Source organism: Phyllobates terribilis, unplaced genomic scaffold (assembly GCF_046119375.1).
Source record: "Phyllobates terribilis strain yellow unplaced genomic scaffold, ASM4611937v1 Scaffold_2__4_contigs__length_985480577, whole genome shotgun sequence".
Lineage (NCBI taxonomy): Eukaryota > Metazoa > Chordata > Amphibia > Anura > Dendrobatidae > Phyllobates > Phyllobates terribilis.
Genome location: NW_027362762.1, coordinates 175,063,273 through 175,207,451, shown reverse-complemented (window position 1 = coordinate 175,207,451; position 144,179 = coordinate 175,063,273). Strand labels below are relative to the sequence as shown.

At 45.4% G+C, this 144,179-nt stretch overlaps 1 protein-coding gene across 3 annotated transcripts; it reads left to right on the top strand.

The window, feature by feature from the left end:
* Window positions 1-57,699: 57,699 nt before the first annotated feature.
* Window positions 57,700-129,448, top strand: MBD6 (methyl-CpG binding domain protein 6). Of its 3 annotated transcripts, none has more exons than XM_073663310.1 (14): window positions 57,700-58,134; window positions 92,289-92,475; window positions 92,787-92,923; window positions 94,458-94,560; window positions 99,545-99,713; window positions 101,028-101,276; window positions 102,627-102,713; window positions 104,376-105,076; window positions 113,370-113,562; window positions 113,957-114,135; window positions 114,249-114,998; window positions 116,541-116,593; window positions 119,499-119,574; window positions 122,287-129,448. In XM_073663310.1, exons 3-14 carry the CDS (start codon window positions 92,811-92,813, stop codon window positions 122,356-122,358), a joined length of 2,745 nt encoding a protein of 914 aa, XP_073519411.1. In that variant the 5' UTR covers window positions 57,700-58,134; window positions 92,289-92,475; window positions 92,787-92,810; the 3' UTR covers window positions 122,359-129,448. The 3 variants fall into 3 exon arrangements, with proteins under 3 accessions (XP_073519411.1, XP_073519410.1, XP_073519409.1); XM_073663309.1 differs by having other exon boundaries at window positions 101,028-101,321; XM_073663308.1 differs by having other exon boundaries at window positions 101,028-102,713.
* Window positions 129,449-144,179: the final 14,731 nt, after the last annotated feature.

Genomic DNA, 144,179 nt, shown 5'->3' with positions numbered 1-144,179 from the left:
TCTGTATGTATTCCTCCAAAGCCTTTCTCTCAGGAATAGTAAGATTAAATAAACGACTCTTAGGAAGAGTCGCTCCAGGGACAAATTCAATAGTACAATCATAGTCTCTATGGGGAGGCAAAACCTGCGATTCCTTCTCAGAAAAAACTCTCCAAAAATCCTGAATAGGAACAGGCAATTCCCCCCTATCCACAGCTGCAATACGCCCGTTACAACACTTGTCATAACATTTATGGCTCCAGGATTTAATTTCATTGGTAGACCAATCCAGTACAGGATTGTGCAATTTTAACCAGGGCAATCCCAACACCACCGAAGAAGGCAAGTTATTCAAAACTACCAAATCCAAATTCTCGTGGTGAACACCATTAATAGTGAAGGGAAATTCACAGACCTTGAGAGTAACATTCTTCAAAGGGGAGCCATCCACAGAAACCACAGCAATGGGGGATGACAAAGGTTCGGGTTTTAAATTGATTTTTTTCAAGAATCCCCCATCAATTACATTCAGAGTAGACCCACAATCGACAAACACCCGAAATTCCATTAATTTTTCCTGAGCAATAGTGGAGGCAGCTAAAAATACACCCTTGGAATTTAAACAGGCAATACGGGCATGACTGACCATTTTTTTTTCTTTCTTCATACGAAGCACACAGCTTTTAATGAAATGACCAGAATTTCCGCAATAGAAACACAAACCTTCAGAAAATCTGCGGTCTTTTTCTTGAGAGCGAGGTGCCATCGCTCCAATCTCCATCGGCTCTCCACTGTTAGTACACACATTCTCATGACCAGAAACTGACATAGCAGAGGATTTGCTCTCATTAACCCTTGCACGCAGTCTCCTATCCACCCGTATAGCTAATTGCATAGCCTGTTGCAAATCTTTAGGTGTGGGATAAGCAATTAGCAGGTCTTTAACCCTTTCACTAAGCCCAGCAAGAAACAGACTCTTCAGAGCAGAATCGTTCCACCCTATTTGAGTGGACCACCGACGGAAATGAGTACAATATTTTTCCACATTACCTGATCCCTGTCTCAAACGTCTCAACTCAGTCTCAGCAGATGAGACACGATCAGGATCATCATATAATAGCCCCAAAGCAGAAAAAAAACTATCCACTGATCTAAAGCATGTATCACTAGGTTGCAAAGAAAAGGCCCACTCCTGAGGCTCTTTGCGCAAAAGTGACATTATGAACCCTATGCGCTGGGATTCATCCCCAGAGGACCTGGGTCTCAAACGAAAATACAATAAGCAAGCATTTTTAAATGAAAAAAATTATTGGTGTTCACCAAAAAATAAATCAGGCAAACGTACCTTAGGCTCCAAGAAATGTGCTCCAGAACAGTTACTCACGTGCTGATGGAGCTCGGCCACCTCCAGAGAGAGTCCCTGCAGGCGTTTAGCCAAATCCAGAACCGACACCATGATGGAACAGAAAAATCTTTCCTTAGGGAATTTGCGGGCTGGACTTACTGTTATGTTCTGCTACCAGAGCTAAGGAAAGAGAGGAGATCTGTCCCTACGATAGAACTCAGCTTGATCCCTACGATGTAACAGGGGACCTGATCCTGCGATCAGACCTGCTAAAGTCCTCAGCTAGTCTGTACGGAGACCTATAGATGTGGGGAAGGAATCCCTACAAGTACTAGGGACTGGAAGCAAAATGGACACCTCCTAACAGAAATAGCAGCAGACAGACGAACAAACAAAATATATAGAACACAGAGGTCCGAAGACCAAGCAAACTAACAGAGTTAGATACTGAGCACCGGCTAGCTAAAGAGTAGTAATACAATGAAGTCCAGCAAAGCCAGAAGGGCGGAGCAGGACTAAATAGGCCAACAAGGTCATGTGACCAGCAATAGAAAAAACCTAAGAGCAAGGTTCTAACAACAATGGTACCCAAGTCTGGATGAGAGTCTCCTCTCCTCCAGAACTGGGTACCATCCGCACATAGAGACGCATAGAAGCCGCTTGTAAAAATGTACAGTCGCGGTTTCTATGCGTCTCAATGCAAGTCAATGGCGGGAGTTCCGCTGCGCTTCCGCAAAATTAAATGACATGCTGCGGATTTTTGTACGCAGCATAAACGCTGCCGAAAAATCCGCAGCATCTGCATAGAACATGCGGAATCCCCTTGGGGACCATGGGGTGCGGATTACCTAGCGTTTCACAAGCGTTTCCGCTGCGGAAATTCCGCAGCATAAACGCTTGAAAAACGCTACGTGGGCACACAGCCTTATTAGCAGACGCCATGTTGCGTTTGGAGAGCTCCTGATGTGCCTAAACAGTGGAAACCCCCCACAAGTGACACCATTTTGGAAACTAGACCCCTTAGGGAACTTATCTAGATGTGTGGTGAGCACCTTGAACCCCAAGGTGCTTCACAGAAGTTTATAATATTGAGCTGTAAAAATAAAATTTTCACATTTTTCCCACAAAAACGTTTTTCATCCCTTAATTTTGCATTATCATAAGGGTAATAGGAAAAATTTCACCATGAAGTTTGTTGTGCAATGTCTCCTGAACACGCTGATACCCCATATGTGGAGGCAAACCACTGTTTGGGCGCACGGCAGCGTTTGAAAGGGAAGGAGCGCCATTTGACTTTTTGAATGTAAAATTTGTTTGAATAATTAGCGGACGCCATGTTGCATTTGGGGAGCCCCGGATGTGCCTAAACAGTGGAAACCCTCCACAAGTGACACCATTTTGGAAACTAGACCCCTTAGGGAACTTATCTAGATGTGTGGTGAGCACCTTGAACCCCAAGGTGCTTCACAGAAGATTATAATATTGAGCTGTAAAAAAAAATTTTTCACACTTTTCCCACAAAAACGTTTTTCATCCCTTAATTTTGCATTATCATAAGGGTAATAGGATAAATTGCACCATGAAATTTGTTGTGCAATTTCTCCTGAACACGCCAATACCCCATATGTGGAGCCAAATTACTGTTTGGGCGCATGGCAGGGTTTGAAAGGGAAGGAGCGCCATTTGACTTTTTGAATGTAAAATTTGTTTGAATAATTAGCAGACGCCATGTCGCATTTGGGGACCCCCTAATGTGCCTAAACAGTGGAAACTCCCCACAAGTGCCACCATTTTGGAAACTAGACCCCTTAGGGAACTTATCTAGATGTGCGGTGAGCACCTTTCACCCCCAGCTGCTTCACAGAAGTTTATAATATTGAGGCGTAAAAATAAAATTTTCACATTTTTCCCACAAAAAATGTTTTTCATTCCCTAATTTTGTATTATCATAAGGGTAACAGGATAAATTGCACCATGAAATTTGTTGTACAATTTCTCCTGAGTACGCCGATACCCCATATGTGGGGGAAAACCACTGCTTTGGTGTACGGCAGGGTTCGGAACAGAAAGGAGCGCTATGTTGGCTGGGATAGGCCGCAGACACCATGTCACATTTGAAGAGTCGCTGACATACCGAAACAGCAGAAACCCCCACAAGTGACCCCATTTTGTAAACTACTCCTCTCAAGGAATTCACCTAGGGAAGTAGTGAGCATTTTTTAATTTTTAAATTTATACCATTGGGCAGTGAAGAAAGCATAATTATATTTTTACCACAAAAAAATGTTTTACCTTCAGATTTTACATTTTCACACAGGGCAATGGGTAAAAATGGTGCCGAAATGTGTCACACAATTTCTTCTAAAAGTGGCAATAACCCATATGTGGCAGTATCGTACCGCTCAGCCATACGGCGAGATCTGGGGGGGACAGAGTGCTATTTGACAATTGGAGAACAAATTATTGTAGATTAGGCATTTGGATTTGGGAGCACAAAATTTTCTGAATTTCTTTTGGGGGGCAAGGGCCATTTCACTTTTCCAGAGCCTTTCTGCTACCAGTAACTTGGAAGTCCCTTATATTTTTAACAGATGACGGACCTGAGTGGGGACTAGCTTTTTTTGAGGACTGAGTTGAAGCTTTTATTGGGAACATTTTACGTAACATTTATCCGGCGCTCTAGGCTGAGCACTTACATCGGGGTTTCCATCTAAATTTCCAAGTGATGTAATTCAGATGAAACCCCTGCGGAATCCATTCACTGTAATGAGGCAGCAGAGTTACTCTGGACTCCGTCTGGCCTCTGTTTAGCGGTGTCCTTTTTTTCAGAAGTGCACAAAACTGTGGCCAACCGCACTTTTATGCACGCCTAAAACAAATGACACTGTGGGATCACAGGCCAGACGGCATCCACAGTGGCCTATATCTGCCTCATTACAGGGAATCTTCCGTCATGGGTTCCGGCTGAATCACATATTTCAGAGATTTACACGGAAACTCTGGTGTAAGCGCTTAGCGCAGAGCGCAGGATAAATGTGAGCAGAGCCTTACTGCGATCTTTGGGAGACATAATAAACAAATCAGTAGCAGGTGAAGAATTGGTTTTATTTATTTTTTACGCCGTTCCTAGTGTGATATAACTGATTAGATTACTTTATTTTTCGGGTCGTTGCGATTACAGAGATACCAGATTTATATCGGGTTTTTATGACTGACAGCTGTCACACACTAAAAGACGCTTTTGTTTGCAAAATCTAGTTTTTGCATCACCATATTTTGAGAGCTATAATTTTTCCATATTTCGGCCTACAGAGTCATGTGACGGCTTGTTTTTTGCGGGACGAGTTGACATTTTTATTGGTACCATTTTTGGGTATGTGACATTTTTTGATCGCTTTCTATTCCGTTTTTTGGGAGGTAAAATTAACAAAAACAAACAATTCAGGAATTGTTTTTTGAGGGTTTTTTTTATGCCGTTCTGCGTGTGGTAAAAGTGATCAGGAAGCATTATTCTTCGGGTCAGTACGTTTACAGCGATACTACACTTACTGTATTTTTTTTTATGTTTTGGCGCTTTTACACAATAAAACAATTTTATAGAAAAAAATATTTTTTTTGCATTGCTTTATTCTGAGCGCTATAACTTTTTTATTTTTTGGCTGATGGAGCAAAATGGTGGCTTTTTTTTGCGGAACAAGATGACGTTTTCAGCGGTACCATTTTTATTTCTATTTTGTTTTTTGATCGCATTTTTTTCCACTTTTTGTTTGGCGATATGATGAAAAAGCATATTTTTTTGCTCCATTTTTTATTTATTTTTATTACGGTGTGCACAGAAGGAGTTAATTAGTGTGATAGTTTTATAGCTTGGTTGTTTCGGACGCGGCGATACCAAATATGTGTACTTTTTTTGGTTTTGTAAAAATATACGGATTTATTGGTTTAATATTTTATTTATTTATTTTTATTTATTTTGTGATTTTTTTTTAACAGTTTAAAAACTTTTTTTTAACTTTTTTTTACATTTTTACTTAGTCCCTGTATGGGACATTAATTTTTATTTTTCTGATCACTGATCTCATGTAATGTAATAGACATGTATTACATTACATGAGATCTTCGCTGACTGTTTCACAGTCAGTCTCCTGCCTGGCTTCAGCTGCAGGCTGAGCCAGGCAGGACACCATATATGGCAGATCTGGAGGCGGTCATGTGACCTCCAGCTGCCATAGCAACCCCAGGTCCTGGAAGCTATCAGGGGTCGTTGGAGAGGTAAGTAAGACGACCCCCTCTCCTCCTTCTATCTTCTATATGCCGCGATCACTATAGATCGCGGCATATAGAACATAGCAAAGGGTTAACATCACTGGGACCTGATCCAATCAGGTCCCGATGATGTCCCCTGTCAGAGCTAGCGCTCTGCACCGGAATCGCAGCGCTTGCAGGACCCTGGGGGTCCTGAGCGCTGCGAGACCACCCACCGTTTTTAAACGTCGGCGCTGCACAGAGCCCAGCAAGCGCCGACGTTTATCTACAGTGGGCGGTTGGGAACCGGTTAATATTATATAGTGCAAACATATGTTACATTGTGATCAGGGCCGGCTCCAGGTTTTCGTGGGTCCCGGGCGAAAGAGTCTCAGTGGGCCCCTTTAAAACATACCTCAATTCATGATGCACAGATAAGAAATATAGGTATAGTACAAGGCGAGAGATTTCACTTACTTCTTCCATTACTTGAGTGATATCTATTGTAAATTCTACAATAGCTCAGAAAAAGACGAATCCTCGCAGCGCACAGTCGTGACCTGGAGGGAGTCAAAAGTTTTCATTTTAGACCGGACAATATAGTCCTCCATACAATATTATGGGCACCACATAGTCCTCCATACAGTATAATGAGCCCCATATATTGCTTCATACAGAATAATGGACCCCATATAATTCTCCATACAGAATAATGGACCCCATTTAATGCTCCATACAGAATGGGCCCCATTTAATGTTTCATACAGAATAATGGACCCCATATAATGCTCCATACAGAATAATGGACCCCAAAAAGTCTCCATACAGAATAATGGACCCCATACAATGATCCATACAGAATAATGGACCCGATATAATGCTCCATACAGAATATGGACCCCATATAATGCTCCATACAGAATAATTGACCCCATATATTGCTCCATAAAGAATAGTTTACCCAATATAATGCTCCATACAGAATAATGGACCCCATATAATGCTACATACAGAATAATGGGTCCCATATAATGTTCCATACAGAATAATGAGCCCCATATAATGCTCCATACAGAATAATGGGCCCCATATAATGTTCCATACAGAATAATGAGCCCCATATAATGCTCCATACAGTATAATGAGCCCCATATAATGCTCCATACAGAATAATGAGCCCCATATAATGCTCCATACAGAATAATGAGCTCCATATAATGCTCCATACAGTATAATGAGCCCCATATTGTTAGAACCTTGCTATTAGGTTTTTTCTATTGCTGGTCACATGACCTTGTTGGCCTATTTAGTCCTGCTCCGCCCTTCTGGCTTTGCTGGACTTCATTGTATTACTACTCTTTAGCTAGCCGGTGCTCAGTATCTAACTCTGTTAGTTTGCTTGGTCTTCGGACCTCTGTGTTCTATTTATTATTTGTTCGTCTGTCTGCTACTATTTCTGTTAGGAGGTGTCCATTTTGCTCCCAGTCCCTAGTACTTGTAGGGATTCCTTCCCCACTTCTATAGGTCTCCGTACAGACTAGCTGAGGACTTTAGCAGGTCTGATCGCAGGATCAGGTCCCCTGTTACATCGTAGGGATCAAGCTGAGTTCTATCGTAGTGTCACGCTGTCTCTGTATACTGGAGGTAGGGGGCCTAAGCTGACCCTAAGCTGGGGCCCTGACTAATCCCTCAACCTGGAGGTACTGTTAAAGGTACAGAGGTCCAGGCCGCCAGCGTAACCCCTACCTCCTGAGGATCCCTGCACCTAAGTAATCTAGTCCTGAGAAGGACCCCGATCACAACAAAAGGGGACAAGTAATAATATGCCCACACACAGTACTTAGACGAACGAGACAGTACAAGGGAAAAACCAAAACCACCTTGCATACAACAACTACACAACTACAACAGAGGGAACACCAACGGGAAAGGAGATAAATGATAAAGCGAGGAAGGGAAAAAACACTCCAAATACACTTATCTCAGAAACTCCAAACACCACGATCCGCTCTGTTAGTCTGAATGAAATGCTTTCACCGACACTTCCCAAACAGACCAGCAGGCATTTGAAGGAGTCTCACTACAGCAGTATTGATTGCAGCTGGGCGAGGCTGGACCTCGTCTAGCACAGAGAGAGAGAGAATTAACTCCCTCACTGCCGAAAAACACAAAGCACCAACAAGTCAGCTGCGAGAAGTCAGGCTGTGTACTCGTGACGATCTTCGTGGCGACACACCCGTGACAGTACCCCCCCCTTCTACGAGGGGCCTCCGGACCCTCAGGGCCAGGTTTATCCGGGTGAGTCGTGTGGAAGGCCCGAACTAATCGGTCTGCGTTAATATCCGACGCAGGAACCCACATCCTCTCCTCAGGACCATACCCTTTCCAATGAACCAGGTACTGAAGGGACCGGCGATTAAAGCGTGAATCGATGACCCTCGATACCTGGAACTCCAAGTTACCATTGACCACCACTGGAGGGGGAGGTAAAGGTGACGGTACCACCGGCGCCACATACCTCTTAAGCAATGATCTGTGGAACACGTTGTGAATTTTAAACGTAGGGGGGAGGTCAAGACGGAATGCCACCGGATTAATAATAGAACTGATTCTGTACGGCCCGATGAACCTGGGACCCAGTTTCCAGGAGGGAACCTTAAGTTTAATATTCCTGGTAGACAACCATACCCGATCGTTCACACTTAGGTCCGGACCAGACACTCTCCTCCTATCAGCCATACGTTTGTATCGGTTCCCCATAGTATTCAGATTCTTCAGCACCCTTCTCCATACTGAAGCGAGTGATGAGGAAAATCGTTCCTCCTCAGGAACCCCCGAAGAGCCCCCCCTACTGAAAGTACAAAACTGGGGGTGAAAACCATATGCCCCAAAAAACGGGGACTTACCAGTGGACTCGCTCCGCCTATTATTAAGAGCAAACTCTGCCAGAGGTAAGAAAGAAGCCCATTCCTCCTGGTTCTCTGACACAAAACACCGGAGATATGTCTCCAAGCTCTGGTTCATACGTTCTGTCTGACCATTGGTCTGAGGATGAAAAGCCGATGAGAATGACAAATGCATCCCCCGCCGTGCACAAAACGCCTTCCAGAACTTGGACACAAACTGAGACCCCCGATCAGACACCACCTCGGAGGGTACCCCATGAAGCCTCACAATCTCCCCAATGAACACCTGCGCAAGAGTTTTAGCATTAGGGAGAGCCGGAAGAGCGATAAAATGTGCCATCTTGCTGAACCTGTCCACTACAACGAGTATGACCGTTTTACCCGAAGACGGAGGGAGGTCCGTAATAAAGTCCATAGACAGATGAGTCCAAGGACGCTCCGGGATCTTCAAAGGTAAGAGGGCCCCAGACGGACGGGTATGTGAGGTCTTAGAGCGCGCACAAACCCCACAGGACGCGACAAAAGTTACCACCTCCTTATGTAAGTTAGGCCACCAAAACCGACGCGAGAGGAGATCCACAGTTGCTTTACTCCCCGGGTGTCCTGCAAAAACTGAGTTATGGTGTGCCTCGATCACCTTTTGTCGCAACTGATCTGGAACAAACAGTCTCCCCGGAGGTCCAACAGGGGCGTCCCCCTGAGCCTCCAATACCTCCTCCTCCAGCTCAGAGCATACTGCCGAAACCACCACCCCCTCCTGAAGGATAGGAATCGGGTCGTCCGTATTCCCGGCCCCAGGGAAACTACGAGATAAGGCATCCGCCTTTACATTTTTTGACCCAGGACGATATGTAACGACAAAATTAAACCTGGTAAAAAACAATGACCACCTAGCTTGTCTGGGATTCAGACGTTTCGCGGACTCCAGATATAGCAGGTTCTTGTGATCGGTGATGACGGTGACCGGATGGACTGCCCCCTCCAAAAAATGGCGCCACTCCTCAAAAGCTAACTTAATGGCCAAGAGTTCCCTATTGCCGACATCGTAATTCCTCTCAGCGGACGACAATTTTTTAGAGAAAAAGGCGCACGGATGCCACTTACCAGGGGACGAACCCTGTGACAATACTGCTCCCACCCCTACCTCGGAAGCGTCTACCTCTACAATGAATGGCTGTGACGCATCAGGTTGAATGAGTATGGGTGCCGAGGCAAAACATTTTTTCAAGGAGGAGAATGCTTGACAAGCCTTGTCAGACCACCTAGAAAAATCCGTCCCCTTTTTAGTCATGTCTGTGAGAGGCTTAACCATGGACGAGAAATTACGAATGAACTTCCGGTAATAATTAGCAAACCCCAGGAAACGTTGTAGTGCCTTAAGATTCTCTGGCCGATCCCACTCAAGAACTGCCCGCACTTTCCCAGGGTCCATACGAAAACCGGACGCTGAAACCAGGAAGCCTAAAAACTGGAGTTCCTGTACGGCGAACACACACTTTTCCCATTTGGCATACAGTTTATTATCCCGCAAGATCTGTAACACCTGCCTAACGTGCTCCTGATGAGACACCAGATCCGGCGAGTAAATTAAGATATCATCCAGATATATGACAACAAACTGTCCCACCAGGCGGCGAAAAATGTCATTAACAAAGTGTTGGAACACCGCCGGGGCATTAGTCAGACCGAATGGCATGACAAGGTTCTCATAATGCCCCTCCGGAGTGTTAAACGCCGTCTTCCACTCATCCCCCTCCTTCATCCTAATCAGATTGTACGCCCCCCTGAGATCCAATTTAGAGAACCATTTGGCGCCCACGATCTGATTAAAGAGATCGGGAATAAGTGGGAGCGGATACGGATCTCGGACCGTAATCCGATTAAGTTCACGGAAATCCAGGCAAGGGCGTAGGCCTCCATCTTTCTTCTTAACAAAGAAGAACCCCGCAGCCACCGGTGAAGATGAAGGTCTAATATGCCCCTTAGCCAGACTTTCTGAAATATAATCCTTCATGGCCTGCCTCTCAGGACCAGAAAGGTTATACAAACTAGCTTTAGGTAACTTGGCCTCAGGGAGCAGTTTTACAGAACAGTCATACTCGCGATGAGGAGGTAGTTCCTGACACCCTTTCTCCGAGAATACATCCTCAAAGTCCGCCAGAAATGGAGGTAAGACCCAAGGAGTAACCGCACCGATGACCGTGTTCATGCAGTTTTTATTACAGAATTTACTCCATTGGCTTATCTCTCTGGTTTGCCAATTAATAACCGGGTTATGCTTAGCTAACCAAGGAAGGCCCAACACTATAGGAGTGGGAAGACCCTCCAACACGTAGCAAGACAACAGTTCTTTATGTATCGCCCCCACTTGAAGTTTTACGTCATGCACAGCCTGCAAAAAACTTCCCTGACCGAGAGGCCTGGCATCGATCGAGAATATGGGGATGGGTTTAGCCAACTCACTCAATCGCATACCTTGAACCCGGGCAAACCGAGCATCAACCAGATTAGCCCCGGCCCCACTATCCAGAAGAACAGATATCCTCTCAGTTCTCGTACCCACCACCACCTCCGCCGGTACGAGAAACTGAGACGAACCTAGGGACGAAATACCTACTCCCAGATTGCCGTCCACCACACAACCTGGGATCAACAGTTTTCTGACGACTCTTCACTCTGCAAGGGACGGGATGGACACCCCCTAATAAAATGTCCCTTTCTCCCGCAGAAGAAACACCTTCCTGTCTTATGGCGCACCACCGGTCCCCTCCCCCGAAATGATGTCCCTCCTAATTGCATAGGCTCCTCTGGACTGACCAGGGGAACCACCATATGAGGGGACCTTGTAGGAGGTGGAGTCATCACAGGGGGTAGAGTTATCCCGCACCTCTCCCGAAGCCGTCTGTCAACGCGAATAGCAAGGGCCATAGCGGCTTCCAGTGACGCGGGAGAGTCATACTGTGCCAACACATCCTGTAATTTGTCGGATAAACCATGACAAAACTGGCTCCTAAGAGCCGGGTCATTCCACTGGGTGTCCGTGGCCCACCTACGGAACTCCGAACAGAATTCCTCCGCCGGACGATCTCCCTGCTGGATTCTACGTAACTTAGACTCAGCAAGGGAGATCCGATCTGGGTCATCATATACGAGTCCCAGAGCAGCGAAAAACCTATCCACTGACTGGAGAGCCGGGGAGCCCGGGGGAAGAGAGAACGCCCAAGATTGTGGGTCCCCTTGTAGGAGCGAGATGACAATTCCCACCCTTTGTTCTTCACTCCCCGATGACCGAGGCCGCAGCCGAAAGTACAACTTGCATGCCTCCCGGAAAACAAAAAACTTGTCCCGCCCCCCAGTGAACCTGTCAGGGAGAGCTACTTTAGGTTCTGGTCCGGCTTGCTCCAGAGGATGCAAAACCTTGGACCTAACGTCCGCCAGCTCCATGGACAAACTCTGCAACTGCCGAGCTAGACCGGCTACTGGATCCATGGTAGCTGGAGAAAAACTAAGTGGGTCGGTGAAAATGTCACGCTGTCTCTGTATACTGGAGGTAGGGGGCCTAAGCTGACCCTAAGCTGGGGCCCTGACTAATCCCTCAACCTGGAGGTACTGTTAAAGGTACAGAGGTCCAGGCCGCCAGCGTAACCCCTACCTCCTAAGGATCCCTGCACCTAAGTAATCTAGTCCTGAGAAGGACCCCGATCACAACAAAAGGGGACAAGTAATAATATGCCCACACACAGTACTTAGACGAACGAGACAGTACAAGGGAAAAACCAAAACCACCTTGCATACAACAACTACACAACTACAACAGAGGGAACACCAACGGGAAAGGAGATAAATGATAAAGCGAGGAAGGGAAAAAACACTCCAAATACACTTATCTCAGAAACTCCAAACACCACGATCCGCTCTGTTAGTCTGAATGAAATGCTTTCACCGACACTTCCCAAACAGACCAGCAGGCATTTGAAGGAGTCTCACTACAGCAGTATTGATTGCAGCTGGGCGAGGCTGGACCTCGTCTAGCACAGAGAGAGAGAGAATTAACTCCCTCACTGCCGAAAAACACAAAGCACCAACAAGTCAGCTGCGAGAAGTCAGGCTGTGTACTCGTGACGATCTTCGTGGCGACACACCCGTGACACGTAGGGACAGATCTCCTCTCTTTCCTTAGCTCTGGTAAACCAAGCAATGTGAACTGAGGTCTAAAATGGTAGACATGCAAGAAATAGGAGCATGTTCACACTAGCAAAAAGAAACAAAACCTACAAAAGACAAAAGACAAAAATATATCTCATACCCTACCATCATTATATATAAATGTAAAGCAAAGTTGCATAATAAATATAGGGTACTTAGTGAACTATTTTTGATCAAAAAAAGTATACAAGCCGTCCCACCAGCGGCAAGGTGACCCTAAATTGGGACGGTACCTATACTGCCTATATTAAAAACCTTACTGTATATCAAAGTTGAAGTAATGCATATAAAAGGGTAGACAAATAGGACCGGGTCCCAACTCCAGACCACCCAGGCCCGTGGTAAGCTACATATATACCAGTCAGCTCAACAAAGGGGATGCCACACCCTTAAATTGCACAGAATGCAAACAAGACAAAAAAAACAAGCAATGTGAACTGAGGTCTAAAATGGTAGACATGCAAGAAATAGGAGCATGTTCACACTAGCAAAAAGAAACAAAACCTACAAAAGACAAAAATATATCTCATACCCTACCATCATTATATATAAATGTAAAGCAAAGTTGCATAATAAATATAGGGTACTTAGTGAACTATTTTTGATCAAAAAAAGTATACAAGCCGTCCCACCAGCGGCAAGGTGACCCTAAATTGGGACGGTACCTATACTGCCTATATTAAAAACCTTACTGTATATCAAAGTTGAAGTAATGCATATAAAAGGGTAGACAAATAGGACCGGGTCCCAACTCCAGACCACCCAGGCCCGTGGTAAGCTACATATATACCAGTCAGCTCAACAAAGGGGATGCCACACCCTTAAATTGCACAGAATGCAAACAAGACAAAAAAAAACAAGCAATGTGAACTGAGGTCTAAAATGGTAGACATGCAAGAAATAGGAGCATGTTCACACTAGCAAAAAGAAACAAAACCTACAAAAGACAAAAGACAAAAATATATCTCATACCCTACCATCATTATATATAAATGTAAAGCAAAGTTGCATAATAAATATAGGGTACTTAGTGAACTATTTTTGATCAAAAAAAGTATACAAGCCGTCCCACCAGCGGCAAGGTGACCCTAAATTGGGACGGTACCTATACTGCCTATATTAAAAACCTTACTGTATATCAAAGTTGAAGTAATGCATATAAAAGGGTAGACAAATAGGACCGGGTCCCAACTCCAGACCACCCAGGCCCGTGGTAAGCTACATATATACCAGTCAGCTCAACAAAGGGGATGCCACACCCTTAAATTGCACAGAATGCAAACAAGACAAAAAAACCAAGCAATGTGAACTGAGGTCTAAAATGGTAGACATGCAAGAAATAGGAGCATGTTCACACTAGCAAAAAGAATCAAAACCTACAAAAGACAAAAATATATCTCATACCCTACCATCATTATATATAAATGTAAAGCAAAGTTGCATAATAAATATAGGGTACTTAGTGAACTATTTTTGATCAAAAAAAGTATACAAGCCGTCCCACCAGCGGCAAGGTGACAATAAATTGGGACGGTACCTATACTGCCTATATTAAAAACCTTACTGTATATCAAAGTTTAAGTAATGCATATAAAAGGGTAGACAAATAGGACCGGGTCCCAACTCCAGACCACCCAGGCCCGTGGTAAGCTACATATATACCAGTCAGCTCAACAAAGGGGATGCCACACCCTTAAATTGCACAGAATGCAAACAAGACAAAAAAACCAAGCAATGTGAACTGAGGTCTAAAATGGTAGACATGCAAGAAATAGGAGCATGTTCACACTAGCAAAAAGAAACAAAACCTACAAAAGACAAAAATATATCTCATACCCTACCATCATTATATATAAATGTAAAGCAAAGTTGCAAAATAAATATAGGGTACTTAGTGAACTATTTTTGATCAAAAAAAGTATACAAGCTGTCCCACCAGCGGCAAGGTGACCCTAAATTGGGACGGTACCTATACTGCCTATATTAAAAACCTTACTGTATATCAAAGTTGAAGTAATGCATATAAAAGGGTAGACAAATAGGACCGGGTCCCAACTCCAGACCACCCAGGCCCGTGGTAAGCTACATATATACCAGTCAGCTCAACAAAGGGGATGCCACACCCTTAAATTGCACAGAATGCAAACAAGACAAAAAAAACAAGCAATGTGAACTGAGGTCTAAAATGGTAGACATGCAAGAAATAGGAGCATGTTCACACTAGCAAAAAGAAACAAAACCTACAAAAGACAAAAGACAAAAATATATCTCATACCCTACCATCATTATATATAAATGTAAAGCAAAGTTGCATAATAAATATAGGGTACTTAGTGAACTATTTTTGATCAAAAAAAGTATACAAGCCGTCCCACCAGCGGCAAGGTGACCCTAAATTGGGACGGTACCTATACTGCCTATATTAAAAACCTTACTGTATATCAAAGTTGAAGTAATGCATATAAAAGGGTAGACAAATAGGACCGGGTCCCAACTCCAGACCACCCAGGCCCGTGGTAAGCTACATATATACCAGTCAGCTCAACAAAGGGGATGCCACACCCTTAAATTGCACAGAATGCAAACAAGACAAAAAAAACAAGCAATGTGAACTGAGGTCTAAAATGGTAGCCATGCAAGAAATAGGAGCATGTTCACACTAGCAAAAAGAAACAAAACCTACAAAAGACAAAAGACAAAAATATATCTCATACCCTACCATCATTATATATAAATGTAAAGCAAAGTTGCATAATAAATATAGGGTACTTAGTGAACTATTTTTGATCAAAAAAAGTATACAAGCCGTCCCACCAGCGGCAAGGTGACCCTAAATTGGGACGGTACCTATACTGCCTATATTAAAAACCTTACTGTATATCAAAGTTGAAGTAATGCATATAAAAGGGTAGACAAATAGGACCGGGTCCCAACTCCAGACCACCCAGGCCCGCTCTGGTAGCAGAACATAACAGTAAGTCCAGCCCGCAAATTCTCTAAGGAAAGATTTTTCTGTTCCATCATGGTGTCGGTTCAGGATTTGGCTAAACGCCTGCAGGGACTCTCTCTGGAAGTGGCCGAGCTCCATCAGCACGTGAGTAACTGTTCTGGAGCACATTTCTTGGAGCCTAAGGTACGTTTGCCTGATTTATTTTTTGGTGAACACCAAGAATTTTTTTCATTTAAAAATGCTTGCTTATTGTATTTTCGTTTGAGACCCAGGTCCTCTGGGGATGAATCCCAGCGCGTAGGGTTCATAATGTCACTTTTGCGCAAAGAAACTCAGGAGTGGGCCTTTTCTTTGCTACCTAGTGATACATGCCTTAGATCAGTGGATAGTTTTTTTCTGCTTTGGGGCTATTATATGATGATCCTGACCGTGTCTCATCTGCTGAGACTGAGTTGAGACGTTTGAGACAGGGATCAGGTAATGTGGAAAAATATTGTACTCATTTCCGTCGGTGGTCTACTCAAATAGGGTGGAACGATTCTGTTCTGAAGAGTCTGTTTCTGGCAGGGCTTAGTGAAAGGGTTAAAGACCTGCTAATTGCTTATCCCACACCTGAAGATTTGCAACAGGCTATGCAATTAGCTATACGGGTGGATAGGAGACTGCGTGCAAGGGTTAATGAGAGCAAATCCTCTGCTATGTCAGTTTCTGGTCATATGAATGTGAGTACTAACAGTGGAGAGCCGATGGAGATTGGAGCGATGGCACCTCGCTCTCAAGAAAAAGACCGCAGATTTTCTGAAGGTTTGTGTTTCTATTGCGGAACTTCTGGTCATTTCATTAAAAGCTGTGTGCTTCGTATGAAGAAAGAAAAAAAAATGGTCAGTCATGCCCGTATTGCCTGTTTAAATTCCAAGGGTGTATTTTTAGCTGCTTCCACTATTGCTCAGGAAAAATTAATGGAATTTCGGGTGTTTGTCGATTGTGGGTCTACTCTGAATGTAATTGATGGGGGATTCTTGGAAAAACTCAATTTAAAACCCGAACCTTTGTCATCCCCCATTGCTGTGGTTTCTGTGGATGGCTCCCCTTTGAAGAATGTTACTCTCAAGGTCTGTGAATTTCCCCTCACTATTAATGGTGTTCACCATGAGAAATTGGATTTGGTAGTTTTGAATAACTTGCCTTCTCCGGTGGTGTTGGGATTGCCCTGGTTAAAATTGCACAATCCTGTACTGGATTGGTCTACCAATGAAATTAAATCCTGGAGCCATAAATGTTATGACAAGTGTTGTAACGGGCGTATTGCAGCTGTGGATAGGGGGGAATTGCCTGTTCCTATTCAGGATTTTTGGAGAGTTTTTTCTGAGAAGGAATCACAGGTTTTGCCTCCCCATAGAGACTATGATTGTACTATTGAATTTGTCCCTGGAGCGACTCTTCCTAAAAGTCGTTTATTTAACCTTACTATTCCTGAGAGAAAGGCTTTGGAGGAATATATACAAACAAGTTTGGCCGCCGGTCACATTAGGCCCTCTAAGTCTCCTGTGGCGGTTGGATTTTTTTTTTGTAAAAAAAAAGGACGGCGGTTTACGTCCTTGTCTGGATTTTCGTGACATTAACAAAATTACTGTACGCAATCCTTACCCACTGCCATTGATTCCTGATCTGTTTAACCAGTTAGTGGGGGCCAAGTGGTTCTCTAAAATTGACCTTCGGGGGGCATACAATCTGTTGCGCATGAAGGAGGGTGACGAATGGAAGACTGCTTTTAACACTCCTGTGGGTCATTTTGAGAATTTGGTTATGCCTTTTGGTCTTACTAATGCTCCTGCATTTTTTCAGAATCTTATTAATGACATCCTTAGACCTTTGATCGGCAAAAATGTGGTTGTGTATTTGGATGACATTTTGATTTATTCGCCGGATCTGGAATCTCATTGGTGGAGCGTACGTGAAGTATTACAGTTATTAATTGACAATTCGCTTTTTGCTAAGCTGGAGAAATGTGAGTTCGCTGTACAGAGAATTAGTTTTTTGGGCTACATTATCTCCAGCGAAGGTTTTGAGATGGACCCGGTGAAAGTTCAAGCTGTGGAGGAATGGCCTAGGCCTATTGGTTTGAAATCGATACAGAGGTTTTTGGGTTTCGCCAATTATTATAGAAAATTCATTAAAAATTTTTCTATTATTGTCAAACCTCTGACCGATCTCACCAGGAAAGGTGCTGATGCGGTTCAGTGGACTTCTGAGGCCATTGAAGCTTTTGTGTATCTCAAGGAGAGGTTCACCTCTGCTCCCATCCTTATGCAGCCTGATGTGACTAAGCCGTTTTTGGTCGAGGTTGATGCTTCTTCTGTGGGGGTTGGCGCAATATTGTCTCAGGATAACGGGGATGGAGTACATCCCTGTGCCTTTTTTTCAAAAAATTTTTCGGAGACTGAACTGAATTACGATATTGGTAATCGGGAATTATTGGCTATTAAACTCGCATTTGAACACTGGCGCCACCTCTTGGAAGGTGCTGAATTTCCCGTTCAGGTTTTTACGGATCATAAAAATCTGATATATCTTGATGCTGCCAAGCGCCTGAATGCCCGTCAGGCTAGGTGGGCATTGTTTTTCTCGCGGTTTAATTTCTCCGTTACTTACATCTCAGGTACTAAGAATGTTAAGGCGGATGCCTTGTCTCGCAGTTTTTCTCCCATAGTCGGTGCTGAGAAAGAGGAGAACATTTTACAAGAAGGTGTTTTGATAGCTGCTTTGGACTCCGTTTTGGAAGATGAGATTCTTAAAGCACAGGAGAATGCCCCATCTAACACTCCCCATGGGAGGTTGTTTGTACCTGGGACCTTTAGGAGAGATTTGTTTGTTGAGTGTCACGAATCTCGGTTGGCAGGTCATCCCGGAATCTCTGAGACCAAGAGACTGGTGGGTCGCAGTTTTTGGTGGCCTGGATGGCAGAAGGAAGTCATTAAGTGGGTGCGTCAATGTACTATATGTGCTAGATCTAAGTCCTCACATACTCCTGCTGCGGGGTTGCTTTGCCCTCTGGAGGTTCCCAGTGCTCCTTGGACACATTTGGCTATGGACTTTATAACTGACCTTCCCCCCTCTGAGGGTTTTACTGTCATCTGGGTGGTCGTGGACCGTTTTAGCAAGATGTGTCACTTGGTTCCCTTCGTCAAACTGCCCTGCGCTAAGACTCTCGCTAAGGCCTTTGTCAAGGAAATTGTCAGACTTCATGGCGTTCCTACTGACATTGTTTCTGATAGGGGACCTCTGTTCGTGGCTCATTTTTGGCGCGCCTTTTGTGACAGGTTGGGAGTTCATTTGTCGTTCTCATCCGGATATCATCCTGAATCTAATGGCCAGACAGAAAGGAAAAACCAGGATGTTGAGCAGTTCTTGCGTTGTTTTGTGGCAGACAATCAAGAGGGGTGGTCTGAGTTTCTGCCACTTGCTGAATTTGCTCTGAACAATCATACATCTTCTTCTGCTGGTTGTTCGCCTTTTTTTTGTTGTTCTGGGAGACATCCGTCGTTTGGGTCGTTCTCCAAGTTGGTATCTGCCGTGCCTGAGGAGGAGAATTTTTCCGGCAATTTGGAGAGAGTTTGGACGGATGTGCGTGGTAGTCTTCTGGAGGCTAACAGAAAATCTAAAGACTACTTTGATAGGAAACGACAGGAGGTTTTGTTCGCTGTTGGTGACATGGTTTGGTTGTCCTCTAGGAATCTGCGGTTGAGGATTCCTTCTAAGAAATTGGGTCCCAAGTTTGTAGGGCCCTTTAAGGTGCTTCAGGTTGTCAACCCATCTGCTGTTAGGTTGGAGGTTCCTACCTCCTGGAGAATTAATCCGGTGTTTCATGTCTCTCTGTTGAAAAAAGCTGTTGTGTCGGATTGTGACGCCTCTGCCTCTGTTCCTCCGGTGGTGGAGGACGGGGAATATGAAATTTCTCGCATCCTTAATTCTAGACGGTATAGAGGTAGTTTGCAGTATCTCGTGGCCTGGAAAGGTTTCGGACCCGAGGATAACTCATGGGTGAGGTCGGATGATGTTTCCGCGTCCAGACTTATCAGAGCGTTTCACAGGAGATTTCCTGATAAGCCTGGTCCTAGGGGATCCGGAGGATCCTCTTAGAAGGGGGGGTACTGTTAGAACCTTGCTCTTAGGTTTTTTCTATTGCTGGTCACATGACCTTGTTGGCCTATTTAGTCCTGCTCCGCCCTTCTGGCTTTGCTGGACTTCATTTTATTACTACTCTTTAGCTAGCCGGTGCTCAGTATCTAACTCTGTTAGTTTGCTTGGTCTTCGGACCTCTGTGTTCTATTTATTATTTGTTCGTCTGTCTGCTACTATTTCTGTTAGGAGGTGTCCATTTTGCTCCCAGTCCCTAGTACTTGTAGGGATTCCTTCCCCACTTCTATAGGTCTCTGTACAGACTAGCTGAGGACTTTAGCAGGTCTGATCGCAGGATCAGGTCCCCTGTTACATCGTAGAGATCAAGCTGAGTTCTATCGTAGGGACAGATCTCCTCTCTTTCCTTAGCTCTGGTAGCAGAACATAACACATATAATGCTCCATACAGAATAATCATATATCAACTCCAGTGATGATTTGCATCAGTTCAATCGACGCGTTTCAACTCTTATGAGTCTTAATCATGATCTGTTTTCAGATAGAGCCAGTCTCAAATATATAATGGTACTAAACCTCCCCATGAGAACAGGTGGGACTAATTGTGGGAGAAACATGTCAGAATGTCTAGGGAGAAAAAGGGAGGAGAAAACAAACAAATTTCCAAAGGAAAAGGAAAGAAAGGGAAAAAACTGTATAAAAACAGAAAAAATCAATGAACATGATTATATGAATTATACTGAAGAATAAGATCCTGACGGGAATTTAAGCCATGTGGGGTTCTTGTTTGCAATTTAAAAATCCAATAACTCTCTCTGTTAAGTATTTTTTTTTTCAAATCTCCTCCTCTTATAGGTCTAGTTATTTTTTCTATTCCCATAAATTTCAAATGGTGAGTGTCTCCTGCATGTTTTAAAGCAAAATGCTTGGATACTGCAGAGATATTAATTGCAGAGACACTAATTGCATCAGATAGATGTCTACGGATCAGTTTCTTCAACGGACTCGTAGTACATCCCACATATTGAATGTCACATAAGGAACATTCTATTAAATACACTACAGCCGTAGTGTTACAATTGATAAAAGTCTTAACAGAATATTCCCGACCATTTATGGACCCAAAGCCTGATATAATTGGCCTAAACGGTGGGGAAAAAATACCCTTATGTATCTTTGGAAAGGCATGATAGATAGGGATTATCGGACTTTCCACATAAAGGTAATCAGATAATTTAGTGTCTATTGCTCCAAAATATACACCCTTTTGTAGTAATTTAGACAGTTCTTTTTGGAAGGATGATGTAGGATCCCCTCTAAGTTTAATATTAAACTTGATATGTGAGCAATAGACACTAAATTATCTGATTATGACTCGCCCCCTGGGCCGTGGGGCACTCGGATCCGGGCAACAGGGCAATAATGGGGGTAGTAGTGGCAACCCAGTCCGTGGCTCAGGGTAGTCAGACCAGTGGCAGTCTTCTATATGTTTTGCAATGTCCGACTACGCCACCCGTGGATTGCGGTCAGGGCTAACCGCCGCTGCAGTGCAGACCGCTGGGGCAGATGTGAATGTGCAGCACTGAATAGTACAACTCCCCACGGGAGGAGTGTGGCCCCAGGGCAGTATATAATGGATGATGGAGGGGATGATTCCGACCGCGATAGCCAGGAAACGGAGGCCTCTTAAACAGTTCAGGGTCGTTATTAGAACAGGTGAAACGACCCAAAAACAGGCCCGGCTAGGAGGGGGCCTGGATGTCTGAGAACAAGTGGGAAGCTGGCCCTGATCAGGGTGAGGGTGTAGGCCTACCGTGCTCTCTCTCTGGCTATTTCCCTCCTCGTGGTGTAATAGCCCACGTTCCTGAGCTCATCATGTCTTCTCGCCCGTATGGCCGGCGACTTGGGTCAGTTTTTACTCTTGGCCTGGTGCGGCTTCACCGGTCCCTTCTGCTGTGGCGGAACCTCTGGGCTTCTTAGGCCAAAGGACATACAGTCCCCTGCGGACTGGTTATTTGCTGTAGGACTTGGAATCCTAACAGCCTCGGAAATCAAAGTCCGGTAGATTAGTTTCTCTATCTGCCAGGACAGGCTCGCTTCGCCTCTTGTCCCTGGCTCGTGGCTCTCCTACTGCCACACGGCCTCTTAGGCTGCAACACAACTGTCTGTCCCTGCTCTGGGACACCTCTCAATCCAGAGACAGGTTGTCCAGTTCTTCCTAACCCTGCACCCAGTTCCAGCTTTTATAGGGGCAGCCTGCTCCCCCTACTGGCCTGGGACAGGAGGTATTGCATGCTAATGGTCCTTGACCAGAGAATCTCCCCCTTGCTCTCAGACACAGCTTTATTATACATTTGTGGCATCCAGGCCAGGCTGACACATTCCCCCCTAGTAAAATTTAGTACTCTGGGACTAAACAAGAAACAAGTAATATGCATGACCATAAAAACATTAGTAGACAAACGACGCACAGGTTGAGTTCTTAAGGTCACAGTGTGGTCTGTGACCAGGTGTCCATCTCACCAACACAACGGGGAGCCTTAACCAGGTGGGGGTCTGTCCTAGCCCCAAGTCCTTTACAGTCTTAGTTCATTCCTTGGTTAGGCTCCGAACGCAGTCCATACAAAGTCCCGGTTATTAAAAGTTCATAACCTTTGAGTCCGTACGGCAACTGTAAGAAACTGAAATACACAATTACTAATCATGCATGTAACTTTGCAAACATTTCAACACTTGGCAACAGGGTTATTTACAGTTTTAGTGCACCCTATATTCTCCAGCGAGCGGGTATCTGCCCCTTTGTGCTCCTGGTTGACCTGCGTAACCCACTGTCTGGTGGTGGTCTAACCTGGTTTTCTTCATTACCATTTAGAGTACAGTGACTGGCTAGACTTACAGGCAGGGCAGGCAGCTGTCTGCGGGTCCTCTGGCTTACCGCAGGCATGGCAGGCTCACTGTCAGCAGAGGGTTGATTCTCCTGGGCTGCTGGTACAAGCTCTTCTGCCTCTGGAACTGCTTGTTCTTCTTAACTTTCCCGCCCTCGTGTAGGTTGCTGCTGCTTGGGTTGCAGGAAATGCAGGACAGGTACCACTATGGCATCGTTTATTCGAGTCCAGGATTGAGGGAACTCTCCGAGAACGGTGCTGATCATTTCTTCCTTGTCCTCTGCGGGTTCAAGGTCTCTTTGATCCTCTTCTGCATTCCGTAGTTGCTCGGGGCACCTTTTTAGGTGGTCTCTGGAGACGGTACTAGTGGTTTCTCCTCCATCCTTAGTGACCACGCATACCTTCGGGTTGTCGTGATCAGACTGCAGTACTGTGTAGGGTTCCCTTTCCCACTGGTCATCCAGCTTGTGTAGCCTTCTCTTTCGCTTCAGGACCTGCTCACCAGGTTCTAGGGGACCAGCAGGGGCGTGTTGGTTAAAGAGTCTCTCTTGCCTTTCTCTCACTTGGGCCAGGCTCTTCTCCACACTCTCCTGTACCTTCTTGTACTGCAGTCGCCTTTCCGTATCCCAGTCCGCATCTGGGGAGGTGTCCTCGGGTGTTAGGACTCCCATCTCCAGGTCTATGGGCAGCTTACCTGGTCTGGCTCGCATCAGGTAAGCCGGGGTGCAGTTTGTAGCATTCACCGGGATATGGTTGTATAAGTCTATCAGGTCCGGTAGTTTTTCTGGCCACAGGCTGCGTTCCTCCAGGGGCAACGTCTTCAGGAGATCAATGACTATATTGTTCATTTTCTCACACATCCCGTTGGTTTGTGGGTGGTAAGGCATTGTCCGAATCTTCTTACAGCCATAAAGGTTGCAGAACTCTTGGAAGATTTTGGCCTCGAACGCTGCACCCTGGTCTGTCAGGACCTGTTCCGGATACCCGTGGGGACGGCAGAAGTATTGCTGGAAGGCTCTGGCCGCCGTTTGAGCTGTCAAGTCTTTTACGGGGACCACCACTAAAAATCGGGAATAGTAGTCCACGATTGTCAGGGCATAAATGTATCCTGACCGGCTTGGAGCCAATTTGACGTGGTCCAGAGCTATCTGCTCAAGAGGCTGCGTGGTGACGATGGGTCTCAAGGGTGTCTTCTGGCTGGTGCGGTCCTTCCTCCTTAGGTTACAAGGGCCACAGTCTCTGCACCACTTCTCTACAGCCCCTCTCATGCCGACCCAAAAGAACCGTCCTCTTAGCAGGAACTCCAGTTTCTTCCAGCCGAAGTTCCCCGCTCTGTCATGGTAAGCCCCCAGGACCATAGCTGCATCCCGCCTTGGGACCACGACTTGCCAGGTCAGCTCGTGTGTCCGGTGGTTGACAAGTCTTCTGCACAGCTTGCCTTCATAGAGGAACAGCTTGCTCTTCTCTTTCCATAGCTGCTTGGCTTCCTCTGGAGCATCCGGATCTAAGCGGGCGTCTTCCTGGGTCAGCAGGTCTTTCACCATGCGGATTGCAGGGTCACTATCTTGGGTCTCGGCCCAGCTGTGGTGAGGTAGGGGATTGATCATAACGGTTGTTAAATCTTCCTCCTTCACGCGGTGGGAGTATTGAGCGGCTCCATACCGGTGAAACGCGGGGAGTTCTACCTCCTCCAGCTCTTCTGGGTCTTCGTCACCTTCAGGTAAGTGAGGCATTCTCGATAGGGCGACAGCGTTGGCATTGGTTTTGCCTGCCCGGTACTTGATCACGAAGTCATAATTCGAGAGTCGCGCCATCCACCGCTGTTCTAGGGCACCCAGTCTTGTATTGTCCAGGTGTGTCAACGGGTTGTTGTCCGTGTACACGGTGAACTTTGCGGAGGCCAGGTAATGCTTAAACCGTTCTGTGATGGCCCACACCACTGCCAAGAATTCTAGCTTGAAGTAGCTGTAATTCTCCGGGTTCCTTTCAGTGGGCCTCAGCTTCCGGCTGGCATACGCGATCACCCTTTCTTTGCCCTGTTGGTTTTGCGACAGTACGGCGCCCAACCCCACATTACTGGCATCCGTGTGGAGAATAAAAGGCTGGCCATAATCGGGGTAGGCCAGGATCTCATCCCCTGTGAGGGCCATCTTCAACTGGCGGAAGGACTCCTCTTCCGGCTTGTCCCACTTGAAGGGTGGCTTTTGGCTTCTGGACTTAGACTGTCCTATCAGGAGGTCCTGCATAGGGGCTGCCATCTTAGTGAACCCGGGGATGAACCTTCGGTAGTAGCCTACCAACCCGAGAAACTGCCTCACTTCTTTGATGTTTGAGGGGCTTGGCCAGCTCTTGATTACTGTGACCTTGTCAGGGTCGGGGGCTACTCCTTCTGTACTTACCACGTGCCCTATGTACTGGACCTTCGGTTTCAACAAGTGACACTTTGATGGTTTCACCTTCAGGCCATAGCCTGCCAGGGCTTCGAACACCTCTGCCAGGTGTTTTAGATGGTCCTCGTAGGTCTTCGAATTGACGATCACGTCGTCCAGGTAAAGTAGGACCGTCTCGAAGTTTCGGTGCCCTAGACAGCATTCCATCAGCCTCTGGAAGGTCCCTGGTGCGTTGCAGAGCCCGAAGGGCATACAGTTGAACTCGCTCAGTCCCATCGGGGTGGTGAAGGCGGTCTTCTCCTTGTCAGCCTCTGCCACAGGAACCTGCCAGTACCCACTAGTAAGGTCCAAAGTAGAAAAGAAGTTAGCTGATTTTAGTGCGGCTAAAGACTCCTCTATTCTAGGCAGCGGATATGCGTCTTTATGGGTGATACGGTTGATTTGTCTATAGTCCACGCACATTCTCATGGTGCCGTCTTTCTTTTTTACCAGAACCAAGGGGGCTGCCTAGGGGCTACAGCTATCTCTAATGACCCCGGCTTCTTTCATTTCCCTCAGCATGACCTTTACGTTCTGATAATGTGCAGGGGGTACAGGCAGGGGCGGACACAGACTGTAGTGGGCCCCTGTGCAAGAAATTTTTTGGGCCCCCCCCCCCTGCGCTTCATAAGGCAACAAAGTTATCTAAACATAACCCCCCCCATGTGCATCTCTCGCCCCCCCATGTGCAGCTCTCATCCCCCCCATGTGCAGCTCTCATCCGCCCCATGTGCAGCTCTCATCCGCCCCATGTGCAGCTCTCATCCGCCCCATGTGCAGCTCTCATCCCCCCCCGTGCATCTCTCATCCCCCCCCATGTGCATCTCTCATCCCCCCCATGTGCATCTCTCATCCCCCCCCATGTGCATCTCTCATCCCCCCCATGTGCATCTCTCATCCCCCCCACTCCTAGTTAACTACTTGTATTTAAAACAAATAAAACTTGTTATACTTACCCCCATGCGATCCCTGCAGAATCCTGGCGCTCGTCCACGTCGCTGCCACCAGACGGTGCCACATGCATAGCCATCAGCTTTTGTTTTGGCCAAAAGATTTTTAAAGCCGCCACCACGATAAGGTAGACTCTTCTGGCAGGGCCCTACTCTAACCTATTAAAATTTTCTTAAAATATCCAATACTCTTTTTAGATATATTTTTATTTAGTTTTCTTTAAGGGAATGTGTCATATACATTTTTTTTTAAAATGACCAATAATACCACATACAGGGAATACCGCCACACCATGACCAGACCACATATTACCACAACATAGTGACCGAATAATACCACACAGAAGGGGGAAAAACTGCCACACCATGACCAGACCACATATTACCACCACATTACTAATATTACCACCACATTACTAATATTACCATAAGTGTCATTATACACGGGAGCTCTATACATGGTATGTATAATGTAAGTGTCCAGGTAATCTAGTGATCACCAGTGACATTATACACAGGAGCTCTGTATATAGTGTCAGTGTACAGGTAATACAGTGATCACCAGTGACATTATACACAGGAGCCCGGTACATAGTATATAGTGTAAGTGTACATGTAATACACTGACTCACTGGTGACGTCTCTAGGTGAAGTCCTTCAGCTACGCTTTTCTCCTTCATCCAGCACAGACCGCCATTACGTCTTCCAGCCAGGACTCGTCTCTGCATAAAATAACACAGTTATCTAGAGCACATTCCCCAACTTCTACATTACGCAGCTGAATACAGACGTGCATCCACCATCAATATATGGTTAGTTATTATACAACCTACCATTCCAAATATAAATTGTAATCCACCACGGTGCCCCCATTAACTGTAAATAGGCACTTATTATATAATTTAATTAGAACCTCTACTCTTTCCGCCAATTTGTTACCAGTTACACTCCTGCATCCGCAACGCCCCCTACTCTATACTTCCTGCTCCCCGCATTCATTATTTACATGCACCCCCTGCCCCAATTCATTATATCATGTCCTGCTCTCCCCACCCCATCCACCCCATCATCATTTATCATTTACTGTCCCCCACCCCACATTCATTATGTGCAGCTCATTATCCCCCTACTCCCAATTCCCCCATGTGCAGCTCATTTTCTCCCAATTCCCCCATGTGCAGCTCTCACCCCTCCATGTGCAGCACTCACCCCTCCATGTGCACATCTCTCATCCCCCTCCCCCACATGTGCACATCTCTCATCCCCCTCCCCCACATGTGCACCTCTCTCATCCCCCTCCCCCACATGTGCACCTCTCTCATCCCCCTCCCCCACATGTGCACCTCTCTCATCCCCCTCCCCCACATGTGCACCTCTCTCATCCCCCTCCCCCACATGTGCACCTCTCTCATCCCCCTCCCCCACATGTGCACCTCTCTCATCCCCCTCCCCCACATGTGCACCTCTCTCATCCCCCTCCCCCACATGTGCACCTCTCTCATCCCCCTCCCCCACATGTGCACTTCTCTCATTCCCCTCCCCCACATGTGCACCTCTCTCATCCCCCTCCCCCACATGTGCACCTCTCTCATCCCCCTCCACCACATGTGCATCTCCCATTCCCCCCACTCCTAGTAAATTGTATTTTAAAAAAAAAAAAAAAAACTTGTTATACTTACCCCCATGCGATCCCTGCAGAATCCTGGCGCTCGTCCAAATCGCTGACACCAGGTTCTCCTGACTTCCGGTCATGTGACGGTGCCGTCACATGACCGGAAGTCAGGGGAATCATGAAAGCGCTGCCGCAGCAGCGCAGCGCTGAGATGTCCCGGCCCCGGCGCTTAGCATGGGGCCGGGGGCCCCATGAGGAGAGAGACGCACAAGAGGCGATTGTAACGGGTCTGGGAGGTGGAACCTCTGAGCAACTATACAAAGGGGCAGTCCTTGTAAGGAAGCGGGTGGCTCCCAGGGAAGGCGGGCAGGTAGTCACGGCAAGTGACAGGGACAGTCTCTCTGGGTAGAAGGGGCAGGAAGTCACGGCAAGTGACGGGGACAGTCTCTTGACAGGCGGATGGTCACGGCAAGTGACAGCAGGGTAAGAGTCTCTAGACGGGCAGGTGGTCACGGCAAGTGACAGCAGGGAAAGAGTCTCTAGACGGGCAGGTGGTCACGGCAAGTGACAGCAGGGAAGAGTCTCTAGATAGGCTAGCAGGCAGGTAGCAGGTGAGCGCTCCCAGGTGAGCAGGTAAGAGTCTCTGGACAGGCAGGTGGTCACAGCAAGTGACGGCTAAGCCTCCAGGTAGGCTAGCAGGCAGGTAGCAGGTGAGCGCTCCCAGGTGAGCGAGTAAGAGTCTCTGGACAGGCAGGCAGGTATCAGGCAGGTATCTGGCAGGTACTTCCTGGTCCGCAGGCGGACTGATCCATAGACAGACTGGCAGGTGCTGGTAGGCAGACTGTCGGACCACAGGATAGCAAGCAGGTAAGCAGATATCAGGCAGGTATCAGGCAGGTATCAAGCAGGAATCTGGCAGGTGACTGGCAGGTAGCTGGTAACGGGACCTGAGGGCTGAAGCAGAGTTGAAAGGCTTTGCAACAACATTGCTCGGGCACCTCCATTTTGGAGGAGGTGCCTTATATATGGTGAGGTCCTCCGGCCATTGGCCGGGGACTCCTTAGGACGGGGCGCTCGGTCCCTTAAGAGAGGGGGAGCGCGCGCGCGCCCTAAGCACAGAGGCCGGGAAGCAGCGCGCGCTGCCAGCAGAGCGGGAGGAAGACGCCGGGCACGGAGCGGAGAGGTGAGAGGAACGGCGTCCCTGCCTAGCAGGAGGCAGGGACGCCGATGCTACAGTACCCCCCCCTTTAGGCCCCCCCTTTTTTAGGCCAGACAGAAATTTATCAAGGATGAGCGGGGCATGGATGTTCCCCCGGGGCTCCCATGTTCTCTCCTCAGGACCAAACCCCTTCCAATCCACTATAAAAAAGGTTCTTCCTCTTACCCTTTTTGTGGCCAGAATGTTCTCTACCTCAAACTCGTTTTCAGCGGAAACCGGAGCAGGAGGCGTACCTGTAGACTTGGAAAAAGAGTTAAGTATCACGGGTTTGAGTAGAGATACATGGAAGGAGTTAGGAATCCGCAAATTGGCCGGGAGTTTCAATTTATAGGCCACTGGGTTGATTTGTTTGATAACTTCCAGTGGGCCGATGAACCGAGGCCCTAACTTGTAGGAAGGAATCTTGAGCCGGACATATTTGGACGAGAGCCAGACCTTATCTCCAGGAAGGAATTGTGGTGGATCCAGACGTCTCTTGTCAGCCTGTTTTTTCATCCGCTCGGATGACTGAAGAAGTGCGGATCTGGTACTTTCCCAAATGGAGGAAAATTCGTTAACGAGAGATTCCCCAGCCGGATTGTCCACCGAGGCGGAGACGGGAAACGGGATCCGAGGATGCTGACCGAAGACTACAAAAAACGGGGATTTGGAGGAAGATTCGCTCTCGTGATTATTGTAAGAAAATTCGGCCCACGGTAAAACGTCCACCCAGTCGGAATGGTGAGCATTAACAAAGTGCCGGAGGTAACTGGTTAAAATTTGGTTGATCTGTTCTACTTGGCCATTGGACTGTGGGTGATAAGCAGAAGAAAAGTCCAAGGTGACCCCCAGCAGTTTACACATGGCTCGCCAAAAACGAGAGGTGAACTGAACCCCTCGGTCGGATACGATGTGGAGAGGAAGACCATGAAGACGGAAGACATGATGGATAAAGTCTTTAGCTAACTCTGATGCAGACGGGAGACCCGGCAGGGGAATAAAGTGAGCCATTTTGGAAAAGCGGTCAGCGACCACCCATATGACCGTACAACCGGCAGAGACAGGGAGGTCCGTTATAAAGTCCATAGCAATATGCTGCCACGGGGCAGCAGGTACAGGAAGAGGAAGGAGATGGCCGGCTGGCAGATGTCTCTGAACCTTTTTGCGGGCGCAGGACACACAGACTGAAACAAAGTCTATTACTGTTAGAACCTTGCTCTTAGGTTTTTTCCTTTGCTGGTCACATGACCTTGTTGGCCTATTTAATCCTGCTCCGCCCTTCTGGCTTTGCTGGACTTCATTGTATATCTACTTTCTAGCTAGCCTGTGCTCTGTGTCTTGCTCTGTTAGTTTGCTTGGTTTACTAACCTCTATGTTCTTTATATTTTGTTTGTTCGTCTGTCTGCTACTATTTCTGTTAGGAGGTGTCCCATATTCCTCCCAGTCCTTAGTACTTGTAGGGATTCCTCCCCCACATCTATAGGTCTTCGTACAGACTAGCTTAGGACTTTAGCAGGTCTGATCGCAGGATCAGGTTCCCTGTTACATCGTAGGGATTCAGCTGAGTCCTATAGTAGGGACAGATCTCCTCTCTTTCCTTAGCTCTGGTAGCAGAACATAACAGTAAGTCCAGCCAGCAAATTCTCTAAGGAAAGATTTTTCTGTTCCATCATGGTGTCGGTTCAGGATTTGGCTCATCGCCTGCAGGGACTCTCTCTGGAAGTGGCCGAGCTCCGTCAGCACGTGAGTAACTGTTCTGGAGCACATTTCTTGGAGCCTAAGGTATGTTTGCCGGATTTATTTTTTGGTGAACATCGAGAATTTTTTTCATTTAAAAATGCTTGCTTATTGTATTTTCGTTTGAGACCCAAGTCCTCTGGGGATGAATCCCAGCGCGTAGGGTTCATAATGTCACTTTTGCGCAAAGAGCCTCAGGAGTGGGCCTTTTCTTTGCAACCTAGTGATACATGCTTCAGATCAGTGGATAGTTTTTTTTCTGCTTTAGGACTATTATATGATGATCCTGACCGTGTCGCATCAGCTGAGACTGAGTTGAGACGTTTAAAACAAGGATCAGGTAATGTCGAAAAATATTGTACACATTTTCGTCGTTGGTCCACTCAAACAGGGTGGAACGATTCTGCTCTGAAAAGTCTATTTCTTGCTGGGCTCAGTGAAAGGGTTAAAGACCTGCTAATTGCTTATCCTACACCTGAGGATTTGCAACAGGCTATGCAATTAGCTATACGGGTGGATAGAAGACTGCGTGCTAGGGTTAATGAGAGCAAATCCTCTGCTATGTCAGTTTCTGGTTATGATAATGTGTGTACTAACAGTGGAGAACCGATGGAGATTGGATCGGTGGCACCTCGCTCTCAAGAAAAAGACCGTCGTTTTTCGAAAGGCTTGTGTTTCTATTGCGGAAAATCTGGTCATTTGATTAAAGGCTGTGAGCTTCGTATGAAGAAAGAAAAAAAAATGGTCAGTCATGCCCGTATTGCCTGTTTAAATTCCAAGGGTGTATTTTTAGCTGCTTCCACGATTGCTCAGGAAAAATTAATGGAATTTCGGGTGTTTGTTGATTGCGGGTCTACTCTGAATGTAATTGATGGGGGATTCGTGGAAAAACTCAATTTAAAACCTGAACCTTTATCATCCCCCATTGCTGTGGTTTCTGTGGATGGCTCCCCTTTGAAGAATATTACTCTCAAGGTCTGTGAATTTCCTCTCACTATTAATGGTGTTCACCATGAGAAATTGGATTTGGTAGTGTTGAATAACTTGCCTTCTCCAGTAATATTGGGATTGCCCTGGTTAAAATGTCACAATCCTGTACTGGATTGGTCTACCAGTGAAATTAAATCCTGGAGCCATAAATGTTATGACAAGTGTTGTAACGGGCGTATTGCAGCTTTGGATAGGGGAGAATTGCCTGTTCCTATTCAGGATTTTTGGAGAGTTTTTTCTGAGAAGGAATCGCAGGTTTTGCCTCCCCATAGAGACTATGATTGTTCTATTGAATTTGTCCCTGGAGCGACTCTTCCTAAAAGTCGTTTATTTAACCTTACTATTCCTGAGAGGAAGGCTTTGGAGGAATACATACAGACAAGTTTGGCCGCCGGTCACATTAGGCCCTCTAAGTCTCCTGTGGCGGTTGGATTTTTTTTTGTAAAAAAAAAGGACGGCGGTTTACGTCCTTGTCTGGATTTTCGTGAGATTAACAAAATTACGGTACGCAATCCTTACCCACTGCCATTGATTCCTGATCTGTTTAACCAGTTATTGGGGGCCAAGTGGTTCTCTAAAATTGACCTTAAGGGGGCATACAATCTGTTGCGCATGAAGGAGGGTGATGAATGGAAGACTGCTTTTAACACTCCTGTGGGTCATTTTGAGAATCTGGTTATGCCTTTTGGTCTTACTAATGCTCCTGCATTTTTTCAGAATCTTATTAATGACATCCTTAGACCTTTGATTGGTAAAAATGTGGTTGTGTATTTGGATGACATTTTGATTTATTCGCCAGATCTGGAGTCTCATTGGCGGAGCGTGCGTGAGGTATTACAGTTATTAATGGACAATTCGCTTTTTGCTAAGCTGGAGAAATGTGAGTTCGCTGTACAGAGAATTCGTTTTTTGGGCTACATTATCTCCAGCAAAGGTTTTGAGATGGATCCGGTTAAGGTTCAGGCTGTGCAGGAATGGCCTAGGCCTATTGGTTTGAAATCGATACAGACGTTTTTGGGTTTCGCCAATTACTATAGAAAATTCATAAAAAAATTTTCTAGTATTGTCAAACCTCTGACTGATCTCACCAGGAAAGGTGCTGATGCGGTTCAGTGGTCTTCTGAGGCCATTGAAGCTTTTGTGTATCTCAAGGAGAGGTTCACCTCTGCTCCCATCCTTATGCAGCCTGATGTTACTAGGCCGTTTTTGGTTGAGGTTGATGCTTCCTCTGTGGGGGTTGGCGCAGTATTGTCTCAGGATAACGGGGATGGATTACATCCCTGTGCCTTTTTTTCAAAAAAATTTTCGGAGACTGAATTGAATTACGATATTGGTAATCGGGAATTATTGGCTATTAAACTCGCATTTGAACACTGGCGCCACTTCTTGGAAGGTGCGGAATTTCCCGTTCAGGTTCTTACGGATCATAAAAATCTGATATATCTTGACGCTGCCAAGCGCCTGAATGCCCGTCAGGCTAGGTGGGCACTGTTTTTCTCGCGGTTTAATTTCTCCGTTACTTACATCCCTGGTACTAAGAATGTTAAGGTGGATGCCTTGTCTCGCAGTTTTTCTCCCATAGTCGGTGCTGAGAAAGAGGAAAACATTTTACAAGAAGGTGTTGTGATAGCTGCTTTAGACTCCGTTTTGGAAGATGAGATTCTTAAAGCTCAGGAGAATGCCCCATCTAACACTCCTCATGGGAGGTTGTTTGTGCCTGGGACCTTTAGGAGAGATTTGTTTGTTGAGTGTCACGAATCTCTGTTGGCAGGTCATCCCGGAATCTCTGAGACCAAGAGACTGGTGGGTCGCAGTTTTTGGTGGCCTGGATGGCAGAAGGAAGTCATTAAGTGGGTACGCCAATGTACTGTATGTGCTAGATCTAAGTCCTCACATACTCCTGCTGCGGGGTTGCTTTGTCCTTTGGAGGTCCCCAGTGCTCCTTGGACACATTTGGCTATGGACTTTATAACTGACCTTCCCCCCTCTGAGGGTTTTACTGTCATCTGGGTGGTCGTGGACCGTTTTAGTAAGATGTGTCACTTGGTTCCCTTCATCAAACTGCCCTGCGCTAAAACTCTCGCTAAGGCCTTTGTCAAGGAAATTGTCAGACTTCATGGCGTTCCTACTGACATTGTTTCTGATAGGGGTCCTCAGTTCGTGGCTCGTTTTTGGCGTGCCTTTTGTGACAGGTTGGGAATTCATTTGTCGTTTTCGTCCGGATATCATCCTGAGTCTAATGGCCAGACAGAAAGGAAAAACCAGGATGTTGAGCAGTTCTTGCGTTGTTTTGTGGCAGACAATCAAGAGGGGTGGTCTGAGTTTCTGCCACTTGCCAAATTTGCTCTGAACAATCATACATCTTCTTCTGCTGGTTGTTCGCCTTTTTTTTTTGTTGTTCTGGGAGACATCCGTCGTTTGGGTCGTTCTCCAAGTTGGGATCTGCCGTGCCTGAGGAGGAGAATTTTTCCGGTGATTTGGAAAGAGTTTGGACGGATGTGCGTGGTAATCTTCAGGAGGCCAACAGAAAATCTAAAGACTACTTTGATAGGAAACGACAGGAGGTTTTGTTCGCTGTTGGTGACATGGTTTGGTTGTCCTCTAGGAATCTGCGGTTGAGGATTCCTTCTAAGAAATTGGGTCCCAAGTTTGTAGGGCCCTTTAAGGTGCTTCAGGTTGTCAACCAATCTGCTGTTAGGTTGGAGGTTCCTACCTCCTGGAGAATTAATCCGGTCTTTCATGTCTCTCTGTTAAAAAAAGCTGTTGTGTCGGATGGTGACGCCTCTGCCTCTGTTCCTCCGGTGGTGGAGGACGGGGAATATGAAATTTCTCGCATCCTTGACTCTAGACGGTATAGAGGTAGTTTGCAGTATCTTGTGGCCTGGAAAGGTTTCGGACCCGAGGATAACTCTTGGGTGAGGTCAGATGATGTTTCCGCGTCCAGACTTATCAGAGCGTTTCACAGGAGATTTCCTGATAAGCCTGGTCCTAGGGGATCCGGAGGATCCTCTTAGAAGGGGGGGTACTGTTAGAACCTTGCTCTTAGGTTTTTTCCTTTGCTGGTCACATGACCTTGTTGGCCTATTTAATCCTGCTCCGCCCTTCTGGCTTTGCTGGACTTCATTGTATATCTACTTTCTAGCTAGCCTGTGCTCTGTGTCTTGCTCTGTTAGTTTGCTTGGTTTACTGACCTCTATGTTCTTTATATTTTGTTTGTTCGTCTGTCTGCTACTATTTCTGTTAGGAGGTGTCCCATATTCCTCCCAGTCCTTAGTACTTTTAGGGATTCCTCCCCCACATCTATAGGTCTTCGTACAGACTAGCTTAGGACTTTAGCAGGTCTGATCGCAGGATCAGGTTCCCTGTTACATCGTAGGGATTCAGCTGAGTCCTATAGTAGGGACAGATCTCCTCTCTTTCCTTAGCTCTGGTAGCAGAACATAACAATTACGTCCTTGTGCAGGGTAGGCCACAAGTAATGCCGGGAAATAAGCTGGAGGGTCTTTTTCTGACCAGCGTGGCCAGCTAGCTTGGACGAGTGTCCCCAGTGTAGAACCTTCTCACGATCAGGAACAGTTACGAACGTCTTACCGGGTGGAAGACGATTTAGATTCACGGGGGCCACCTGCATTACTTTGGCGGGGTCGATGATGTGTTTAGGCTCCTCCTCAAGATCAGAGACCAAAAAGGATCGGGATAAGGCATCAGCTTTGATGTTTTTGTCAGCCGGGCGAAAATGAAGAATGAAATTAAAGCGGGCGAAGAACAAGGACCACCGGGCTTGGCGCGGGTTAAGTCTCTGGGCACTCTGGAGGTAAGCCAAGTTCTTGTGGTCCGTGTAAATTATTACCGGGTGAAGAGCCCCCTCGAGCAGGTAACGCCACTCCTCCAGTGCCAGCTTAATGTCCAAGAATTCTCGGTCTCCTATAGAATAATTGCGCTCAGAAGAGGAGAAGAGTTTGGAGAAGAAGCCGCAAGTTACCATTCTTCCGGAAGACGACTTTTGGGTAAGTACTGCTCCGGCTCCGGAGGAGGAAGCATCGACTTATAGAAAGAATTGTTTGTTGCCGTCCGGACGATGCAGCACAGGGGCGGAGGAAAAAGCTCGTTTTAAGGAAAGGAAGGCGTCCTTTGCTTCAAGCGACCATTCTCTGGGATTAGCGCCCTTACGGGTGAGCGCCGAGATAGGGGCAGTCCGGGAAGAGAAGGGCGGAATGAAGAGGCGGTAGTAGTTGGCGAAGCCCAGGAACCGCTGAATAGCCTTCAACCCCTCTGGTCGGGGCCACTTCTCGATGGCAGACAGTTTCTCAGGGTCCATTTGTAGGCCGGTCTGAGAGATTATGTAGCCCAGAAACGGAAGCGAGGTCTGCTCAAAGAGGCACTTCACATATTTAGCGTAGAGGTGGTTCTGCCTGAGCCTGAGCAGGACCTGATGAACGTCCCTCCGGTGAGTGAGAAGATCCGGAGAGAAGACCAAGATGTCGTCCAGGTACACCACCACGCAGGAGTAGAGAAGGTCACGGAAGATGTCATTGACCAACTCTTGAAAGACGGCGGGAGCGTTACAAAGACCGAAGGGCATTACAAGATATTCATAGTGGCCATCCCGGGTGTTGAATGCCGTCTTCCATTCATCCCCCTGACGGATACGGACCAGATTATACGCCCCACGGAGGTCCAGCTTGGTGAAAATTCTAGCCCCCCTCAGACGGTCAAATAATTCAGGAATGAGCGGAAGAGGGTATTTATTCTTCACTGTGATCAGGTTAAGGCCTCTATAGTCTATACAGGGACGGAGTGAGCCGTCCTTCTTTTTGACGAAGAAGAAGCCTGCTCCCGCCGGAGAGGTAGATTTCCGGATAAATCCCCGGGCCAGATTCTCCTCAATATATTCAGACATGGACCGGGTCTCAGCAGCGGACAAAGGGTAAATACGCCCACGGGGAGGAGTAGCGCCGGGCATCAGGTCAATTGGGCAGCCGTATGGTCTATGAGGGGGTAATGTCTCTGCTTCTCTTTTATTAAAGACGTCCGCAAAAGACCAATAGGGAGCCTGTAGGCCGGGTAGATTGGCTGGGGTAGGAGAAGGACGAGCAGGATGAACGGGAACTAAACAAGTCTTATGGCAGTCCTGTCCCCAGCGAAGAACTTCTCCGGTCTGCCAAACAAGCACGGGTGCGTGTTTCTGGAGCCAAGGTAGGCCTAGCAAGAGGGCGTGAGAGATTCCAGGCAGAACATGGAAGCAGATGCTCTCAGAGTGCAGCATTCCCACCTGCAGAGTTATGGATTCGGTGATGAGTTGGATGGGATGTGGTAAGAGGCCCCCATCCACCGCGACGACAGATAAGGGTACAGCCAGAGGTTTGGTGGGAATGCGGTATTTCTCTACCAGGAACTGAGAAATGAGATTTCCGGCAGCTCCAGAGTCAAGTTGAGCCAGTTCAAAATAACGGTTCTCCCCGCAGATGATAGAGACCGAAAGCATTAGAGATGGAGAGGGTTTATTTCTGTCTAGGGTGACCTCTCTGAGCGATCCTAGACACAGGCGTTCCCCGACCTCTCCGGGCAGGAACGGATCCGGTGCTCCTTACTGCCACAATAGAAGCAGCTCCCCTCGGCACGGCGTAATTCCTGACGGGTCTTGACCATCTTGGTCTGGTCGACCTGCATAGGCTCGGGTGAGTGCGCCGAAGGAGTAATGAAGGAAGTGACGGATCTCTGGAAGGTAGGGGCAAGGCATGGAAACCTCCTCTCACGGGTGACCTCTTTGGTGCGCTCCTGGAACCGGATGTCAATCCAGGTGGCAAGTGTAATCAAGTCGTCGAGAGTGGTAGGAATGTCCCAACCGGCGAGTTCATCTTTAATACGGCCGGACAGACCCTCCCAGAAGACGGACACCAGGGCGTCGTTATCCCAGGCAAGCTCCGAAGCAAGGGTACGGAACCATATGGCATATTGGCCCACGGTGAGACTTCCTTGGCGGAGGCGTAGCAGAGATGAGGCGGATGAGGTCCTCCGTCCTGGTTCGTCGAAGACCTTCCGGAAGGCCGAGAGAAAGGCTGGCAGATTGGACACTAGGGGGTCTCCTCTCTCCCATAGAGGATTTAGCCAAGCCAGCGCCTCCCCCGTGAGATGGGACATGATGAAGGCTACTTTGGCTCAGTCGGTGGAAAACTGGTGTGCCAACAGTTCGAAGTGCAGAGTGCACAGGTTAATGAAGCCCCGTGCCTGACCGGGATCTCCGCCAAAACGAGGCGGGGACTGGGAAGAGATGCCATGGAATTGATGGGCAGCGGCGCTGCCGGGGTAGGAGTCGTGCGACTGGAAGCCGGTCCCGAAGATGTAGTCAGTGTGTCCAGGCGGGAGTTAACACTACGCAGGTGGCTCAGGATGGACTCCTGTTGCGACCTCTGACTGGACAGTTCATGGCATAGGTCTGAGAGCGAGGGAGCTTGGGTGCCACCGGGTTCCATGGCCCGAGCAAACTGTAACGGGTCTGGGAGGTGGAACCTCTGAGCAACTATACAAAGGGGCAGTCCTTGTAAGGAAGCGGGTGGCTCCCAGGGAAGGCGGGGAGGTAGTCACGGCAAGTGACAGGGACAGTCTCTGGGTAGAAGGGGCAGGAAGTCACGGCAAGTGACGGGGACAGTCTCTTGACAGGCGGATGGTCACGGCAAGTGACAGCAGGGTAAGAGTCTCTAGACGGGCAGGTGGTCACAGCAAGTGACAGCAGGGAAAGAGTCTCTAGACGGGCAGGTGGTCACGGCAAGTGACAGCAGGGAAGAGTCTCTAGATAGGCTAGCAGGCAGGTAGCAGGTGAGCGCTCCCAGGTGAGCAGGTAAGAGTCTCTGGACAGGCAGGTGGTCACGGCAAGTGACGGCAGGGCCTCCAGGTAGTCTAGCAGGCAGGTAGCAGGTGAGCACTCCCAAGTGAGCGGGCAAGAGTCTCTGGACAGGCAGGTGGTCGCGGCAAGTGACGGCAGAGCCTCCAGGTAGGCTAGCAGGCAGGTAGCAGGTGAGCGCTCCCAGGTGAGCGGGCAAGAGTCTCTGGACAGGCAGGTGGTCACAGCAAGTGATGGCTAAGCCTCCAGGTAGGCTAGCAGGCAGGTAGCAGGTGAGCGCTCCCAGGTGAGCGAGTAAGAGTCTCTGGACAGGCAGGCAGGTATCAGGCAGGTATCTGGCAGGTACTTCCTGGTCCGCAGGCGGACTGATCGATAGACAGACTGGCAGGTGCTGGTAGGCAGACTGTCGGACCCCAGGATAGCAAGCAGGTAAGCAGATATCAGGCAGGTATCAGGCAGGTATCAAGCAGGAATCTGGCAGGTGACTGGCAGGTAACTGGTAACGGGACCTGAGGGCTGAAGCAGAGTTGAAAGGCTTTGCAACAACATTGCTCGGGCACCTCCATTTTGGAGGAGGTGCCTTATATATGGTGAGGTCCTCCGGCCATTGGCCGGGGACTCCTTAGGACGGGGCGCTCGGTCCCTTTAAGAGAGGGGGAGCGCGCGCGCGCCCTAAGCACAGAGGCCGGGAAGCAGCGCGCGCTGCCAGCAGAGCGGGAGGAAGACGCCGGGCATGGAGCGGAGAGGTGAGGGGAGCGGCGTCCCTGCCTAGCAGGAGGCAGGGACGCCGCTAGCCTGGGACGCCGATGCTACAGCGATGATGCTGAAGTTACTGTCTGGATACCGTGTTATATCAGCATCAGTCCAATACTGCTTAAAAAGTACATAAGGGATAGTAGTTACTTGCGACCAGGTATCCAGCAAGGCCCTCATGGGGATACCGTCCAGCACCACGGGTAAAACCGGGCGCCCCCCAACGTACTTATTACGCCAATTGTAAGGGCCTGGTGATCTTATGCCTGGGGGTTGGCCCTCTGCCCCAGGTTGGACCCGTTTAAATTACAGTACCTGGAAATGTGTCTGGGCTGGTTGCATCGACGACAAATGGGCTGTCCATCCTCTGCATAGTGGTCTGTGGGCCTCCCTCGGAACGACGGGGTCCTCCTCTGTCGACGCCACGGGACATCCTCCGGACTTGAAGCCAACTCGATGGGTCTTGATGGGTCCACTTGTAATGTCTGGACGGTCCTGGTCAACGCCGCGACACTCCTGGTCAGCTCCTGTGCATCGGCGCCCACAGAGTCCATAGAGGAGGGCGCTGCCTCCTGGTGGTAGGTGAGAGCAGGGCGCCGGGGGTTTATAGCGCGACTTGTTGCGGGTTCACGGAGCACCCTTATGGCCTTGTCCTTGAATTGGGCAAAGGTTAGATCAGGGTTCTGAAAGAACATGAGGCGCAGCTGGGTCCTGTGGGCGCTAGACAGCAGACCTTCTATGAACTGTTCTGTTAGTAGCTGATCCGTATTCTGCATGCTGCCAGGGTCAGCTTGTTTGATGGCTCTCAAGGCTTCCTGCAAATTTAGGGCATAGTCTCTGATGCTGTCCTGTGCCCGCTGCTTACATCCGTAGAACCACATTTTTATTTCAGCGGAGGTACGTGTATCAAAGGTACCCCGCAGCCGGGCCAGAATGTCCTTTACAGTTCTTTTCTCCTCAGCGGGCCATGACTTTACCTCCCGCTGGGCTGCGCCAGTTAACTGCCCTGTCAGTATGCTGATCTTCTGTTCCTCTGTCAGGGGGTAAACTTGGAATAAACTGTACAGCCTTTCCTTAACCGCTTAACAACATCTGACGTACTAATATGCGTCTGTGCCCTGGGACTTAAGAGCCAGACCCGTATTAGTACGTCATGGCGATCGCGCGCGCACACAGGCTGTGCGGGCGCGATCGCCGCCGGGTGTCAGCTGATTGTCACAGCTGACACCCGATACTATGTGCAGGGAGCAGTCCTGCACCGCTCCCAGCACATTAACCCCCGCGATGCTGCGATCGAAGTCGATCGAAGTTGATCGCAGCATTGCGGGGGCAAGGGTAGGTGATCGCAGATACTCACCTCCTCTTCCGTCTTCCAGCGCTGTCTGCGAAGGCTTCCCGGGTGTTGTCATGACGACCCGATGTCGTCATGACAACATCCGGGTCACCAGACAGCAGGAAGATTGTTTGGACATGCACAGTGCATCTCCAAACAATCTTCTCCCTGTCCAGCGCTGACAGCCTGCATGGCACAGGGATGGTGCTGCATTCCTGTGCCATGCAGGCGATCAGAGAAAAAAAAGTGAAAGTCCCAGAGTGGGACAAAGTAATAAACTATATAAGCTTCCAGAAAGTGAAAAAAAAATAAAAAAAAAATTTGCAAAAATATAAAAAAAAAATAAAAAAAATAATCCACCAAAAATAAAAATATAATGTACCCATCAATAAATATTATTATAAAAAAAAAAATAAAAATAAATAAAAGTACACATATTTGGTATCGCCGCGTCCGGAACAACCTGACCTATAAAACTGTCCCACTAGTTAACCCCTTCAGTGAACACGGTAAAAAAAAAAAAAAAACGAAGCAAAAAACAATGCTTTATCACCATACCGCCAAACAAAAAATGGAATAACACGCGATCAAAAAGACAAATATAAATAAAAATGGTACCGCTGAAAACGTCATCTCGTCCCGCAAAAATCAAGCCGCCATACAGCTCCATCATCCGAAAAATAAAAAAGTTATAGCTCTCAGAATAAAGCGATGCTAAAAAATATTTTTTTCTATAAAATTGCTTTTATTATGTAAAAGTGCAAAACAGAAAAACGATATAAATGTGGTACCGCTGTAAACGTACTGACCCGAAGAATAAAGCTACCTTATCAATTTTACCACACGCGGAACAGAATAAAAAAAAACAAAAAAAACAATTCCTGAATTGTTGGTTTTTGTTTATTCTGCCTCCCAAAAATCGGAATAGAAAGCGATCAAAAAATGTCACGTGCCTGAAAATGGCACCAATAACAATGTCAAGTCATCCCGCAAAAAACGAGCCGTCACATGACTGTCTGCCAAAATCTTGAAAAATTATAGCCCTCAAAATATGGCGATGCAAAAACTAGATTTTACAAAAAATGCGTCTTTTAGTGTGTGACAGCTGTCAGTCATAAAAACCCCATATGATTCTGGTATTGCTGTAATCACACCGACCCGAAGAATAAAGTCGTCTAATCACTTATACTGCACAAGGAACGGCGTCAAAAATAAACTCTTGGGTTAGGATTGGGCTAGGGTTAGGACTGGGTTTGGGGTTAGGGTTGTGCTAGGGTTAGGGTTGTGCTAGGGCTAGGGTTGTGCTAGGGCTAGGGTTGTGCTAGGGTTAGGGTTGTGCTACGGTTAGGGTTGTGCTACGGTTAGGGCTGGGTTTGGGGTTAGGGTTGGGGTTAGGGTTGTGATGGGGTTGGGATTTTTTTCAAAAGTAAGAAAAAAAGATGACGATATGGCGACTAGTGTTGAGCGCAAGTGCTCGCTACTTGAGTTTGCATCGGGTGCTCTGGTATGCATTGAGTATCGTGGGTATTTGAGTGACATGCTCGAGTCTCTGCCCCATATGCTTCGCGGCCAAAAAAACTTTACGGGGATTGCCTGCCATGCACGGGCGATCCCCGCATGTTTTTTTTTGGGTGTCTAATAACCGTGAAACATGCGGAGCAGGGACTCGAGCATGTCACTCGAGCACACGCTGTACATGGTGCATACCTGAGTACCCGATGCAAATTCAAGTAGCGAGCACTTGCGCTCAAGACTAATGACAACTTATTCAATATGATGACCTAATGTAAACAAATTCTGTGTCGTACCTCTGGGTTCAAAATGTTCACTATACACCTTAATAAAATCCTTGAGGGGTATAGTTTCCAAAATGGGGTCACTTGTGGGGGAGCTCCACTGTTTAGGCACATCACGGGCTCTCCAAACGCGACATGGTGTCCGCTAACAAATTGAATGGAAAATTGTCTCAAATTGTTAGCGGACACCATGTTGCATTTGAAGAGTCCCTGCGTGCCCAAACATTGGAGCTCCCCCACAAGTGACACCATTTTGGAAACTAGACCCCCCAAGGCACTTATCTAGATGCATAGTGAGTACTTGGAACCCCAGGTGCTTCACAAATTGATTCATAAAAATGAAAGTGTTTTTTTTTTCACTTTTTCATTTTTACGTATCAATTTGTGAAGCACCTGGGGGTTCCAAGTGCTCACTATGCATCTAGATAGGTGCCTTGGGGGGTCCAGTTTCCAAAATGGGGTCACTTGTGGGGGAGCTCCAAAGTTTGGGCACACAGGGGCTCTCCAAACGCAACATGGTGTCCGCTAACAATTTGAGCCGATTTTCCATTCACAAATTGATTCATAAAAATGAAAAAGTGTTTTTTTTTTCACTTTTACAAATCAATTTGTGAAGCACCTGGGGGTTGCAAGTGCTCACTATGCATCTAGATAGGTGCCTTGGGGGGGTCTAGTTTCCAAAATGGGGTCACTTGTGGGGGAGCTCCAATGTTTGGGCACACAGGGGCTCTCCAAACGCAACATGGTGTCCGCTAACAATTTGAGCCGATTTTACATTCAATTTGTTAGCGGATACTATGTTGCATTTGGAGAGTCCCTGTGTGCCCAAACATTGGAGCTCCCCCACAAGTGACCCCATTTTGGAAACTAGACCCCCCAAGGCACCTATCTAGATGCATAGTGAGCACTTGGAACCCCTAGGTGCTTCACAAATTGATTCGTAAAAATGAAAAAGTGAAAAAAAAATAGATAGGTGCCTTGGGGGGTCTAGTTTCCAAAATGGGGTCACTTGTGGGGGAGCTCCAATGTTTGGGCACACAGGGGCTCTCCAAACGCAACATGGTGTCCGCTAACAATTTGAGCCGATTTTACATTCAATTTGTTAGCGGATACTATGTTGCATTTGGAGAGTCCCTGTGTGCCCAAACATTGGAGCTCCCCCACAAGTGACCCCATTTTGGAAACTAGACCCCCCAAGGCACCTATCTAGATGCATAGTGAGCACTTGGAACCCCTAGGTGCTTCACAAATTGATTCGTAAAAATGAAAAAGTGAAAAAAAAATAGATAGGTGCCTTGGGGGGTCTAGTTTCCAAAATGGGGTCACTTGTGGGGGAGCTCCAATGTTTGGGCACACAGGGGCTCTCCAAACACAACATGGCGTCCGCTAATTATTCAAGCAAATTTTACAATCAAAAAGTCAAATGGCGCTCCTTCCCTTCCGAGCCCTGCCGTGCGCCCAAACAGTGTTTTTTCCCCAAATATTGGGTATCTGCGTGCCCAGGGGAAATTGCACAACAAATTTTGGGGTCCATTTTTTCTTGTTACCCCTGTGAAAATAAAAAAAATTGGGTCTAAAGTAACATTTTTGTGAAAAAAGTTAAATGTTCATTTTTTTCTTCCACATTCAAAAAATTCCTGTGAAGCACCTGAAGGGTTAATAAAGTTTTGAATGTGGTTTTGAGCACCTTGAGGGGTGCAGTTTTTAGAATGGTGTCACTTTTGGGTATTCTCTGTCATAAAGACCTCTCAAAGTGACTTCAAATGTGATGTGGTCCCTAAAAAAATGGTTTTGTAAATTTTGTTGGAAAAATGAGAAATCGCTTGTCAACTTTTAACCCTCATAGCTCCCTAACAAAAAAAAATGTTGGTTCCAAAATTGTGCTGATGTAAAGTAGACATGTGGGAAATGTTATTTATTAACTCTTTTGTGTGACATATCTCTCTGATTTAAGGGCATAAAAATAAAAATTTTGAAAATTGCAAAATTTTCAAAATTTTCGCCAAATTTCCGTTTTTTTCACAAATAAACGCAAGTGATATCGAAGAAATTTTACCACAATCATGAAGTACAATATGTCACGAAAAAACAATCTCAGAATCAGGGGGATCCGTTGAAGCGTTCCAGAGTAATTACCTCATAAAGTGACAGTGGTCAGAATTGTAAAAATTGGCCTGGTCATGAACGTGCAAACCACCCTCGGGGCTTAAGGGGTTAAAGTCAGTTAGTGCATGGGGCTCCCCTGAATACTTGGGCAGCCAGGCTGCTCCAGGGATGTAAGGCAGGGAGAATGGCATCACCGCTGCTGCAGCTGCGCTGGTGGTAGTGGGCGCCTCCGCGTCCGACATCTTCCTCCCCCCCTAGTTAAGCGTGGCCTACCTTCCAACGATCCTCTTCTGTAGGCCGCGGCTCCGCTGGTGCTGCTCCGGACGAGGACCTTGCGTCGTGTCCTGATGACGTCAGCGTCGCTCTCTCTCCCTTCCAGGACCTTGCGCAGCGTCGGTGCGTAGGGCGGAGCTTCGGGTCTCGGCGGTTTGGACGCCCACGGCCCTCTTCTTCTTGCGCGGCGTCCTGCAGATGGCGTCCGATGGCGGGAAAGCGGCTGAAGATGGCGGGAAGCTGCTGAAGATGGCGGGAGACGGCTGAAAATGGCGGGAAACGGCTCCGGATGGCGGGAAACCTCTTCTTAAGGTACGTGTACAGTCTTTTTCAGGTGAGCAATACCCGTTTGTGTCGGGTTGGTCACAATCCTGCCGACTACACCAAAGCTGACTCGGCCCCTGGGCCGCGGGGCATTCGGATCCGGGCAACAGGGCAATAATGGGGGTAGTAGTGGCAACCCGGTCCATGGCTCAGGGTGGTCAGACCAGTGGCAGTCTTCTATATGTTTTGCAATGTCCGACTACGCCACCCGTGGATTGCGGTCAGGGCTAACTGCCGCTGCAGTGCAGACCGCTGGGGCAGATGTGAATGTGCAGCACTGAATAGTACAACTCCCCACGGGAGGAGTGTGGCCCCAGGGCAGTATATAATGGATGATGGAGGGGATGATTCCGACCGCGATAGCCAGGAAACGGAGGCCTCTTAAACAGTTCAGGGTCTTTATTAGAACAGGTGAAACGACCCAAAAACAGGCCCGGCTAGGAGGGGGCCTGGATGTCTGAGAACAAGTGGGAAGCTGGCCCTGATCACGGTGAGGGTGTAGGCCTACCGTGCTCTCTGCGCTCTCTGGCTATTTCCCTCCTCGTGGTGTAATAGCCCACGTTCCTGAGCTCACCGTATCTTCTCGCCCGTATGGCCGGCGACTTGGGTCCCTTTTTACTCTTGGCCTGGTGCGGCTTCACCGGTCCCTTCTGCTGTGGCGGAACCTCCGGGCTTCTTAGGCCAAAGGACATACAGTCCCCTGCAGACTGGTTATTTGCTGTAGGACTTGGAATCCTAACAGCCTCGGACACCAAAGTCCTGTAGATTAGTTTCTCTATCTGCCAGGACAGGCTCGCTTCGCCTCTTGTCCCTGGCTCGTGGCTCTCCTACTGCCACATGGCCTCTTAGGCTGCAACACAACTGTCTGTCCCTGCTCTGGGACACCTCACAATCCAGAGACAGGTTGTCCAGTTCTTCCTAACCCTGCCCCCAGTTCCAGCTTTTATAGGGGCAGCCTGCTCCCCCTACTGGCCTGGGACAGGAGGTATTGCATGCTAATGGTCCTTGACCAGAGAACCTCCCCCTTGCTCTCAGACACAGCTTTATTATACATTTGTGGCATCCAGGCCAGGGTGACACAATTACCTTTATGCGGAAAGTCCGATAATCCCTATCTATCATGCCCTTCCAAAGATACATAATTTTTTTTTCCCCCACTGTTTAGGCCAATTATATCAGGCGTTGGGTCCATGTTAGAAAGATTAGGGAAATGGAAATATCACATGGTCATAAACATTCAGACCCTTAACTCAGACACTCATATTTAAGTCACATGCTGTCCATTTCCTTGTGATCCTCCTTGAGATGGTTCTACTCCTTCATTTGAGTCCAGCTGTGTTTAATTAAACTGATAGGACTTGATTTGGAAAGGCACACACCTGTCTATATAAGACCTCACAGCTCACAGTGCATGTCAGACCAAATGAGAATCATGAGCTCAAAGGAACTGCCGAAAGAGCTCAGAGACAGAATTGTGTCAAGACACAGATCTGCCCACAAAAGAATTTCTGCATTACTCAAGGTTCCTAAGATCACAGTGGCCTCCATAATCCTTAAATGGAAGAAGTTTGGGACCACCAGAAGTCTTCCTAGACCTGGCCGTCCAGCCAAACTGAGCAATTGTGGGAGAAGAGCCTTGGTGAGAGAGGTAAAGAAGAACCCCAAGATCACTGTGGCTGAGCTCCAGAGATGCAGTAGGGAGATGGGAGAATGTTCCACAAAGTCAACTATCACTGCAGCCCTCCACCAGTCGGGCCTTTATGGCAGAGTGGCCCGATGGAAGCCTCTCCTCAGTGCAAGACATATGAAAGCCCGCATAGAGTTTGCTCAAAAACACATGAAGGACTCCCAGACTATGAGAAATAAAATTCTCTGGTCTGATGAGACGAAGATAGAACGTGTATGGTATGTATTGTTATGATCTGCAACATGAACTAAGGAAAGATAGGGGAAAGCTGTCCCTACAGTAAGACTAAGCTGAATCCCTACGATGTAGCGGGCTGCCTGTTCCTAGCGAACAGACCCACCTTAGTCCTCGACTAGTCTGAACGAAGACCTATAGCATAAAGGGAGGGGTCCCTAAAAGAACTAAGGACTGGGACAAAAAATGGGACACCTCCTAAATGTAACATACCTGGTCGCGGGCTTGCATGGTGCACCATCTCTCACTATGCAAGATCGAAAACTTGCTCTTTGGTCCAGTCTGCTAGCCTGGCTTCTATTCATGCTGTCTGTTTGTCTCTGTTCTGACTGCTTAGGGCGGCGGCCCGGTTACTTCCTGTTTTTTGTAGCTGCTGTGGGCACACCCCTAATGCGTCCTCAGCCTATTGCTGTCTGTCACTGGATATTTAAACCAGCTCTACCTTGAAGCTGGTGCCTGAGCAACTATTATCTTCAGTGGGCTTCTTGCCTCTGATGTGCCAGGTCCTGTTCTGTTTTTCCTGCCTGTCCGCCTTCCTGGAGGCTGTATTACCAGGCCTGTCTGAACACGCTCCTAGCCTGTTCGTCCTGCCTTCTGGGGGCCACATACCCAGACCTGTTATCTGTGTCTTCTAGCCTGTTTGTCCTCCATTCTGGGGGCCGCATAGCCAGACTCACTCCTCTATCTCGCTGCAGTGTCAGTTCCTGTCTTAACACTCAGTTCCTGTCTGAACACTCTCCTAGCCTGTTACCTGTTTTTCTTTATGTCTGTACCTTTCCTTTTTCTGCAGAGTCTGAACCTGCACCTAACTCCTACTCGTTGTCACTGTACTTCCGTTTGTGAGTTTGGAGTCCACTCGCTACTTCTTTGCAAGTACCTTGTGTGTATCTGGTTCTGCCTTTCCCTTCCAGTCTGTTCCGTGTGAACAGAGCCCTGTCCCCTCTGTCTTTGCTCACCGCTTTGGCGGTTTCCCCCTTGCTGTGCCTTGGTTACCGCCCCGGCGGTTTATCTCTGTTCTGCCTTACTTACCGCTCCGGCAGTTCCTGCCCACTCTGCCTTGTCCACCGCACCTGCGGTTTCGCTCTGCACAGCCTTGTCCACCGCACCTGCGGTTTCGCTCTGGTCAGCCTTGTCCACCACATCAGCGGTTTCGCTCTGCTCAGCCTTGTCCACCGCATCTGCGGTTTCGCTCTGCTCAGCCTTGTCCACCGCATCTGCGGTTTCGCTCTGCTCAGTCTTGTCCACCGCATCTGCGGTTTCGCTCTGCTCAGCCCTGTCCACCGCATCTGCAGTTTCGCTCTGCTCAGCCCTGTCCACCCCACCTGCGGTTTCGCTCTGCTCAGCCCTGTCCACCCCACCTGTGGTTTCGCTCTGCTCAGCCCTGCCCACCCCACCTGCGGTTTCTCTCTGCTCAGCCTTGTCCACTGCACCTGCGGTTTCGCTCTGCTCAGCCCTGTCCACCGCACCTGCGGTTTCGCTCTGCTCAGCCCTGTCCACCGCATCTGCGGTTTCGCTCTGCTCAGCCCTGTCCACCCCACCTGCGGTTTCGCTCTGCTCAGCCCTGTCCACCCCACCTGCGGTTTCGCTCTGCTCAGCCCTGTCCACCCCACCTGCGGTTTCGCTCTGCTCAGCCTTGTCCACTGCACCTGCGGTTTCGCTCTGCTCAGCCCTGTCCACCGCACCTGCGGTTTCGCTCTGCTCAGCCCTGTCCACCGCACCTGCAGTTTCGCTTTGCTCAGCCCTGTCCACGGCACCTGCAGTTTCGATTTGCTCAGCCCTGTCCACCGCACCTGTGGTTTCGCTTTGCTTAGTCCTGTCCACCGCACCTGCGGTTTCGCTCTTCTCAGCCCTGTCCACCGCACCTGCGGTTTCGCTCTGCTCAGTCCTGTCCACCGCACCGGCGGTTTCGCTCTGCTCAGCCTTGTCCACCGCACCGGCGGTTTCGCTCTGCTCAGCCTTGTCCACCGCACCTGCGGTTTCGCTCTGCTCAGCCTTGTCCACTGCACCTGCAGTGTGTATCTGGTTCTGCCTTTCCCTTCCAGTCTGTTCCGTGTGAACAGAGCCCCGTCCCCTCTGCTCAGTCTTTGCTCACCGCTTTGGAGGTTTCCCCCTTGCTCTGCCTTGCTTAACGCCCCGGCGGTTTATCTCTGCTCTGCCTTACTTACCGCTCCGGCGGTTCCTGCCCGCTCTGCCTTGTCCACCGCACCTGCGGTTTCGCTCTGCTCAGCCTTGTCCACCGCATCAACGGTTTCGCTCTGCTCAGCCTTGTCCACCGCATCTGCGGTTTCGCTCTGCTCAGCCCTGTCCACCACATCTGCGGTTTCGCTCTGCTCAGCCCTGTCCACCCCACCTGCGGTTTCGCTCTGCTCAGCCTTGTCCACTGCACCTGCAGTTTTGCTCTGCTCAGCCCTGTCCACCGCACCTGCGGTTTCGCTCTTCTCAGCCCTGTCCACCGCACCTGCGGTTTCGCTCTGCTCAGCCTTGTCCACTGCACCTGCAGTGTGTATCTGGTTCTGCCTTTCCCTTCCAGTCTGTTCCGTGTGAACAGAGCCCCGTCCCCTCTGCTCAGTCTTTGCTCACCGCTTTGGAGGTTTCCCCCTTGCTCTGCCTTGCTTAACGCCCCGGCGGTTTATCTCTGCTCTGCCTTACTTACCGCTCCGGCGGTTCCTGCCCGCTCTGCCTTGTCCACCGCACCTGCGGTTTCGCTCTGCTCAGCCTTGTCCACCGCATCAGCGGTTTCGCTCTGCTCAGTCTTGTCCACCGCATCTGCGGTTTCGCTCTGCTCAGCCCTGTCCACCACATCTGCGGTTTCGCTCTGCTCAGCCCTGTCCACCCCACCTGCGGTTTCGCTCTGCTCAGCCTTGTCCACTGCACCTGCAGTTTTGCTCTGCTCAGCCCTGTCCACCGCACCTGCGGTTTCGCTCTTCTCAGCCCTGTCCACCGCACCTGCGGTTTCGCTCTGCTCAGCCTTGTCCACCGCGCCTGCGGTTTCGCTTTACTCTGCTTGATTACCGCATTTGCGGCTCTGAACCCGTCTCCCAGTCTGTACTGAACCCTACCCAGCCTGTGCTCTAACCTGCCTGTTCCTGTATTCCCCGGTGTGGGTCAACAGCCATGTCCGGGGTCTGACCTGGAGTGGCACCTGGTCCCTCTGCTCGGTTCCTCCCTGGTGCACGGCGTCGTAGCCGTCGTGCGACCTGGGTCGGATCGGGTTGATACTTAGTTACGCCCCTCCAGGCACTCTCCGGTTCATGGCACAGTAGGATCACTAATCACGCAGACGCCAGTCAGTCCGGGCGTGTGCATAACACTAAACAGAGAAGTAGTTGCAGAACACAAAAAGACAAACTGACAAAAAGGTACTGGAGGTCCCAGAAGGACCAAGCTAACTGACAGAGAAAGGCACAGAAGCACCTGGCTAGAGAAACAGTCAAACACTGAAGTCCAGCACAGCCAAAAGGGCGGAGCTGGAATATAAAGGCAGATGGTCACGTGACCGCAAAACACAAGATGGAAAAAACAAACAGGAGGGTTCTAACATGTATGAGTGGAGAAAACCAGTCACTGCTCATCACCTGCCCAGTACAGTCCCAACAGTGAAACATGGTGGTGGCAGCATCATGCTATGGGGGTGTTTTTCAGCTGCAGGGACAGGACGATTGGTTGCAATTGAAGGAAACATGAATGCGGCCAAGTACAGAGATATCCTGGATGAAAACCCCTTCCAGAGTGCTCTGGACCTCAGACTTGGCCGGAGGTTCACCTTCCAACAAGACAATGACCCTAAGCACGCAGCTAAAATAACAAAGGATTGGCTTCAGAACAACTATGTGACCATTCTTGACTGGCCCAGCCAGAACTCTGACCTAAACCCAATTGAGCATCTCTGGAGAGACCTAAAAATGGCTGTCCACCATCCAACCTGACGGAACTGGAGAGAATCTGCAAGGAAGAATGGCAGAGGATCCCCAAATCCAGGTGTGAAAAACTTGTTGCATCATTCCCAAGAAGACTCATGGCTGTACTAGCTCAAAAGGGTGCTTCTACTCAATACTGAGCAAAGGGTCTGAATACTTATGACCATGTGATAAATCAAGCAAGCCTAGTCTGGCACAGACGGGTCTGGCTTTTAAAGGGTTGCTTTTTATGGGGATGAAAATGAAATATGTCAGAAATGGTCCAGAAGTGACCAGAAGGTACGGATAACTATCTACTATTTGTACTTAGATTCTGTTTCTCATTCTCCCTTACACTTTCATCATGCTTACATATGCACTTACTGTTTTTGCCCCACTAATCCTCACTCTCCTTCACTATCCCCAAACCCCAGCACCCTCTAAGTAAATCATCATCTCTCCTTCCCTCCTACCTCCCCACCTAACCTCATCTACAGACCTGCTCCTCAACCTCAGATCGATCCTCCCAAAACATAAAACAAGCCAGACACTCTCCTTCTCCCACCTGCTCTCCCTCTCTCTGCTTCTCCTCACTGCTGGAGACATATCTCCCAATCCTGGACCCCCACAGCTTGCACCCTCCACCAATTCCCCCACCTATCGCATCAAACCAACTGCAAACTACCACAAGCTCTCTTACGCAAAACCGGTCCCCGACTCCCACCCTGCTGCTCCCTCTCTCTGGAGCACTGTGGAATGCACGCTCTGTCTGCAACAAGCTCCATTATGTCCACTACCTCTTTACCTCTCGTCATCTCTCCTTCCTGGGCATCACAGAGACATGGCTAACACCCTCTGACACTGCCTCCCCTGCTGCGCTGTGTTACGGTGGCCTCCACTTCACCCACACTCCTCGCCCTGGAAACAGACATGGTGGAGGAGTGGGTCTTCTCCTCTCTAACAACTGCACCTTTAGCCCTACTCCTCCTCTTCCCTCCCTTATTCTCCCTTCTTTTGAAGTCCACTCCGTCCACATTTACTCTCCCTCCAACCTCCAAGTGGCTGTCATATACCGACCCCCGGGTCCGATCACTGCCTTTATTGACCAATTCTCCACCTGGCTTCTTTACTTTCTCTCTGCTGACATTCCCACAATCATCATGGGCGATTTCAACATCCCCATTGACACTCAGTGCCAGTCAGCAGCATCCAAACTCTGGTCGCTTACTTCATCCTTTGGACTTACTCAGTGGTCCTCCTCAGCCACCCACACAGACGGACACACACTAGACCTGATCTTCACCCGACTCTGCTCCCTATCTAACCTCACAACCTCCCCCCTACCCCTATCTGACCACCATCTACTCACATTCTCATCCCTGTCCTCCCCACCGGTCACCCATGTCCGGCAACTAGCACACCCCCGCAGAAACCTTGCACATCTAGAGACTCACACACTCTCTATGTTCTACCACTGACATCCATATCCTCACTCCATGACACAGACAGCGCCACCGCTTTCTACAATGCCACTCTCGCATCACCTATTGACTCGGTTGCCCCGCTTGGGCATGGCAGAGCGCGACGAGTCAACAGGCAACCCTGGCACAACAACCTCACTAAAAAGCTTCGACAAACGTCCAGGGTTGCGGAGCGGCATTGGAAGAAAACACATACTCAAGATGACTTCACTGCATTCAAACAAGCAACACTTGCATTCAAATCAGCACTCACCTCTGCTAAACAGGCCTACTTCACAACCCTCATATCCTCCCTATCCTACAACCCCAAACAGCTATTCAACACTTTTAACTCTCTCCTCCGCCCTCCATTGCCCCCTCCGACCTCCGTCATCTCTGCTGAGGAGTTTGCCACACACTTCAAAAACAAGATTGAGCAAACACGGCAAGTCTTTACTGTCCGACCACCACAACCCCTTTGTTTTCCACAGCATTTCCCTACCCCCATAACCTCCCTTCCCAACATCACGGAAATAGAGCTTACATGTCTCCTCTCCAAATCACACCTCACTACATGTGCACTCGACCCCATCTCATCCCACCTCCTCCCCACCCTCAGTCCATCCCTAACCCATCTCTTCAACCTATCACTATCTTCTGGTACTTTCCCCGCTGCCTTCAAACATGCCACAATCACCCCTATCCTCAAAAAGCCATCCCTCGACCCAACCGCCTTGTCCAGCTATCGCCCCATATCGCTGCTCCCATTTGCCTCCAAACTCCTTGAGCAACACGTTCACGCTGAACTTTCCTCCCACTTTTCATCTAACGCTCTCTTCGACAACCGACAATCCGGCTTCTGCCCCCACCATTCCACCGAAACTGCCCTTACCAAAATCACCAATGACTTACTTACAGCCAAAGCTAACAGACAATTCTCTGTACTCCTTCTTGACCTGTCCTCTGCTTTCGATACAGTTGACCATTGCCTCCTACTACAGATCCTCTCTTCCTTTGGCGTCAAAGACCTTGCCCTATCCTGGATCTCCTCATACCTTTCTAACCGTACATTTAGTGTCTCCCACTCCCACACTACCTCCTCACCCCGCCCCCTCTCTGTTGGAGTCCCTCAAGGCTCTGTCCTAGGACCCCTACTCTTCTCAATCTATACTCTTGGCCTGGGACAGCTCATAAAATCCCATGGCTTCCAGTACCATCTGTATGCTGATGACACCCAGATCTACCTCTCTGGCCCAGATGTCACCTCTCTGCTGTCCAGAGTCCAAGCATGTCTAGTAGCCATATCATCTTTCTTCTCGCTTCCTGCTACCTCAAGCTCAATGTGGACAAAACTGAACTCATTATCTTTCCCCCATCTCGCATATCTTTCCCACCTGATCTTTCCCCTTTCCCCTGTGCCTCAGAGTAACCCTTGACTCTGCCCTGTCCTTCAAACCCCACGTCCAAGCTCTCGCCACCTCCTGTCGCCTCCAGCTCAAAAATATTTCCAGAATCCGTCCTTTCCTCAACCCTCAAGCTACTAAACTGCTTGTGCATGCCCTCATCATCTCCCGCCTCGACTATTGCAACATCCTCCTCTGTGGCCTACCTGCTAACACTCTCGCACCCCTCCAGTCCATCCTCAACTCTGCTGCACGACTTGTTCATCTCTTGCCTCGCTACTCCTCAGCTACCCCCCTTTGCAAATCCCTTCATTGGCTCCCATTCCCCCAGCGTATCCAGTTCAAACTACTAATACTGACCTACAAAGCCATCCATAACCTCTCTCCTCCGTACATCTCTGAACTAATCTCCCAATATATTCCCTCACGTAACCTCCGGTCCTCCCAAGACCTCCTTCTCTCCTCCACACTTATTCGTTCGTCACGCAATCACCTCCAAGATTTCTCCCGAATATCCCCCGTCCTATGGAATTCTGTGCCTCAACACTTCCGATTATCCACCAGACCTGGATCCTTCAGACGGAATCTGAAAACCCATCTCTTCAAACAAGCTTACAGCCTGCCATGACCTTGCTTGCTGCCACCTCAACCAACAACACCGGAGCTACTGCAACCCCTCAACCTACTGTCTCCGCCCCATTCCTGTAGAATGTAAGCCCGCAAGGGCAGCGTCCTCTTCCCTCCGTACCGTTCTATCATTGTTAGTTTGTTTACTGTAAGTGATATCTGTATTTGGTATGTAACCCCTCCTTATGTACAGCGCCATGGAATCAATCGCGCTATATAAATTAATAATAATAATGTGATATTTCAGTTTTTCTTTTTTAATAAACTGGCAAAAATTTCTACATTTGTTTTTTTCCAGTCAAGATGAGGTGCAGAGTGTACTTTAATGAGAAAAAAAAATGAACTTTTTAGAATTTACCAAATGGCTGCAATGAAACAAAGAGTGAAAAATTTAAAGGGGTCTGAATACTTTGCGTACCCACTGTATGTCATCAATGTCTGATTGGCCGTGGTCCGACATCCCTGCAGATTAGTTGTTATCCGTGTCGGCGGCTGGAAGTACTTACTTGCCGAGCTTGGCCGTTTACTTGTAATTGTCTATTTGTATTCAAATCAATAGGAGGCGGATGTGCAGTACCCTGCGGCTGCCACTACAAGTAGACGGCCAGCTAGGCAAGTAAGTACTTCTAGTGGCTGCAGCCGCCGACACCGATTACAGCTGTCAGACCCCGGCCAATAAGACATTGATCACCTATCTAAGGATAAACCATCAATGTAAAAATAGTGGACAACCTCTTTAATGAATCAGTAGCATTTGACAAGTGGCAGGCACCTCTCTGTGCACCTAGCCATTAATCTTATTCCAGCCCCTGCAGAAGATTTGTGGTGTAGCGAACGCTGTCATGAAATTGACAAGCAGCGGTCACCACGACCCCACCCAAGCTTTGCCCAGTTTTTTGTAGCTGGGCGAAAATGACGTGAGATGTGACAGCCTCGAGTTGCATCCAATTTTGAGACTTTTCAAAGCTTTTACGAAAAGCTTTGATGAATCGGGTGCATTGTGTTTACCCTTACACATATAGCTTAGAGACAGCTATACAAATGTTTTTGTTTGTGGTATTTTTTAGTTGTCCTTCTGAGGCAGTATGCTCTAGGTCTGGTGCTTCTCCATTTCTAAATCTTTAACCCGTTCCCAACATGGATTTTCCATTTTTGTTTTTTCCTCCACTTCTAGGAGCCCTAACTTTTTAATCTTTTCCTTTGATAAAGTCATATGAGAGCTTTTTTTTTGTGGGACAATTTGTACTCCCCCCCCCCCCCCCCAATTTCCTTGTAGAATGTAAGATTGGGGACCTCACTCCTAATGTAACTGTTTAAACTGTCTTAAATTGTATTGAATTTATTGTCTGTACATGTCCTTGCTTAATTGTAAAGCGCTGCGGAATATGTTGGTGCTATATAAATAAAAATTATTATTATTACTTTTGAAGAACACCATTTATTTTACCATGCTATATTAAAAACAGGAAAAAATTCTACTTACAGAAGTTGCAAAAAAAAAGAAAAAAAAAGAGACTCCGCAATTTTTCTTGGGTCCGTGTGGGGTGGATTTGCTTTTACAGCATTTATTATGTGGTAAATATTACATAGGAATATTATTCTCCATATCTGTTAGATTACGGCAATGCCAAACATACATGTTTTTTTTTTTTAACCCCTTCCCAACAGATGATGTACAGTTATGTCATTTGCAGAAATGGTGCCAGCATCTTTCATGGAAGATGATGGCTGGATTATTCAGCCATCAAATGCCTCTAACAGCCGGGGGGTAGAGCAGAGATCCACCCCCGCAGCTGTTAACCTGTAAAATGCCACTGTTAATCTCTGAAAGCAACATTTAATGAGGCAGGGGAGCACGTCATTGCATGCGCAAATTTAGTGCGCCTGTGAAGTGATTGCAGGGCACCAGTCAGTTGCCATGACAGCTGGGGGTCTGCTGAAGACCACTGTGCTTGTCATGACGGTTCTCCTGTGAAAGCCAGTGTTTAGCTTTGATTTTCACTATACATAGCAAAGCTGGATGGAAATGCGGATGATTCAAACTTCTAAGATAACTTTTATGGCTGTCAGACATAGCCGGTGTCCCCATATAGAAGGCAGTGATGGTTTATTACCATCTCTGCATTCCTGATCACTGTATACACAGCACTGATAGGGTCCTCGTCGCCCCCTCCCCCCACCTCCGACTCTGCGGTCATGTGATTGCTGTGTATAGGATGGGTACAAGAGCTGCGGGATCTTAGGACACCCAGTCAGCTCAGCTATGCTGTCAGGAGGCTGAATTTAACCTTCAACTAGGGGCTAATGTACCAGCCCCAGTTATAGGGAAAATGATATACAAAAAAATATATAAAAAAAATATTTAAATGCTGAAATGCCCCTTCAATGTTTTTTCATGTGTGAAACAAATGAAAAATAAATAAAAAGCAGGGAAAAAAAAAATAAAAACCTAAAGTGAATTCAAAGTGCTGTTATTAACCCTGCCCTCACGCAAAAGAAATATAAATATCCAATATATATATATAAAAAAAACCTATTAAAACATCATATGGTCCTCAAAATTGTACCATTAAAAACTACACCTTGGCAGGAAAAAAAAACAAAACCCAAGCTCTCGCAGCTCTATTAACGGAAGTATAAAATCTATAGCTAAGCTCTATTAAAGTATAAAAAAGTTTCGGGTCTCAGAAAAGGGCGACACAAATAATTTTTTTTTCCAAATTCAATATTTTGAAGTCACTAAAATAATAGTCACGCTGAGCCGCAGAATCGGAACCACACAACGAACGCCGTCACAACAAACCCCAAAAAACATTTCACCCTTTATATTTTTTCTCCCTTTTTTAGTACATTATATGGTAAATGGTGTCATTGAAGACTATGAATCTCCTGCCATAGAGACAGCCCTCACATGGCGATGGGGTGGGAAATAAAACAGTTCTGGGAAGAAGGGAGAGGACAGCAGGGTCAGCCATAGTTTGTGCTCATACACACAGGAGCTGAGGTAATGCCGCTATATGTTGTGAGTGGCCGATGTACACGGAGGAGCCGCTCTCCGACACCCTCCATGTCAGGGGCACGGCCTGCTCTCCCGCCTGTCACTCCCCTCCTGGGATACTTGTTTATGTCACGAAACCCGTTCGTGTCACCAGCCATTTTGTGCTGACACTTAACGCGCCACACAACTAATAATTACCAATACTATATATTACAAAAAAAACGATAATGGCGGACCACGATAGGTCAATAACCCCTCCGACGCCGGTAATAAAGGAGGTTAGAGAATAAAACGCTACGTATTTATTTGCCCACAACCAAAATGGCGGTCACAGTTGCCCTCCCGGCTCCCGTAGTGCGAATTGTGTATTGTGGGCATGGAATCCCCAGGGCTGCCCTTCGCTCCTCTGCGCGCATGCGCAACAGGAAACTCCGTGATCTGGCTCTGGAACCCAGGGAAGGAAAACAGCCACTAAGAAGAGAGAGGCAGGGGTAGCTGGGAAATCTAGGAGCAAGCACAGGCCTGAGCCAGCCAGCTGCATTACCTGCCCCCTATCTGCTCAGCGAACGGACCCGCAGGGGGCAAACTGCTTCTGTGGGCACTGCACGGCTTTCCTATGCAGCCAGACACGGAGACCCCGGTGCCAGCCTAGAGGAGCCGTGCAAGGAGGGGCTGCTGCTGCCAGGACATCACAACAGCCAGCAAACACAACAATAACAAGGATGAGAGGGAAGTCATAAAGGGTTTATTGCTCTTTGTTGTGCCCCTTATTTGCCCCCTACTGCAGAGGCCTGGCAGGAAGGGGCTGCCTGTCACCAACGTCATCTGCTGGAGGTGAGTGCCTGTGTGTGGTGCCCAGCATGGCACTGGGAGCTGGCAGCTGGTGCCTGTGTCCCCTCCATGACAAGAGCATGTCACCTGTGCAGGTGTGGGGGCAGGGAGAGGAGCTGCCATGTACAGCCCAGCCTCCTGTACAGCAGGCTGACAGCACCATGTGTGCGGCAGGACAGGGGCTTACCTGCCGTTATGTCCCCCCGCTGCCCGGAGCACAGGGTATATATATGTATTACATGAGAGCGCATACGTTGTCGCAGGTTTCCTCCTGTCAGATGTTGTCGCTGCAGCTGTCACCTCTCATGGTAGTCAGCGGGAGCTTTTGATTTCTCTTTTATGACCAATCACCTGACAGGTAGTTGTCTGGGCATTGCTATGACAGCTGCCTGGCAATGCCCAATGTCAGCGGATAATAGGAATTTTGTGACAACTTTTTGCCAACTTTTTTTTTTGTCTATTTTGCTGCCAGCATTGCGGAGGACACATCGGGCTTGATATCCATTGTGATTGGAAACGATATTTGTAGTTCCATGTATGTTGTGACCTATTGCTGGTGGAACATGTGCAGCGTTACATCCGATTTATCATTCTATCATGTATGTTATATAATTCTGCATTAAGCCTGTTACTGTAAGGCCGCTCCACTCTCCTGACAGGCAATGATCAGTGTCCCAAACTTATCAGCGTGATAGGCAAATATGAGGCCGTGGAATTGGGTGAAGAGACCTTCTGCTAGTCCAGGTATCACAGACTGTGAATGCTCAATCTAAGGCTGCATTCACACATGTATGTGAGTGTTACCATCTGGACCAGTTTTGTTTGTTTTTTCCATTCACTCTTTACACTTCAGAGCGCTATTCTAATTTTATTTGTTTTTAATTGATACATTGTTAAGTATATCTGCTGTGTTTCATCCACGTCTTACAGATCCCCATAGACATTAATGGCCGAGTCTAATCCACATAATGAATGAGAATTGGACATGCTCTGAGTCTCATGGATCGGAGAAACGGATTCATTTTTAAAACTGATGTGTGTATGAATCAATGAAACTGTGCGGGTCAAATAAAAAAAGACAGCACTAGGATGTGTCACACGGATGTGGGAATGTAGCCTCAGACTGGACTCAGGTCCGTGTGTTACATTCCGAATATGGACCATGAAGCACGGACTGGCCGCAAGATCCGGACCCGCACTTGATAGCCTTGTATATGCCTATAAGGTCATGACCCCACTATCAGTATTTGGCCAGTATTCCGTCAGTATTTTTTCTGAGGCGTGGGAGCCAAAACCAGGTGAGGAACAATCAGAGAAAAGGTATAATAGAAACAAGTCCCCAATTCTGCATTTATCACCCACTCCTGGTTTTGGCTCCCACTCCTGAGAAAAAATACTGATAGTGGGGCCGTGGCCTAAGGCTGACAAGTTAGGGTCAAGAGAGCCTCAAGTTCACATGGGATGAAAAGAGTACATGCCTGATAAGCTTGAAATTTCTGTCTTTGCTATAACATGTGAAATCTGCAGCAGACACCTGAAGGAAATATCTGACTTATAAGCTGTGTTCACATGTTGCAGCCACATTGCTGATGAAAACTGCACCTCTTAGCTTGATGACAGCAGCTAAAAGCATCCTCGCTTCAAAATGTGGGAAAATAGGCATTCACTGCTCAGGCACTGACAATGAAGCTGCCGTCATCTACAAGGTGCACTACTCAGCATGTTGCTGCTGTTTTCCGTTGCGATGCGTTAACACAGTCATGGGGTTTGTAGCCGATTTTTCTTCTATTATGTAACGGGTTTGATGATAATATTCACATTGGACTATACTTTTACTTACAAAATCTGTAACAAGTAAGCAACATGTGAACATGTTAATGATTTCTGTTGTAAACTTTTGGTACTGTGATCTGTGCAGTGCAAGTGAACTACCACAAAGTGCAGGTGACCAGGTACCGCTTCACATTGGTCATTGGTGGGGATCTGCTGTTCAACTGCACTTCTTATCCTGCCAGGCATAACAGTTCTCATCAGTCTTCCCCATTGCTAGATTTTACTTCTTTAAAGGGGTTTTCCCATGAACAAAAGTTCATTTTAATCAATAGCTGTGTCTGACCGTACAGGAACATGGTCTGATGATACCACATCTCCTGGGCAGGGGAGGAAGCAAAAGACTATACAGACATTACAGCACAAGATCACAGCTGATTCTTTCTTTTTAATAAAACATTTGCCTGCCTGTTTTTAAACAATGTTTTACTTCAAAGAAAGAATCAGCTGTGATCCCCTGTTCTAATGTGGTTATACTCTTTTTGCTCCCCCCCCCCTTGCCCAGGAGATGTGGTATGATCAGACCATGTTCCATACAGGTCAGACACAGCCATTGATTAAAATGAACTTTTGTTCGTGGGAAAACCCTTTTAAAGGGGTTTCCACTACTTATTATTCCCCCCACAATGTATCCCTCCGGGGCCAATAAGTGTCTTTGTAATTACCTTCTGTTGCAGTTACGGCCTGTGAGCGGCGCTATCAGTGGCCGCTCACAGGCATCACGTGACCCTCGGCGGCGGTCGGCGCTGACATCCGCTGATGTCATGATTCCGGATGCAGCCGGGGGTCTCTGTCTTCTGCGTTCCACCGGTGGATCCTGGTTTGTGGGCGGGGTTACCCCACACGTCACACCTGACATCCACCGCACGCTTTCCCTCTCCTCATTCATCGAGAAAGCGCGCGGTAGATGCTGGGTGTGACGCGTGGGGTAATCCCGCCCACAGCATCCATCGCGGGGCCCGCCTCACTGATGTCACGCCTTACTTGACATTACATCAGTGGCGGGTCACGTGATGCCTGTGAGCGGCTACTGATAGCGCCGCTCACAGGCAGAAACTGCAACAGAAGGTAGTTACAGAGACACTTATGGGCCCTGGGGGGGATACGTTGGGGGTATAATAAAAAGTTGTGGCCAACTTCTTTAAGGGTTAGGCCAGTTTCACACATCTGACATTTACAGTCTTGAGTAGAGATCACGATGTCCGGACCGTCTGTTTGCCCTGATGCAAAAGGAGGCATTTCTGTGAAACTGACCTTAGATGCTGTGCTCTTTGATTTTACTACTTTGCTCTATCATACATTGGCAGAGAGATCACGCAGATCCCACAGCTGCCACCAAATTGTCAGAGGACACAACTCCGCTGCCTCCAATCGTCAGTCAATTGCGTAATTGTCCTGACAAGTGATTGACGAGGCTGTGGCTGTTTCCACTACTTGGCCAGTTGTTGGGGAACACACAGTGAGCGTATGGTATATACACCTCCGATTCCAAGACATGAAATATGTATATATATATAAAGTGTATCGTATATGTACCCCGATACGATCACTACCAACTCCACAATAACAAAAGAACTACTAGCTGCTACCACCAATCGTTTATACAGACTGATTGGACACCAGTTACAGGTAGCATATGGCTTCAGGGGTGCGATTTACAGAGCAAGAGGAACGGAGCTATTAAATTTGATATATTTAATCCGCAAAGGTAGGCAGTGTTTATAAAAAAAAATATATATATATATATATATATATATATATATATATATACACACAGAGATGTTACAAAATGGAATCAAAACAATCACATAAAATAAAAGTACTAAATCTGTTTCACAGAAATGGATCAGAGCTAAGCGGAGGGAAACCTTCCTTAGAGCAACTCCTTAGACAAATGGACAGAACCACAGGGTACTGTCTCTTACAGAACTGACCAATGACGAAAACCCCAAAGTCTGCTTTTTTTATTAGATCAAGGGTACGCCCACATACCTCCCCTTGGTGAGTTCATATGGGGGTTGATCATGGGAGGTGCTAGGTCTTTTAGAAGTTTGAGATCCCCAACTTTCAGGATATCTTCACTCCTGGAGGACACAGGTGGGAGATATTGTTGTCATGTTTCCTATCACGATTTTACCTTTCTATGGAGATGAAACATGCCATGAGTAGTAGCATTATCCATCTGACCCGATATTAAGTTGGAGGTGTTCGGTTGGACTTACAGTGATGTGAGTGGATGCTTTATGTTCTTCCCTTTGCTACGACGCCGAAAATATAGTTCCCTTAAATATCCGGATCTATGCAAACCCTAATATTCATCACAGGCTCCAGAGAGTCTGAGATTATTTTGAATAAAGAAAGCCCTTGTAGTTCTCTGCCCCTGAGTATACAAATCCTAGATTTGTTGGCTGGTTCTCATCAGATCTCTTGTTATAATTACCTATTCATGACAGGAGGTCTTATTTCAATGGAGGTTGAAGTGTCAGCTCTTTCTCACTTTCATAGTTATAATTAATCCCATATATTCAATGTGATGGTGATATGTCCCCTCTCTGGGGATGTCTTTATGAATTTAACATTTTTTCTCTACGACATACAGGTGCTTCTCAGCTTCTCACAAAATTAGAATATCATCAAAAAGTTAATTTATTTCAGTTCTTCAAGACAAAAAGTGAAACTCATATATTATATAGAGTCATTACAAACAGAGTGATCTATTTCAAGTGTTTATTTCTGTTAATGTTGATGATTATGGCTTACAGCCAATGAAAACACAAGTCATGATCTCAGTAAATTAGAATAATTAACAAAAAACACCTGCAAAGGCTTCCTATGCGTTTAAAAAGGCCCCTTAGTCTGTTTCAGTAGGCTCCACAATCATGGGGAAGACTGCTGACTTGACAAATGTCCAGAAGGCAATCATTGACACACTCCACAAGGAGGGTAAGCCACAAAAGGGCATTGCTAAAGAAGCTGGCTGTTCACAGAGTGCTGTATCCAAGCATATTAATGGAAAGTTGAGTGGAAGGAAAAAGTGTGGTTGAAAAAGGTGCACAAGCAACCGGGATAACCGCAGCCTTGAAAGGATTGTTAAGAAAAGGCTGTTCAAAAATTTGGGGTTGATTCACAATGAGTGGACTACTGCTGGAGTCATTGCTTCAAGAGCCTCTACACACAGACGTATCCAGGACATGGGCTACAAGTGTCACATTCCTTGTGTCAAGCCACTCATGACCAATAGACAACACCAGTAGCGTCTTACCTGGGCCAAGTAGAAAAAGACCTGGACTGTTGCTCAGTGGTCCAAGGTGGTGTTTTCAGATGAAAGTAAATTTTACATTTCATTTGGAAATCAAGGTCCCAGAGTCTGGAGGAAGAGTGGAGAGGCCACAATCCAAGCTGCTTGAGGTCTAATGTGAAGCTTCCACAATCAGTGATGGTTTGGGGAGCCATGTCATCTGCTGGTGTAGGTCCACTGTGTTTTATCAAGACCAAAGTCAGCCCAGCCGTCTACCAGGACATTTTAGAGCACTTCATGCTTCCCTCTGCCGGCAAGCTTTATGGAGATGGAAATTTCATTTTCCAGCAGGACTTGGCACCTGTCCACACTGCCAAAAGTACCAATACCTGGTTTAAAAACAACAGTATCACTGTGCTTGATTGGCCAGCAAACTCACCTGACCTTAACCCCATAGAGAATCTATTATAGCGAATCTATGGAGTATTGTCAAGAAGAAGATGAGAGACACCAGACCCAACAATGAAGATGAGCTGAAGGCTGATATCAAAGCAACCTGGGCTTCCATAACACCTCAGCAGTGCCACAGGCTGATCACCTCCATGCCACGCCGCATTGATGCAGTAATTGATGCAAAAGGAGCCCTGACCAAGTATTGAGTGCATTTACTGAACATACATTTCAGTAGGCGAACATTTCGGATTTTAAAAACATTTTTCAAGCTAGTGTTATAAAGTATTCTAATTTACTGAGATAATGACTTTTGTGTTTTCATTGGCTGTAAGCCATAATCATCATCATTAACAGAAATAAACACTTGAAATAGATCACTCAGTTTGTAATGACTCTATATAATATAGGAGTTTCACTTTTTGTATTGAAGAACTGAAATAAATTAACTTTTTGATGATATTCTAGTTTTGTGAGAAGCACCTTTACATCTTTGGAGGTCAGGTATCATTATTGCAGTACTGTTTAAAGCCCTGTTCATGTCAGTGTTTTTGCCAGGGAATCCGGTATTCTTGGCACCAAGAATAATATAGTATGCGGCATTATTCTTTTTGTCAAAAATACTGAAAGCCGGATGGACCCACTTCTTAGAAGGGTTAATTAACATCTGTTGGGAAACTAATACATCTCGGGATCTGTGCACACAGTGGTAGAGCCCTCTGTTAGAGGAAAATGCTCCCAATGTATGCCACTATGTCCTATTTATTTTTTTGCCTTGGCCCTCTGTCTAGGAAAGTGCATTTGGCTGTGCTGTCCAACATGGTTGACAAAAAGTAAGAGTTTAAGGCCGAGTTCACATCCCCTCTTTGCCACTCATCCGAAGCCCTGAAAAACGGGAATTGGTTAGAACCGCTGACGAAGCCATTGAGTTTAATGGAGCAGATGGAGCCAGTTTGTGCTTTGTTCAACCTCCTTTTCAGCAGCATCCATCTTTAATGCTAAACACGAAAGCGCAGTTGACCACGCTCAAAAAGGACAGACAGGGCATAAAGTGATTCCATCTGCTTCATTAACACTTGCCCCTTCGGCTGTTGTGCCTGAATCCCATTTTTCAAGGCATAAGAACTGGCAAACCCACTAATGAAGCAAAAACGGAATATGAACATAGGCTAAAAAGACACTTCTTTGGCCACCAGTAAATGATTGGAGCACTATGATCAACCCCTTGAAGCATATGGAAATAACATTACATCCACTCTGGGTTCCACGTGTGAACAGGGCTCAGGAGCTGAGTGGACTCCACATGAGGCATCTGCCTGTAACTCCAGTGACTGGAGCTAGCTCCAGTGACTGCTGTCTAACCATTTAGATGCCTCTGTCAGTCACTGAAAGCGGCATTTAAATGGCTGTGACATGTGCTCCCCCTGCTGAAGGGGCTGCCATTTTGGTATTTCTGTGAAGCCTAATCATAAGCCAAAATTTTAACTCTATACTGCAGTACTTTAGTATTACAGTATATACACTGCTCAACAAAATAAAGGGAACACTCAAATAACACATCCTAGATCTGAATGAATGAATGAAATATTCTCATTGAATACTTTGTTCTGTACAAAGTTGAATGTGCTGACAACAAAATTACACAAAACTCACCTATGGAAAACAAATTTATTAACCAATGGAGGCCTGGATTTGGAGTCACCCCAAAAATTAAAGTGGAAAAACACACTACAGGCTGATCCAACTTTGATGTAATGTCCTTAAAACAAGTAAAAATGAGGCTCAGTATTGTGTGTGGCCTCCATGTGCCTGTATGACCTCCCTACAACGCCTCGGCATGCTCCTGATGAGATTGCGGATGGTCTCCTGTGGGATCTCCTCCCAGACCTGGATTAAAGCATCCACCAACTCCTGGACAGTGTGTGGTGCAACGTGATGTCGGTGGATGGAGCGAGACATGATGTCACAGTGTGCTCAATCGGAATCCGGTCTGGGGAACGGGCGAGCCAGTCCATAGCTTCAATGCCTTCATCTTGCAGGAACTGCTGACACACTCCAGCCACATGAGGTCTGGCATTGTCCTGCATTAGGAGGAACCCAGGGCCAACCGCACCAGCATATGGTCTCACAAAGGGACCTGTACCCAATGGCAGTCAGGCTACCTCTGGCGAGCACATGGAGGGCTGTGCGGCCCTCCAAAGAAATGCCACCCCACACCATTACTGACCCACCTTCAAACCGGTCATGCTGAAGGATGTTGCAGGCAGCAGATCGCTCTCCACGGCGTCTCCAGATTCTGACACGTCTGTCACATGTGCTCAGTGTGAACCTGCTTTCATCTGTGAAGAGCACAGGGTCCAGTGGCGACTTTGCCAATCCTGGTGTTCTGTGGCAAATGCCAAGCGTCCTGCACGGTGTTGGGCTGTGAGCACAGCACAACCCCCATCTGTGGACGTTGGGCCCTCATACCATCCTCATGGAGTCGGTTTTTAACCGTTTGTGCAGACACATGCACATTTGGGGCCTGATGGAGGTCATTTTGCAGGGCTCTGGCAGTGCTCCTCCTGTTCCTCCTTGCACAAAGGCGGAGGTAGCGGTCCTGCTGCTGGTGTACTGGCCTGTCTCCTGGTAGCGCCTCCAGCCTCTGGACACTACGCTGTCAGACACAGCAAACCTTCTTTCCCCAGCTAGCATTGATGTGCCATCCTGGGTGAGCTGCACTACCTGAGCAACTTCTGTGGGTTGTAGAGTCTGTCTCATGCTACCACGAGTGTGAAAGCACAACCAACATTCAAAAGTGACCAAAATATCAGCCAGAAAGCATTGGTACTGAGATGTGGTCTGTGGTCCCCACCTGCAGAACCACTCCTTTACTGAGTGTGTCTTGATAATTGCCAATAATTTCCATCTATTGTCTATTCCATTTGCACAACAGCATGTGAAATTGATTGTCAATCAGTGTTGCTTCCTAAGTGGACAGTTTGATTTCACAAAAGTTTGATTTACTTGGAGTTATATTCTGTTGTTTAAGTGTTCCCTTTATTTTTTGAGCAGTGTATAAAACAAGCAATCACAGGTTCAAGACCTTAAGGCCTAATTCAGATGGACACCTATATGGACCACAATGACTAGAATGACCGTGGGTCTCTAGACCTGATCTTACAGTCTATGTGTCCATGAGGCTGTAAGTTGGTATCAGGAGACCCATGGTCAGTCTGAGCATTGTCGTCCGTATATGAACTGTGAAATACATTTCGTGAAAGCAGCCTAAGGGGAATAAAAAATAAAAATAAATGTAAAAAATTTAAAGAGAAATTAATAAAAAATATAAAAGCTTGAGTGACCAACTACGGAATGATGAGAAGTCGCCAGGAGTAGAGAGTGAATGGAAGTCAGGACAGAGCCCTGACGTGCCGAGACAGTGGGACTGCCCCCTCAAATCAGGACAGTCCCACCGAATCTGGGGCGGTGGGTGGGGAGGTATGCTACATGCATGGTTACCGGGAGGGAATAAACATATATCCTGCTTAGAGACACTCCCTTTCAATTATGGGGGCGTGCACAGAGTGATTACGGTCATGGCTATGTGACTACTGTGAGCGGCAGCTGTAACCACCTCCCTTTACTTTGATTGACAGCTAATGCTGCACATAAATGCTGCAGTGCGAGCTGTCAATCAAAGTGCAGGGGAGTGGTTACAGCCACCGCTTACAGTATAGTGAACCATGAGTTTAATGGCTCCATCCACCGTCCTCATAACTGAAAACTGGGGGCTCCCGGGAGGATATAAACTTATTTCTCCCAGTTGCCTGGCTTTCGGTAAGGCGGCCAGGCAGAATCTTAATGCTGTTTACCTGCAAATTAACCATATGTCTACAGTTAAATATCATTTTTTGCATATAACTGGTTCCCTTTAAAGTACAATTTCTACATTGTCCTGAAAGTGTGTGCCTCTTAGGGCAGGCTTTTCAGTACCAGTGCTCAGTGCTTTCAGTACCGCAGTTTTCTTGAAACCGTTTCTAATTGTCTTAAAGAGGTATTCCCATCTCTAAGATCCTATCCCAATATGTTGTAGGTATAATAATATTAGCAAATACCTCCAATTAGAAATGTAGTATAGTATTTTTGATTCGCTGCATCTCTTTCCTCATGTGCAGGCATTGCAGGACCTTAGGTATCCATGGTTACGTCCACTGATAAAGTGACAGTGAGTTAGCTAGTTGCTAGTTGTTATAACCGTGGATACCTAAGGTCCTGCAATGCCTGCACGAGGTAAGTGACATAGCAAATCAAAATTACTATACTACATTTCTAATTGGCTTTATTCGCTAATATTGTTATTATTACTCCTACTACATATTGGGATAGGATCTTGGAGATGGGAATACCCCTTTTAAGTCTCCAGTAATTTGTACACTACACCTGGAGAAAGTAGTACATTATACTTTGACCCATGTAGGTTGGATACCTTATTCGCTAGCTGTTAGTGAGTTTCAGGTCCTGACATGCCATGCTAATCACAATGCCCCACGATTATGAAAGCTGTGGGTCACGGATGTGTGACTGTTAAACAATGCGTGTTATAGTACATGTCGAAATTGTTTTCTTGTAATGCGGGACATGTGAGTATCTTTACCAAGCGAAAACAAGCGCTGAGATCTGACCCTTGTCTTCTAATACTATGTAAAGCTACAAGCGGCAATAACGCTGCAGAATCGCTTAAAAAACGCTTGGTAGAAGGTCTGCCATGTTACCCAATGATAATCCGCATGTGCTGTGCACACGCTGCGGAAATTTCCGCTGCGGGTTATCATTGCGGAAAAAAACGCAGCACTACCAATTATTTTGTGGAAGCGCTGCGTTTTCGCCGCCATTGACTTGCATTGGAACGCATGGATTACGCATCACTGCATCTGTAGATACGGAATCCAAGCGTTTCAATGTGCGGATGGTACCCGGGTTTGAAGGACAGGAGACTCTGCTCCAGACCCGGGTACCATAGAACCTGTAAAAAAAAGAATAAAATAAAAAATATTATATTTACCTTCTGATGGCCCCCGGTGTCTTTGTCTTCGCTTGCCGGCAGCTCGCGGTAGACTAAAAGGACCTGCGGTGACGTCATTTTTGTCATGTGACGGGTCACGCGACGCTGACGTTGGCAGGTCCTTCAGTGTACCGCGAGCTGCCTGCAAGCCAGGACGGATGGAATAAAGACTCCGGAGGCCATCAGAAGGTAAGTATATATTTATTTTTTATTTTTTACCATTCTTTCGGTCACAGTATATATATCCATGCCGGTTGCATGGATTTATATAGTGTGACCAAGTTGTCAAGCACTTTCCAAGTGATGCTAAAATCGCTTGGAAAGCGCTTGTCAACCCGCATGTGGAAATGCATGTGAAGAAAGCTTCACATCCGCATGTCCCTGGCAGGAAAAACGCATGTAAAATCCGCATGTACAATCCACATGCGTTTTTTCTGCCAGGGAGATGCAGAAACGCTCAGGAAAAAATCCTGAGCATTTCTGCATCGTGGGCACATAGCATTATGGCGCAAAGACAGACCCCAGTATAATCAATAGGGGCCCCTCAGCTTTCGTTTGCATTATTTGTGTAATAAATCTGTATAAAAAGTACATGTATTATAAAATATATTGTAGGAATTCACGCTCAGCAGCAGGTAATGTTCACACAGGCAATGCGGGTTGGTCCAAACTTGCAGTTTTATTGCTTTCATAAAATGCCCTAGGGATTCAAAACCAAAACAGCTTCTTCTGGGCACAAAGATATCAAAGCAGATAAATAACAGTTCATTCAGCAGGGCACATGTCAGTGCGGGCTCATCCAAACAGATTACAGTCTTCTCCCTCTCAGTTTCTGGCTGAGACTGCTAACACCAGAGGTCTTTTCTTCCTCCGAGATACAATAAGGTGATATATACGCTTCTTTTTCTCGAAGCAATCTTTATATAGAGAAGACGTACGGTCCTACCAGTCTCTGTATCACTTCCAGCGTCAAACAGAAGTATCCAACTCCATGCACAGTTCACACTTAACAGGCTGCAGCCTCTACACGTTACGCTGCAGCTCCAACACACAGACTGCTCAGCTTTCCTAGCTGACCTTTCCAGTCTATATTCAGAGAGAGACTCTAGCTTGTTTCTCTCCCAGCTGCAGCTCACATTTTGGCTGAACACACTCCACTCTGCTCAACATACCCATCAGACTCAATGTTGAGATCATGGCTCTGTGGTGGCCATGTCAATACTTCCAGGACTACATACAATGAGAACAATGGGGATAGGGGAAAATATATGTATGTGGGTTAAGAACTGCCTCAGTGATAGAAAACAAAGGGTGGTTATTAATGGAACACACTCAGACTGGGTCTCAGTTAACAGTGGGGTACCACAGGGGTCAGTATTGGGCCCGCTTCTTTTTAACTTATTTATTAATGACCTTGTAGTAACATACAGAGTAGTATTTCAATATTTGCAGATGACACTAAACTCTGCAGGGTAATCAATACAGAGGAGGACAATTTTATATTACAGGAGGATCTATGTAAACTAGAAGCTTGGGCTGATAAATGGCAAATGAGCTTTAATGGGGATAAATGTAAGGTAATGCACTTGGGCAGAGGAAATAAAATGTACAATTATATGCTTAATTGTAAAACACTGGAAAAACTGTCACTGAAAAGACCTGGGTGTATTGGTGGACGACAAGCTCACGTTTGGTGGCCAGTGTCAGGCAGCTGCTGCAAAGGCAAATAAAATAATGGGATGCATTAAAAGAGGCATAGATGCTCATGAGGAGAACATAATTTTACCTCTATACAAGTCATTAGTGCGACCACACTTAGAATACTGTGTACAGTTCTGGTCTCCGGTGTATAAGAAATACATAGCTGAACTAGAGCGGGTGCAGAGAAGAGCGGGTGCAGAGAAGAGCGACCACGGTTTATTAGAAGACTGGGGGGGTCTGCAATACCAAGACAGGTTATTACATTTGTAGTTATTTACTTTGGAAAAACGAAGGCTTAGGGGTGATCTTATTACTATGTACAAGTATATGAGGGGACAGTACAAAGACCTTTCTACTGATCTTTTTACTCTGAGGCCTAAGACGGGGACAAGGGGGCATCTTCCACGTCTGGAGGAAAGAAGGTTTAATCATAATCACAGATGGGGATTCTTTACTGTAAGAGCAGTGAGACTATGGAGCTCTCTGCCGCATGATGTTGTAATGAGTGATTCACTGTTAAAATTTAAGAAGGGCATGGATGCCTTTCTTGAAAAGTATAATATTACAGGTTATATATACTAGATTCCTTGATAGGGCGTTGATCCAGGGAACTAGTCTGATTGTCGTATGGAGTCGGGAAGGAATTTTTTTCCCAATGTGGAGCTTGGTGTTTGCCACATGGTTTTTTTTTGCCTTCCTCTGGATCAACATGTTAGGCTATGGGTTGAACTAGATGGACTTAGTCTTCCTTCAACCTTAAATACTATGTTACTATGTTACATGTTCTTCTCTACGCCGAAGATAATTTTTAATGACATTGGCTCCAAGTTTATTCTGCAGCAGGACTACCCCACACATACTGCCAATCAGTTGCTTCTCTAATGGTAATGCATGAAGGATATGTATCTGCCTGTATTTTTCAGTACTGAGGACACCAAGAAATGGGCAGAATTGAGAACCATAGATGCCAGTAGTCTGAAACTTAGTGCATCAGATGAAAGACACTTCATGATTACTTGCCTTCTTAATCGGATGATGTTCAGCAGTGCCATGAGCTCAGAACTGACAGCAACCAGTGGAACCCAGCTACACCCATCTACTGTTCAGAGAAGTCTGGCCAGAAGTGGTCTTCATGGAAGGATTGCAGCCAAACAATAGGAAACAGGAACTGCAGTGCAGAGATATGGCAGCAGGCGCTATGGACTGAGGAGTCAAAATGTGAAATATTTGGCTGTAACAGAAAGCAGTTTGTTTGCCAAACATCTGAAGAGTGCTTCCCCCTCCCGTCTGGGACATTACATCACAAAACAGTGTGCAGCTACCCCTGTGAGTAATAGCCAGTCTGAGGAGGGGGCGTGGCCACTCACCTTGTGCTCTGCAGAGAGACGGCTATTATCAGGAGACTGGCTGATAACAGCGGGGAGCTGCACACTGCTGTAATGTTCCAGTCGGAAGGGGTGAGCAGTTAAGAGCAGCTCCTGTCACATCAGCCCTATGATAATGTCTCCCAGTCTGAGGTGAGGGGGCGTGGTCTGCTCACTGCCAGTAGCCCTGCAGTGAAGGAGATCTTATCAGGGGGCTGGCTGCTGCTACTAAAAACCAGGAGTAGGCCACGCCCCCCCCCCAATGTTCTCACCTCCGACTACAGTCAGGGAGACATTATCAGGGAGCTGGTGTGACAGGAGCTGCTTTTCACTGCACTGCTCACCTCTCCATCTCAGTCATTACATCCGGTGTGCAGCTCCCAGCTGTTATCAGCCAGCCTCCTGATCTGGGCTGTAGAGTCGGTAAGCCAAACCTCTGACTTCTCAATTCCCATGACTCCGACTCCCTCACACACGACTCCGACTCCCTCACACACGACTCCGACTCCCTCACACACGACTCCGACTCCCTCACACACGACTCCGACTCCCTCACACACGACTCCGACTCCCTCACACACGACTCCGACTCCCTCACACACGACTCCGACTCCCTCACACACGACTCCGACTCCCTCACACACGACTCCGACTCCCTCACACACGACTCCGACTCCCTCACACACGACTCCGACTCCCTCACACACGACTCCGACTCCCTCACACACGACTCCGACTCCCTCACACACGACTCCGACTCCCTCACACACGACTCCGACTCCCTCACACACGACTCCGACTCCCTCACACACGACTCCGACTCCCTCACACACGACTCCGACTCCCTCACACACGACTCCGACTCCCTCACACACGACTCCGACTCCCTCACACACGACTCCGACTCCCTCACACACGACTCCGACTCCCTCACACACGACTCCGACTCCCTCACACACGACTCCGACTCCCTCACACACGACTCCGACTCCCTCACACACGACTCCGACTCCCTCACACACGACTCCGACTCCCTCACACACGACTCCGACTCCCTCACACACGACTCCGACTCCCTCACACACGACTCCGACTCCCTCACACACGACTCCGACTCCCTCACACACGACTCCGACTCCCTCACACACGACTCCGACTCCCTCACACACGACTCCGACTCCCTCACACACGACTCCGACTCCCTCACACACGACTCCGACTCCCTCACACACGACTCCGACTCCCTCACACACGACTCCGACTCCCTCACACACGACTCCGACTCCCTCACACACGACTCCGACTCCCTCACACACGACTCCGACTCCCTCACACACGACTCCTATTTAAGTGATAAATTTACTGTAGAACAGATTCATCTCAGCTAAAAGTCCAGACCCTTAGATCAGGAATAGGACAGACATTTATAGGACATTTAATAACATTCTAAAGTCTCATAAAAAATATTCCCCACAAACTGCATTGAACTACTGTACCCAATTTATTATATATTTTAGGAGTTGGTCCATTTTATACTGACTTCACGACTCTGACTCCACAGCCCTGCTCCTGATAATAGCTGCATCTCTGCAGAGAACGGGGTGTGGCCACACCACCTCTTCTCAGACTGACTGTTACTCACAGGGGGGAGCTGTACACTGGTGTGTGATGTATTATCCCTGACTGGAGGGGGGAGCAGTGAGGAGCAGATCCTGTCACACGGAATTACAAGGATTGTAAAGATAATTAAAGTGCACTAGACTTATCATCTTTATAGTGTATGAGTGCAGGAACAGTATAAGAATTTCTATCTCCTGTGACATACATTTTTATCACAGGTCACTGCAGAGTGTAGGAACTGAGCCCACTTCATATGTGGCAAATGTCGGCTGTGTTAAATTGCCGAAATCTGTCTCTAGCAGCAGCGACCACAGCTGCTGTTAACTATTTAGATGCCATTGTCAATCACTGACAATGACATTTAAATAGCTTGTTTGCTGGCGCGCGAGTGCAGGGAGCCAATGGATTACCATGGCAGTGGGGGGCCTGCAGAAGGCCTCTGGTGGCTACTGTATTAGTAGTATTCCTGTGAAGCTCAGCCAGAGGCTGGGCTTTGTAGTAGAACCGAAGTTAAACTATATATTGCAATTATAGAGTATTACAGTGTATAGTTTAAGGGGTCAAATGTTCAAATCTCATAAGTGGACTAAAAAAAAAATGTTTTAAAAATGTATAAACATAAGTAAAAGTTTAAATGTCCTTCATTTTCTCCATTCAAAAATAAGTTATAAAATGAAAATAATTAAACATTTCGTATTGTCGTGTCCGGAAAAGTTCGATCTATCAAAATATAAAATTATTTAAAGGGTAAACGTATTTTCAAGTAACTTTTCATAATAAGCTGTCCTGTGTGCCTACATAAAGAATAACACTATATCGGGCCCTTATGTGCAGGGTCTTTTTTATTTTGCAATCTACTCAGAGTTGGTGGGAGGAGACGAGCTGCTGTGATCTCTCTCATACACAGCATAGTACACAGGGATGCATTCATTTTTTAGCACACAGAGTCAATCAACAGCATGGAGGTTATTATACATCCTTGCTGATCTGTCTGGATGTGAATCTGCTCTGGAGAGAGGTAAAAGCCTTTTTTGAAAGTTCACCACAATCTTTCCTGTTCTTATGCTCCTTACTCCACCTCCCACCTTCCCCTCACCATAGAGTATAATTGGCTGTGAGCCTGCAATCTATTTTGTCTGAGTAAGGACTCCTTCAATTATCCGTGCAAATCGGTCTTAACATGGACTGCACCACAATGCATGGACTGACTGCAGCTCCATTGACTGGAGCATAGCAGCTGGAACGTGAGGCTATCACGTTCAGGTCTGAAGGGCTACAGCCATTTAGTGCATTGCGGTCCGTGCTCAGACCGATTTGCACAGAGGTCTGAACGAGCCCCAAGACTGATTTAAGACATTATTTTCAGGCTTGATGACAGATTGAGGAGGTGGGAGAAATAGAAGACGTGTCAGATAAGTGGGGAAGGAAGCTGTTATCTCTGATAAGATACTTTACAATGTTTCTTATATTCTCCTGTACTATTGATTTTTGCAAGGTTTTTTTGAAAGTACAGTTTCATTTTTTACTATATGCTAAATAACAAAGAGCACAAAAAGATGAAACCCCAGAATTGCCATTTTTTGGGTCATCACACTTTAAAAAATACAGTAAAAAGTTATCAATATATCATATCAATAAGAAGTACAACGCGCCACATGCAAAACAAGCCATTAGCCATCTCCATACATGGAAAAATAAAAATAGTTCCTGGTCTCAGAACATGATGACAAAAACATTTTTTTTTTAAATTAAATACAAGGTTCTGATTGATTTTTATGATTGATTGATTTTTATTTATTTTTTTATTTTTTTAACCCTGAAAATATATAAAATACGAATTTAGAAATTTGGTATTTCTCTAATCATACTGACCTTGAATATTAAATTGCAGGTTATTTTTAGTGCAGAATGAACGCTGTAAAAACAAACCCCCAAAAACAATGACAGAATTGCATTTTTTTTTTTTCATCATTTCACCCCACTTAGAATTTTTTTCCCACTTTTCAGTATATTCAATGGTAAGAGAGATGGTGTTATGCAAAACTACAACCTGGCCTACAAAAAAAAAAGCCACACGCCATTCATACATCTAAGTCGATGGAAAAATACGTTATTGAAGAAGGGAAGGAAAAGAAAAAAAAAAAGTGCAAAATGTTCTTAAAGGGTTAAATATATTGATGAGTGAGCGTGTTCTATTAACCCCTTCAGCGAGCACGCTCTGGTGCTCGCCGAGTATTTTGGCATGCTCGGCATTTCTTTTAATGTCGCCACGCCTGTAAGTGTCACGGCTGTTTGACACTAGTTAAGAACAGTTGTTTGTGTAGTTTTCTTTTTTTTTTTAATCTTTAATAATAGCCTGACATAATCTAGAAAAAGACAGCCATGTTAATACACAGGTAGGTGTTGTATAAACCAAAATAAAAAAAAAAAAAAAAAAAGGATCCTTCCATTAGTCCTACTTATCAGTTATGCCATGGATGTGTCCTGTGTGGGGACCTTCACTTGTACATCATGTGACCATGTTTAGGACTATTCAGTTATCCTCTATACACAGGTCCAATCAATTCAAGGACTATACCATCATAGTTGGCAGGCAGGGGTCATCTGTACCTAATATAATAATGAGCAAAATATTAACCCCTTTTCCCCCGAGGGTGATTTGCACATTAATGACCAGGCCAATTTTTACATTTCTGACCACTGTCACTTTGAAGTAATAACTCTGGAACACTTCAACGTATCCTACCGATTCTGAGATTGTTTTTTCGTGACATATTGTACTTCGTGATTGTGGTAAAATTTCTTCGATATGACTTGTGTTTATTTGTGAAAAAATCTGAAATTTGGCGAAAATTTAGCAATTTTCAAAATTTGAATTTTCATGCCCTTAAATCAGAGAGATATGTCACACAAAATAGTTAAAGGGGTATTCCCATCTCCAAGATCCTATCCCAATATGTAGTAGGTGTAATAATAGTAATATTAGCAAATGCCTCCAATTAGAAATGTAGTATAGTGTTTTTGATTCACTATCTCTTTCCTCATGTGCAGGCATCGCAGGACCTTGGGTATCCATGGTTACGTCCACTGATAAAGTCACAGTTAGCTGCTAGTGGTCGTAACCATGGATACCTAAGGTCCTGCGATGCCTGCACATGAAGTAAGAGATAGCAAATCAAAAATACTATACTACATTTCTAATTGGAGGTATTTGCTAATATTATTATTATTTCACCTACTACATATTGGGATAGGATCTTGGAGATGGGAATACCTCTTTAATAAATAACATTCCCCACATGTCTACTTTACATCAGCACAATTTTGTAACCAAATTTTTTTTTAGTTAGGAAGTTATAAGGGTTAAAAGTTGACCAACAATTTCTCATTTTTCCAACAAAATTTACAAAACCATTTTTTTTAGGGACCACATCACATTTGAAGTGACTTTGAGGGGCCTTTTACAGAAAATGCCCAAAAGTGACACCATTCTAAAAACTGCACCCCTCAAGGTGCTCAAAACACATTCAAGAAGTTTATTAACCCTTCAGGTGCTTCACAGGAATTTTTGGAATGTGGAAGAAAAAAATGAACATTTAACTTTTTTTCACAAAAATAGTTACTTTAGACCCCAATTTTTTATTTTTGCAAAGGTGTCAGGAAAAAATGAGACCAGCAAAAAGTGAGTACTCAGCTGACTTCACATATCAGTGTTTCACAGTCCATTTTTTATTTTTACATGTCAAGATATAATAAAAGTAACATCTGGTCTTTAGAAGGTCTTAAAATGAGGGATATACAACCTCAGATGAACAACACATGGCAATTTACACCATGGCACTATTTACCAAAACTAGACCAAAATGCAGTAGCAATGTGTGAAATATTAAAGGGGTTGTCCGGACAAAAGTGATAAGTCTGCAGTCACTCTGTCTGACTTAATCCTACACAAGACATGGAGCCAAAGTCCAGAAAAGTATGTACAAAAAAAGTTTTTATTAAATATACAGCATTAGGCTAACACAAATACAAAACAAAAGGAGTTAAAAAAGGTCAGCAAGCAAGAGCATGGGTGATTAAGGCCACAGGTCCACAACCAAATAACAGGTCATGGTTACAAACAATTGTGAAAGAACCATCGGCTAAGTGTATGCTGTTTATACTATCCTCCCTAATGGTAATCTCATATATTGACAGTAGATCGAGAATATGTATCCACATAAAGTGCTAGTGCCTATAAATCATATTTGTTTCCATACATAGATACAGGGTCCTGATCCAAATACAATATACTGAAACAATTAACATAATCAAGTGAGGCAAAAATGTATTAAGGTCACTCTTTAGCCATATTGAGTGAATGTATCCACACTAAGCGTGAACTATTCAGTACCTGTATGGAGGATTGATAGAAAAATTTCTGACAGCCCCCCAAAGAAGCCCATGTGAAACGTGTGTTGGGGCTGCAGACTCACTGGGTTCACACAAGTTTAAAATGGGTAAGAGCAATAATAATATTGGCAAATACCTCCAATTAGAAATGTAATATAGTTCTTCTAATAAGCTATGTTGCTTACCCCATGTGCAGGGCATTGCAGTAGCTTAGGTATCCATGGTTACAACCACTCATAGTGACAGTCAGTTAGTTGTTAGATATCCATGGTTACGGCCACTAAGCTACTGCAATGCCCTGCACATGGGGTAAGCGACATAGCAAATCAGGAGGACTATGCTACATTTCTAATTGGAGGTATTTGCTAATATTATTATTATTATTATTATTATTATTATTGCACCTACTACATATTCTTATAGGATCTTGGAGATGGGAATACCCCTTAATGTTCATTGAGGTTTGCCTGCATTCGTTTATGCACAGCTTTCTTAGGTCTCCGGGACAACATTTCAATTGGATTGGGGACTGAACTTTGACTGGGTCATTGCAACACCTTTAATCCTTTTCTTTTTCAGCCTTTCTGATGTAGATTTGCTGCTGTACTTGGGATCATTGCCCTGTTGCATGACCCAGTTTCGGCCAAGCTGTTTGATTGATGGCCTAATATTTGACTCAAATACTTTGGTATACAGAGGAGATCATGGTTGACTCAATGACTGAAAGGTGCCCAGGTCCTTTGGTTGCAAAACAAGTCCAAAACATCACCTCTCCACCATCCATCCTTGACAGGTGGTATGGGGAGTTTGTGCGGTGTTTGATTTTAACCAAACATGGCACAGGGCATTCTGGCCTAACATATCTCCACTTTAGTCTCACATGCCACAATGCTCCAGACCAGCAAAATGCCCAAACTTCTGCTTTTATAGATGTGGTCACACTTGCTGATGAATATTCAAGGACGTTTTATTAGCAGCACCTGGCTTCGACTTACCATCTTAATTCATATTGAAGCAGTTAGGCTGCGTTCACACATTGCGTATTTCCCTGCCGTTTTTTACGCTGCGTATTTTCCTGCTTTTTTTACCTGTTTTTTTTTACGCCATTGATAGTTCATTCTGTCTTGTTTGGAGTTGGCGGTTGGAGAGTTGTTCTGGAGATTTCTGAGTGGAGTTTGTTTGCGTGTTCATACTCATCCTCTCCTATTTGGTTCACCTACCTTACCCTCTCCTGTGTTACACTCTGTTGTTTGGCAAGTGTATTTTGTATGATTGCAGTTTTCATTTATCTTCTGTTTTCCCTTGTCTTTCGGGTTAGTGTAATCCTATACACTTCAGCCTCACACCTTCCTGGGTGGGGGAGGGAACAGATAAGGGTAAGTCAGGAGCATAGCAAGGCGCATGACCCCGGTGTCTCCACCTTCTGGGGTAATATGGGGGAGAGGGATAGGCTAGGGCGCCCCCTAGCGTGGGGGATAGGGAAGGAGCCCCTTGCCCAGAGAAATCTTGCAACAGTTACCGTGGCAATGACACTGTAATTTGTCATTTGTTGTTGGTCATCTGAAGTTCTTGTTCATATGAGGTTGTTTTTATCTAATTTTAAAAACCTCTAAGGATCCATTTTTTTTATTATCTGTAGTGTAAAACCATAGGATTCAATGAGGGTTTACTTCGTTTTTCTCTTTGCTTGGTTAATATAACATTTTGGTCACTTTTACTGTGTATGTCTGAGTTTGTTTGCATGTAACAAACATCATGAATGGAATGTGAACATGACTTTTGGCCCTATGAGGCTTGTGTACTTACTATGAAAATCCATCATCTCTTGGCTGATAAAATGAGCAGTCAGCCAGCCCCCTTTTATACACTGCACTGGTCACAAGTCGACACAGGAAACTCTTTTTGTTGTTGAATCAAAGCTGAAGTTGGACGTGCCGGGACTGGCACTGATATCGTAAGATATAGTCATCTTCATCATTCTAACTTTACACACACAAAAACAAGTCTTCAGCTGGATATCCCCTTACCAAGTCTGTCTTGCTTGATGTAGTGTTTCAGCTGGATTATTTTAATGCTGATGGAGACAGGGACGCTTGGCACACATCACCCCGTACCACGCTCCATCTCCGTCTGTAATATTAATCAGATTTTTCTAAAATGAATTTTAGATTAATTCCTCTAAATAGCTCTGTTTCCATTTACAGATTCACGTGTTTTAAGTTTTTTATCCCAGACATGAGGAAGACATCAGACATCACAGACATTATATATAAAAAAAAAAAAAAAAAAAAGATAGAAATCACCTTTTGGTCTGCTAATCATTTAAGAGATGTGAGCCCAAAAAAAAAATCTGATTACATTTTAGCACTAAAAAGACTTTGCCTATAGCTATATCCCATACTCTGTAGGGTAATCACGAAAATCTACTGTCCAGTTTACTACTGACCACTGACTTTTTATCTTGTTTTCTGTGCTGGTGTCTGACACTTTGTCAATTGTACGGCTGCTCACAAATTGCAGTTAAGCCCCCGTCTCTCATAGCGAGATCGCTGCTGTGTCACGGTTTTGGTGACGCAACAACAACCTCACCAGCGATGTCGCTATGTGTGACACTTTGCAGCGATCAGGCCCCTGCTGTGAGGTCGCTAATCGCTGAAAAGTGTCCTGGACCATTTTTTGGTCGTTGCCCTCCCGCTGGTCAGCACACATCGCTGTGTGTGACCAGCGGGAGCAGCGATCATGCTGGTAACCATGATAAACATCGGGTTACTAGGGGCACACGCGCACCTAGTAACCCGTTGTTTATCATGGTTACGAGCCTGCTAAAGTGAGCGGTAACTTCCCGCTCACCGTAGCAGAGTGGTAACCATGATAAACAATGGGTTACTAGGTGCGCGTGTGCCCCTAGTAACCCGATGTTTATCATGGTTACCAGCCTGCTCCTGCTTCAGCAGGCTGGTAACCGGAGCAGGACATCGTAGAAAGATTCTTTCCACGATGTCGCTGCTCCCCTGATCGTTGGTGAGCCTGCCTGTTTGACAGCTCACCAGCGATCACATAGCGACGCAGCAACGATCTCTGACAGGTCGTATCGTTGTCGGGATCGTTGCAGCGTCGCTAAGTGTGACGGGGCCTTTACAGATAAATGACTGTGACAACCTTTTATTGTCTTCATCCTTCCACCAGAAGGAATTTTGGGGGATAATATATAACTAAAGATCTGTCATTAGAGCTGAGCAAAAAGTTTCACCCTACCTTGGTCCGGTGTCCACTTTGGTACTACATGGCAGCTGAACCAGATCACTGACTACTTCCCCAGGTAGCACTTGAATGCCGGTATCCTGGGCACTTCCCGTGTTTACGGGGGTACTTGCCGTGATATTCTGTGTGCTTTAATGACTGGCATTTGAGTGCCGGTCGCGGAGGTTCACTCTACCTGGTTTGGCTGCCCTGGATTATCGTAGTGAGCCAGAGTAGTGCAAATCCCTTTGTCACCTGTCCGTCAGAATGTAGCATCCATCTATGAGGCCGCTAGAGCTGTCACTCAAGAATGGATGGAGGTGGGGAACGAGACACTTCACATGGAGGCACTGTCGGCAGGTTTTAGTGGGTAATTTCCGTTCAATCTGCTATAGATGAGGATAATTTGGCTTTATTTGTCGACACTGTGTCCTTAAGGTGGCTATTGGATTTGATGAGAGTGTTTCACAGGACACAAGCCATCGGCCACAACCGTAATCTATGGTTGCTGGATGGCAGCTCTAAGAGCTGCGTTTTACCTGGCATCCACAGCCCTTCTTTTGATTAGCCAGAATGGGGCCAAGCCTCAGCTATGATCTTGTGTCTATGAATTTGGTTTTGTTGGATTGGTACACAACCTCTATTATACAGCTCTGGGCACGAGTTCTGTTTTTTCTTTACCAAAACCGGATTGCTGTCCTTTTACAGAACTAAATACCGGTAAGTATTACTTTAGAAATCCTTTCATTAAAAGAACCAAAGTAAACAGCAACTGAAACCAAAATGAAAATTATAATTTTCGCACCTTCAGTCTGAATCATAAATCACTCATTGAAATCAATTGGTGGCCATTAGATTTAGTAGGTGCTAGTGGTTCTGCAGAGCGGAGAATCTTACTGGACATGTCCAGTAAGATTCTCCACTCCTCACAACCATTACCGCAGTCATGTCCAGTAAGATTCTCCACTCCTCACAACCATTACCGCAGTCATGTACAGTAAGATTCTCCACTCTACACAACCATTACCGCAGTCATGTCCAGTAAGATTCTCCACTCTGCAGAACAGCTACCTCAGTCATGTCCAGTAAGAATCTCCACTCTGCAGAACAACTACCTTAGTCATGTCCAGTAAGATTCTCCACTCTGCACAACCATTACCTTAGTCATGTCCAGTAAGATTCTCCACTCTGCAGAACCATTACTGCACTCTGGCTAGCATCCTTATGACCAATGTGCTAATGAGACACATATGAAAGGGTTGTTTCCCGTACCTTACCCTTCTAGTTAAATGTTCACAAGTTGTCAGATGAGCTGATGCATATTTCCACAGCAGAAATCTGAGGCTGACGTCTATGGATGAGGGAATCTGGGCCAATTCTAGTTCTAATAATCGTACATTTATCTCTTATGAGGATAGATGATAAAAAGGATGAGATAGGTGTTTGTTTTGCTAAAACTCTGTAAATTGGTTTAAAGCACCATTCCAGCTTTTTTTAAAATTTAAGTGCTGGAGTGGTGCAGCTAATTTAAGTTCCCTGACCTTAAAGAAGTTGTTCACTACTTTATATGAACCCCCCAATGTATCCCCCCGGGGCCCAGAAGTGTTTTCTTAAATACCTTGAGGTGCCTTTTCTGCCCCTGAGCGGCGCTATCGCTGGCTGCTCAAAGACATCACGTGACCCATCACTGATGTCACGACAAGTGAGGCGTGACATCAGTGACGCGGTCCCCGCGGTGGATGCTGGGCTGTGGGCGGGGTTACCCAGCACGTCACAACCAGCATCCACAGTGCTTTCCCAGTGAATGAGGAGAGGGAGAGTGCGCGGTGGATGCCGAGTGTGACGTTCGGAGTAACCCCGCCCAGCGTCCACCATGGAACGCAGAAGTGAGTCACCCCCTGCTGCAGCCGGAACTTGACGAGACATCAGTGGATGTCAGAGCCGGCTACAGCCGGGGGTCACATGATGCCTGTGAGCGGCCAGTGATAGCGCCGCTCACAGGCAGAAAAGGCACCACAAGGTATTTAGAGAAACAATTATGGGCCCTGGGGGAATACATTGGGGGATCATATAAAGTAGTGGACAACCCCTTTAATATTATACTTACCAGGCACCATGCTCAGCTTTTCCTGGCACCACTCTGGTCCCGTGCTGCCATCCTGTGACTGCAACTTCTGACTGATCGGAAGTCAGAGGTATCGGTCACAAGCTATGTGTAAGTCTATTGGAGCCTTGTTCTGGCCTTCTTCTGGCTCTCATAGACTTACATTGAGTTGTGACTTCTGGATTGCCCAGCAAACACTGGAGAAGACTGACTGGAGCGGCGCTGGGAACAGAAGATGATGTTGGCTGTTTTTTTTTTTTTTTTATAAGACTAGGGTAAGTTCCCTTCCATTATTTGCACTACTCCAGCGCTGCAATAAAAGAAACACTAGCGTGGTGCTTTAAAACAGTCATTAAAGTGGATCTGCCACTAGATTGTACAATACAAGTTGCATATCTTAATCGCTGTCTTACGCCTGCCAAGGCTGATGTTCTTATTTGAAAATCCATGTCAGAATGGTGAGATAATGCTGTTTAAAAAAAAAAATAAAAATTGAGTTCAGCTAAAGCTGTTGAATTTTCTGCTGCTCCAGCCCCATCGCTTTGATGTACCATGCAGGTACTGTCCACCAGTCACGTCGCCTCTGAGGTCAGCGATTGGCTATCGGCATCAGATAAATGGGAACTTGTCACTGAAGGACTGGTGAGGAACCAATTAGAAGGATCCGGTGTGCAAGATGGAATGGAAACATTAACCGTTATGGGAATCAGGAAGTCCATGAGGGAAGAATATGTACAGTTTCTTCATTACCTCCTTCCCATGGATCAGATCATATCTTCAAGGCCGTTTTTATTTTAATGTACCATTAATTCTTTCTCGACTTCTATACGTGTAAAGGAAGTTTTTATACATAAGCTTTAATGCAAATACAATAAACATTAACTAACAGTCACAGAATGGTAAAGACTGATAGAAGATACCTTAAGTTTTGGGGAGCAAGACTGATTAAAGTATCTAAAGCAGCATGGGGGATAATGAGGTGGTAGCAGAATTACTGAAGATTGTAAGCTTTCCTGATTGTTGGATTCAAGTATGGAAAAACAATTTGATTTGCTGTGGTAGTGAATTCCAGATTTTGGTGGATGCATTGAAAAATCTTGGAAATTATTTGCGTGATAAGCAGGCAGGAGGAGAGCAAAGAAACAGATTTTGTGAGGACCCAAGATTATGGGTAGGTAGATTTAAGTCAGAAATTTATGTTGTGGACAGATTAGATTGTCTGGTTCGTCAGTATTGATAATTTTAACTGAATTATCTGTGTAATGAGGGGGTGCAAGGCAAGAGATTGATAAGAGGAGTCTTGAGGGGTAAAGTGGATTAACTATGACTTTTAAGGATGGATTGAAGAGGCGCAAGGTTGGATGGGAAGCTACATAGAAGGATGTTGCAGTAGTCTAGGCGGAAAATGATAAGGGCATATACTATCAATTTTGTTTACTTAGGTTTAACGGAGGAATGGGGGGATTTGATGAATGTGTTTGAGTTGAGAAAGGCAGGAGGTGGTAAGGTATTGGAAATGTGGTTTGAAGGACTGAGCAGAGACTTGTGGGGCAGGGGAGAGTGTGGAATCATTAATTGTGATAAGTCTGAGTGGGATTGAATTGCATCTTGTCTGTGATGAGTTTTAGGAAGGAGGATATAGCTGATAGCCACCCTGGGAATCTGAACAGCAGAGTGGTGACATTTGGGCCAGAGAGATCATTTAGAGTGTCATCAGCATAGAAATGGTACATGAACCTGTGGGATTTTGTGTTTACCCAGGGCGTATAGATGGAGAGGAGAAGTGGTTCCAGGACAGAGCCTTAAGGGGCACCAAGAAAGGGAGGGGTGTGAAGAGAAGGTGCTGTATGAATGTTTGATGTTTGTTAGTGAGGTTTGATGAGATCCAGAAAAGGGTCAGGTTTGTGATGCCAAAGTATGAGAGAATTTGTATTAAGAGGAAGTGATTGACTATAATAGAAGATAGGTCTAGACCAGTGTTTCCTAAACTCCAGTCCTCACGGCCCCCAATAGATCATGTTTTCAGGATTTCCTTAGTATTGCACTAGTGATGGAATTATTATCAAGGCCTCCGAAATTGCCACAGATTCTCTCATCTGTATAAAGGAAATCCTGAAAACCTGATCTGTTGGAGGCCATGAGGACTGGAGTTTGGGAAACACTGGTCTAGGAGGAGGTGCACACAGTAATGTCTATTGGCTTTCTCAGGTAACAGGTTGTAGGTTACCTTGGTTAGGGCAGTGTCAATCATTTTCAGGGAAAGTAGATTTTCTATAAAGCTTGGGTAATTCTTTTAATTTGCCGTCCTCAGAACTGTAAACCTTTTATCAGTTATTCCTAACTTGTAAAGTGATGATTATCACTAGGAAATGCCACCGCTAAAAGATGTCAATACACTTTGATAAGATACAATGAAAAAGAGAAAAGATCATTTTACTTTAATTTTTATTAGTTTTGTAAAAAAACAAAAAAAAAACACTTTTTTTCAAAGATTTAAAATCCAGTTTTTACTGAAAAAAAAAAAAAAGTAAATACTAATCATCATATATGAGATGTTGAGATGCCTTCTGCACATTTGATTCATTTTAATGACCTTTTCAAGCTACATGTGAGTGAGTATAGCTTGGCAGCCTTTACAAAGTTCAGGACATTGAAACTGTGCATGAGCAAATAACATTAACATTATTCGATTAAAACTCTTTGCCGGGTTAAAATTTGAGCAAATGTCAACTTTAATCCACTTGGAGATTCTGATCATTTAGAATAGATTTACAGATGAGGTTCATTCAGGGATGTGGTGGGTTGAGATATAAGCTTATTTATTACTGTATGTCTTTGACCATGCTCTCAGAGCAGAAAGGTGACTATTTCGTACTTAAATTCAGTAAATAATATGGCTAAACCTACACAACCACATACATCTGGTTCACCAGCAGCCTTTTTAACTAACTCCTTAAAGGAGTATTCTCTCAATGGGGTCCACCAGCTGGGGCCTAGAGCAATCCCAAGGATCCCATGAATGGAGCGGCGGCCGACCATGCGCACTACTGCTGTATTCTTTCTAATTAGGAGTGCCGAAGACCAGTCAAGCTCAGCACTCGGCTATCTTCGTTGCTTCCATTAGTAGTGAAGGGAGTGGCAGTGCACATGGTCGACCATTGTTCCATTCACATGGGGCTCTTCAAATGTCTTGGGGTACGTATAATTTATATAGTTTTCTATATTTGCAATGCCATAAAAAGCTTTTCTTTTTTTTTTTCACACCAAATAACCTGTTGAATAAATTCTTCAGAATATTAAGGTTGTGTACATAATATGTATAGGGTCTTTTTTTCTTGTTTATATGTTTGTGTGTTTTTTGTTTTTTTCTAATCATACTTTTTTGAGGGAATGGGGAGTGCCCTGATTTCAAGATCTCTACATGGTTCACTGGAACGGAACCACTTTGTTCACTTTGAAAGGCTGATAGGCCATGCACGTGCCATAGTAAGATGGCCTATCATAAGAGTCCCGATAAGGTGTAATGAACCGTTCATGAATTTCTTAAATTTTGTTACCATTGGAGTGTTTTCTAATCTACTTTCTAGTTTTCATCTCCTTGTGTCTTATTAATGCACCGTGTCACAATTTATTTCTGGAGGGATTGTGTCAAATATTGCATACTTCAGCTCTTCAAATCTCTCAGAATCAGCGGATTGCTGACATTGACCTTATGATTGGTTCAGTGTATTTAAAAGGAGTGTGTCATCGGCAAAATGGACTATTGTTTAAAGCATGTTTTAATGTTACATGTATTTTTGTTAATGTTTTCTTATTTATCAATTTTCCATATCAATATCAACACTCCTCAACATTGAAATTGAAAGGAAGTCGTCGAATTCTGGAAATCACAGGATCAAATAACATGTTAATGATATGCAAATAAATAATGAAAAAATGGAAACAATGTATGAGCTCCACGCACAGAAATACATGCACTAACACCTTGGCATGCTATCAGTGAGGTTATTTATGGTTGTCTGAGGAATGTTCGTTCTGTCACACTGAATGCTGAATTTGGGTCACAAATCACCAAGATCCACTGCTGGCAGCTCCTTTTGCAATTGACGACCAATGACGTCTCAGATGTGCGTGTGCTTATTGGGCGACAAATCTAGAGACCATGAAGGCTATGATAACTAGTGATGAGCAAGCATGCTCGTTTAACCCTTTAACCGAGCATACTCTGGTAATATTATGTTCGAGTCCCTGCGTCTGCATGATTTACAGCTGTTAGACAGCCTCAACACATGCAGGAATTGCCTGTTTGTTAGACAGCCTCAACACGTGAGGATTTCCTAACAGCTGTAAATCATTCAGACGCAGGGACTCAAACCTAATATACAAGCACGCCAAAGCTACTCAGTAAGCACCCAAGCATGCTCGGTCAAAGGGTTGAAAAGCACGCTCGTTCATCATTTCTGGTAACATTTAGGCCACGCAGGCTGCTCACAGTAGCACGAGCAACTTGCAGCCTGGTGTTGAAAAACAGCTCTTGGGACTGGAACATTTTGGAGAAATTGCCAAACCATTAGTTTCACCACCAAATAACTTGTTTCACTGAGCTATTAGTGTACCTGAAATGAAGACTATTGGAGGTCTGGCTACCATACATTATGTCACCCCCACACTATAATCCCGGGAATTGTGACAGTCCCTTATGAAGGCCTTTTCATGGTGCTCCCCACAGTGTATCCAGAACAATGTCTGGCTATCATTGCATCCAAGCTAAAAGCTGGACACCTCGCTGAACAGGATAGACCTCAATTCCAGCCTCTGCTTGCTCTTGCTCTGCACTATGACACCCTTTGAGAGCGGTGGCGTGAGGTCAATAGAACACCTGTAGCCGGACATCTGGCTTGGAGCCTGATGCTATACAAATGCCTTCTGATGGTTTGTTTAGACACTGTTTAACATCTTAGCCTTGGAATATGATGTCTAATTTCACTTACAGTACAGAATGATCAATTATGGAACCAGTGGTACGACCAGTTCTCCAAAGTGGTCCAGGAGCTGATTTTCAATATGGCAACATCAGCAGCAGAATTTGATGATTTGTGTGCCCAAGTACATTCAGCATGGTAGAAAATTTCTCAGACAACCATTAATAGCCTCAGGTGTATAGCTTCATGTGAATAGCCAAGGTGTATTAGCACATACCTCAATTTATTCAGTATCGAGTGTTTTAAAATTGTTTCCACTTTTTTCATTTGTATATTATTATGTCTATCGACTCTGTGATTTCCAGAATTCCATGACCTCTTGGTTTTGCAACTTCACTGTTGAGGAATGTATGTCTGTATGCATATATGTGTATGCGTATATACAGTTGTGCTCAAAAGTTTACAGACCCCGGCAGAATTTTTCCTTTCTTGGCCTTGTTTCAGAGAATATGAATGATAACCAAAAAACTTTTTCTCCACTCATGGTTATTGGTTGGGTGAAGCCATTTATTGTCAAACTACTATGTTTTCTCTTTTTAAATCTTAATGACAGCCAAAAACATACAAATGACCCTGATCAAAGTTCACATACCCCAGTTCTTAATACCATGTATTGCCCCCTCGAACATCAATGACAGCTTGAAGTCTTTTGTTGTAGTTATGGATGAGGTTTTTTTTTTACTCAGATGGTAAAGCTGCCCATTTTTCTTGGCAAAAAGCCTCCAGTTCCTGTAAATTCCTGGGCTGTCTAGCATGAACTGCGCGCTTGAGATCTCCCCAGAGTGGCTCAATGATACGGAGGTCAGGAGACTGAGATGGCCACTCCAGAACCTTCACTTTGTTCTGCAGTAGCCAATGACAGGTCGACTTGGCCTTGTGTTTTGGATCGTTGTCATGTTGGACCATCCAAGTACGTTCCATGCGCAGCTTCCAGGCTGATTAGTGCAAATTTGCCTTCAGTATTTGCTGATAACATGCTGCATTCATCTTTCCTTCAACTTTTACCAAGTTTCCTGTGCCTCTGTAGCTCACACATCCCCAAAACATCAGCGATCCACCTCCGTGCTTTACTGTAGTAATGGTGTTCCTTTCATCATAGGCCTTGTTGACCTCTCTCCAAATGTAACATTTATGTTTGTGGCCAAAAAGTTAAATTTTGGTCTCATCACTCCAAATGACCTTGTTCCAGAAGTTTTGAGGCTTGTCTCTGTGTTGTCTGGCATATTGTAGGTGAGACACTTTGTGGCATTTTCGCAGTAATGGCTTTCTTTTGGCGACTCGACCATGCAGCCCATTTTTCACTGCCTCTGTATTGCGCATCTTAAAACAGCCACATCGCTAGTTTTCAGAGAGTCCTGAATTTCAGCTGATGTTATTTGTGGGGTTTTCTTTGCATCCCGAACAATTTTCCTGGCAGTTGTGTCCGAAATCTTTGTTGGTCTACCTGACCGTGGTTTGGTTTTTACAGAGCCCCTGATTTTCTATTTGTTAATCACAGTTTGAACGCTGCTGACTGACTTTATCAATTCCTTGAATATCTTTTTGTATCCCTATCCTGTGTTATACAGTTCAACTACCTTTTACCATAGATCCGTTGACAATTCTTTGGCTTTCCCCATGACTCACAATCCAGAGATGTCAGTGGCTGGATGAAAGATGCAAGAGTCTGTCTGGATCCCAGAAACTCACTCAGCTTTTATGCACACACACTGATTACAAGCAAACAGGTCACAGGTGAGGATGTTACCTTTAGTAGCCATTCAAACCCATTTGTGTCAAATTCTGTAAATGTTATTAGGCCAAAATTACCAGGGTATGTGAACTTTTGATCAGGGTCATTTGGATGTTTTTGGTTGTCATTAAGATTTAAAAAGAGAAAACACAGTAGTTTGACAAATGGCTTCACCCAACCAATAACCATGAGTGGAGAAAGTTTTTTGGTTATCATTCATATTTTCTGAAACAAGGCCAAGAAAGGAAAAATTCTTCCGGGATATGTAAACTTTTGAGCACAACTGTGTGTATGTGTATATACATACAGTACAGACCAAAAGTTTGGACACACCTCATTTAAAGATTTTTCTGTATTTTCTTGACTATGAAAATTGTACATTCACACTGGAGGCATCAAAACTATGAATTAACACATGTGGAATTATATACTTAACAAAAAAGTGTGAAACAACTGAAAATATGTCTTATATTCTAGGTTCTTCAAAGTAGCCACCTTTTGCTTTGATGACTGCTTTGCACACTCTTGGCATTCTCTTGATGAGCTTCAAGAGGTAGTCACCCGAAATGGTCTTCCAATAATATATATATATATAACACACACATACACACCCTAAATTCTTGCGACACTGTCCACTAGATCAGTCATTGTCAGACAGCATTAGGATGACCAGTAGCACTTCTTTTTATACAGTAGATAACACAGAGTCCACCATTCACAATAAGTGATGTCACAGCTCATGTCCTTCCCCTCTTTTCATAATGACCTTCAGCCAGATTAGAGCATATTCGGATAGTGCTTCCCTGCAAACAATCAAGAGTTAGTCTGATGCCAATGGCCATGTGGCTACTGAAAAGGTTACGTGTGAGATTAGTGCTAGGCCCAGGCACAGCGGCCTGGATATGAGGTGGCTGTAGCTAGTGTGACAGTGCACGGCCTTAGTGGTGCTGAGCTGCAGTGCAAAGCAAACCCACACTTGCTCTACCTGGAGATGGACGGACAGATAACCCCTTCAGTCTAGGCTGGCTCACTGGTTTGGGGGTGTTTGTTGTTTTGTTTGGGGTTTTTTTGACAACTGAAGTCCAAGATAAGGAAAGGGATGTATTATACCAAATTGCTAAGTTAAGGAAATCAAGGTGTTAAGTGTATGGCAGATATGCCGATGTGTGACTCTGGCCAAATTTCTCTTTTTTTTTTTTTCATTTTGTATTTGTGGTCATGCAACGTTTTTGCTCAACTTTTTTGAAAAAGTACTCCAAAAAGCGCACCGTAGCTAACCCCTGACAGATACTTAGTGGTCCCTTGTAGAACTTTCTCTAGGAAAGGTCCCATCACCACAACACAAATAGAGCTGTAGTCAAGTATTGGGCAGCAACCCACCGTGCCCCCCACTGGGAATGCCACTGCTGCGGAGACTGGGCACCATGAAGTTATTTGTTGTAGTTAATACTTTCCAAATGTCCTGTCCTCAACCCTTTGTCATTTCTCCCATTCCCTTTTTTCACCTAGTAAAGGATGGGGTATAATAAATTCCTGTACATCCTCTACTGCCGCCATAACAGGAATGTGGTAACGGGCAGTCGGGATGTGCAGCAAGTTATAGTGTCCCAGCCAAATTGCAACCAAGCCTTTGTGGTCCGGGTGTTAATTATGATATACGCCATAATCTGCCAGTGTATGACGGAAAGGTAATAAATTCCTCTGGGTGGGGAAGGGTTAATTCCTGCTGACCCCCTCCTTCCCGACTCCTCCTCCAGATGCCTTTTCTGTCTTGTGGGAATGACTGCTATTCTTCCTGAGGGTAATAAATATCAATTTACTGGCTGGCAGGCTCTTTGTCCTGGTTATTTCATCTGGTTGGAGGACGATCTGCTTCTTCCCCCATCCTCTCCCAGCCCGGTCTGTGCAGTCACACTACACACTGACATCAGCACCTTACTCCCTTATCACAGCCAAAAGCAATATGGCAGCGGAAACAGCCCGGGGCTCTCTGCTTGAGTCCACAATGCAGGCTCCTGGCCGGATATTTCTGCTGGGGGGTTTGGTGGAGGGCTGTCAGTAATCAGCTGGGTGAGGACAGGGGGAGGTTATCGCATCCAGTCCTGCGTATGGCTGCTCCCAGAACCATGTGATAATTATGATATTGAGGCTGCCGCCTGCAGAGCCATATATAATGCTAATCTAGTCACAGGTATGAGAGGCTGGAGCTATCCGAATGCAGCATTAGAGGGTGAGTATTGGGGTGACGCTCTACTAAATCGTAATGCGGAGCCGCTGATACCTTGCGGGACAACAATTCATGTCATGGGGGAGAGCTGTACCCGGCGGGCACAGATCTAAAGTGTAGAGCGAACTTCAGTAAACGTTGCTTCCTACTGCCGAATACATGCAAATTATAACATTTTCTCATCTTGTTTTTTGAAGAAAAAAAAAGTTTTCTTTTTTTTCTTGTTTTTACAGAAAAGATGGATCCCTAACAATTTGAGGGCAGTCATCTGGCGGCTCCATAGGAACACTACGGGAGCAGGCGAAGAGCACCCAACTCTGCCTCTTCCCACCACGGGAACCTGACACACAGTAACTGTGCCATGCTGGGCCGTGAGGATCGCATGCAGACCTAACGCCCATACTGTGCCGCGATGAGCAGGTACAGTGGTTCACAAGTGCACGCCCCACGCTGCAAGTGACACTTAGCCGACATATGAGAACAATACTTGCATGTGAACCCTTCTGGGTGACTGAGGAGACCCGTCAGGGCTAATCCCTGCTTTGTGTAAAGTGCACAACTAATAGGTATTTGTATCTACAAGCAATGGGGGAACATTTCCATAGGGAACGTTGTCTGTTCACATTATATTGTCTACCTGCTAACAAATGGCAATGTATTCCTTTATATTTGACCAGTCATCACAGTAATAATCTGGGGTTGGTTTGTGATGTTAATTTTATGTATGGCAGGTACAAGAGAGAAGAGAGAACAAAATGAATGGCGGCAGTGAAAGTGGAGGAGGAGATAACTATGGAGGGGTCCCCATGGTCCAGGTGCCCATTGGTTGGCAGAGGAGGGTGGAGCCAGGCACTGTGGTGTATGTTAGGTAAGTCCCTCCCGACAGCTGTACCTGCAGAAAAGTGTTTGTGGCAGTTTGAAATAAATGATTAATAAATTATTGCAGATTTATACGTTGGGAAAAGCTTTTGAGTTCATTCATCAGAGGCTGTGACGGGTGCCTAAAAGCAGCATCAGTCACCCATAGGCTACTACGATTAAAGGGAATCTGTCACCAGGTTTTTGCATATTGCAGAGCCACAGACCTTGATTCCAGTGATGTGTCACTTATTGGGCTGCTCAGAGTAGTTTTGATAAAATCACTGTTTTATCAGCAGGGGATCATCATTAGAGGACTAGTAAACCTGCTGCCAGGTAGTCCTCCGTATTCATGAGCTCTCTATAACCACGCCCCCACCACTGATTGGCAGAAAACAGCCAATCAGTGGTGGGCGGGGTTATACAGAGCTCAGCATTTAGAGAACTGCTAGATCTACACCACATAAAACAGTGATTTTATCAAAATGACAGAAAGCAGCTTATTAAGTGACACATCGCTGTAATCAGGGTCTCTGCTCCCACATTATGCTGCTCTCAGATGGGTTCACAAAAACCTGGTGACAGATTCCCAGAGTGTACCTCACAGCATACATATTTTTTACTGGACTCTGTGGAATAATCCTCTACGATATTCCATATCATTCTTTTTGGGGGATACTGGCACTCTATGGCCAGACTGATTCTGAAAGCACACTGTTTTGTTCTCTCTTTGCCTAATGCAGCCCTATGGACGGGTCATACAGCAGAGATTCCTGGCAAATGCACTAAACGTGAATGAAATTGAATATATGATGTGAACGGAACCTTATGGTATTATAGGTCAGGGGTCCATTATCTGCGTATAAAATGCAATACATCTACTTCAGTTTTACATGAGGATAACTGGAGACTAGTGCAGTGTAAATGTAAGATCTGACTTTTTCTAGCCACTTAAAGTATTTTTTTCTTCAATTGTCTACTTTCTTACTATCTTATAACTCATAGTGTTTTCATTTTTTACTATTGCATCACCTCAGCTGTAAGGGTTGTGGTTTTGTCGTGTTTTTTGTTACAAAACCTGAAGGATTTCCTAGTACCAGCCAAGTGAATGAGATTCCTGAAGTCTCATGCACACTTTGTTCATTTTTTGCTTGTAGATTTGCAGCATATTTAAATCTGCAGCATGTCAATTCTTCCAGTGTTTTTTTCTGGAGATTTCATCCATACTAATAAAACCGAAAAACGCATGCAAAAAATGCATCAAAACTGCTTGTATTTTATGCTGCATTTTTCCTGCCAACACATTAGTATCAGCAACAGATTTGCAACAGATTTTTCTGCTGCAAATACTGAACGTGTGCACATACCCCTTAGCCTAACACTGCTTATGGTTCACAATAGCTTTAGTTGGTATGACGATATTAAAAGTAGAATTCTGAGATTATTAAATAACAGTACAAAACTAAAATCTTTATTAAAAAAAAAACAAAAACTCACGTTACACCTGTTGGTAATTACGGTGTTTTGTATCTATTGTATTACAGTCCAAGTGGCACAATTCTTACCTCTGTGGATCAGTTGCGGTCCTACCTAGTAACTGATGGAACGTGTAAGTGTGGGCTGGAGTGTCCCCTAAACATCTATAAGGTGAGTGCTTCTGCACGTCAGATATGTTCACCAGTCTTCGAAGTTACATATAGCATTATTTTTTCCCATCAAAGTGAAGGACATGACAGACAGTGGGATTCAAGAAGCGCCAGTGATTTCTGCCACCCATCGGCAGACCATTTTGTCTTCTATAATGAATGGAAGCCATAACACTATTGCAGGGGAATTCACTGCTTTGTGTAAATCGATTGCTTAAAAAACATAGAGAAGCAATAATAATAAATTTTGATAGCATGAGAACTATTTTTTGTTCCCATCCTTTAAAAATATTAATAATATATCCTAAAAAAAAAACTTTTGCGCACATTGCCTGCTCAAACCGATATCAAGGAAATGATACTCTGATGTGAGCTTTATCTGTAAACCCAGCCCAGATGTACTTTTTTTTTTTTTTTTTTAAGTTATTTTATTGAAGGAGAAAATGAACAATGTTACAGCAGAACTCCAACCCTCTAAGATGGCAGTATACAGCATATAAAGTAGAAATGATGCCAATATGTAATACCTAATGACAGAGACATTTAACACAGAATCAGACAATAGAAGTTAGACTCAAGTTTCATAGTAATAAACTTTGGCATGTTACAACTGTATCAGTAAGATCAAAGATAAAATGGTCCAATGGACCAGGCAAAAAAAGAAAATAAGCATTGCTTGTTTAGACGGAATAATTATCCCATCAAATCGTGAATGGAACCAGCCATTTCACGAGATGATGGCACGGTAGCATGAGAGCTACACCACTGACCCCAAAACATGTAACTTCCCAGGACATTTCCTATGGACATAAATCAATCTTTCGGAAGAAATAACATTATCTACAAGTCTTATTCAGGTCTGAAGCCTAAGTGACCGTCTATCCATCCATTAATTTGCAAACTAGAAATATTGCTTCTCTAGAATTCGGTAATAGTGGGAACATTCTTCCTCATCAAGTATCTTTACTAAACAGACTAGCAGATCAATGGGAATTGAACGTCCCATTATTGTAGATGGAAAAAAAAATCCACAACCTCATTCCAAAACCCATAGATAATGGGGAAATTCCAAACCATATGACATTTAGACACTTAGATATTAACACTGACCATTGTATTCGCCTTACAGGCTTCAGGTAACTTTGATGAATAAAATATAATTGAGTAAGTCCTATCACTTATTGCAGGGGATTCCATCAGATCTTTGATCTGCTCCTGTGTAAGTGGTGGGATCACCGTTTCTATTTGTCTAGTATTACAAGAGGAGTATTCGGGTATGAGGGGACCAGTATCTATCTCAGGGGTCCACAAACTACGGCCCGCGGGCCACATGCGGCCCGCCGAGGATTTTTATCAGAGCCCCGGCAGCCCGATACTTGCCTCTCCCCGTGCCTTCGCAGATCCGCTGTCTTCCTGGTCTTTTCTCCCTGTGACGTCTCAGGTCAGAGGGCTCGGTGACGTCTTTACACCGCGTGCTCCCCAGTGCCGTCACAGGGAGCGCAGAGAGGGACGACGCCGGAGACGCTGGAGTCCGGACCTGAGCAGCGGCAGCAGGCAAGGAGGGAGGTGAGTATTGGATTATTTTTTTTTTTAGTGTATGGAGGCATGGGGCATGATATTAGGGGTGACATCCTGCATGTGGCATTATATGGGGGGGGTGACATCCTGAATGGGGCATTATATGGGGGGGGGGGTTAACATGCTGCATGGGGCATTATATGGGGGGGTGACATCCTGAATGGGGCATTATAAAGACAGGGGAGTGATATCCTGCATGGGTCATTATATGGGGGGGGGGTGACATCCTGAATGGGGCATTATATGGGGGGGGGGGTTAACATGCTGCATGGGTCATTATATGGGGGGGGTGACATCCTGAATGGGGCATTATATGGGGGGGGGGGTGCATCCTGCATGGGGCATTATATGGGGGGGTGACATCCTGAATGGGGCATTATATGTGGGGGGTGACATGCTGCATGGGGCATTATATGGGGGGTGACATCCAGCATGGGGCATTATATGGGGGGGTGACATCCTGAATGGGGCATTATAAAGACAGGGGAGTGATATCTTGCACGGGGCATTATATGGTGGGAGAAAGGGAAATCCTGCATGGGGCATTACATGGGGGGGGGGGTGACATCCTGAATGGGTCATTATATGGGGGGGGATGACATCCTGAATGGGTCATTATATGGGGGGGGGAATCCTGAATGGGTCGCTATATGGGGGGGTGACATCATGAATGGGGCATTATAAAGACAGGGGAGTGATATCCTGCATGGGTCATTATATGGGGGGGGTGACATCCTGAATGGGGCATTATATGGGGGGGGTGACATCCTGAATGGGGCATTATAAAGACAGGGGAGTGATATCTTGCACGGGGCATTATATGGTGGGAGAAAGGGAAATCCTGCATGGGGCATTACATGGGGGGGGGGGTGACATCCTGAATGGGTCATTATATGGGGGGGGGATGACATCCTGAATGGGTCATTATATGGGGGGGGGGGATCCTGAATGGGTCGCTATATGGGGGGGTGACATCATGAATGGGGCATTATAAAGACAGGGGAGTGATATCCTGCATGGGTCATTATATGGGGGGGGTGACATCCTGCATGGGGCATTATATGGGGGGGTGACATCCTGAATGGGGCATTATAAAGACAGGGGAGTGATATCTTGCACGGGGCATTATATGGTGGGAGAAAGGGAAATCCTGCATGGGGCATTATATGGTGGGAGAAAGGGAAATCCTGCATGGGGCATAATAAGGGGGGAACAGTCTGCATAGGGCATTATAAGGGGGAAACAGCCTGCCTATTGGGGATATTTACCTGCCTATTGGGGACCTATGCTGCCTATTGGGTACATTTACCTGCCTATTGGGGACCTATGCTGCCTATTGGGTACATTTACCTGCCTATTGGGGACCTATGCTGCCTATTGGGGACATTTACCTGCCTATTGGGGACCTATGCTGCCTGTTGGGTACATTTACCTGCCTATTGGGGACCTATGCTGCCTATTGGGGACATTTACCTGCCTATTGGGGATATTTACCTGCCTATTGAGGACCTATGCTGCCTATTGGGGACATTTACCTGCCTATTGAGGACCTATGCTGCCTATTGGGTACAGTTACCTACCTATTGAAATACCGGTTGATTTAACTTTACTTGTTCTTCATTTTAAATATTGTATTTGTTCCTGTATTGTTTTTTTTACTACAAAATAAGATATGTGCAGTGTGCATAGGAATTTGTTCATAGTTTTTTTTAAAAACTATATTCCGGCCCTCCAATGGTCTGAGGGACCATGAACTGGCCCCCTGTTTAAAAAGTTTGAGGACCCCTGATCTATTGTATACTCTTATCTTCTGAGAGCAGATGATCCCTATTATTGGATAGGTAGATATTAATGACTGGGGGGATGGGAATTGTGCATTAAGGGCTTGTCATGCTCGGAGGTATTTATAGGAGTGGGTTTTGGCTATTTAAAATTTCTTTTGAACTTTGTCAAAAGAGAGTTAAATACTATTCTGGAACAAGGCACCAATTACCTGGACTCCATGTTCTGACCAGAAATAACTTTCTGACAACATATTAAGGCATATTAAGATGGGTTAGTCCAATATTATTCCATTATGGGTTGTCATCAGAAATATCAGTATAAGAAATAATTTGTTTAGTTGCCATCCATATTTTCTGTGCGGTTTTATGTATAGGTAATAGTTTCCTAGTATAAGTAGTAGTAGATGTTAGAATGGGCCATATGCCGCTCTGAAGATACTTGGTGGTCAGGGGAGCACTAATCTATTAGGTATTATGGGTTGTCTGGCAAGAAAATACAGATTAAAGGTCTGGGAGAGCCATACCAACTAATTCTTAGGTCTTTGTAAATTAGCAAACTTTAGTTTAGATCTAGAGGTCTCCCATATACGGTAAATTATATAATCAAAGACCAGATGTACTTTGAAGGGAACCTGTCATATTAAAAATGGTATCTGATCTGCAAGCTGAATGTTATAAAGCAGAAGGAGCGAAATAGATGAATAGATGTTTTTGTGAGGAAAATTTCAGTAATACTTAAAGGGAATCTGTGACCAGGTTTTTGCTACCTCATCATGATGTAGGAAAAGAGCCCCTGAATCCAACGATATATCGCCTAGTTTACTAGGTGCAGCAGTTGTGACACACTCGGAGTTCTTGGATATAACCTGAAGCAGAGCTCAAAAGCTATTCTTGCCCACACCACGCTCTGTATGTACATAGTTTATTGACAGTGAGCTGCTCATCACAGGAGGCGGGCGGAGTCGGACCAGTGCTCTTGTGCCACAGCAAAGATAATGTCCTAGTGATAAAACCTTCACTGTAAGTAAACATTACATAGCCTGATGAGTGACCTCTCACTCAATTCTGTGTTTTAACCTCTACCTCATGCTGTTTTCAGATGACATAGTAAAAGCTTGCTGACAGATTCTCTTTAAAGGGAATCTGGCAGTTTGTACTTACAGTCTGATCTGTGGACAGCACGGTATAAAGAAGAAACTGAGCAGAATGATTTATATATTTGTTGGAAAAGACTTATAACTTGTATTTTTTTCATAATTCAGTGGGCGGTCCTATTCCTTGGTTGACAGTCTTCCTTGTATGATAACTGTCGATCACTAGTAGGACCGCCCACTGGGCTCATATATACAAATACCAAGGACATTAATGAATAAAATACCAAGCTGTTCACAGATCGGACTGCATGTACAAAGTGATAGGTTCCCTTCAAAGTGTTTAAAACATTTATTTTTGGTTTCCATAGGCAGTATAAAGATCCTAATTGCATGTCACTTGTTCACTGACCATCTCAAGGATCACTATGATTTTTTCTTAAATTTTCCCAAAATGTGTATATTAGTTTACATACTGCTATTTAAAGTCGTGTATACGGTGTGATTCATGATGATATCCTTCCTTCTGCAGGTTTTTAACTTTGACCCAAGAGCAGTGGTGAAGCGGCGTAGCGCCGAAGATGTGAAGGCCGAAGAGGACATGACCAAACTTTGTAACCATCGTAGGAAAATTGTAGCCCTCGCAACTCTGTACAAAAGCATTGAGAATACACCCCTTGCACTACAAAGTCAAGCTGCTGGTAAACACCAATATCATGGTTTTCTCTCATAACACTTCTAATACCTTTTGCTAATGCAGTTTTCTTTTTTTTTTATGCAAAAAAAGAGCATGTAGCTTGTAACTTTAAAAGGGTTGTCCACTACATGAATAGCCCCTTTTTAAGTGAAGTCGTCCCTGTTGTAAAATAAAAATTACAGATACTCCCCTCCCGAATTGGTGCCGTTCCAGTGATGTCGGGTCTCTGAGTTCACATGGTATTGTTATGCCACGTGAGCGCTGCAGCCAATCACCGGCTGCTATTTGGATGCTGCGCACTTACTTCCCTTGGATGAATGTCGGACTAGCGGAAGAAATAAGAGTGCAGCAGCCAAATAGCAGCCGCTGATTGGCTGTAGGACTTGCTTGGCATTGTTTTGACCTGACATCACTAGAACGGCGTCGGTTTGGGAGTTGTTTTGATATGTTTGTTTTTTATTTTTCAAGGGGACTGCATAATTTAAAAACAGGTTGTCCAGATAGTGGATAACCTTTTTAAATTATTCTTTTGGGTAAAATCAATACTTCTTTTATTGTCTGCATGAGCTTATTTCTACCTAAGCAAGGGGTGGTTGACTCATTTCCCTTAAGTAAGGTGAATGATATGGGAGAGTGTAGTAACACAGTATTGTATGGCATTTTGTGGTGTAGATGCAATCACAAATTGTTCAACTTTGCATTAGAAGTAGTAGTGCTTAGTAATCATCAAGCAATAAAGCAGTGTCCTTAATAAGCCACCAATGTGGCACCATGGCATACATAAATTGTAAAACCCAACAGTATTGACCAGTAATGTACCGAAATAGTAGCCATATTCCAGGCATTGTTCAGTATAATCTTCTAGTACAAATTTTATCCAGAAAGTACCTGAGCATGTTAATTTGTATCCAGTAATCGGGGGGTGTGTACATGTTTAAAGTGTAACCATTGTTTTAATTTGTATTTCATATATCAATAGTACACATGAAAATAAGAAACTTTATAATATATATATTCAGAGAGATCTGCCAGGACTGATCTTTCATCTTTAAAATTCTCAATCCCCGGGTAAAATCTGTATTCAGAGAAGACAGATTGTTACATTACCGAGATCGGAGATGACAGCTGCTACTGATAAGATTCTATGTAGAGGAAAGGAGGTGAGGGACAAAAAATCTAGAGACAAAGCCCTTCCCTCCTCCAGTCTATATAGAATCTTGTCAGTAGCCCCTGTCATCTCCTATCTCAGTAATACAAATTAAAATGTCGGTTACTGTTTAAATGTTTTGGTTTTCACTTTGATTCTTTTTTTTTACAGGATGTGGCTCAAGTCAGAACTTTAATACAACATCCACCAGCCCAAAGATGGGACAACACCCTTGTTCCCTGGATCCGGATATCTTCACCAAACTGATGATGGAAAAGGCCCACAACATGCCTGCTCACCATATGGAGAAACCCCTGGATCACAAGTCAGATACTTTCACTCCCCATCCTGGAGAAAGGTATTCTGACCTGCGATCCAACCAGCGGCCTGCCTTACCCAGGCAGCTTGGGGCTCCTCTTGGTGAGTCCTATGCCTTAAGGAACTGTCCACCAGTGCCATCAAATGGTAATTACGAGGTGTTTTCAAGGACTCCACAAGCCATATCTCATGAGCTGTGTACCAGTTCTTATACACAAGTTAAGTCTTCCCAGAATCGGCCTTCCTACCCCTCATGTAGTCAAGAACTTTCAGGCCTGTCCCCCAAACCATTAGCTCTTAATTCCTGTAATTTTGTGCCAGGTGGCACCTTTAATCGGACGCTTGAAGAATCTATTCAGGGCCCTCGGCGACAATTTGTTTTTCCTGAAAAAGATCCACTGGGTATTTTGGACTGTAACAGCTGTAGGCCGCCTAGCCCAAAGCACCATATATTGAACTCTCCCCCCTTAATCCAGTCTCAGGTTCCCATAATGAACCCTCACCTTGGTCCTGAACACAACCCAGGCAACCATTCATCCACAACCCTACCGCCTCCATTCTCTCCTTTCACCCGTAGTGGCGCACTCACATCTCCATCTACAACCAGGTCCTCCATATCTTCCATTTCTTCTCCAGCCGGCAGTGTGGAGCCATCCCCTCAGCGTTCCCGCCATTCATCAGCCTCCTCCGAGCACTTTCCTGCCCCCATAAGGTCAAGCTCAAGATCTCCACGACCTGTCAGCTCCCCTAAGCGCTCTGTACCCCACAGTCCAAAAGCAATACTTGAAGGCCTCCCTCCCTTTGGGCAGGCCCAACTGGGATCCTCTTCAAATGCCAGCCATGCCTTAACCCACCAAAGCAATAAAACAGCACCACCGGTGTCTTTGGGAGCAGCGCAAGGCTTACTGGGCTTTCCTCTCGGATGCATATTGGGTCAGCAAGCCAATCCTTCGTTTCCTGCTAGCAGCCTTCTCACAGCAGCTGCAAAGGCCCAAATGGCTAATCAAACCAAACCTGAAGCCACAGCCCCTTGCACTTTACCCAGCCGAGTGCTGAATCCCAATACTTTGCTTTCTGCAACAGTCACACAAGAAGGTCGGGCCCTTCCCAGCAGGACTCACTCCCAGAAAAGGGATATATTGGTTAAACGCAAAAGACAAAGGAATTCCCCGGGTCCTGATGCGAGTCCTCAGGATGTTAGCGGACACAACCCTACTAGCCCTAGTGGACTCTCCAAATTGAATTCTTATTCAAGGTTAACAGGTACTGGGGGTCACATTGAGGAAGACATGGGAAGATCCAAAGCCATCTATTCACACTCTGTTTCTGGTCATGCTCCCTTTTCTCTTCAAATGCCTCGCTCATCAGTAGAGGAGTCCCCAAGCCAAAGCAAATCTCTAAGCCTGTCTCCAGCTTCCCAAGATATCAGCAACCATCTTCTTGGTCTTGTAGGGCACCTAGTCCAGACTTCTACAGAGCAGAACTCAGGGACTTCTTTACCACTGAAGTTACCATCCACGCCCACAAGTGCAAATCCACGTAAGTCGGGATTATTATTATTATTTTTTTCATTTTAGCAGTAAAATATTCCAGACTTCTACTATGGGCTTAGAGAAACCTGTCCGCTCTCCTGAAATGTATGTTTTAGTAAATACCCAAAATCCCTATGAAATAACAGAATCCTTTCTTGCATCCCTCTGCGGGTTCATTCTTCTGGTATTCCTCCTGAATAAATTGACCATTGCTCTTGTCATTGTGGTGTCACTAGCTCTAACTGGAAAGATTAATAGAATGCAGGCCATGCCCATTTCACCCAGGTATAGAGATGACCACAGCACTACTGTATGATGGTTCACACGTAGGATCTAGTGATGAGCGAGCATGCTCGTTACTCGAGATTTACGAACATGCTCGTGTTTTCCGAGCATCTTCCAGCGTGCTCGAATGTTATGTTTGAGTCACTCCGTGTGCATGATTTACGGCTGTTTGACAGCTTTAATACATGTGAGGAATGCTTGTTTGTTAGGCATTCCTCAATGTATTAAAGCTGTCAAACAGTCGCAAATCATGCACACAGTGATTCAAGCATAACATTCGAGCATGCCGCAAACACTCGGCGAGCACCCGAGCATGCTCGCCGAAAGGGTTAACAGAACTTGCTCGCTCATCACTAGTAGGATCCAATCCCCTTCAATGATAACGTAAGAAAACTTGGCACTCGGCGTAGGTATTAAATAAATTATTTAATATGCCATCCAAGGTTCACAAACGTTTCGGTCTACATTAGACCTTCCTTAAGCCCCCGTCTCACATAGCGAGATCGCTGCTGTGTCACGGTTTTGGTGACGCAACAGTGACCTCACCAGCGATGTCGCTATGTGTGACACTTTGCAATGATCAGGCCCCTGCTGTGAGGTCGCTGATCGCTGCAAAGTGTCCTGGACCATTTTTTGGTCGTTGCTCTCCCGCTGGTCAGCACACATCGCTGTGTGTGACCAGCGGGAGCAGCGATCAGGCTGGTAACTATGGTAAACATCGGGTTACTAGGGGCACACGCGCTCCTAGTAACCCGCTGTTTATCATGGTTACGAGCCTGCTAAAGTGAGCGGTAACCTCCCGCTCCCTGTAGCAGAGTGGTAACCATGATAAACAACGGGTTACTAGGAGCGCGTGTGCCCCTAGTAACCCGATGTTTAGCATAGTTACCAGCCTGCTCCTGCTTCAGCAGGCTGGTGACCAGGAGCAGGACATCGTGGAAAGATTCTTTCCACGATATCGCTGCTCCCCTGATCGTTGGTGAGCCTGCCTGTTTGACAGCTCACCAGCGACCACATAGCGACGCAGCAACGATCCCTGACAGGTCGTATCGTTGTCGGGATCGTTGCAGCATCGCTAAGTGTGACGCGGCCTTTAGTGTGCTCAAATCTTATTTATATTAACACAACATACCCTATTGTCCAATTGAAAGATGTACTTTATATTGTGTTCTTTAATAAAATTGTGACTCGTTTATTGAATCTTGGCCATTATACTCCTTGTTTCATGTAGGATTTAATTTTTTCGTTTGGAGTGGTGTAGTACAGATTGATCCTGGGGTCGTACCTCAGCTACTTAATTTTCTGCCATGAGGTTAATAATGATTTCTGTGTTATATACGTGACGCCATTAATCGTATAATCAATGTTGTTCTTTCTGTTCTAGCATCCTCTTCTGGCCGACCCAGTCCATCTCCCTTACCAAAATCTCCTGTCCCGAGCTTGCCTCAGAGCAATGTTGCAGAAGGGAGCAATGAGCTGCCGTGTTCTCTGACTAATGCTGGGGATAGCTTCTCATTTTTGGGACAAGAGCACGTCATGCCATTTCCTGCTACCCCTGCCCTGTTAAACTTAGCAATGCTGGGGTCATTGCCGCTTTCCCTCAGCTTGAATCAGCACCATCAGCTTCTTAACCAAGGTTTGCTCAGTTTACTTTCCTCCTCTTTGTTGGGTAGTGCGGAACTTGGCCTTTTGGGACTCCATAACCCACCTATGGCATTGCCATCTGCTCTGGGTGACCCTGACTCCAGTGCTGTGCAGGCTTTATTAATGGCATCGCTACTACAGAATCCTCTTTTACCACTGGGAGGACTTGGGCTACCACAGCTCGATCTTCCACCGCAAAACCATCAGCAAAGCGCCCTCTTGTCATCACTTGCACCTTTGTTGGACTCTTTGCCTACTCCGCAGAATGACGCATCTGAGAAACATGAGACACCACTTACCTTACCTGAGACGTTCCCAGAAAACGCCCTTCAACCCTTGTTATTCCCACCTGTCTCTGCCTCACCCGCCCTCATAGCTTTGAATTCAGCACTACTGGCTGCCAGTCTTGGGGCTGTAGACTCCTCTGCTTGCCCTGGACAGGTAAGATGAAGGTTTTATTTTTCTATTATGGAATCTTGCGTGGGTTTTGTTTTTTTTGCATTATAAATAGTATTCTATGTTTTATCTGGTGATCACTTAGGAGCCCTTTAAGTTCACCATTAAACTTTAACCTATGCTAACATCAGACTCTGCTTTAACCATTATTTTTAAATTTTAAGTGTATAATATATATAGATGTTTTGTGTGCTTACTTAGTTATGGCCATAGTCTTTCTGTATATGTAGAAAATTATAAGGCGCACACATCTGTCCACAACGTCTTCGGATACACACTGAAGCCGATGTAAGAAGTGTACAGTCATTGTAAGTGCAGATAACTCACCCACACACAGTGACAGTATCTGCATACATTGCATTCTTACATTGGCTTCAGTGCGGACACTTCTCCAGTCAATGTACAGTGGTGTGAAAAAGTGTTTGCCCCCTTCCTGATTTCTTATTCTTTTGCATGTTTGTCACACATAAATGTTTAAGATCATAAAACACAAGTAAACACAAAATGCAATTTTTAAATGAAGGTCTATATTATTAAGGGAAAATGAAATCCAAACCTACAGGGCCCTGTGTGAAAAAGTGATTGCCCCCTAAACCTAATAACTGGTTGGGCCACCCTTAGCAGCAACAACTGCAATCAAGCGTTTGCAATAACTGGCAATGAGTCTTTTACAATGCTCTGGAGGAATTTTGGCCCTCTCATCTTTGTAAAATTGTAATTCAGTCCCATTGGATGGTTTCCGAGCATGAACCACCTTTTTAAGGTCATGCCACAACATCTCAATCGCATAAAGGTCAGGACTTTGACTAGGCCACTCCGAAGTCTTAATTTTGTTTTTCTTAAGCTATTCAGAGGTGGACTTGCTGGTGTGTTTTGGATCATTGTCCTGCTGCATAACCCAAGTGTGCTTCAGCTTGAGGTCACGCACAGATGGGCAGAGATTCTCCTTCAGGATTTTTTTGTAGACAGCAGAATTCATGGTTCCATTTACCACAGCAAGTCTTCCAGGTCCTGAAGCAGGCAGTACCATCACACTACCACCACCATATTTTACTGTTAGTATGATGTTCCTTTTCTGAAATGCTGTGTTATTTCTACACCAGATGTAATGGGACATACACCTTCCAAAAAGTTCCATTTTTGTCTTGTCAGTCCACAGAGTATTCTCCCAAAAGTCTTGGTGATCATCAAGATGTTTTCTGGCAAAACTGAGACTAGCCTTTATCTTCTTTTTGCTCAGCAGTGGTTTTCGTCTTGGAACTTTGCCATGCATGCCATTTTTGCCCAGTCTGTCTTATGGTGGAGTCATGAACACTGACCTTAACTGAGGCAAGTGAGGTCTGCAGTTCTTTGGATTTTGTTGTTGGGGGTATTTTGTGACTTTTTAGATGAGTCGCTGCTGCGCAATCTTAGGGTAATTTTGGTCGGTCGGCCACTCCTGACACTGTTCCATGTTTTCCCAATTTGTGAATAATGGCGCTCACTGTGGTTTGCTGGACTCCCATATCTTTAAAAATTGCTTTATAACCTCTTCCAGACTGATAGATCTCAATTACTTTGTTTCTCATTTGTTCCTGAATTTCTTTGGATCGCAGCATGATGTCTAACTTTGATGGATCTTTTGGTCTACTTCACTTTGTCAGGCAGGTCCTATTTAAGTGATTTCTTGATTGAGAACAGGTGTGTCAGTAATCAGGCCTGTGTGTGGCTAGGGAAATTGAACTCCGCTTCCCAAAGATGTGATAAACCACAGTTAATTTATTTTTTAAGAGGGGGATCACAATCACACAGGGCCCTGTAGGTTTGGATTTATTTTTCCCTTAATAAAGACTTTCAGCAGCAGATGGAAGGAAGGGAGACACAGTCATTACTAGTGGGTAGGCGGAGTCCACATAGGATAGAACACCTCAGATTAAAAAAGAGTGTTGACCGGCCCCTCCAGCTTGGGCTCCTCCTACTCCAGCTCTCCAGTCTAAAATTTGAGGTCACAGAGGATGGTCGCTGCTGGAAGCAGCTCCTCAGAAATTTTTTTTATTTTTATCGGACAGAGACTTGGACCCCCGTGGTCTTGAGGTCTCAGGGGTCTCAGCGCTGCTGGACCCCCACCCCTCCCTTGGCGGATCTGCATTACCCTTTGAGAGAGGTCCCTGCAGAACCCTGCCGGCCCCGGGGGATGAGGGATGCTTCCCTGGCGGGGACGCAAACCGCGCATCTGGGGTCACTGCGTTCTCCGCCCTGGGGGGAAGCTTGGGCACAGCGCCACAAATCCCTGGGGGTCCCTGTGGCGCTCAGCTGGGTGAGTACTCAGCATGTTAATGTGTTTTGAGTGCTTCAGCGGCTGCTGCGGCAGCCGCTGCTACATGTATTCAGGTGGTGACTTGTATTTTTTTGTCCGCAGGTGGATGCCTGCAGGACATGGAAGCGGGGCAGGAGCGGAGAGCGGAGGAGTCGCGCGCGCTTTTTTTTTTTTAAGCCGGCGGGGGGCGTGGCTTCGCGCCTTCCCGGTCTTTCGCGGGCAGGAAGCGCTCTGAGCGCGCGCTTTCTCCTGCCCCTCCTCTTCCGGCTTCTCTCTCCTCACAGCGCGGCGGCCATTACTGAACGGCTTCCATCGGGCTCCTCACTCTCCTCTCCTCCCGACAGACCGAAGGAATACTGCACCGCGGCCAGCTGGGTGAGTCGCTTCTGCCTGTCAGGGCAGAAGCTTAACCCCTCACCTCCTCAGCGCAGGGCACCTTTCTGAGGCACAATAAGGTGGCAGACTGTGCTGTCCTGCAGCTATTACCTCATATAGAGGTTCCTTTTTTTGTCTGGGGCTCGCACATCCTTTTCATTTCACAGAGGTTGTGGGGAGTCTGCGACATTAACCCCTTATTAGGCGGTTATCCCTTAATTGGGGGTCAGCTGGGGTAGCTCTCTATTTAAGAGCTTTAACCCTTCAGCTTTCTTTTAAGAAACCACACTGTCCTACTTACTGACAGGTTTAACCTGCCATATACTGTGTGAGGGCATGTCAGATCAGGGTCCAGGAGGTGCGGACCGTCTCCCAGGTCTGCTACAGGATCAGTCTCGCGTGTCTGACACGCAGGAGTCCTCGACGGCGTCAAGCGCAGCGGTCGGGGGTTTCGGTGATGGGGCAGTGGTCAAAATGGAGGCCCTCACTCGTTCTATTGATGGCCTGTCTGACCTTCTAGGTTATTGGGTGTCAGCTAGATCCTCTCATGGCAGGAAGCGCCACAGGCCGGTACTGCCCTCCCCGCGCAGCGACTCGGAGATCTCTGTTATGGAGGGTTCCCCTTCAAGCTCAGATGGGGAGATGTCCGATTCGGATAAGGAGGATCGGCAGGGGCACTCTGCCTCTTTTTTGGGCCGTGCAGAGGCTTTTATTGGAGCCATGAGGGAGGCGTTACAGTTTCCGGAGGAGGTAACTAGACGTCCTGGTAAGTCGGCCCGGATGTTTCAGGAGTCGCATAGGTCGCGCTTGGCATTACCATCTCTGGATGAGCTTAATGGGGCAGTGGAGAAGGAACGCCTGTGTCCAGATAAACGTTTTCAGGGGACACGGTTTTTTGAGGAATTGGATTCCTTCTCCTGAAGTGGATGTCCCTTTATCCCAGCTTAGCAAATCCTCATTACTGCCTGTTAAAGGGAAGGCGAGTCTGCAGGATCCGCTGGACAGAAAAACGGAGATGGCGGCGAAATCCATCTACAAGGCCGCGGGTCATGGATTCAGAGCGGTGCTAGGATCCATGTGTGCTTGTAAAGCTTCCCTAAGCTGGTTGGACCGTCTACGGACGGCGTGGCAGGATGGATCCCCGCTATCCGAGGTGGATGGGCTTTTCAAGTTGTTGGAGGATGCGGCCCGATATGGCAGTGATGCAGGTTTGGATACCGCGTCACTGCTGTCCAGGGCGCAATCCTCGGCGGTCACAGTCAGAAGAGCACTGTGGCTCAGACAGTGGACCGGGGACGCGGTTTCCAAGCAAGGTTTGCTATCTTTAGCTTACAAGGGTGGTCAGTTATTTGGATCTGACCTCACGGAGCTGATTGTCAAGGCAAAGGCAAAAGAAGCGGCCTTACCACAGCGAAGAACTGTGGCTTCTGCGTCGGGCAGGCCTAGTGCCGGTAGTAGTCGGCGGCCCTTTCGGTCCAGGGAACGGTCCGGTCAGCCCTCTTGGGGATCGGGTCGTCCCTCTTTTTCAGGAAAAAAGGCTTCTCAGAAATCCCGCACTCCCTGGAAACAGAGCTTCCGTCAAGACAAGCGGGAAGCTGACAAAAAGCCCGCTAAGGCGGACTGACGCCAGGTTTTCACTGGAGGGCTCTCGAGTGGGGGGTCTCCTGCTCCAATTCGAATCGACTTGGGCGTCCCGCGTTTCGGACGCCTGGGTGACGCGGGTTGTGTCAGCAGGCTACTTCATAGTTTCTTTCTCGACCCCCGGACAGGTTTTGCCGATCTCGCATTCCGTCAGAGCCCGAGCTAGTTGCCGCTCTACGGCAGGAGGTCGATTCCCTTCTGCTGAAGGGTGTGGTGGTACCGGTTCCGCCGGAGGACCGGGGAAGAGGGTTTTATTCAAACCTCTTTGTGGTCCCCAAAAAGGAGGACAAATTTCGCCCCATTCTGGATCTCAAAAGATTGAATCGGCATGTCCGCACCCGGAAATTCCGCATGGAGTCGCTTCGCTCGGTTGTGGCGGCCCTGTCACAGAACGACTTTTTGGTGTCAATTGACATTCGCGACGCTTATTTGCATGTTCCCGTCGGAAGGGCCCACCAACGCTTCCTTCGTTTTGCCATAGGTCAGGACCATTTCCAGTTTGTGGCCCTACCATTCGGGTTGGCCTCGGCGCCCAGAGTTTTTACAAAAATTCTGGCACCTCTCATGGCGATCCTTCGAAGACAGGGGGTTACGGTTCTTCCCTACCTGGACGACCTTTTGATTGTGGCGTCCTCAAAGGAGGAGGCGGTGACGGCTCGCAATCTATCCCTTCAGCTCCTGGAGGACTTCGGGTGGCTGGTCAATTGGAAGAAGTCGTCTCTGGAACCGTCGCAGTCAATCCTGTTTTTGGGGATGCATTTCGACACGGTACGAGCAGTGGTGTCCCTGCCTCCAGACAAGCAAGCAAGTCTTCTTCGACATGTACAGGTTATGAAGTCTTCGACAGCAATGTCCCTTCGAAGGTGTATGCGCCTTTTGGGTTTGATGGTGGCGTCAATGGAGGCACTTCCGTTTGCCCAATTTCATTCCAGGACTCTCCAAATGCTCATTCTGAACCGTTGGGATCGATCACAGGCTTCGCTGGATCGCAGTGTCATCATCTCCCACAGGGTGCGAGAGTCTCTAGAATGGTGGTTACGTCCGGAAGCGTTATCCCTGGGGAAGTCCTTCCTCCTTCCGAGGTGGTCGGTCATAACCACCGATGCCAGCCTGTCAGGCTGGGGGGGGTGTCTGGAACGATCTCTGGATTCAGGGAGTATGGTCGTCGGAAGAGTCTGTCCTGCCGATCAACATCCTGGAATTGAGGGCGATTTTCCTTTGCCTCCAACACTGGACGGTCCCTTTAAACGGTCTGCCAGTCCGAGTGCAGACAGACAACGCGACGGCGGTCGCGTATATCAACCATCAAGGTGGAACGAGGAGCTCCAGGCTCGGATCCTGGTATGGGCCGAGGCCAAGGTGCCAGCCATCTCTGCCTCGGCAGCTCAACTCTGCCGGGCGGCTACCTGGCGCTCCGTCCACACTTTTACAAAGTTTTATAAGGTGGACGTCAGTGCTTCCGCTGATGCAGCCTTAGGACGTAGGGTCCTGCAGGCGGCTGTAGTTTAAGTTATCGTTAACTTGTATTTAGCGCTAGTTGCGCATTTTTCTAGGTTGTTGGGATTCTGCCACTGTTGGTTTTTTCCCACCCTTAATTTTTGGACTGCTTTGGGACGTCCCACTAGTAATGACTGTGTCTCCCTTCCTTCCATCTGCTGCTGAAAGACGGATTTTGGTAAGACCTTACCTGTAAAATGCTTTTCAGCGAAGGAAGGAAGGGAGACACAGCTCCCTCCCATGGCAGAAGTGTGTTGTTGTGTTTTCAGATGCAGCGTGACCCTTCTCTGATAGCGATTATCTGGGCTGAGGTCGGCGCGCTAAGGCTCTGTTCCAGCATTGCCAGCTCATCGCAGTGGTCAGGTCCAGTGAGTAGTACCTGGGACTGTGTGTTTTTTTCTGTTATATGCATAACCTGTCTCTTGTTTTTTCTCTGAAGTTCTTCAGAAGGGGTTATGTTGCTCCGCTGGTGATATTTGCTCTTCCTTAGCTTGTGTACGGACTGGAGAGCTGGAGTAGGAGGAGCCCAAGCTGGAGGGGCCGGTCAACACTCTTTTGTAATCTGAGGTGTTCTATCCTGTGTGGGCTCCGCCTACCCACTAGTAATGTCTGTGTCTCCCTTCCTTCCTTCGCTGAAAAGGATTTTACAGGTAAGGTCTTACCAAAATCCGTCTTTTTCATTTAAAAACTGCATTTTGTGTTTCCTTGTGTTATCTTTGTCTAATATTTTAAATTTGTTTTGTGATCTGAAACATTTAAGTGTGACAAACATGCAAAAAAATAAGAAATCAGGAAGGGGGAAAACACTTTTTCACACCATTGTATGTGCAGATAAACTCACCCACACAGTGACAGTACCTGCATACATTATTCTTCTATCGGCTTCAGTGCGTACACGTCTCCGATCATTGTATGTGCAGATAACTCTTTCTACACAGTGACAGTACCTGCATACATTATTCTTCTATCGGCTTCAGTGCGTACACGTCTCCGATCATTGTATGTGCAGATAACTCTTTCTACACAGTGACAGTACCTGCATACATTATTCTTCCATCGGCTTCAGTGCGGACATTGCATTTTTTTACGGGTTTCTGGTTTTAGATTAATAATGCCTATTTTTATTGTAAATGTAGAACTGTGCAACATTCTACTTTATCAAACACTTTACACCAGAAAACTGACAGTCACAAATTTTGAAAGATTTATTTATTTTGCCCCCTTATATGGCACAATTAATTCCCTCAGCATTTTACAGACCTCATCATCACTGTCCCCATTGGGACACACAATCTAGATTCCCTATCAGTATGTCTTTGGAGTGTGGGAGGAAACCCATGCCAACACGGGGAGAATATACAATCTCCTTGTAGATGTTGTACTTGGTGGGATTTGTACCCAGGACCCCAGGGCTGCAAAGTTACAGTTCTAACCACTGAGCCACCATGCCAAGTTTTGGCATTTTTACAACACCTCTGCCATTTTTCTGAAAAATTTTGCAACGCTGGGGTCATGGCCACTTTCCCGCAGCGTGAATCTGCATCATCAGCGGGTGAAACTTGTCAGAGGCATGGCCTAGCACAACCAAAGACTTACTCATTTGTACCAGAAAGAGGCCTAAATTGTAACAGAAATATGCTCAAGTTATGAGCTGGGGTACATTTCTGCAATGATTTATGCCACCTCCAAACTCTTCTGCATGTGCGGCCCAAAATATGCACCAAAATAATTAAGAGGCGAGTGCCACTTAAAAAAGTTTTGAGCATTTTGCTCCATCTTACTTTTGATCAGGACTGAATAACCCCCTTTGTTGTAATTCCTGACCATTTTCAAGTTCTTAAGTTTGCTGTCTGTGAATAGTAGTCCTGCTGAAAAGTAGAGGTCAGTGCATCCAGTGTAGACAATCCTCAAAATCCCCTAAATTCCTCTCTGATAGTTTGCAACCATGTTTCAGTCTGCAGTACAGACATTGCCTGGCCTGCATACAACGGTTCCCTCATCTTGGTGAAAATGAATAACTAGCATGACCAGGTGTATGCAGCAGTATCTTAAAGCTTGTATAACTTTTCGTTTATAAAATAATTCGATTTTAGTTATATAAATTGGAAAAAAATACTTCAAAGGGCCGTCCTCTGAAAACTATCCATGGGATAGGCGATAACTTGTTGTTCAGTGGGGTCCAACCGCTGGGACATGTACTGATCAGCAGAACAGGAAGCGGCAGTGTGCACGCTCCACCACTCCATGCAATTTTTTCACCAGCACCATACAGAATCAATCAATGAAGTGGCGCTTGGGCATCTTAGCTGCCACTCCATTTTGTAACATGGATCACAATTCCTCCCTGTGGACAACCACCATTCAGTTAGTCATTACCTATCCTGTTAATATGTGATAGCGAGCTTTCACTGGAGAACCCCTTTAAGAAGCTCAGAATATGACCCATAACTATGTATGTTTCTGTTTCAGAGCTGTATCAATACCTCCTGTACGGGATCTGGCTCCATTACTACAACCACTAACTCGCCTGCCTTATCAGAGGGGAAACTTCCTCCGTCCGAACCACACAGCCCATTCCACCTCCATCAGCCACAACCGCCTGGCAGGCTGAATCCTCTGATGCCTCCTCTGCTCAACCCATTGCTTACCGCTGGATTGTTAGGTAGGCAAAATTGATTGCCGGTGTTGGAGCTGGAGATGCTTATCTTCTGCTATCTCTTCTACTTCATTTAAATTTATGATTTCCTGAATATATATTTTAACCAGTTCAGTACTGGGCCAATTAACCCCCCAGCCTGACCAGGCTGTGCCTTCTTTATGAGGACTCTGGATGTCTCTGACAGCTGCACCATCACATGTTGCTGCGCTCCTATACGGTGACGTTTTAGAACATCATTGTAGATTAGGAGCCGGGCCGCCCGGACGTTTACAGTCTATGGGTGCTCTGGAGATGGTTACATAAGTAATCTGAAAATAAAAAGCTGTAATGATATTAATTGATTTAAATTAAAAAAAAAAAATCCAAGTTATGAATTAATTGACTTTACCTTTTCTAGGGGATCTTGCAGCACTGAACACTAGCACAAGTGCCCAGATGGGTAGCCTGCAGTCTCTTTTGGGGGTACAGGCCCTGCTTCACAACCAGCAGGCTTTTTTACCATCTCTCCCGGGGGCTTTGGGAATGCAGTTCTTCCAGGGACAGTCCCTTTTGCAAGGACATCGTAGCAACAGCCAGGTGACTACCTTTACCTTATCTATTTATTTCGGATGCTTTAACACCATTAAGTTGCCTTTCTTGAGGTTTGTATTAACAGTTTGATAACTTAAATAGTAACTCTCTCACCACAGAACCATTCATCATCAACATCAGAGAAAGAAGTCAACCCATCCCCCCACCCAGAAATCTGCATTACACCTACGTCTCAAATCTCGTCAGATTCTCAGCCGGCCTTGGACTCAAGTTTTCCCTCACAACGAGCTGATGTGACTAACAAGTCTCAAACTTTGCCGCTTACCCCCTCGCGGACTGGTTCTTTTGTCTCCAACACCTCAAGTGCCTTTGAATCCAGTCCCATCCCCAAAGGCCCTCCTTTTCAGGGACCAGTCCGCACTGACCTTCCTCCTGACACACCTTCTGACCCCCCAAGAACAGACACATTATCCCACTCAATGGAGCCTCCTCCCTCAGAGACAGAACCAGACGCATCTCCACTTAAAAAGTGCCGACTGCTGACGGATTCTGTCATTCCCTCTGAGATCCCCAATGGAGCGTCTCCAAACATTCTCTCATGGATGGGCTCCCCTCATCCATCCAGCACATTAAATCTTCCTGAAATGGATCTTTGTAAGGGCAAAGAACAGGGCTACAGGTTCAATGGTCGATCCCGTGCTGAGAGATCTTATGGACGTCGGCCACGTGGTGATAGATTATCCAGTTCCAGGCACTCTTACTGGAGATATAATGGGGAAGATGCCTCGCAGAATGATGGAGAGGAAGCAGGACAGAGCCAGGAAATTGCACAACCAGTGCTGGGAATCCCTCCATTTACTCACCATTGGCACGAGGAAGGAGAACAGCCAAGGGAGCAGGAGGTGGATGTATGTATTGAACAAATAAGCATGTAGGGTATTATCGTGAATTCTTGTGGCATTTTTTGCACAAACCTCTGTGATTTCTAGAGTTTGAAAAACACGTGAAGATGTTGCAGAATTAATCCTATTTAATTTCCAGCTGCAGAGCTCTGTGAACTTGCTCTTCAAAGGGAATCTCACATGTAATTTGAGAGCAGCAATGATGTAGGGGCTGAGAACCTGATTTCAGTGATGTCACTTGCATGCTGTCATTTTCATACAATCAGTGTTTTCTCTGCTGCAGATCTAGCAGTGCTCAGAACACTGAGCTCTGTGTAACCCTGCTCACACCACTGAGTGGCAAGTTTCTGTCAATGTACAGTGCATACAGAAAGCTGTCAATCAGTGGTGGGGACGGAGTCCTAGTCCTGTAGTGATAATCTGCTGCTGATAAAATACTGATGTTATTGAATTGGCAACACAGCCTAGTAAGTGGCACATCAATGAAATCAACGTCTCATCCACTAAGTCATCCTCTTCTCAGATTACATAGCAAAAACCTGGTGGCAGATTCCTTTTAATGTAACTGTTGCCCAAACCAAACAAAAACAGATGATTATGGAAATATCCTTTATTTTTTTTCTTGTCATTTGCTGTTGGCATAATTAGAAAGTAGATCGTGGTGGAGGTCACAGACCAGCTTCATTGGGCATGTGCCAACCTGTGAGTCCCCATGTACATTACTGAACTAGGGGCATGTTACTATACTGTATGCTAATACTGTTGTAAGCATGCCCCAGGTTAAATTCTTACCATTATATTGTTGTCTAGTGGGCCGTACTGCAGCAGGTAATAGTCACAGTCCATTTGCTGTTAGCAAATCCATTCAGCATTGATTTACATCCTACATCACACTGGCATCATGTCCAGCATGTGAAGCTATCAAAGCTGGATGGGCATGCTAGCAGTTACCAGACCTTGGCTAGTTCCCTTTTCAGCACCACCCACTTACACAGGTACTGTATTTTAGAAACAATTTTTCTCCATCATGCTAATGCTTATACTTTTAAGGAGTGGCATGTTTAGCACTGCATTGCCATACAGTATAGCAGCATATTCCATGTTTAGTCCTTTCTATTTAAAGGGATTCAGCACAAACTATTCAAACCAAACACGTGCTCAGTGCACACTTGGTGTGGCCGAGCAGTAAACTGCACCCTCCCACCTTCCTGTTTTGCCTCTCATCTTGGCTTTCCTTTACAGACAAAGGAAGGCGGAGCTAGATGCACTGAAATGCTCGGCCATGCCAAGGGTGCACTTGTACTTAGTGTAAACAGTTAGTTTGTGATGACAGACTCCCTTTTAGTGCCCTGTGAGTTGTTCAAAATATCGAACTTAAGACAACTGTTGATGTCTAGTATGGCCATCTAAACTGAGCAATGTATAACCAGCTTCAGAATTTAGTTTGGGGTGTATTACTAGTAACTACAGCAAAGAAAAAAAAAGTAAAAACAGGCTTATTTTAAATATTTAGAACTTTTTGTAACCGAACTGTTCTCTGCCCATCAGGTGCCACCCCAGCTGCTGAAACGCTCCCGTAGAGGAAGAAGAAGAGGCCAGAAGTAGGTTTAATTACAATAATTGTGTATGTAGTTCAGTTGCAGACGCCTCAGTTACAGGGCTGTTCTCATCTGCAGGAGCACACTGCTCCCTAAGGCTCACTTTGGCTGGAGTGAGGTGCTCTCCTGCTTGATTGACAGTTTGGACCGTCAGCATCGCCAATCTGCTGACCATAACTGTGTGCTGTTGATGATGCATTTTAATAAACATATTGCTTATCCCCTAGACAAAATAAGCATTTAAAATAATTGAAGGCATTTATGAATTTATTTATAGTTTTTTTTTTTTTCCATATTTAATTTTCTTTTCCCTAGAGAACCACTTTAACTTAAAGGGGTTGTCCACTATTGGACAACCCCAGTTTAATAAATTCAGAACCTCACTTAAAATAAAAACAGTATATACTCCCTGCAGCAGCATCATTCCAGCAATATCTGCGCCGATGTGACTCGTATTACGTACTGGATGCAGCCATTACTATTTTGTCAGGGCGGTCGTGTGCCCTGATTAAATATTGATGAGCTGCAGCCAAGGAGCTGCCGCTTGTTGGCTGCAGCTGGCATATGATACAAGTCACGTCACTCTCCGGGTACAGACGCCTCAACATCATTGGAACAGCGCTGCTCCAGGAGGGGAGTATACATTGCTCTTATTTTAATTAAAGTCAGGATTTGAGTAAGCATGGAGTTGTCGATCATTTGTGCGTGTATGTGAGCAATAACGTTATATGTCACCATTATAGGACTTTTATTCTGCATCTTCACCAGTTTTCCTCTCTGAAGGCTTGCTCTATACTTTTCATTGGTCACTAAGCCAGTAGGTGGAGACTGGCTACTATGATTTTTTTTTCCATTCATAGTACAGGCAGAGTGATGTTTTCCTGCGCTTCTTTCTCAGTAGCACACAGACAAAATCAGCAGCTTGGAGGACATTATACAGCAGTACTGAGCAGTGTGGCTGTGATTCCTGCTCTGAAGTAAAAATACATTTGCAAGAAGATGGAGCATGGTCTGCCTGGTTTCTATCTTCTTCTCTCCTCTCCCATATCCTTAGGTTACAGAGCAATTATACTCTGACTCCTCACTCTGCTGGCAGTCTGTTGCTTTGACCAAAACAGATAGGGGCAGTTTATTCCAGAGCAGGGGTGAGCAACACATTTTCCCAAGGAGCCCTATGAGAGTTCGTCACTGTTGTGAAGGGCCGAACCAATAGGCTGAAATTAATTCTGCTCAATATTAATATTAATATATTAATTATAATTATTTATATTAATTGTATCACTTAATATTGAGCAGAATTAAGTATGCTGGAGGTATACAGGTATACACATGATGGTAACCACAAAATACATTTTTTAAAGAAGTTTTTCATTAACCCCTTCCCAACTTAGTATGTGACTAAATGTCCTGGACAAGGGGGGTTCAGGAGCTGTGCTTGCACCACTGAATGTGTGGGTTCTTCTAAGCTGCTGCCTAGCACTCTGAAAATGGTGGAGCCCACAAAGCAGGAGAAGGCTATAAAAAGTTAACAAAGCGTTTTCAAGTTGCCCTTTCCTCAGTTTGAAATGTAATTAAGAAATGGAAGTTAACAGGAACAGTGGAGGTCAAGATAGGATATGGAAGACCAAGCAAAATTTCAGTGAGAGCTGCTCGTAAGATTGCTAGCGAGGCAAATGAGAACCCCCACTTGACTGCAGAAGACCCTCAGAAAGATTTAGCAAACTCTGGAGCTGTGGTACATTGTTCTACTGTTCAGAGACATCTGCACAAATATGGCCTTCATGGAAGAGTCACCAGAAGAAAAAACTCTACTACTTCCTCACCAAAAAATTCAGCATCAAAAGTATGCAAAAGAACATCAAAATAAGAAAAATGCAGTTTGGAAACAAGTCTTGTGGACCAGTGAGGTTAAAGTAGAACTCTTTGGCCACTTTGATCAAAGGTATATGTGGAGAAAAAAGGGCACAGAACTTCAGGAAAAGAACATCGCGCCAACCATTAAGCATGGGGGTGGATCAATCATGCTTTGGGGTTGTGTTGCAGCAAATGGCACGGGGAACATTTCACAGGTAGGGGGAAGAATGGATTCAATGACATTTCAAAAAATTCTTACATAACACCATCTAAAAAAGCTGAAGTTGAATATAGGATGTCTTCTATAAATGGATAAGGATCCTAAACACACGTCAAAATCCACAATAGGCTACCTCAAAAGGCGCAAGCTGAAGGTTTTACAATGGCCCTCATAGTCCCCTGATCTGAACATCATTGAAAATCTGTGGCTATATCTCAAAATAGCAGTGCATGCAAGACGACCCAGGAATCTCACAGAACTGGAAGAATTTTCCAAGGAAGAATGGATTAAAATTAGTGATGAGCGAGCGTGTTCTGTTAACTCTTTCAGCCAGGCTATCTCTGCATGTGACACTTGCAGGCGCGGTGACAATGAATGAAACGCCAAGCACACCTAAATACTTGGCAAGCACCCGAGCATGCTCGCTGAAAGGGTTAATGAGGCATACTCACTCATCACTAATGAAAATCCCTTAAACAAGAATTGAAGGACTCTTGTCTGACTACAAAAGGCGTTTACAAGCTGTGATACTTTCAAAAGGGGGTGTTATTTAGGTACTAACTATGCAGAGTGTCCAAACTTTTGCATCGGGCCATTTTCCTTTTTGTAATTTTTAAAATGTAAAAGATGAAAATACACATATTTTTTTGCCTAAAATGCAAAGGAAATGTGTCATCTTTAACTTTAGCCCTGTTAGAAATCATTTCATCTTCATCTTGCTTAACTGTTCACAATAACAGTAATTTTAACCAGGCATGCCCAAACTTTTACATGTCACTGTACATGGTGACACTTGACTTCTAATTCTGACATTTAACACTTTTGTGGTTCCAGCTCCCAGAGGATGGGTTCTCGTATAGAAGCTCTCCCTGCAAAATGGCCAACTATGGATCCTGCCAATGGTTTAAATGTAAGAGATGTACCCAAGTCTTCTTCAGTCTTTTCAGAACTGTAATAGAGGAGGTCATGTATTTGAAAATAATTGCAAGTGTTGTATTTTAGTCCTTTGAGTCAGGTTCCACTTTATATGGTCTTTTATGGGTCAGAATCTACTATAAATGGTGTTTTTCTATACATGTCTAAACTTCACCTTATGTAGTGCTAAATATTAAAGCTATATTACAAGGTAACACATTAATTTAAAGTGGAGCTGTAACAAAGTTTCACAATACAAACTGTATATGTTATTAAAGGGGTATTCTCAAGTTATTAATTTACTTTCGCTAGTTAGAAAAAGCATGGCAATTGCAAACTTGCTATCAGCTGTAATTCTCCTGCATTGATAGCCTTTATCTTTCATAGTGTACAACTGATTTCCATGGCGCTCGGCCACCAGAGCCTGACCAGACCCTGGTCAAATGTGGGCAGTAGCTACATTTCAGGAGAGGAGTTAAAGAGGTTGTCCAGACTTGGGCGCGTGACCATAAATGTGCGATTTGCATACATGCCGTCACATGCTGACTAGATTTGCGCAGCCTAAATCAATACAAGTGAATTGAGATATGCTGGACATGTCTTGTCAGATTGTAGCCAGAAGTATGCAAATCACATGATAAAATGATCGCCCGGTGCCAGCACCAGAAAATCCTGACAGCGTGCAGTGTGAGGATTCACAAGTCTGGACAACTCCTTTAAGTCCTAACATACCTGCCAACTCCCTCCAGCGCATTGATTTCTATGCAGCAGTTATCTGCTCACCTCCATCTTAGCTCCTGAAGAGTTGTTCTTATCAATCCTATAGAATCACAATCCCCATCACCCAACATTACGAGACTCGCTGTCCCAAGCTGTTCTTTCTTCAAAAGTCCTGTTATTTCTATGTGTAAAAAATAGGGATAGCAGTTTACACTCCATAACAGACCACTGAGAGCTGAATGTGTTACAGCAGAACTTGTGCTGAGCTTTATAGTTCTGCTAATACTACAGCTCTTCTATTCAGCAGAACTGTCACTCAAGGAGGAGTACCTGCCCTTCCAGACACTAGGATGTGAAAAAGACTGGAGAGCGGTGTGCTGCTCCAGACACAACTTGAGAATTACCCTTTAAATATAGCTTTTAAACCTGATGACACTGATGTATTTACTGTAAGAAGCCGTGTCAGGATGGCTGTGTAATATTGATATTAAAATGAGCATTTTATGAGTTCAGCTATAGAGTGAGAGAGCTCATCAGTCCAGTGTATTCGGACTCTACACTCCCAGCCTGACGCCTGCAGCTTGCACCGAGCGGCATCCCTCTGCTGAGATCTCACACTTATCAGTAGATGGAGTTAAACTATAATAAAGGATTATACAGCCATTTGTCTGATATGGATTATTAAAGTAAATTCAGCATCCTTGTCAGGTTTAAGAGACCGATTTAGTATTTAATGTATGCAGATTGTATTGGGAAATATGGTGGCAGATCTGCTTTTAATACAGTTTTTTTTTCCAAAATATTATTTAAGAGTCTGTATTAAAACATTAAGGCAGTTGTCCAATTTAGTGGGTTTGGAAATCTAAATTAACACTTAGCCTTGTTAGGTCATGTATGAAAGCTGAGTTTTAATGTCTGTCTCGCAGTTAAGGAAGTTGATTTGGACAACAGCACAGGATTTCTCCCTCTCTCGGTGTCAGTAACCGGTATGAATGGCTGGGCTGTCATGGCTGATTCAGAGAAAGTGAAGTGGTCTAGCTAATTAACCTTGTCAGCTGGTTCCTTCAAGCACATCACTGACATACAGCGGGGAAGCGCTCTCCGTGTCTGGGCAAATGTGGAAGTGAAGGTCATAGAATGTTAGAGGTGGATGGGACCTCCGGGGTCATAGTGTCCAACCCCCTGCTCAATGCAAGATTCACTAAACCATCTCAGACAGATGTCTGTCCAGCCTCAGAAGACGTCCATTGAAGGGGAACTCACCACCTCTCGTTACCGCCTGTTCCACTCATTAATCACCCTCGCTGTCAAAATGTTTTTTCTAATATCTAATCTGTATCTTCTCCCTTTCTGTTTCATCTGATTGCTTCCAGTCTTTCTTTGTGCAAATGAGAATAAAGCTGATAACTCTACAGTGTGACAGCCCTTGAGATATTTGTAGACCGCTATTAAGTCTCCTCTGTCTTCTCTTTTGCAAGCTAAACATTGCCAAGTACTCTAACCGTTCCTCATAGGACATTGTTTGCAGACCGGTTACCATTCTGGTCGCTCTTCTCCGAACTTGCTCCAGTTTCTCAATGTCTTTATCAAAATGTGGTGCCCAGAGCTGGACGCAGTTTCCAGATGAGATCTGACCAAAGAGGAGTAGAGGGGGATAATTACTTCACATGATCTAGTCTGTATGCTTCTGTTAATGCAACCCAGAATTGTGTTTGCCTTGTATTTGCTTTGAGGTCCCTCAATTCTGGAAAGCAGTGTAGCTTTAGTGACCTATAATAGTATGTTTATGTCCCTGGACCGCCCCTTGAAGCCAAGTCTAATGAAAGGCATAGACACATCCTGTTTACATGTGGACTTTTTTGTGCTCTTGTATTCCAGCTTGATCATAAGAAGGCATAAAAGAAAATGCAGACACATTTTTTATGTTCAGATCTGTTTTTTTTCGCTAATGATGCATGTATGTTAACCCTGTATTCTTTTCCTACAGGCTGAACGTCCTGTTATTCGCCAGAACCGCCCTGGTCGACCAGCCAAGAACAGACGACGGAGGATCATTTAGAATAATTTCACCATTCTCATTCTCAGTAGCAATGTCCGCTCATCTTCACCTAAAGGCACTTCCCTGCTCCTCCGCCTATGCCGCATTTTCTCATTCAGCTAGAGGCAAAGCTCTTACTTATGATTCCCCCTTTAAGACACAACCACGACCTTCTGTCCTGAGTGGCTGCACTGGTGAGAAGCCAGGTATCGTGTCTGGTCAGTCCGGTCTCCTGCTCCTCTCCAGTGTGCTCCTGTTCTCTGACCAGTCAGCTCCATGTAGAGTGCGTTATTTAGTGTTGGGACTGTATCATTTGGATCTTTTGTATGAGATTTATAACACTTGTGTTATGAAACGTATATCCTTTGACATATTATAGATATTTCAAGCACCCCTTTTTTCTTTGTAGGAGGGGTGGCATATCTCTGCTTATTTCAAGGGTGTTGTGATAGGAGCAGGCCATTTTCCCATTTCGATATGTTTGTATATAGTAATATTTTAGCGGAGTCTTGTACTTTATCACAGAAACACTGTAATCAGGTCTAGACACCTAGTGGCTTTCCATGTGATATTGGAATATAGTTCCCAGCGTACTTTGCGAGCCACAGAGCTAATGATGTATAATGGGACTTGCTTCATCCAGGTACATGGCCACTGGGTGCCCAGACTGTACATGGCCACTGGGTGCCTAGACCGACTTGCCAGACAATAAATGAGCCATGCAGTGATTCTGATGGGCTCCTAAAAGCACAATCTCCATTATCTTCTTCCTCTCACTTGTTGTTCTCTTGTCCAGTACACTATATTAATTTATTTATTCTCTATTTTATGTATATGTTTTTCTCTTATTTCTTCCTATATTCTGGTACTTTTTTGGAAATTTCACCAATTTTATTGTCCGCTAATGCACATCACAGGTTTTGTTGGTTTTCTGGTAGCATGGCTTGTACTCTTTGCCCTAATTTAACTTTACAGCAACTTTTAAGGCCTCACACATACATCCACATCCCTCTCGGTTTTTAGATTTTACTACCTGATACACAAATCCCATAGACTTCAATGTAGAGGGCCCCACAGGCAGTGTACCAAAGGACCGCTGAGAACGGGTCCATGCTTTCCCAATACGTGAACTGGGATCCATAGCTATATACCATTTTTGACATATCCTGTGAATTTGAGCTAAATGTATAATATGGTGTGCCCATTTATCTAATGGCGTTCGCTTCTTGCTATTTTAATGCTTAAATCTAGAGCATTTCATCAGATGTGGAGCTGTTTGCACAGAGCATGGAAATAACATGAATTTTAAGATGTTTTTAGTGACCGGGCCTGATGCATTAACTGCATCCCCTAAGTGAGATTTCCCGTGTAACGTCAGAAGGGGGTCACATATTTTACAAGTGTTCCTTATATAATAGCTGACCAATTATCTCGACATATCAAATCCAATATACTTAACATTTTAACAATGCACTTTTTAATCTGTCAGAATATGAAATATGCTTCATGAAGTGTGATGACTTGTATGGCTACAGTGGCAACCCCCATGTATAATCATGTGCAAATTACTTGATCGCTCTCTTTATATCTTGGTAATTGGTATTTTAACAGGTATTGGTTGCTGGAAAGAAAACCTGTCTTATTATTGATCAGTTGAGAATTATTTGTATGGGTCATTTTATCATGTACGCTGTAGGGTAAAGCATCTGTTGGCGCTCCTGACACGTCTACTTTAGTAACTACATGTATACCTCATAAGCGAACAATGCTGTAGCACGGTTTCTTCTGTGAAATGCATTGTTTTGTTGTAATTTCACAAAAATTGCACTTTTTCGGTCTCTTCATTGGGGGACACAGGAAACATGGGTTAAGATGTTGACACTAAGGATACATCTAAGGCCACGGCCCCACTATCAGTATTTGGTCAGTATTCAGTCAGTATTTTTTCTCAGGAGTCGGAGCCAAAACCAGGTGAGGAACAATCAGAGAAAAGGTATAATAGAAACAAGTCACCAATTCTGCATTTATCACCCACTCCTGGTTTTAGCTCCCACTCCTGAGAAAAAATACTGACCTAATACTGATCAAATACTGATAGTGGGGCCGTGGCCTTAGAAAAAAAAACTGAGTCCTCCCTACCAGGATTAACCTGGTCACCCAGTTGTTCAGTCTTCTGCTAACATCGTTGTAAAGCGTTTACCTTCTGCACGTAGGGATTCAGAAGGGCAGGTAGTAACCTGAGGGATTGCTATTCATCCTTCTGCAGTGCTGGAATTAGTTATTTTTTTTTGTTTTTCCACTCCAGGGATAGCTTTAGGACGTCTCAAGGCTCCTGTCTCCCCCAAATGAAGCAACCGAGAAATAGATTTTTGGTACTCATCATAAAGTATCTACTAGGCATCAGAGGTGGACTCGGCCCCCTTCCTTGTTTGGGGGGAGAGGAGAATCTGGGTTTTACTTCTCCCACTGTTTTGTACTCACTAAATAACTGGGTATCTGCTGCCCTGCTGTAGCTTAGTGGGGAAAAGTCAGCTTTTTTATTTATTTATTTTTTAAGACTTTTAGGGTCTGTGCACACATTGCAGATTTTGTGCAGCATGTCAATTCTTTCAGCATTTTTGCTGCAGATTTCACCCATATTAATGAGCGAGGGAAAATCTGCACCAAAAATTCACGCCTTTGCTACCGTTTCTGTTGCTCACGGTTTTGCGTTTTTCCTACCAAGAGATGCATACATTTCTACACCAGATACTCATATGTCAGCCTCCAGTTGACAGCATATTAACCCATGGGTCCTCTGTCCACCAAATGAAGGCTACAAGAAAGAGATTTTACAGTGAGTATCAAAAATCTTTCTTTCTGAATACGACACCTGATGAAGAAACCTAAGTAGACCTCGGAAGCTTGCTATTTGTCATCACTTTATCAGGTAGCCACTAAAAAGTATCAATTATGTTATTATTTTTACCTTCTGAATAGAATTTTCTCTCTTCTGAAAAACCTCTGACACATTGATAACTGGCTGTTACCATTCTCCTTGTCTGTAGGGTTTTCCTTTCATACTGTGGCACTGTCGGTACTTAATAGACCGTGTCTGGCATTGTAAGGACACCCTCTATTCAGAGTGGGAATGGTAACAACTAGTTATTAGTCTATTCATACATTACCAGTAGGAATAACAGAGGAACATTACAGCAGAGTAAGAAAAGGTTCAAGAATTTACTAATACAGACGAGTCAGTAGAGCGAGTAGGTTCTCAATAAATAGGAATCATAGTCTTCATTTATAGTTTCTCATCCAGTCGTTTACTCTTCTATTGTAATACCTGTAAAATGGTAATGGAGGGAATGTTCAGCAAAGCTTGCCCCTTGGTTCTTACATAAACGACAATGTTATATGTAGCTAGAATTAGCATGGCACTGCTCCAGGATATAGATCATCCAGTGGTATTGTTACAAACAGGAGGTAACCGTTCATTAAAGGGGTTGTCTGGTCTCATAAGAAAAGTCGCTCAATGTGACTGCGGACTGCCGAATCGAGACAGTGTGTGGTGTGCACACTGTCACGATTCCACTTTGTGCGAGTGGGAGTTCACGTACTTAATATAGGGGAGAATTGAGCCTAGCTGGCACATGACTGCAGGTATGAACATTGCATACGCACGGTCACTTGAATGCCCACTTGTACATGGAATTGTGATGGCGTGCGCACAGAACACTGTCACAGTTCAGCAGTCTACCGTCACATAGTGACTACAGACTTTACTTCTGAGTCCGGACAACCCCTTTAAATGATAAATAACTATATACTACAATCGTATCTTCTCCAGCTTCCACCCACGTGGCTAAAGTGGATACCTAGTGTGACATTTGGGTTTGTCTAGTCCAGGAATTGAAATTTGGAAGTGTTTTTATCGCATTGTTGCTTATAGTATGTAATAGGGGATAGTGATTGGTCTTTGACTATTCGCATGAGGTCTAGAAGCTGCTTAGCTTTTTACCTAGTATTGAAGTCATGAGTGAGATGTGATACAGCTTTCTGATGGCGAGAGACTAAAACGTTGGCACTGTGGAAATAATGCGTGAAAAAAAAATCCTATGGTTTGTAATATGTTTTAGTTAATACACACAGGTCCGTATGCATTTTGTTGATGCATAGAGAGCACCTCTGGATCAAGACCGTCCCCGAGAACCATGTTATGTAGACAGAGACCACCACTCATATCTCCCACAGGTTGTAATGGAGATTGGCTGCGATTGTGCAGCCACCTCTTCACAAGGATCGAATACCCCATTCATGGGCTCGGTGCTGATCCCAGCATTTGGATCCTTACGGGTCAGGCCTTTATGAGATCAATATACCATACATGTCTATTAAGTGATATACAGGCGATGGACATTTTTATTGCTTGTATATCTACATACTTGGTCTTTCTAAAAGGATTTATTCCTGTTCCCATGTATATTGAATTCCTTTTTTAGTCCATAGATAAAAGAAAATAACCTCTTTTATTACATAATCCAAACCAAAACATCTAAAATGGTATTTCACAAAATTTTATATCCATAGACTGCATTTGTCCATGTTATGTACACAGTAGTAACTATGTACGTTATTATTCTATTAACCTGTACATGATAAAAAAAAAGGAACATTTCTATGGTCCTAGTATTGTGACCTGCGTATTGCTACCACAGTGCCAACCTTTAACTAAACTTTGGAGGAAGGCAGGAAGGTGTAAACAATAAATTCACCTATAAAGATATGTTTTTCTCTTCTTCTGATTTTGTGATTTTTGCAGTGATTTTTGGGGTGTGTTTTTACTCTACCATTTTGTTACATAGCTTTATCTTGTACATTTTGCAACTTTTTTAAAACTTAAAAGCCTCTCCATAGAAATGCAGATGCCATGCGTCCCACAGTGAGAAGCATATGCAGGTCCTAATGATTTATAAATGTTAGGCTATGAAATGCTGACCTCCAGAAGGATAATACATTAATTTGGAATCAGAGTTTACAATCTGTACCAAGTAGAAATTGGTAAATGAACACTTTGATTTATTTAAACAAGTTATTTGGGATTAGAAAATTCAGCAGTTTTTGGGGGTTTTTTTTCTCCTCCCTACAAATAGCGCCACTCTTGTTCTTGGTCTGTATCTGATCTTGGAGCTTATCCTTATTCATTTCAATACAGTATAGCTTTAATACCAGACATAGAGTATGGGCAAGAGTGGCCCTAGAAATAACGGTCTTTTCTTCTAATCAATGTAATTGTTGGAACTTCCCCCAAAAAAATCATGGCGAATACTTGTACTGAAAACTCTTTGCCACCTATAATTGTGCACATAGGATGAGGCCTATGGTTACTGACAGAGAGGACTGTGGCTGTATTTTTAATATAAAAATATTAAAAAGAGTTTTTTTTTTTAAATTTATTCCCAGATAACCTCTTTAAAAAAGTTGAGCATCTATTGACTGTTATGTTGCATCTACAGTGTTTGTTTTTTTTGCATAGAGAACATTATAAGGATTTCCCAGTAGAACACTAACTTACTTTGACACCACTACATACCTGTTATTGTTCCTTTTTTAAATAGAGCTTTATTGAAATTGCAAAATGATTGCACCCTCCTGAGTTTTCCCAAATAATGGCCCCTTCTATCCCGTAGACACGAGTTACAACGATTACAGCAGCGGGCACCACCTAGCAATTCATCCTTTCTTGCTTGGCAGGTTTTTATGATATCGGGATCTTATCAGATTCTTCTTGATGTTGAAGTTCTGGTCTTGTTCACACAGGGAGATAGTGGGGTGGCTGATACTCTGGACCCGTTCTACCTTTACACTGAGGCTGCAGCTGTGAATGTATGCTTTATTACTTTTGTTACTGCAATGCCCTACTTGTTCGGTTCAGTAAGGCTCTGAAGACTTTGGTGTCACGGCTTCCATTATTGATGGAGCTTTGATTCCTGTTAGTTCCCATTAGTTTATAATAGGGGGCTTCATATATTCTACCAGCCCTCATCTGGTGGGCCAATAACTTACCCTCTCCGTTTTGGGCACTGGGTCAGCCCTCCACCTTAAAAACCTCAGCCTCTCACTACACACAAATTTCCGAGTCCGAAAATGCCTTTAGTTCTCTTACCTTCCATTGCTCCCCGGGTAATGGGAACCAACTAATACTAATATCCGATCTTCACTACACATCCCCATTATAATCCCCTATAGTCTCATGTACTCAGCACGACTTAATAGGATTCATTTTTGTACGACTATAAAGTGAAACATATTTAATAATCCTCTTTTAAAGAGATGCATAAAGCCATATTCTATTTATTAGCCCCAGAGCCATGGGGCACAATGTAGCTTGACACATATTAAATCTCAGCACGCTACACGTCTGTGCATGAATTCTACCAACATCTCCATTCCTTGAGATGATGGGAGTTCTTTATTTTGATCTTATAATTATTCTGTATTGTTATATCAGACTGTCTTTCCTGCAAAAATGATTAGAAAATATCCCCTGTGGGAATCCAGAGCTCAAATAACTCTGCGTCATGCAATGCAGGTACAGATTACAGCCCGCACCACCTTATCTAGTGTGCAATCACGAATTACTGTATAATGTAAGGACCACACAGTCCATACGGTTGGAGCTTCTGTTGTCCCATACTGGACAGGTAGGTGACCATCAATGACTATTCTACCCAATGAGCTCTGCTGCCTAGATCCCAGAATGTAGCATTGATCCCGTTATTGCACACTACAGCTAGATTTGTTCTGACCGGTCACTCAAGGAACAAGTGACTTCTGTTCTCCTTCCTAACTGATGACAGAGCACTTCTCAACGAATTAATTTCAGACCTCTTCAGCTGGGATGGAGCTAATGTGTACACTCAATTATGCAAATATATAACCTATTATTTGTGTGTAAATATTGTATAGTCCCGTTGTCTTGTTGTTACTTACAAGACATAAAAAAAGAAACGATATGTCAACAAGAAATTGGATTTTGTATCACTTTTTTGCCTTTCATGTAATATATTTTCCTCCTTTTAAGTTTTTAATATTTTTTTTGTACAAAATAAAAAAGGAAAAACAAAACAAACTTTTACAATTGTGAATTTTAGCTTTTTATATGGAAGTTTACTTTAATTTAACAGATGAAAATATTTTGAAACATTTTTAGATTTTATGTTTTCTGATCATTGAGGGGTCTTTTTATTTTGTATCAAGTATTAAAATGAAAAGTGTGGTTATGTTTAAATTTAATGTGCGTCTGTGTTTTTAATTTTGTTTCCCTGTAGTTAGCTTTCTATTTAGACCCTACATGGTAGAAGGGTTATCACAGCAGATTGTCCTCAGTATATAAACCAGGGATGCACAAAATTTTTTGGTCCGAGGGCTGCAATGCCATACTGAACCAAACACAAGGGCAACAAAAAAAAATTAAAGGGGTAGTTGCATGAATACATCACCAGAACAAAGTTTTGAGGATTTGGAGAGATTCTGCTCCAAAAAATAAGTGTGAGTTTAAGTTAGTGTACGCTGAGTTTTTGGAGCAGAAACTGAGCAAAATCTCGCCAAATCGTCCTCATGATCTCAAAACTTTAGAGTATTTTTAAGTGTTAACATAGCTATGAGGCACGTTTTGGATTGCTACATGTGTACAATACCAGAACCACCGTCGGTGCATGAATGAATTACCAAGCTTAGTACAGCGATCAATTGCAATGTCAGGTTAGCCCCATGTATAATTGCATCACATAGCATGAACCTACAGCTCCCAGTAGGTCTTTAACAATGGTAAAGAGATACTGGGAGTTGTCATTAAGTCATCATCAGACTCTGGACCATAAAGAAACCATAGCACTGATGAGACGCAGGAAGGATCATAAACAATTACATTCAGGTACCTTATATTTGACATAATCTATGATTGAAGTTGTTCCCATCTCTTTTTGTCTCCATGTAGTACAGAGGACATGGTGAGATTTCACACCCAGAGCTAGTCTCTGCAGACTTCCCTCTTCTCTGTCTTCAGCAGCACTTCCTGACATGATGCCCTTAAAAGTATCATCATTATACTGCCCCATAAATGGAGATATCTCCCATGCTGTGCCCATGAATAAATAATTGCCTGTGCTTTCTGCATAAAATACCCCCACTGCCCCTCTGAAAAAATGTCCCCAACACACTGCCCCTCTGCAAAATATCCCTCCCACGCTGGCCCTCTGCGGAATGTCCCCCGGCACGCTGGCCCTCTGCGGAATGTCCCCCAGCACGCTGGCCCTCTGCGGAATGTCCCCCGGCACGCTGGCCCTCTGCGGAATGTCCCCCGGCACGCTGGCCCTCTGCGGAATGTCCCCCGACATGCTGCCCCTCTGCAAAATGTCCCCCGCTCCCTGCCCCTCTTCGAAATACCCCCACACACTGCCCCTTTGCAAAACATCTCCCCACACTCGCATATCACCCAACACACACTACCCCTCTGTAAAATATCCCCCACACTGACCCTCTGAATAAAGCACCCTCCCGCCACCTCTCGCAAAACTTCCCCCCTTCATAATTGCCAACCCCATTATGTGCCTTTTCTGTAACATTAACCTCTCCCCCTTCCCACCTACAATGATAATTCATTTAATCTTTGGGTCCTTGATGGAGCTCTTACTATTGACCTCACCGTCTCTTCTCCTCTGTGGAGCTTCGGCGCTGAGATGCAAAGCAGCAGCGTGCGGACCTCATCACGCCACTGCACGTCGGGGCTGGTACTGACGAGCGCTCCTTTGCCCCAGTCCCAGCACCGCAGTGTTCAAATATATTCACGTCTGAATGACGCAAATACATTTGAACATAAGAAGAAGCTAGTGTCTCCCAGACTGCTCCACGGCCACATTAAAACCTTTGCCGGGCTGCATGTTGTGCAGGAATGACTTAAGCACTTCATTCTAAAATTATGGCCATTATCGAGTCTTGCTGCCTCCTCTCTAACAGCTGCCAGTCATCCACAAATGTTTCCATTTTTTCATCATTTGCATATCATTAACAGGTCTATTGATCCTGTGAATTTTAATAATTCCACAATCTTTCCTTCTTGGGGCTGCAAATTAAATGTTGAGGAGCATAAATCCATTATATCATTGTTACACGCACGCCACTAGGTTCAGATAGGGCGAGACGGGTTTCATGAATTCTTTGGAATCCTGGGGGAACCGTTACTCAGGGCGACCATAGGCTGCAGCTTCTCTCAGGCACACAGATAGATCCAATTGCTGACCAGACACATCTGACAAGAGTCTTTTTCAACAGTTTAACAGTGGAATTTAATCTGAAGCATGGCCAGTGCAATTCAGGGATATTACAGCAACAATCTTCATTACAGTACAGTCTGAGTTTCTTGAGCAACCGGCTCCAGTAACAATATAGTAGTTTCTTGACAAGGCACAGTATTACAGTCTCTTCAGTAGCATAATTCAGCATAGATTAGATCTCTTAGCAGCACACTTCTATGCATACACAACCACAGGCTTTTCCTTCACAAGGACACAATAGTACACAGCATTCTTTATCCTGCTTGGAGGGGGGGGGGGGTTGATGAGGGAGATGATCCCTGCCACACAATTTCTTCCAGTCCTTATCTTCCTACCTGATAATACTCTGCACTGTTAGTTCAGGGAATTTATCTGACCTGTGTTTAGTTTCTCTCCTGATCCTGTTCAGTTGCCCTCTGTCAGATCCAGATAACACACCACCTTTCTCTTCGGCTTCAGCCAGACTACAATAACAAGTTCCCCACAATCCCTCTGGGCCTCTGCTAAAACACTCCCTGTCTCCTGTGACTTTGTTAACCCCTGTAGTTGCTGGATGCTTCTGAAGCACAACACTTCCTGTCTGCTGTGCTTGTGTTACTTGTAACAGTTGCTGGATGCTTTGGAAGCAACAGCACTACTTCTGCATGTCACATCATGTACAGTGCCTTGAAAAAGTATTCATAGCCTGTTAACTTTTCCACATTTTTTTCATGCCACACCCACATACCTAAATGTATTTTATATGATAACACAAAGTACCAAGTATTTGTGAAGGGTGAAGGAAATGATACATGGTTGTCTAAATATTTAAAAAATATAAATCAGAAAATTGTGATGTGCATTTGTATTTAGTCTCCCTGAGTCATTACGCGTTGTAGGACCACATTTCCCTGCATTACTGCTGCAAATCTTTTGGGGGTATGTTGCTACCAGTTTTGCACATCTAGTGGTTAAAAATTCTTTGCAAACTAGCTCTAGCTCAGTGAGATTGGATAGAATGTGTCAATTTTCAAGTTCTGACACATATCCTCAATGGGACTTTAGATCCGGACTGTGACTTGGCCATTCACACACATGAATATGCTTGGATTTAAACCATTCCATTGTAGCTCTTGCAGTATGTTTTGAGTTGTTGTTATCCTGCTGGAAGGTGAACCTACGCCCCAGTCTCAAGTGTTTTGCAGCTTTTCCTCCTGATTTGCATTGTATTTAGCTCCATCCATCTTCCCATCAACTCTGACCAGCTTCACTGTTACTGTTGAAGAAAAGCATCCCCACAGCATGATGCTGCCACCAGCATCTTTGACTGTGGGGATGGTGTTTTCAGGGTGATGTGCAGTGTTAGTTTTCCACCACACATAGCATTTTGCAGTTAACCCAAAAAGTTCTACTTTAGTCTCATCTGAGCAGAACACCTTCTTACATATGCCAGCTGTGTCCCCTGCATGGCTTTTTGCAAACTATAAATGGAACTTCTTAATGGATTGCTTGATAAAAATGTCTTTCTTCTTCCCCTCTTCCTTAAAAGCCAGATTTGTGAACTAATAGTTGGTCTGTGGACAGTTTCTCCCACTTGAACTGTGGATCTCTGATTAGGGTAGTCCTTGCTTGGGGTGTCTGTTTAGGCGGACGGCCATGTCTTGGTAGGTCTGCAGTTATGCCATACTCCTTCCATTCTTGGATGATGGAATAAACAGTGCTCTGTACGATGTTCAGGGCTTGGGCTATATTTTTATAACCTAAACCTACTTTACTCTTCTGCTCAATGTTATCCCTGACCTGTCTGGTGTGCTACTTGGTTTTCATAATGCTGTTTGATGCCTGAGTTCTCAAACAAACCTCTGATGCCTTCAAAGAACAGCTGTAGTTATTATAGAGAATAAATTACACAGGTGAACTCGATTTACTCATTATGTGACTTCTGGGGGGAATTGGTCACTCAGGATTTTATTTAGGGCTATCAGACTACAGAAAACTGAATACAAATACACAACATTTCCAGATTAATATTTTTAAACTAACTAGAAAACCATGTATCATTTCCTTTACACTTCACAAATATTGGCTACTTTGGTATATCATATATAATCCCAATAAAATACATTTAAGTGTGTGAGTGTAACTTGAAAACGTAGAAACATTCATGGGTTATGAATACTTTTTCAAGACACTGTATGCTCAACATTTAATCTGTAACCCAAGAAGGAAAGGTAGTGCAATGTATATATAAATATATTGTAATAATAAATAAATGTTTTATTCCGCTCTGCAGCCAAAAATTTGGTGACAGGTCCTCTTTAAAGGGAATCTGTCACCACTTTGAAGTTATCAGACCCCTACTATGGGCGTGTACAGGGTATAGAAAAGTAAATCTATACATACCTGTATGGCCTATGGTAGAGGTTTGATTGCAGAGAAAAGCACTTTAATCAATTCTATTTTGTACAGGTTTGGCATTCGGGGGGTGGCAAGCAATCCCCACCTATGTGCTTATTATTCCCCAACATCCCCGCCTATATGCTTAATTATCATATCCCCCTCCCCTGCACGTCACAGGGCCCTGTGACAGGCCTTCTGCCATGCGCTGTGCTCCCTGACTTCACGGGCATGCGCAAAGCGCCGCTCCCATAGAGCGCGCTTTCCTTCATACCGGCCCCGTCTCTCCGAGCACTGCGCTGCAGGTTTCTATTGCGCAGGCGCCGGGGAGTGACAGTGACGCCCCGGTACCTGCGCAATAGAAACCTTTGGCACAGTGCACAGCCAGACGGGCCGGGATGAAGAAAAGCACACTCTATGTGAGCGGCGCTTTGCGCATGCCTAGGAAGCCACGGAGTACAGTGCACGTCACAGGGCCCTGTGACGTGCAGGGGAGGGGGGGATATGATAATTAAGCATATAGGCGTCTATTTGAGGGAATAATAAGCACATAGGCGGGGATTGCTTGACGCGTCGCGGACGCCAAGTCCGTACAAAATAGAATTGATTAAAGCACTTTTCTCTGCAATCAAACCTCTGCTATGGGCCATACAGGTTATGTATAGATTTACTTTTCTATACCCTGTATGCCCATAGTAGAGGTCTGATAACTCCAAAGTGGTGCCTCTTCTCTTTATAGGGAATCTGTCATCGGGTATGTGTGTATTGTATGTATAAATATATAGTTTTTTTATTTCACCTCTGTTGCGGAGATGATAGCAAATATTATCAATATAACAATGTATACCTTAAATACATCCAAAAATTGTATGAACATCTAAACTTTTTTAAAGCCCCTTGGAAAAATGAAAATACACTTAGACTGGCCTAACTGGCGGTCCAATTCTATACTAATATGTAAATACAAATAACTGAATCTGTTAAGAAAGTTTTCTAGAGAAGTATAAAGTGTTTGTAAAAACAACCAACTTTTCTAATTACATCTTATTCAAAATCCTTTCTCTTTTCAAGAATGGAGGATTTCTTGCTGCAGCTAAGAGGCTGGATACATGAAGCATGAGCCACTTGTAGACTCACCTGGTTTTGGCTCCCACTCCTGAGAAAAAATACTGACCAAATGCTGATAGTGGGGCCGTGGCCTTAGATTAGCGCTTGCAAACTCTGCTCTGAAGATTGTTGGATCCTGGCAGCTCCCTTCTCCATTCACCGCTAACAATATGGGACAGTGCTCAGGTCAGACCCGCAACCATGCTGTTGTATGACCAGTCAGTTTTCAGGATCAGATTGTCCCCTGGCAGGTTGGAAGCGGAGAGGTTGTGAATTGGCGAGCTCCTGAAAAGAGTGTTCTCATCTTCTGTTATGAAAATGTACAAATGTGTGATTCACATGCTGTTTTCATTTAGACAAGTTTCAAGGTTATGTTTCACACTCCTCAGCAAAGACCACTTAATATACGCTTTGATGTAGGTTTTGAAGTAGATCTGTTTCAAAAATCCCCCAGCAAAATTTGCCTTCACCCTCCTTCACATGTCAGTGGCTCCGGTACGTGTGGTGACCGTTTACACACACACACACACACACACACACACACACACACACACACACATGAATGGGTCTGTGTACGTCGGGTGTGTTTCCACGGACCGCATGTCCGTGGGCAAAACACGCCAACATGTCCTTTTTCTTCATGCAGCACGGGCCGCAAAACGTCCTGCACATTGATGACACACGGCAGACACCCATGTATCATCAGTGTGACACGTCCCAGCGCCTGGGAAAGATCCTAGTTACTTACCGGTAACAGGATTTTACAGAGCCCATGACAGCACCACCTGAGAGAGGGTATCTGCCCACCAAGGACAGGAACCTACTGAATAAAAAGGCGGTACCTCTCCTCCGCATCAGTTTTGTTTCAGAGCATGAGAGGGCCTCCGAAGACAGGTTAATACATAACCACCACCTCAATATTTGTACTAAATACCTTAAAAAGTGCACACCATGATGATAAAGGGGAGGGAATTAATAGGGTGCTGTCATGGGCTCTGTAAAATCCCGTTAACGGTAACTAGGATCTTTTCCCCTTCTCCCATGACAGCACCACCTGAGAGATTTATAGAGATCAAATACCAGAGGGAAGGATCACCGCTTGCAACACCCTTCTACCAAAGGACAGATCAGTAGAAGAGGAAAGGTCAAGACGGTAATGTTTGTAAAATGTAGCAGGGGATGACCAAGTTGCCGCCTTACATATGATGTCGATGGGCACATCCGCCTTCTCAGCCCAGGAAGCAGCTACCGTTCTGTTGGAATGGGCCTTCAGGTTCTCTGGAACCGGCAGATTGCTAGAAGAGTAGGCTAAGGTAATAGTATCCCTGACCCATCTAGCTATGGTCCCTCTTGTAACCTTAAGTCCTTTCCTAGCCCCCTGAAAGGATATAAATAAGGCGTCACTCTTTCTCCAGGCTTTTGTCACTTCCAAATAATGGACTAACACCCTCCTAACATCTAAGGTGTGAAGCTTATGTTCCTCAGAATCCCTAGGATTAGGATAGAAGGAAGGGAGAGTGATTACTTGCGTCCTATGGAATTTGGAGGCTACCTTTGGAAGATAGGCCGGGTCTGGTCTTAAGATTACTCTATCCGTACATACTTGAGTGAATGGATAGTTAACGGATAGTGCGTGTAAGTCACTGACTCTACGAGCTGATGTCAGAGCTACCAGTAGAGCAATCTTTAAAGTTAAGATTTTTCTGAAACCTTCTCTAAGGGCTCGAAGGGAGGTTTGGTTAATGCTTCCAGAACTAAATTAAGGTCCCAAGGAGGCATTCTTGGAATAGGAATAGGTCTGAATCTATGACAAGCTTTAATAAATCTAATGATCCATCTATTTGCTGCCAAGTCATAATTATACAGTGCCCCCAGAGCTGATACCTGCACCTTAAGAGTACTGGTGGCTAGTCCCATGTTTAATCCCTTCTGGAGGAATTCTAGTATGGCCTCAATAGGAATCCTCCCTTTGGCGGACTGACCCGAGGTAGACAAGAACTTAGCCCAGGTTCTACCATAGATTCTAGTTGTTATCGGCTTTCTACTTGCCAGAAGGGTAGTAACAAGATCCGGAGAAAACCCCCTTTGCGTCAATAGCGACCTCTCAAAATCCAGGCCGTCAAATGCAGGCCCGCTCTTTGGGGATGACAGACTGGGCCCTGCCTGAGGAGATCCGGGATGTCCGGAAGAACCCATGGATCTGCTTTGGACATTCTCTTCATCCAAGTGAACCATGGTCTCTTGGGCCAGAAAGGGGCGATCAATATAACCCTCGCCCGTTCCTCTCGGATCTTCCTCAGGATAGTAGGGATCAGTACTAAAGGGGGAAAGGCATAAGCTAGAGTAAAATCCCACGGAATCTGCAGCGCGTCCACCGCAAACGCCCCCTCTTTTGGATTCAGGGAGCAAAAGGTTTCGGTCTTCCGAGTGTGTCTGTTTGCAAATAGATCTATTTGGGGCTGTCCCCACCGACCCACAATCTGCTGAAAAACGGCTGGATTCAACTCCCACTCTCCTTGTTTCAAGATGTGACGACTCAAGAAATCGGCCTTTATGTTCTCTTCCCCTTTTATATGCAGCGCCGAGAGCGTAACCAGCCGACTCTCGGCAAACCTGAAGATCTGATCCGCTACTAACATCAGAGGGAGAGACCTGGTACCCCCCTGATGATTGATGTAGGCGACTGTTGATCTGTTGTCTGACATTATCCTGATGTGAGGACCCTGAAGAACAGAACTGAATTCTTTTAGAGCGTTTCTGGCTGCCAACAGCTCTTTCATGTTGGAAGAGAGACTTGTCTCGCTGTCCGACCAGAGGCCTTGTACAGAACGATCCCTTAGGTGAGCTCCCCAACCTTCTGCACTTGCGTCTGTTGTAATTGTATCAGACACCTGGAAGGTCCAAGGAACCCCCAAAGATAGGTTGACCGGAGATGTCCACCAGTCCAGGGAGTTGATCACGACATCTCGAAGAGATATTTTCCCATTCAGGCGACCTTTGAGCCGCCTGTCCGCTGCCAGAATCTCCCGTTGAAGACATCTGGAATGGTACTGGGCCCACTGAACCGCCGGGATGCAAGATGTCATTGTACCCAACAGAGACATTGCACTCCTCAGGGTCATGGTCGGATTGCTGATAACCTGAGATATTAAGGATCTGATCTTCAGCTTCTTTTCCTCTGGCAGAAGACAGGTTTGGTTTTCGGAAGTCCAGAATTAGACCCAGGAAAGACTGAACCCTCTTTGGTTCCCGCCTTGACTTCTCCAGATTTAACAGCCAACCTAGGCGTCTTAGACTGGCTATGACGTCCGCCAGGGCTAGAGCACAGAGTTGACTTGATCTGCCCACTACTAAGACGTCGTCCAGATAAGGGATGACCAGAATATCTCTTTCCCTCAAGTGCGCTGTGACCTCCAGAATAATTTTTGTGAAGACTCTCGGCGCCATGGAAATGCCAAAGGGAAGAGCTGCGAACTGAAAATGCCTTACGTGCCTGCCGAATTGTACAGCTACTCTTAGAAACTGTTGATGATCTGGCAAAATCGGGACGTGGTAGTAGGCGTCCTTCAGATCGAGGACGCACATAAAACAGTCGGGAAATAACATCTTTATGGCCGATTTTATTGTTCCATCTTGAACGGCCTGTAGATTAAATGGTCGTTCAGCCTCTAAGTTCGCAATGGTCCTGAAGGAGCCGTCCGGCTTCTTTATTAGGAAGAGAGTCGAATATAATCCTCTTCCTTGCTCGGGTGCAGGTGTTTCCACCAGAACTCCTTTCATGAGCAGAGAGAGAACTTCCTGCTGTAAGGCTATCTGTTCCGCTAAACCCCTGGGGGCTGATATTTTGACAGTGTTCTTGGGCCTGCTTTTGAACTCTAATGTGAGCCCCCTCCTGACTATCCCTAAGATCCAAGAATTGGATGAAATTTCCTTCCAGGCAGGCAGGAAGTGGGACAATCTTCCTCGCACCTGGGGGGAACTGTCACTTAGGGGCTTTCTTATTCTCGGAGGAGGGACCCCCAAACATGAAGCCTCTGTTATACGGCTTTCTGCCTTTCCAGCTACCTTGGTCTCTAGGAGCTTTACTGCGGCTGTATTTTCTCTTCCGAAAGGAGCTGTTAAACCGGGAACCAGACACCGTGGGAAATCCATGTTTTTTGTCTGCGGCTTTATCTAGGATGTCATCTAGACCTTTACCGAACAAGAAGTCCCCCTCACAAGGGATTGAGCACAGTTTAGACTTTGACTGCACGTCCCCTGGCCAGCTCTTGAGCCATAGCGCCCTACGGGCTGCATTAGAGAGTTTTGCAGACCGGGCAGCCAGCCTAACTGAATCTGCCGATGCATCTGCCAGGAATGCAGCAGCTCCCTGCACAAGAGGAAGGTCCGATAGAATTTTCTCCCTGGACACATTCCCCCTAATCTGGTCTTCCAATTGTTGAAGCCAGATCATCATAGATCTAGCGGTGCAGGTGGCTGCCACTGCCGGTTTAAGGGCCACCGCTGAAGACTCCCAGGCTTGTGTAAGGAAAGACTCCGCTTTTTTTTATCCAGCGGGTCTTTTAAGGCTCCTAAATCCTCAAAGGGCAGAGTGGATTTTTTTTGAAGATTTTGAAATGGCCACGTCAATCTTAGGTGTTTTGTCCCATTTAGCCGCATCCTCATCCTCAAAGGGGTACCTCCGCTTGGAGGATGACGGCAGCTGACCCTTCCTCTCCGGTTTCTTCCATTCCCTTTCTATCAGAGATTTAATCCTGTCATTGACCGGGAATGAGCGTCTCCTCCTTTGGTCTAAGCCCCCGAACATAACATCCTGGACTGTTCTGGGCACCTTGGTATCGGTAATACCCATAGTCCCTCTGACGGCTTTAACTAGTCTCTCAGTATTATCAACCGAAAAACAAGGTCTGCCCCCCCCCCCCCCCATCATCATCCGAAGACTCCGATGATGATGAGGAGAGATTAGAGGAGGAAGGCAGTTCTCTTGTAAAACGGGACTCCACTGATTGCTCTGATTCTGAAGTAACTAGTTTTCGCTTCTTCTTTTTGCGTGAGGTTAAGCCTCTTAAAGACTCTCTGACCTCTGTTTGGATTAGATCCTTTAATTCCAAAGAAAACCTGGGGGACTCCTCTGCAATGGTTTTCTGAATACAGTCTGAGCAAAGGTTTTTGGCATAGGAGGTGGGAAGACCGATTTTGCATAAAGCACACTCCCTGTTTTTACTTTTAGCACTACACTTCTTCGCCTCCTGCCCCAAGAAATGAAAGGAGAAGAAGGAGGAAAAGAGAGAGAAGAGCACATTATTCAGGGTGAGACTTTCACGAAGATCACTCACCACCCTGCCGTTCAGACTAGGGTACCGGAGGCGGTGGTTGCCGTTCACAAGAGGGCTCCCATCTGGCGGAGGAGGACTGACGAAGTCTTTTCTGACCAGTCTTGCCGGAACTCGCACGCCCTCCACTGCTGTGACTTTGTCGATGGGAAGATTCTCGATGTTCCATTTGCTTAAGCTGCTTGCGCTGCTTTGATGGCTGTGGCTGCTGCTGTACCTCCTGTGGCGGTGACAGCTGCTGCCCAGGTGACTGCGGCTCCTCATTCATCATGGCGGGGATGCAGACACCGCCATCTTGATTGCTCCCCATCCTTAAAAGCAGTAGGGCTCCACCTCCTTTAGGCTCCTCTCCTTCCGGCAGCGTGCTCATTTCAATTTCCCTTTTTTTTTTTTAAAATTTAGCCAGCTGGCGCGCTACACCGCAGATCCGCTCCCTTCTGCGCGTGCGCAGCCCAGCGGCACCCGGAGCGCTTGCAGCGGGATGACGGCTTCCCACCCGCGCATGCGCAGACCCAGCTTCCGGTGCACTCCGTGATAGGGCGCGTCAGCACCCCGCGCGTGCGCAGCCCGGACTTCCGGAGCGCTCCGTCACAGGGTGCGACGCGACCCCCACGTGCGCAGACTCGGAAGACCTGCCGGCCGGCGCGCTCAGCTCGTCTTTGCGAGGCGCAGGCCCCGGCGCACGCAGGGAGGAATCCAAAAAGCAGCACCTCCTCCCCACACGCAGACCCGGGCAGCAGCCAGATGGGCTGGGAACAGGGACCATCTGCTGCTTCCACGGCCTCCAGGCCGCACCGTCCATAATCCAGATATGTGAGGTACCACATGGTGAGGCTTCCATCAGGGACAGGAAAAAAAACTGATGCGGAGGAGAGGTACAGCCTTTTTATTCAGTAGGTTCCTGTCCTTGGTGGGCGGATACCCTCTCTCAGGTGGTGCGGTCATGGGAGAAGGGGAAAACAGCGGTACAGTTTGTGCAGTTCCCAGTCTCCCTGCAATCAGCAAGAGCAGGCAACAATGATGGGAGTTGTATTCAGCACCTGCAGTGTACATTGTGTGTAAAATCAAATTAAAAAGTGTGTGTGGGCGCCTGCCAATTTTTCATAAAAGGTGCCAGCTGGGGGCTAATCTTACTAGCCAGGGAAAGGGGCCATTAACTCAAAATTTTCTCTGGCTGTTGATAACAGCTCACAGCTGTTTGATAAGCATTTACCAGCTAGTATACAGGGGCGGCCCAGAAAAAAAATGTACATAGCGTCCCTCTATAAATTCTAACCAGCAAAGGCTAAACAGACAGCTGTGGGCTGACAGGAGTAGCCAGGGAAGGTGCCATGGCTATTGCCCCCCTCTGAGGCTAATAAGTTTAGCTGTCAGTGCCCTTGGCATATCAATAAGATGCACAAATTCTGGAGCTTAGTCTCGCTCTTCCCACTTGCCCTAGTGCAGTGGCAAGTGGGGTAATAGGGTTAAGGTTGTATTGGCAGCTAACATCAAGCCCGGGGGTTAGTAATGGAGAGGAGCCTATAAGATGCCCCCATTACTAACCCCATAGTCCAACTGTAAATAAAAAAAACACCCAGAATAAAGTCCTTTATTTGAAATAATGGCAGACTCCTTTATTGAAATAATAAATGGGTAAAAGAGGGGGTGGAGGTTTTTAAGGAAAAGTAAAAAGCAACCATATTACTCACCTGTGCGACGAGAAAATAATCCATATGAAAAACCCTAGGTCCCACAATCCATCTCTGCAACATCTGGAATTCATGACAGATGGCAAGATGCAACCGTTCAGTCATGAATCCAGGAAGACACTGAGCTGCACTTGGTACGCAGCTTCAATGACCTGCAGTGATGTCATGGAGGTTAGCGCAGGTCATTGAAGCGGTTTCTCTTACGGGCACCTCGGTATGAACTGCGGTGACCTCAATGAGATCACCGCTAGCATTGTGATAAGTAAAGTCACCGCAGTTCAACAAAAAAAAAAAAAAGAAAGGATTTTTTCCTACAAATTTCAGAATTGTTTTTCTAATTAAATGAAAAACTAAAAAAATCTATGCAAAACAAGACTGGTATCGCTATAATCATACTGACCTCGATAATCATGATTCAGAGTAATTCTTACAGCAGAATATACACGGCAAAAAAAAAAAAAGTTGCAGAATTGCACTTTTTTCCCACAATTTCGCCTCACTTGAATTTTTTTTTTCCTGTTTCCAGTACATTATATGGTAAAATGAATGGTGTCATTCAGAGCAACAGCTCATCCCACAAGAAAAAAACCCTCATATGGCTATGACAATGGAAAAAAAAAAGTTATTGATCTTGGAAGAAGAGTAGGAAAAAAATGAAACTGCAAAAAACAAAAACTTGGCTGCAGGAGCAAGTGGTTAAACACCACACACCATGCTCATTGGAATTGTTTCTAGACTCCACACTTTACTACCTGTTTTGTGCTCCATTAATATAAGGGAGAGATTATGGAATTCTCTGCCACATAATGTTGTAATTGTTGATTCACTACAAAAAGTTCAATGAAGGCATGGATGCCTCTCTTGAAAAATATATGACAGGTTATGGGCACTAGATTCTGTGATTGGACTTTGATCCAGGGAACTAGTCTGATTTCCGTATGTGGAGTCGGGAAGAAATTTTTCCCCTTATATGGGGCAATTAGTGTTTGCCTCATGAGGCTGTTGCCTTCCTCTGAATCAACATATTAAAGTGAACCCGACATCTGATATATGCTGCACAATCCGTGGACAGCATGCATCAGGCACTGGCTGTATGATCTCAGCCAGGTATGTTTTACTATGAAAACAAAGAAAAAAAACCCCTTTTAATAGCTGCCAGGGACCGAACCACACAGACTAGTGAGACAGGTGGGTACTTGGTGGCTTCTCCCAGCAGTGGAGAACTCGCCTGTCCAACTAGTCTGCAACTCGGCTCGGTCTCTGGCGGCTTTTAAAAATGTTTTCTCTGAAACACCGCAGTGTTTTAAAGTAATATTTACCTGGCTGAGATCGCACAGCCAGTGCTTGATACATGCTGCCCACGGATTGGGCAGCATATATCAAATGTCAAGTTCACTTTAAGTCAGTTTCATCTTCTCTCTCATGCCCCCAAGCATTGCCATTGATAACCAAGAAGCTACCTAGAGTGTGGGCAAATTTACCATAAATATAATGTACACACAGAGTTACCCCTTGGTGAACATGGATTTTGTAGCTGATGGTGTTAGAAACCTGTTATACATAGGGAGAAACCTGTCAATCACCTGGAGTGATGCAGGGAGGGGCGGCATGACTAGTCTTGTATCTTGTTATGGCTTTCCCAGCTATGCTTTCTCTGAAAAACTGCAGCGTTTCAGAATAAGACATACTTAACTGCAATCTCACAATAAGGCCACGGCCCCACTATCAGTATTTGGTCAGTATTTTTTCTCAGGAGTGGGAGCCAAAACCAGGAGTGGGTGATAAATGCAGAATTGGTGACTTGTTTCTATTCTACCTTTTCTCTGATTGTTCCTCTCCTGGTTTTGGCTCCCACTCCTGAGAAAAATACTGACCGAATACTGATAGTGGGGCCATGGCCTAAAGCTCAGATTCATGGTGCTCATGGTTCAGGCAGCAAAAAGCCAGTGACAGGTTCCCTTTCAGCAGTCATTCTTGGATGGCTTAGCAAAGTCAGTACATCAAGGCCAGGTGATCCTGTA

Bases quoted from the DNA above. Each gene is read 5' to 3' on its own strand.
- MBD6 (XM_073663308.1), top strand. From the start codon at position 92,811: ATGAATGGCGGCAGTGAAAGTGGAGGAGGAGATAACTATGGAGGGGTC. The intron at 94,561-99,544 runs GTGAGTGCTTCT...TTCCTTCTGCAG, and splicing joins GTCCCCTAAACATCTATAAG to GTTTTTAACTTTGACCCAAG. The intron at 114,136-114,248 runs GTGACTACCTTT...CTCTCACCACAG, and splicing joins GACATCGTAGCAACAGCCAG to AACCATTCATCATCAACATC.